This window comes from Pan paniscus, chromosome 9 (genome assembly GCF_029289425.2).
Source record: "Pan paniscus chromosome 9, NHGRI_mPanPan1-v2.0_pri, whole genome shotgun sequence".
Lineage (NCBI taxonomy): Eukaryota > Metazoa > Chordata > Mammalia > Primates > Hominidae > Pan > Pan paniscus.
This window is the reverse complement of record NC_073258.2, coordinates 87,846,052-87,990,230: the sequence shown is the minus strand read 5'-3', so window position 1 is coordinate 87,990,230 and position 144,179 is coordinate 87,846,052. Positions and strand designations below refer to the sequence as shown.

At 41.5% G+C, this 144,179-nt stretch overlaps 2 protein-coding genes, 1 long non-coding RNA gene and 1 pseudogene across 9 annotated transcripts in view; 1 reads left to right on the top strand and 3 right to left on the bottom strand.

Annotated features, from left to right (window-relative positions):
* The window catches only part of TMEM135 (transmembrane protein 135), a 273,828-nt gene extending 237,988 nt beyond the window's left edge, over positions 1-35,840 (bottom strand). The window contains exons 1-3 of one of the 6 annotated variants that reach the window (XM_003832984.5): positions 33,518-35,839; positions 9,472-9,599; positions 6,996-7,088 (exon numbers count right to left, since the gene is read on the bottom strand). In XM_003832984.5, the coding sequence (XP_003833032.1) occupies positions 6,996-7,088; positions 9,472-9,599; positions 33,518-33,658 (362 nt within the window). In that variant the 5' untranslated portion in view covers positions 33,659-35,839. Of the gene's footprint in view, positions 1-6,995; positions 7,089-9,471; positions 9,600-33,517 lie in introns of all 6 variants that reach the window. The other 5 variants (XM_003832983.5, XM_055093835.2, XM_008958483.5 and 2 more) reach the window with 5 other exon arrangements.
* Positions 35,841-44,233: 8,393 nt separating this feature from the next.
* Positions 44,234-47,129, bottom strand: LOC134728400 (heterogeneous nuclear ribonucleoproteins C1/C2-like; annotated as a pseudogene).
* A 10,939-nt stretch (positions 47,130-58,068) lies between these two features.
* On the bottom strand, positions 58,069-114,949 carry LOC106635299 (uncharacterized). 2 transcript variants are annotated; one of them, XR_010113480.1, is made up of 3 exons: positions 114,824-114,949; positions 112,507-112,551; positions 58,069-71,435 (listed from the first exon to the last, which is right to left on the bottom strand). It is a non-coding gene; the product is annotated as an uncharacterized LOC106635299 (long non-coding RNA). The 2 variants fall into 2 exon arrangements; XR_010113481.1 differs by lacking the exon at positions 114,824-114,949 and adding an exon at positions 114,276-114,816.
* A 149-nt stretch (positions 114,950-115,098) lies between these two features.
* Positions 115,099-124,823, top strand: FZD4 (frizzled class receptor 4). Its single transcript, XM_003832981.5, has 2 exons — positions 115,099-115,738; positions 118,077-124,823. The coding sequence occupies exons 1-2, from the start codon at positions 115,445-115,447 to the stop codon at positions 119,403-119,405; spliced, it is 1,623 nt and encodes a 540-aa protein (XP_003833029.1). The 5' UTR covers positions 115,099-115,444; the 3' UTR covers positions 119,406-124,823.
* The last annotated feature ends 19,356 nt before the right edge of the window (positions 124,824-144,179 follow it).

Sequence of the window (144,179 nt, the reverse complement as noted above, 5' to 3'; positions counted from 1 at the left end):
AAAGAAAAAATAGATAACTTGGACTTCTTCATCAAAATTAAAAACTTTTATGCTTCAAAGACAAGATCAATGAAGTGAAAAAACAACACTCTGAATGGGAGAAAATATTTGCAAATTATATCTGGTAAGAAAATTATATCTAGAATATCTAAAGAACCCTTACAACTCAATAATTAAAAGATAAATAACCCAATTAAAACATGGGCAAAGGATTTGAATAGACATTTCCCCAAAGAAGATATGTAAATGATCAAAAACTATATGAAAAGATGCTCAATATCATTAGTCATCTGAGAAAAATCTAAGCCATAATGAAATACTTCACACTCACTACAATGACTATCATCAGAAAGACATGTAATAACAAGTGATAGCCAAAATGCGAAGAAATTGGACCCTTTATATACTGCTGAACAAAACAGAAAATGGTACAACCACTTTGGTAAACAGTTTGGCAGTTCCTCAAAAAGCTAAACAGAGTTGCCATATTAAGGCAGCAATTCCATTCCTAAGTACATAATCCAGAAAAATAAAAACATATGTCCACACAAAAATGTGTCCACAAATGTTTAGTGTAGCATCATTCATAACCAAGAAGTGGGACAATCCAAATTTCCATCAACTTATGAATAAATAAAATGTGACATATCCATATAATGAATTATTTGGCAATAAAAAGTAATGTAATGAAATGATATGTATGACATCAAACTTCAAAACCATTACACTAAGTAAAAGAAGCCAGTCACCAATGACACATATTGTATGACTCCATTATATAAAATGTCCAGAAGAAGCAAATCTTTAGAGACAGAAATTAGTGGTTGCCTAGGGCTGGGTGAGGAGGATGAAGGATTAGGGGGTGACAGTTAAAGAGGTTTCTATTTGAGGTGAATAAAGTGTTCTAAAATTGTTTGTGATGGTAGTTAAACAACTCTGTGAATATATTAAAAACAAATGAATTGTGCAGTTTTCAAAAGGGTGAACTGTATGGAATATGAATTATGACTCAATAAAGCTATTACAAAAACAGAAAAATCATTTGCAATTGTTCCCAAAAAGGGAAACAGGTGTAAATCTAACATGTATATGAAACGCATTCTGCAAATTATAAAAACTGATGAAAAGAAATAAAAGATCTAATTAAATGGAGAGATAAACCATGTCCACGGATGGAGCAGCCAAAAACTGAAAATAACATAAATGTCCTTCGACAAGTGAATGTTTAACAAACTCTGGTACATCCATATAGTAGAATGCTACTAGGCAATAAACAAGGAATAAGCTTAGTAATACAAGCAACATCTTAGATGGATCTCAAAGGCATCATGCTTAGTTTAAAAAAGAAAAAGCCTATGTCCAAACGTTATACATTGCATCATTCCATTTATATAACTTCCTCGAAATGATATAAATATAGAAATGAAAAGTAGACTAGTTGTTACCAGGAGACAGGAATTGATGAAAATGGTGCAACTACAAAGGGATAGTTCAAGGGCAATCCTTGGTAGTGTTGAAACAGTTTTGGACATTGATTGTAGTGGTGGGTAAACAACTCTATACATGGGAACAAACTGCATAGACATGTACACAAATGAGTATACATAAGAATTAGTGAATACTGAATGAAGTCTATAGTGTAGTTGACAGTAATGTCAACTTCCTGGTTTTATATTATACTACAGTTAAATAAGATGTCATCACTGGATACCAGCTCAGCCACAGTAGGAGAAGAGACCAGGCAGAGTCATGAAGGATCCATTCCAAGCCTTGCTCCTGGATGACATTTCTAGACATACCTTGGGCCAAAAGGGAACCTTGGGCCAAAAGAGAAGCCTTGAAGGGAAGCACCCAGTACTGCCAGGATTCATCACCTGCAGACTAACAAGCCCTTAGACCCTGAATAATTAGGAGTGATACCCAAGGAGTATGCCATAGCCTTGGGCTCTGAGACATGCCCACTACAGATGTGACTTAGCACATTCCCAGCTGTGGCTGGCTATGGCAAAAGACTCCTTCTGTCTGAGAAAAGCAGAAGGAAAACAAAAGGGAACTTTGTCTTGCACGTAGGTACCAGCTTGGACACAGTGGGGTAAAGCAACAAGCAGGCTCCTGGAGTCCCCAAGTCCAGGTCTAGGCTCTTGGACAGCATTTCTGAACCTACCCTAGGCCAGATGGGGGCCCACTGCCCTGAAGGGTGAGTCCCAGGCCTGGCAGCATTTACTACAGGCTGACTGAAGAGCCTGTGGTATTTAAGTGAACATCAGCGGTGGCCAGTCAGAAGCCTGCCATGGGCTGGTGGTGGTGGTGCCCACATGGAGAGGCTCCTCTGCCTGTGGAAAGGGGAGGGAAGAGTGGGAAGGACTTTATATTGTAGTTTGAGCACCAGTTTAGCCACAGTGGAAAAGAATATCAGGCAAACTTTTCTTACTCCTATCCCTGGCTCCCAGACAATATCTTTGGACCTGCCCAGGGCCCGGGAGAACTTGTCACCCAGAGGGAAGGACAAAACCTGGCTGGCTTTGCCACCTGTTGATTATAGAGCCCTAGGGCTTTGAGTGAACACAAGTGGTAGCCAAGTAATGGTTACAGCAAGCCTTGGGCAAGGCCCACTGCTGTGCTGGCTTCAAGTCTGACCCAGCGCAGTCCCAGGGATGGTAGCCACAGGGATGCTTGTGTCACCTCATGCTCAGTTCCAAGCAGTTCAGCACACAGAGAGAGAGAGAGACCCTGTTTATTTAGGAGAAAGTAAGGGAAAAGAACAAGAATCTCTGCTTTAATCCAGAGATTTCTTCTGGATCTTATACAAGACCACCAAGGCAGTACGTACCTCTACACGTCAGCAAAAACCATAATGATATTGGGCTTGGGGCCCAATTGTTGAACCAATTCACCAATTCCATGAAGAAATAACTCAGACAAATCAGAAATGTATTACATACAACGAGACAACTGGCCTGGTCACTTCAATAAAGCAATGCTGTAGAGGGAAAAAGTGGAGACACTATCTTAGATTAAAAGAAAATAGGCCAGGTGCAGTGGTTCACATCTGTAATCCCAACAGTTTCAGTGGCCAAGGCAGGAGGATCACTTGAGCTCAGGACCGGCCCAGCCTGGGCTACACAGTGAGACCTCAGCTACTTAATATAAAAATAAAAAACTGGACCGGGTGCAGTGGCGCACGCCTGTAATCCCAACACTTTGGGAGGCTTAGGCGGGCAGATCACGAGGTCCGGAGATCGAAACCATCCTGGTTAACACTGAAATCCCGTCTCTACTAAAAATACAAAAAAAAAATTAGCTGGCGGGCACCTATAGTCCCAGCTACTCGGCAGGCTGAGGCAAGAGAATGGCGTGAACCCGGGAGGCGGAGCTTGCAGTGAACAGAGATGGCGCCACCGCACTCCAGCCTGGGAGACAGAGCGAGACTCCGTCTCAAAAAAAATAAACTAATTAAATTAAAAAATAAAAAATAAAAAATTAGCTGAGCATAGTGGTATGCACCTGTAGTCCCAGCTACTGGTCGGGGGTTGGGGAGGCGGTGGGAGGGTGGTGTTAAGGCAGGAGGATCTCTTGGGCCCGGGAGATTGAGGCTGCAGTGAGCTATGATCACATCACTGCATTCTAGCCTAGGTGACAAAGCAAGACCCTATCTCAAGAAAAAGTACTTTTAGAAAAAGGAAAAGAAAGAAATACATCAACACACATCAACCTTGACTAGATTCTGGTTCAAAAAAATAGCATTAAAAGCCATTTTAGGACAATATGAACTGGATGGTATGAAAAAATGGTTGCTAATTGTCTTGTGTGTGATAATAGTGTTGTAATTCTGTAGAAAAATGTCCTTATTTTTAAGAGATACGTGCTGAAGTACTCAGGAGTAAAGTGGCATGATGTTTATAACATGTTTCCATATGGCTCACACACACAGAAAAAACACACATTCACATATATTCACATACAAATAAACTAAAATGGCAAAATGTTAATAACCATTGACTCTAGTTGATTGTTACAAAGGTGTTCAACAGTTTGTGTTGAAAAGTAGGTACATAACTGCAAAAATGCTATCTAATTATTTGAGTGCTAAATAAGAGTAAATAGTAGCTACCTTGATTTAAAGCATCTTTAGTTTAATGTAACTGACATATTTCAAAAATATCTTTTCAAAACCAATATACACAGTTTTTCTATTGATTAGGAAGTTACCATCACCAGAATAACTCTACTTACAGGCAAAAAAAACAAAAATAATACTTAACACATATATAACTCTTACTATGTGTCAGGCACTGTTCTAAGCATTTTAACATATATTAATTCACTTAATTATCTAAACAACCCGACAGGCCGGGCCCAGTGGCTCATGCCTGTAATCCCAAAACTTTGGGAGGCTGAGGCAGGCTGATCACCTGAGGTTGGGAGTTCGAGACCAGCCTGGCCAACATGGCGAAACCCCATCTCTACTAAAAATACAAAAATTAGCCAGGCTTGGTGGTTCATGCCTGTGGTCCCAGCTACTTGGGAGGCTGAGACAGGAAAACCGTTTGAACCCAGGAGGCAGAGGTTGCAGTGAGCCAAAATCAAGCCACTATACTCCAGCCTGGGTGACGGAGTGAGACTCTGTCCCAAAAAAAATAAAATAAGCCTGGGCGCAGTGGCTCACGCAGGTAATCCCAGCACTTTGAAAGGCCGAAGCTGGTGGATCTCCTGAGGATGGGAGTTTGAGACCAACCTGGCTAGCATGGTGAAACCCCGTTTCTACTAAAAATACAAAAATTAGCCAGGCGTGGTGGCAGGCACCTGTAATCCCAGCTACACGGGAAGCTGAGGCAGGAGAATCGCTTGAACCTGGGAGGCAGAAGTTGCAGTGAGCCAAGATTGCACCATTGCACTCCAGCCTGGGCAACAGAGCGAGACTCCGTCTCAAAAAAATAAAATAAAATAAACAAACCTACAAATCGATTATCATTATTTTCATTTTTCAAGTAATGAATATCACGCAGTAAGTGGCAGAGCTGGGCTCCTAAGACAGATAGCACAGCTCCAAAATCCATGCTTCAACAATCATGCTGTACTCTCTTTTCAGGTGGAGTAACCTATGTTCCTGGAATTACTGACTTGATTTTGCTGAGGTTATAACATTCACCAATCCTTTGATTTTAGTCATTCTAATAATCCAAAAGTTTAAGTATTGTAGTCATTGATATAATCAAACAGAGAACCACAAAAATTTAGATACTATGACACTTACAAAAATGTATTAAGAGTGGCTTCATGGGCCGGGTGCGATGGCTCACACCTCTAATCCCAGCACTTTGGGAGGCCGAGGTGGGCGGATCACAAGGTCAGGAGATCAAGACCATACTGGCCAACAAAGTGAAACCCCGTCTCTACTAAAAATACAAAAATTAGCTGGGCGTGGTGGCATATGCCTGTAGTCCCAGCTACTTGGGAGGCTGAAGCAAGAGAATTGCTTAACCAGGGAGTAGGAGGTTTCAGTGAGCTGAGATCACACAACTGCACTCCAGCCTAGCGACAGAGTGAGACTCCATCTCAAAAAAATAAATAAATAAATAAATAAGAGTGGCTTCCAGTAGTTTAATATTTGGTTATTTGATGAGAATTACTCACACTCTTACCAGAGGGCCAATGACTACAATAAGCATCTTCATAAGTGGTTTCAGTACATGATCCTTTCTTGATTTATCTGGGACAAAGGTGGATAAATTCCTCAGCAATAAAAACAATTATTCATGAGATGGCAAGTATTTTCTTATGGCAAAACCTTTAAACTTTAACTGTTTACCTGACTGAACAGTTTATGTAAGTTTGCAACATTTTATAGAAATCACATTTATTCACATGGAAAATTTCAGGCTGATAACAATAAAAAAATTTTTTTAAATACAAGATGTCTTAAAAATAATTGGGCCAGGCACAGTGGCTCACACCTGTAATACTAGCACTTTGGGAGGCCAAGGCGGGCGGATCACAAGGTCAGGAGTTTGAGACCAGCCTGGCCAACATGGTGAAACCTTGTCTCTACTAAAAAAACACAAAAACTAGCCGGGCATGGTGGCATGTGCCTGTAATCCCAGCTACTCGGGAGGCTAAAATAGGAGAATTGCTTGAACTCGGGAGGCGGAGGTTGCAGTGGGTCGAGGTCGCACCACTGCACTCCAGCCTGCGCAACAGAGCAAGACTCTAGCTCAGAAAAATAAATAAATTAGTAATAATAATAATAATTGATTTGAGATCACTCAAAGAGCCTGAAGCAAAGTAAGCGAAGTACAGATCTAGATGATAATAAAAAACTATTGTTAATTTTCTTAAGTGTGAAATGCTATTATGGCTATGGAAAAAATCTTTGATTATAATTTGTTTGTTTATTTGCTTGTTTTTTGAGACAGGAGTCTCACTCTGTTGCCCAGACTGAAGTGTGGTGGCATGATCACGGCTAGTGAGCCTTGCAGTGCAGCCTTGACGTCTGGGGACTCGGGTGATCCTCCCACCTCAGCTTCCTGAGTAGCAGGGACTACAAGAGTACATCATCACATCCAGCTAATTTTCTTTGTATTTTTTTTCGTAGAGACAGGGTTTTGCAATGCTGGCCAGGCTGGTCTCAAATTCCAAGGCTCAAGTGAGCCACCCGCCTCAGCCTCCCAAGGTGCTGGGATTACAGGAATGAGCCGCCTGGCCTAGAATTTGCATAGCCATATTTTAGTTAGGTCACATTATAGAACTCTCTAATCTTTTAGTAAACAGAGACTATTACTGCTCTATAATGTCCACTTTTATATTTTTATAGACAATAAATATAAAATACATATAAACATTAATATAAAATTAATTTTCAATTAAATATCTGCAGAACCGAAAAAATATATCTAGAAATATTTCTCATCCCTGTAAGTGATAATTAAAAAAAAAAAATTATAGTTGGGGTAGGGGACAGGTAATCAGTTCCATTAAATAAATATATTAAATTTTACCTGCTTTTTCTTTCAATGAGAATGGCCACATAAGATGCTGGCAGAGCGGCACCAAAGCCAGGAGTCCATGAGTAGAATTTTCCAAGTATCTTCCTGAAATTCAAATTTGGAATTTTTGTATGAAATTCCTAGTTGGTCACTTCAGTTATTATGAATAGAAGTTTCCCTTCTCCATCCATACTCTATTTAAATGTACCACACTACCTCAAAATAAACATATTCAAAATCAAACTCATTATCTGTCTCCCCTAGCCCCATGAACTTGTTCTCTCTCCTCTATTTTCCTAGGTTAATAGCATCAACAACCACCTATCCACTTATGTTTGACAGGCGTCATCCTCAACTTTGTTTCCCTTACCCCACATATTAAATTATTCCCTTAAATTATTACAGATGCAATTTATCTTTCAAATTCCTCTCCAACCTACTGCCCCTGCCTTAGTTAAGTCTCTCACTAACTCTCATTAAGGTGGCTACAGTAACAACTAATGGGTAACACTCCTTTCAGTAACAGCCGGCCACATTCATTGAGGCATTCCCTGGATCCAAACCTGCTGGCTATGCAAACCCTCTGGCTTCTCAGTTTCCTTTATTTATCAAATGAGGATAATATTACCTATCTCATAGAGCCATTAAGAGAACTATATGAGATATTTCCCAGCGCCAGGCAGGACACATAACAAGTACTCAGAAAGTGTTAGCTGTTATCACTATTATTATGACTATTTTTTCAACACATGGTAGACATTCAATAAATGTTTTCCCTTCTTTGCTTCCACAACCCTTGATAACTTTTTCTTACAGCATTTACTAAAGTATTTTATACGTTTTAGTTTTATGTGTACATCATTTTTCATGTATTAGAGTATATTCCTTGAAAGTAGGAATCCTCACAGTGCCTCATAAATGACAAATGACAAATGACCAGTAGCTGTCTGGGTTTCGTTTTTGGTTTGGTTTGTTGTTGTTGTTGTTGTTGGTGTTGTTGTTGTTGTTTTTAGATGGAGTCTTACTCTGTTGCCCAGGCTGGAGTGCAGTGGCGCAGTCTCGGCTCACTGCAACCTCTGCCTCCTGGGTTCAAGCGATTCTCCTACTTCAGCCCCTCCCGAGTAGCTGGGATTACAGGCGCATGCCACCACGCCCGGCTAATTTTTTGTATTTTTAGTAGAGACGGGGTTTCACTGTGTTAGCCAGGATGGTCTCCATCTCCTGATCTCATGATCCACCTGCCTCGACCTCCCAAAGTGCTAGGATTACAGGCGTGAGCCACCGTGCCCAGCCGTCATAGAAACTTTCTAGAGAGCACATGATAAAGAGAGTTCCTTACATAGATTTTCATGTCAATTTAAAGGCATGATTTGTTCAATAGTATAAAAGCCTTATCAATTATTTTCTGCATAATCTAAAAGTTTATAAATATTAATGATCTGATAATGATCTTAGGGAAAAATCTGTGAAAGACATTTGGAAATTACACTTTTTTTTTTTTGAGACAGTCTGCCTCTGTCCCCCAAGCTGGAGTGCAATGGCGCGATCTCGGCTCACTGCAAGCTCCGCCTCCCGGCTTCATGCCATTCTCCTGGCTCAGCCTCCCGAGTAGCTGCGACTACAGGCGCCCACCACCACGCCCGGCTAATTTTTTGTACTTTTTAGTAGAGACGGGGTTTCACCATGTTAGCCAGGATGGCCTCGATCTCCTGACCTTGTGATCCACCCGCCTCGGCCTCCCAAAGTGCTGGGATTACAGGCGTGAGCCACCGTGCCCGGTCAGAAATTATACTTTTAATTGCAGTTAAAATATACCTGCACAACTACTTTGTGCAACACTAACAGAAAGTATTTTTAAAAATAAATAAATAAATAAACGTAAGTTTGAGTTTTCAGCAATCAACAGGAAAAAAATAAAAAGAATAGCTAATAAATATGTCAGATAAGTAAGAGCACTCAAAAGACTGAATTCTATCTGCAGCTCTACAATGTATAAAGATGTAGCACAGGTAATATATATAAGACTGAATCAGGACCAAAAGTTCCAAAAACAGAATATACCAGGAGTTAACTTACTGTTTTATAAATAAAAATGTGTATGTTATAGTCCTTTTGAAGTTTGTTCACTGCATGTGGCCCTAACCCATGTCATAGACAGTTGCTTTGAATTCCTGATCTATGAAACTGAAAAGCTAAGAAATCCTATTCAACAACTTGGTAAATATAACAGGCCTCAGAATATGTATAACATCTTAAAGTATTTATGCTATATAATTACACCAATAATTTAAAGTTTATATTACATCTTGACGTCAAGAGGCCCACAGTTCCTGGTTTTACAAGCTTTCATTGACATAAATGTCACTTCACAGATTAAAAAAAGGGGGGGTGGGGATAGTAACCCACATAACATTTATGTAAACACATACTTGTTTCCATTTCAATAGAAGAACCTATATTAGTATCTATGGTGATTATGAGTACCAACCTTAAAATGCAAAAGAAAGCCATATACAAGGCCCCATTAGCAGTTAGAAATGAAGCGGATTGTAGGATCTCAGGGAGTAGTTTGTGTAAATAATAGTCTAATTTCCGTTTCCGGAGAATTGCTGCAATCTGGAAAGAGAAAGGATTTTTTGTTTAATCCAACCAACATTTCCCACTTAAATTAGCTTATATGTGGAAGCTACTGTATAAAAGCATATATTTATAAATTAAAGTAAAAATGCTGGCATTTCACTGGATCTTCTATAAAAATACAATGTTCAGGATAGAAAGGAAGACACCTGAATTTATTGAGGGTAAAATATACACCAAGGAATTACAATATGGGTCATACGTTGAATAATCTCCATACATGGAGGTAAATATTTGTAATTCCTTAAAACAATTTAAAACTGAAAAATGGAATATACTTTTAAATGAAAAAAATTCCATTTCAAATAAAAACTGGATGGTATAATAAAACTATATTACAGATTTTATCAGGCTATTACTATTAGAGAACTTCACTAATAGAAACCAGAGAAATTCATTCAGTTATTCAAACTTGACTTCTATGTGGCAAGAAAAAAATATATATATATACCACATATATATAGTATATTACTATATATATACATAGTGTGTATATATATATATTTAGTAAATTTAAAAAATAATGGTTTCTGGCCTCCTGGAGCCCATTTAAAAAAAAAAGACCTGAAAAAATAATATTAAGAATCTAGGCCGGGCGCAGTGGCTCACACCTGTAATCCCAGTACTTTGGGAGGCCGAGGTGGGCAGATCACAAGGTCTGGAGTTCAAGACCATTCTGGCCAACATGGTGAAACCTTGTCTCTCCTAAAAATACAAAAAATGAGACGGGCGTGGTGGTGGGCGCCTGTAGTCCCAGCTACTTGGGAGGCTGAGGCAGGAGAATTGCTTGAAGCCGGGAGGCGGAGGTTGCAGTGAGCCCAGATTGTGCCACTGCACTCTAGCCTGGCAACAGAGTGAGACTCTGTCTCAAAAAAAAAAAAAAAAAAAAAAGAATCTAGTAACAACACAAGTAAGTATCACCTGTGACCAGAACACAGAAACACGAATAAGTCCCAATACAAAAGACTGCAGAAGTTTATCATAGGACTGTTTTATAAAAAATATCAACCTATCAGTCTTCATGACTTAGCTTTTAAATTTAGATTGAAAACCTTTTTTTTTTTTTTTTTTTTTTTGGTGAACTCTGAATATGAAAGGAAGATTTCTAGATTAAAACCAAAAAAGGCCCTGAAATAATTTAGCAATTATATGGATAGACATGAAATCTAAGTATTTATTGAGCAGACTATTAACATTCCAGGAAATAAAGCAATATAAATCATAATATGTGCAAGATATATAGATACTGAGGACTGATTAAGTGTTAGTAATATAATAGAATGTACCACAGAATTCTAGCAGAGTCAGTTTAATACAGGGGAAGGCAGGAATTTCATGGAGAACGGGATATGAGCTGAACTGGGAAGAATAATAGACTCTTCACTAGTCATAGAAAAGAGTACTTCTCCATCATAATGAAACAACATAACCAAAAAGGTTAGAACATAATAGGGAAGGAGTAAGAGGGTGTAACAAAGAGAAAAACTAACTTCAGAACAGAAAGACTATAAAACTCTCCATTTATTCTCCATCTTTCTAGAGATAATACTTTTCCGAAAGTCAGTGATCAACAAATCTAATGGCATCTTCTCAATTCTTCTGTTACTCCCTCCCTCTTCAAGCCTCTGAAACTGACCATCTATTACTTCGATTCAACTCTCATACACAGGCAAAACAATGATGAATAAGACCCAATCTTTTCCTTCAAGGAACATAAAATCTCCATAGGGAAATAGACACAAACAACAGCAGTAAGCTATAATATGCCAGTGTGGTAAATGATAGGTTAAAAGAAAAGAAAAACTAAACCTCAACCTAAGTCTCACACTTCATGCAAAAATTAATTTAAAATGGATCACAGGCACAAATGTGAAACATAAAACTACAAAATTTCTAGGGGGAAAAAATGGAGCAAATCTTATGGATACAAGGCTAGACAATGCATTCTTAGACTTGACATCAAAAGCACAACTCACAAAAGAGAAAATTGATAAACTGAACTTCATCAAAATTCAAACTTTTTCTCTATTAAAGACCTGTTGGGAAATTTAAAAAGGCAAGCTCCAGAAGAGAAGAAAATACTTAGAAATCACATATCTAATAAGGAACTAGTATCTAGAATACATAAAGAAGTCCCAAAACTCAACAATAAAAAGCAAACAACCCAATTAGAAAATAGGAAAATATATGACCAGACATTTCACAGAAGAGGATAATCAGACAGCAAATAAGCACATTAGCCATCAGGAAAATGCTAGTTAAAGCCACAATGAGGTGTTACAACTATCAGAATGGCTAAAATAAAAAACAGTGACAACACCAAATGTTGGAAGGATTCAGAAAAACTGGATCACTCATGCATTACTGGTGGAAATATGAAATGGTATAGCAATTCTGGAAAACAGCTTAGCAGTTTTTTGAAAAATTAAACAATCAACTATTATTTGTCCCAGCAATTGTAGTCCTGGGGTATTTATCTCTGAGAAATAAAAACATATGCTTATACAAAAACCTGTGAAGGAATGTTTATAGCAGGTTTGTCTGCAATCGTCAAAAACCAGAAACAACCCCGATGCCCTTCAAAAAGTAAATGGTTTAACAAATTGTGATATAGCCATGACATGAAATGCTATTCAGCAATAAAAATGAACAATAAAAAGCATATATGAAACAACCTTGATGAATTTCCACAGAATTATACTGAGTCGGGGGGGAAAAAAGCTAATCCTAAAGCTACATACTGTATGATTCCATTTCTAGAATATTGTTTTTTTGGGTTTCTTTTTTGAGACAAAGTCTTGCTCTGTTGCCCAGGCTGGAGTGCAATGGCGTGATCTCAACTCACTGCAATCTCCACCTCCCAGATTCAAGCAATTCTCCCTGCCTCAATCTCCCAAGTAGCAGGGATTACAGGCGCCGGCCACCACGCCCAGCTAATTTTTTGTATTTTTAGTAAAGATGGGGCTTCGCCATGTTGGCCAGGCTGGTCTCGAACTCCTGATCTTAGGCGATCCACCCACCTCGGCCTCCCAAAGTGCTCGGATTACAGGCGTTAGCCACCGTGCCTGGCCTCTATAACATTCTTGAAATGACAAAATTATAGAAATGAATAATTTAGTGGTTGCCAGGGATTAAGGGGGAGTGGGTAAGTGGAAAAGAAGTGAGTATAGCTATAAAAGGCAACATTAGGGATCCTTCTGGTGATGGAAATGTTCTGTATTTTGACTGTATCAATGGCAGTATTTTTGTTGTGATATTATACTACTATTTTGCAAGATGAAACAATTGGGAGAAACTGGATAAAGAGTTAACTGAATCTCTTGAAGAACTGTACTTCTTACAACTGCATGTGAATCTACAATTATCTCAAAATTAAAAGTTCAATACTTTGTGTAAAAAAAAAAAAAAAGGAGTCATTCGCATGACCAATAGGCATATAAAAGGCAACCAGCACCATTAGTCATCAGAGAAATACCACCACACACACATTAGAATGGCTAAAATGCCAAGAACTGATAATATAAAGTGCTGGTGGGAATGTAGAGCAACTACAATTCTCACACAGCTTTAGGATTAGTTCTCATATATTGCTCATGACAATGTAAAATTGTGGTCCCCTTGGAAAACCGTTTGATAGCATCTAATTAAATGTGTACCCCATAACCCAGACATAATTAAATGTCTACCCCTTAACTCAGCAATTCCACTCCCAGGTATTTTACTCAAAAGAAATAAGTGCTTATGTCTGCCAAAAGACATATTTATAGCATTATCTGTCATTACAAATACTGTAACCACCTAAATGTCCATTAACAGTAAAGTACATAAATTGTACATATTTACCATATTGATAGACCAAACTGTACAGTCTATTGTGAGAAACAGGAAATATCTAACACAAGACACAGAAAATAACCTAGGACCTTATCATCACTGTGCTGTAACCCAGAGCTTCTAACCAAGGTTTACAAGTGGCTAAAATACTGATCCTCTCAGTAGTCTAGTTAGCCAGGCCAGACACAAGGTAACAGGGCAGGGTGACCACCGCCTCTGTTTTCCCCAGTGTGCCACGTATTTTTATCATTTTCTATGTAAACCACAGCACACTACAGCATGAAAAAGGTTAGGAAGCACTAATCTAAACAAATAACATACCAATAATTGTGTTAGCCATGTAGTAATTACAATAGCACTTGCACTCATGTATAAAATCATCAGATATCAGATACCTTCAGAAACATCACATTTTATAATCAAAGACTTCGTAATGTTCATATGCTTTGACCAAATAATTCCACATTCATTAATTTCTTATGAATTTTTCAAACATGCATATAAAGATTTAGCTAAAAAAAGGCACATCATACCACTATGTTTAAAATACATATCTGTATTTATGTATTTACATGACCTGGTTTTAGAAGACTATTTCATGCCCTAGGAAAATGAATCAAAATATATAAAGTGAAAAGACAGATTACCAAAAAATAATTTGTAATGAATATACAGAACAAATACTAGAATGTTATACACTGATTATCTCTAAATGGTTGATAATAGATTATTTTAATTTTCTTCTTTTCACTTTTGGATACGTTCCAGACTTTCTACAATAAATATATGTTACAATTTATAATATTGGGGCGAGGAGAACAAGTGTGAGAAACAAGGATTAATTATCATAGAAACAAATCTCAACAGGGAGTGGAAACAATCAGCATAATACAATACAATTAACAGATTTTATTTTTAATCTTAACCCCACAATTATTTCTATGAAAAATCCTTGTTTAGAAACGTGCTGTTTAGATTTCAATCTCCTCATTTACTAAATAAAGAGGTTAAATTAAATAACAAAACTGTTCATTTTTTCTACTTCTAAAATTATGTAATTTTTTTAAAAATAAATGGGCCGAGTGCAGTGGCTCACGCTTATATCCCAGCACTTTGGGAGGCCGAGGCAGATGGATCACAAAGTCAGGAGTTCAAGACCAGCCTGGCCAAGATGGTGAAATCCCGTCTATACTAAAAATACAAAAATTAGCCGGGCACAGTGGCAGGCGCCTGTAATCCCAGCTACTCAGGAGGCTGAGGCAGGAGAATCGCTTGAACTCGAGGAGGTGGAGGTTGCAGTGAGCTGAGATCACACCACGGCACTCCAACCTGGGAGACAGAGTGAGACTCCATCTCAAAAATAAATAAATAAATAAATGATATTAGAAGAATTGGACATCTATGTGGGGCGGGGTGGGGGGGGGCTTGGGGGGAAATGTACTTTGACCTCTACCTGAAACTATACACAAAAAGTAATTTGAAATAAATCATGTACCTAAATTTGAAAATTATAAAACAATAAAGTGCCCAGAAAAAGGGGCTGGATGCAGTGGATCATGCCTGTAATCCCAGCACTATGGGAGGCCGAGGCGGGTGGATCACGAGATCAGGAGTTCGAGACCAGCCTGACCAACATGATGAAATACCATCTCTACTAAAAATACAAAAATTAGCCAGGCGTGGTGGTGTGTCCCTGTAATCCCAGCTACTCAGGAGGCTGAGGCAGGAGAATTGCTTGAACCCAGAAGGTGGAGGCTGCAGTGAGCCGAGATTGTGCCACTGTACTCCAGCCTAGGCAACAGAGTGAGACTTTGTCTCAAGAAAAAAAAAGTACCCAGAAGCAAACATAAGTTAATATCTTCACAAATATTCCAGGCATGAGTCAAAAGACAGGCAGCAATAAGCAGAGTTGATTAAACGCAAGTATGGAGACCAACCTGACTAATACGATGGGCACAGACTGAAGAGTGATACAAAATTATAAGGTCAGGCCCCCAATTTAGAAGTATCTCTTCATAAGATTATCACTATTAAACATCCATCAGCACTATATACATTCTCTTGTTATTCCCGTTTCTTGCCCCATGTGATTAGTGCTGCACATTTGCCATAGAGATGGTTGACTGTATTGGGATTGCACTTTACGGCCATGGAATAAAGCTAATTGGCCTCAAAGACCCATGATCTTAGCCTTACTAGTACCAAACTCTAAATTAGTAGTTACTGTGAGCCTCCGAGTTTGATCATTAAACTCTTCTAGAAGAATACATTTCTAAAGGGTGATAGTGTGAGAAATCTAGTTTCTTTGGAAAATTAAATAGTTTGCAAATAAGAGTCAATTTTATGTTGTATCTATTTAATCTTTCTTAGAGTAATCTCTAGCAAAAAATGATTTCTTTAAAGTAGGGTTTCTCAACCTTGGCACTATTGACATTTTGGGCCAGATCATCTGTTGTGCAGGGCTGTCCTATGCACTGAAGGATGTTTAGCAGCATCCCTGCCCTCTACTTTCTAAATGGCAATAGAATCCCCCCAGCTGTGATAACCAAAAATGCCTACATTGTTAAATGTCTCCTAGGAGGTAAGATTGTGCCCCTTATTGAGTAAGAACAACTGCTTTAAAGGAAAGAGCATAATGAATTTATATATTTTGAATATGTTAGTTCCAGAATTTTTATTTTATTTAAAAAAAATGCTTATATAGCACTTGTGCCAGGCACCATCCTATATACCATACAAATGTCAACTCATTTAATTTCATAACAATCTTTATCCCACAACTATTTCTATGAAAAATCCTTGTTTAGATGCTCTTTAGATTTCAATCTCCTCATTTTATTGGGCATGATTTTAATGGGCATGATTTTATTATCACCATTTTAGAGATAAGAAAAAGGACAGGCCGGGTGCGGTGGCTCACACCTGTAATCCCAGCACTTTGGGAGGCCGAGGCGGGCAGATCACGAGGTCAGGAGATCGAGACCACCCCGGCTAACACAATGAAACCCCGTCTCTACTAAACATACAAAAAATTAGCCAGGCATGGTGGTGGGCACCTGTACTCCCAGCTACTCAGGAGGCTGAGGCAGGAGAATGGCATGACGCTGGAAGGCAGAGTTTGCAGTGAGCCGAGATCACACCACTGCACTCCAGCCTGGGTGACAGAGCGAGACTCCGTCTCAAAAAAAAAAAAAAAGGAAAGAAAAAAGAAAAAGTACAGAGAGACGAAGTTACTCAAGGTGACTGATACAGGCAGAGCAAGGACTGAAGTCAGGCAAGTGGCTCTTAACTACCAATTGATGTTGAAGTCAAAACACATTCTAAATAAGGAGAATTATCACTTGTCCATACTGCATGTTATAAATTTAAACCTGTGACTTACTAGCTCCTACAGAAGTTCAAGTTGCCTATTCTCAGAGAAAAACACAAAAACATAGGGAAACTACAACTAAGATATAAAAATAACCTGACTCTTCAAAAATTTGGTGATCTAACCTACAGAAAGACTAAATAAGGCACCCATGATGACTCAGGGGCTAGAAACTACAGTTCCAGTCTACAAAAAAATAAAGAGGAAAGAAGATGGAAAAACAACATTCACAACACTAAATTAGCAAGTAAAAAGAATTAATTCCAATAGCAGAGACTGGACAACAACCAGCTGTGCAATTAACTTTACCATCTTCCTTGTCCAAGATCTATAAGATTTACTTTTTTTCTTTCTTTTTTTTAATTCAGAGTCATGCTCTGTTGCCAAGGCTGGAGTGCAGTGGCACGATCTCCGCCCACAGCAACCTCCACCTCCCGGTTCAAGCGATTCTCCTGCCTCAGCCTCCCAAGCAGCTGAGACCACAGGCATGTGCCACTGCACCCAGCTAATTTTTGTATTTTTAGTAGAGACAGATTTTCACCATTTTAGGCAGGCTGGTCTCGAACTCCTGACCTCGTGATCTGTCTGCTTTGGCCTCACAAAGTGCTGGAATTACAGGCGTGAGCCACCACGCCCGGCCCCAAGATCTGTTAATAGGTACTTTTTAATAAATAAGATAACAAATATAAAGTATTTAGCAGAGTAACTAGCACATAGTAGGCATTTTGAAAATGCTAGTTTCCTTCACTCTGCAGAATTGCTTCCTGGTCCAACCCCAATTCCTTCTTGTGTTGTGCAGGTTCGTTTTATTAAGTGTTAAGAAGAGATTTCCTCTCTGGTCATCAGAGTATCTGGGAAAGGCCAGCTGTGGTAGCTCATGCCTGTAATCCCAGAACTTTGGGAGGCTGAGGCAAGTGGATCACTACAGGTCAGGAGTTCGAGACCAGCTCAGCCAACATGGCAAAACCTTGTCTCTATTAAAAATACAAAAATTAGCCAGGCGTGGTAGCACACGCCTGTAATCCCAGCTACTTGTGAGGCTGAGGCAGGAGAATCACAGGAGAATCGCTTGAATCTGGGAGGCAGAGATTGCAGTGAACCGAGATCACGCCACTGCACTTCAGCCTGGGCAACAGAGCGAGACTCCATCTCAAAAAAAAAAAAAAAAAAAAAGAACTTCAAACAACAGAACTAAAGTAGGATATTCATCCATAATCAAAAGACCTCCTGTATTTTTTTTCTAAAAATTTTTTGGCCGGGCGCGGTGGCTGACATCAGCACTTTGGGAGGCCGAGGCAGGTGGATCGCCTGAGGTCAGGAGTTTAAGACCAGCCTGCCCAACATGGTGAAGCCCCGTCTCTACAAAAATACAAAAATTAGCCAGTCATGATGGTGGGTGCCTGTAATCCCAGCTACTTGGGAGGTTGAGGCAGGAGAATTGCTTGAACCCAGGAGGTGGAGGTTGCAGTGAGCCAAGATTGCACCACTGTACTCCAGCCTGGGTGACAGAGTGAGACTCCATCTCAAAAATAATTAATTCATTAATTAATTTTTAAAAATTTTTTAGAAATAAAAATTTTCAAAATGCTTTTAAAAAATAAGACCTTTCCATCCTGGCCAACAGGGTGAAACCTCGTCTCTACTAAAAATACAAAAATTAGCCGGGTGTGGTGGCACACACCTGTAATCCCAGCTACTCGGGAGGCTGAAGCAGAAGAATCGCTTGAACCCGGGAGTCAGAGGTTGCAGTGAGCCAAGATCGCCACTGCACTCCAGCCTGGTGACAGAGCGAGACTCTGTCTCAAACAAACAAAAAAATTAAATTAAAATTAAAATTAAAAATAAGACCTTGTTCTCATGCCTGTAATCCCAGCACTTTGGGAGGGTGAGGCAGGCAGATCATGAGGTCAGGAGATGGAGACCATCCTGGCTAACACGATGAAACCCCGTCTCTACTAAAAATACAAAAAAATTAGCCGGGAATGGTGGCGGGCGCCTGTAGTCCCAGCTACTCGGGAGGCTGAGGCAGGACAATGGCATGAACCCGGGAGGTGGGGCTTGCAGTGAGCTGAGATCGCGCCACTGCACTCCAGCCTCGGCAAGAGAGCAAGACTCTGTCAAAAATAAAATAAAATAAAATAAGACCTTGTTTTTAAAAAACAATTTATCATAGGCCAAGGCGGGTGGATCACTTGAGACCAGAAGTTCAAGACCAGTCTGGCCAACATAGCAAAACCCTGTCTCTACTAAAAATACAAAAAATTAGTGGAGTGTGGTGGCACACGCCTGTAATTCTAGCAACTCAGGAGGCTGAGGCAGCAGAATCACTTGAACCCAGGAGACAGAGGTTGCAGCGAGCCAAGATCACGCCACTGCACTCCAGCCTGAGTGACAGAGCAAGACTGTCAAAAAAAAAATAATAATAATAATAAAGGAGGCAGAATTATTTGTTGTAACAAACAAATTTTTCTGTATACCATGTTTAATTTTATGTATCAATCTAACTGGGCCAAGGAATGCCTAGACATTTGGTCAAATGATTATTCTGGGTATGTCTATGAGGGTGCTTCTAGGTGAGATTAACATTTGAATCAGTAGACTGAGAAAAAGATTGTCCTTCCTAATGTGAGTAGGCTTCATCCCCTCAGTTGAAGACCTGAAGAGAACAAAACAACAAACTCCTCCTGCCTGATTTCTTGAGCTAGGACACTGGTATTTTCCTGCCTTCAGACCTGACTGAAACACCAGTTCTTCTTGGGTCTACAGCCTGCTGGCTTCCAGACTGGAACTTACACCATTGTCCTCTTCTAGTACTCAGGCCTTTGGACTCACACTGGAATTACACATTGGCTCTCTGGGTCTCCAGCATGCCAACTGCAGATCTTGGCATTTATTAAGCCTCCAAAATTGTGAGCCAATTCCTTATTTTATACACACACACAAACACACACACACACACACACACAGAGGCTTCTGTTTCTTTGAAGAACTCTAATAAGCTAAATCTGAATTGCTTCCAATGTCTTTATTTTTAAGGTTAGAATCATAAGCTACAAAAGCCAAATATAAATATCTCAAACAAAATGACAAGAAACCAAGTATTATAGACCAATATTTACCTATCTTCTTACAGTTTTTAAAGCTTTTATATGTGCACTATCTCATATGATTCCCACAGCAAGCCACGAAGTTAAGGCAAGATTCTCTTCTACTTATAAATGAAGAAATCACATCATAAATCGCAAAGCAAAACAAAAACTCAGATCTTGTAACTCACAACCAGTGCATTACACCATGCTGCCCCCAACAGATACAAGAATCAGCTTATTAAAAACAAAACAAGAAAGCCAAAAAACTAGGGCAACTTGTTAATAATACATGTGGGAAGATACAAGCAATCTTCAAAAGTTTTCCGTAATGATGATACTGTAAAGCCTCCCTGTAATGAAAATCATACCATTCAAACTTTAGCGATGACCATTAAGCCTTACATACCTTACCTGTAATAGCCTTCCTCTCCTACATTTTCAAATTTGTATATAAAAGTTGAGATAGGCTTTCAAGATAAAAATAAAAATATACTTAAGTTACAATACTGAAACAAAATGTGATCAGGAACAAGACTCAGACTGAGTCCTGCATATATTATACCCATGTTCAAAACTGAGTAATACCAATATTTTTGTAATATAGGGAAAGTCTTGAAAACACACACCTGTCACTTCAACTTTTAGTGATGTAACTCACAGGCAGCACCACAACTTTAAACCAAAACACTCTTTCATACCCTGCCATCTTCTGCATACTTAAGTACAAATATCATGGACTCTAATGTGAAATACTTTAATTAATTGGAAAAAATCTAATATATTTCTAATTGAACAACAATATTCAGATGAAAAATAGAAAGTATACATATTTGTTCCAGTCTCTCCAATAAGAATACTGGGTGACAAATTGGGTGAATATTGGGTAATGAATTGAATCCTTTAAACAGAACTCATGAACACTAAGAGTTCAAGCCCAGGAAGGATGATTTGAGAAAGAGAAGAAATCACAGATAAGAGTAACTACTTGACTAAAAAATAACAACTGCCTCACTATTTGTTGATACATAAATTCCACTAAAAAGAAGATAAAGCCAATGTTAAAAGGTTTAAACTGCACTTCAACTCATTAATATTAAAGTCTAATAATTAGTCTGTCAACCATTTGATGGATATAAAATCCTTTACTAATCTTTGATAGGGTAATCCTAACCACCTACCTGAACCAGAATGGAAATCTAATCATGAAATTTAACCATGGGAAAAAGAGAAAAGAGCACAGAAAAATAAAGCTTTAAAAAGATGCTTGGCCAGGTGCCGTGGCTCACACCTGTAATCCCAGCTCTTTGGGAGGCAGAGGTGTTAGAGGCGTTCAAGCCAGAGAGGCTCCATTTTGAGTGAGGGCTAGGAAAATGAGGCTGAGACCTGCTGGGCTGCATTCTCAGAAAATTAGGCATTCCTAGCCTCTGGATGTTTATGGTTAAAGGAACAAATTAATAACGTTTACTAAAACAGACCCAGACTTGGTAGTGGCCAGATATCCCAATATCTGAAGAACAAAGGCATTCCTAATTTTGCTTTATCGATTCTTGCAAAATATAGCAATTAAGAAAATTAATCCTTTACCACAACACAAACCCTTGTAGCAGAGCACACCTCCCCCTATATACAAGCATTGTACCTAGGGTGGACGCGTTCCTCTTCTGACTTTGAGGAACATCCTACTCTGTCTATGGAGTAGCTGTCCTTTCACCACTTTACTTTCTTAATAAACTTGCTTTTGCTTTGCGCTGCGGACTTGCCCTGAATTCTTTCTTGCGCAAAATCCAAGAACCCTCTCTTGGAGTCTAAATCAGGATCCCTTTCCTGTAACAGAGGTGGGTGGATCACTTGAGGTCAGGAGTTCGAGACCAGCCTGACCAACATGGTGAAACCCCAACTCTACTAAAAATACAGAATTAGCCAAGCATGGTGGCGCATACTTGTAGTCCCAGCTACACAGGAGGCTGAGGCAGGAGACTCACTTGAACCCAGGAGGAAGGTTGGCGTGAGCCGAGATCGTGCTATTGCACTCCAGCCTAGGCAACAAGAGCGAAACTCCATCTCAAAAAAAAAAAAAGATGCTTAACTTCTCAGACTTCACAATTTTGTCAAAAAAAATCTCAACTTACCTTTAAATGGAGGAAGACAAATAGAAGTTATTCAAAATAGTTTTTCTAACATTTGTAATTGAAAATTTCTGACTACTATAATTTAAAACATAGATTTTACTAGAAGGAAGTTTCAGTTTCAGAGCATCTGTTAATCGAGGTATTTGTAGGCAGTTAAGTTTTCTTACTGCCTTTGACTTTGAGGTAAGTAAAGGCTAAATTCTTGACCAGGGTATTGGATTTGTGAAATTGTCAAATAAACTATTTTTCTATAAAGTAATTGCTTCTTATTTCTCTTGATTTGTCACGTTAAAATTTGTTTTTTGTGCCATAAATGTTAAACCTAATATATGTGCATTTCATATATATTCATATAATCACCATGTCACTTCCTTAGGAAAGGCTTCCCAAACCCTCTACACTAGAATGGATCCTCTTGTAAACAGCCTAGTAACATTCTGAACGTCTTCTTAATAGCACTTATCACGGATAATTTCGTGTGTATTTATTTAAAGTTTACCTTCCCCCTTCATTGTTAACCTCCACGTTCCCCTCACTCCAGTATTTCTTACTCATTGTAGGTAACATGTAATATTTGATTAATGAAATAAGGGTAGATAAGAGACAGTGAAAGGAAATGAAGATTCAGAGTAAATACAGTTATACTACACTCCAAATGCAGCTAGGGGCACAAAGAAATTTGGCTGTTTCTGGTTAATTCAGTGCCTCCTGTGCTTGAGAGTTTCTGACATATGGGTCTGAAAAAAAAATTGTCCCATGTGTATTTCTTTCAAGGTTTAAAAATCGAATCTAATCAGAATAAGCCTTCCTTCATCACTGGCAATAGGTGCAGAATCTTTCAAGGAAACTCCCAAAGTGGATTAATCACAATCCAAACCCCCAAGATCAAGTAAGAATCAAGAAACCAAAGCAACCTGACAAATCTAATGAGTCAAAGGGCTATACAAAATAAATGACAGTAAGTTGAAAAAATTCAGCATTCTTATAAAAGGAACTTGCTCAAATCTGATGATACTTGATTTAGCACTCTTCCTTAATACTTTTCTTTCACATATAAATTATTTAAGGTCCATTTTACTAAATATTTTTCTTTTTTTCTTTTTTTTTTTTTTGAGACAGTCTCACTCTGTTGCCAGGCTGGAGTCCACTGGCGCAATCTAGGCTCATCGCAACCTCTGCCTCCGGGCTCCAGTGATTCTCCTGCCTCAGCCTCCCCAGTAGCTGGGATTACAGGCACACGCCACCATGCCCAGCTAATTTTTGTATTTTTAGTGAAGATGGGGTTTCACCATGTTGGCCAGGCTGGTCTCGAACTCCTGACCTCAGGTGATCTGCCCACCTTGGCCTCCCAAAGTGCAGGGATTACAGGTGTAAGCCAACCTGCCCCGCCACTAAATATTTTTCAATACTGCTATGAGCCAAGTTAGTTAAAATCTTCTTTATTTCAGTTATTGATTCCCCTCAAGTATAATTATGAGGAAGACAGAGCCTCACATATGATATGTAAGATCAATTCACCATACTAACTTGACTCATTAATTATTCAGGCTCACTAACAAATACTTATTAACTATATTCCTAGTATCCAAAGATAAAACAGATTCATATCCTATTACCTGAAGGAAAAAATACACAAATCTCAATCACAACATTAAGAGCATATCAATGAGTAGAAAGAAAACTAAGATTAGTGAGTAATTAAAAGGCAATTTAAAAGTTTAACCTGCGGTCAATAGAGATTCAAATTAAGTCTTTAATACAGTACTATATTATGTACTATATTACGATAATGGAAGAATAATAAATCTGAAGTATTATAAGACCTTTAATCATCAAAGCATCAACCACTATTAGGCATTCTATGTGCCCAGTTTAAGTCCTTGGGGATGAAAACATATTTCACATTCACTATACTATAAAAGTAAGGGAAGTAACTGTAATGTAAGAAATTGTACTGACATTTTAAAAAGACTTTCTTCAAAATATTTTATTTAGTTCTTTGTTAAGCCATCACTTCAATTAACTCCCCTTCCCTAATTACCACCTACCACCTGCCTACCACCTAAGTAAGTACTCAATAACTAATATGATAATAAATAAACGATCAATCTATTGTCAAGGTCTTACCACATTTTTCACTTCCAAAGCTTATACAGATAGATTTATACAACATAAGTCTGCATTCCAGCCTTTCAATCCACATCATCTTTTCATAATCAATAAAAAAAGTATCCGTATATATATATATTGCTTATGCACAAATTGAGGCACGAATTTTTTTCTCAAAGTCATAACTCACAAGAGTTACCTTTTATGTATTCCATAAAAATACACATTTTTTTTTACAATCTGGCTGTTGTACAATTTAAGATATTCCCCAGAAAATCAAGAGCTCTCTGTTGTAAATTACATAAAACATAGATTCAAAATATTAAATAAATTGTGTGATTACATCTAGATCGAGGTGGAAAAGCAAAGGGGAAAATCGCATGAAATGTAATTAAACAAGCAACAGATAGACCACATAAGGCTCTGAAGGCCATGGTGAGGATTTCACATTGTATTGCATTGGAAAGTCCCTGGAGAGTTACGGGCAGAGGAATAACAAAAGCTGACTTGCATTTTTAAAGGATAATAGATAGGTATTTTATCCTCATTTTATAGATGAGGACACTGAGGTTCACAAATGTTAAGAACCTTGCTCAAGGTCACAATGCCAGTAAGTGGCAGGACTGAGATTCAAGTCCATGCTCTTCCCATCTCTTACAATACCTCTCAAAACTCCTTTACCTCAAGACTCAGTAACACTACCACCTCAATCTCTTCATACAGCTCTGTCTGCTTCTTTCTTTTCCTCTGCTCCAAATATAAGCATTCCCTAGGTTGTCTTCTCTTTCTAAACTCTCTCCCTTGTCAACCTAACCAATAATCATGGGCTCAACTTTCATCTCTAGGATTAGGACATATAAACCTAAATCTCTAGCCTCAGTTTCTCTCTACCCCTGCATTTCTCAATGTCTCATGGTCATTCTCCACTTACATACCGCACTGGTAATTAAAACTCAGTATGTCCCAAAGCAAGCCAGTATGTTTCACTGAAAATATTTTTTCCACAGCACTAACTTCTACATATCCTAATAAGCAAGGCTTAAAATCTTACAGCTTTATTTGATCCTTCGAACTTACATCTTTAAAACTGAGTTACTGGGTTTATTTTGTTGTTTGTTTATTTGTTTGTTTGTTTGTTTTTTGAGACACAGTCTCGCTCTGTCTCCCAGGCTGGGGAGCTGAGATCTCCACTCGCTGCAAGCGATTCTCCTGCCTCAGTCTCCCAAGTAGCTGGGATTACAGATGCCCACCACCACGCTGGCTAATTTTTGTATTTTTAGTAGGGGAAGGGTTTCAGCATTTGACCAGGCTGGTCTCGAACTCCTGACCTCAAGTGATCCTCCAGCCTCAGCCTCCCAAAATGCTGGGATTACAGGCATGAGCCACCATGCCCAGCCTGAGTTACACTGTTAATCTAACAGTTACATATACTACTTTACTTTTATTTTTATCTGTACCTTATGGCATTTATCTCAATGAATTTGTATTACAGGAGTATATGTGCCTAATCTCCCCTCCTAAACTATAAACTCAATGTAAGAAGTATGTCTCATTCATTTTATTCTTCACCATACCACATAGCACACAGCTGCCACAAACAGCACCCTGCAAATAGCAGACTCAATAAATACTTGGTAAACAAATAGGGGACAAATATTTCAATACCAATAGTCTAGGTTCAGATATTACTAAACTAATCATCAAATATCAGTCTCCCCTTCACCATATATTTCATCAATATTTATTGGCAAATAATGAAAAGAAAGTTTTTAAGAGTCAAAAGTTCAAGCATAGTTTTCTAAAAAATGAATAAAAGGCCTGATTATTCAGACTAATCTCTATCGCAATAAAATCAACTAATTAGTTGGATATGAAAGCAATCTGATGGAAAATCTGTTACCAGAGGGATTATTAGTGTAGAATTGACTCCCTCATTCCTCCAGGTGGGTCTCTTTCTACCAACATGTATTTTTATCCCTCATCTATGACAACTAAGAAGCAAATAATGGTAAATCAGAATTGGCCTGCTCTACTCAGAGTTAGCTGCTACAGAAAACAGTGAGTTGAGAAAGTGTTTACTGCAATACTAAGCCTTTACCTCTCAACTGGAAGCGACATGCTAGAGGCTGTAGTTTGTACTCAACAGAGAGCAGCCAAAGAATAACAAGAACTCACATATAAAAACAACTTCAGCCGGGTGCGGTGGCTCACGCCTGTAATCCCAGCACTTTGGGAGGCCGAGGCGGGCGGATCACAAGGTCAGGAGATCGAGACCATCCTGGCTAACAGAGTGAAACCCCGTCTCTACTAAAAATACAAAAAAATTAGCTGGGCGTGGTGGCAGGCACCTGTAGTCCCAGCTACTCGAGAGGCTGAGGCAGGAGAATGGCATGAACCCGGGAGGCGCAGCTTGCAGTGAGCCTAGATCGCGCCACCGCACTCCAGCCTGGGCAACAAAGCCAGACTCCGTCTCAAAAAAATAAAAATAAAAACACCTTCGACAAACTCAAAACGTCACATTAATGAATAGGAAAACCCATTATTCAATTGTTCATTTAAAAAAGACCACATGACGGCCGGGCGTGGTGGCTTACGCCTGTAATCCCAGCACTTTGGGAGGCTGAGGTGGGTGGATCACGAGGTCAGGAGATGGAGACCATCCTGGCCAATACGGTGAAACCCACCTCTACTAAAAATACAAAAATTAGCTGGGCGTGGTGGCGCGGCCTGTAGTCCCAGCTACTCGGCAGGCTGAGGCAGGAGAAGGGCGTGACCCCAGGAGGTGGAACTTGCAGTTAGCCGAGATTGTGCCACTGCACTCCAGCCTGGGCGACAGAGCAAGACTCTGTCTCAAATAAATAAATAAAACCATATGACTTATATCTCCAAAGGGATAATAAGAAATTATGTAAAAATCATTTAGTTATTGAAAAGAAAGATAAAGTGAGCCCCTTATTTACACCCCCATAAGTTAGGTCTCAAGCAAAAATCAAAGAGGGATTATGCACAGATTTACAATTCCATGGTCTCCAAAGCTCAGATAATCTAGACAGATATTCTGAGTAGTTTACATTCTTTAATGACTTCAGGGTTTCTTATTTTATTTTTTTAAGCCAAAAACAAAAACAAATGCCTATTACCAAAAACTTTTTAGTCTCATTGCTGGTCTTGTAGCCTCTAGAAAACTTGCTAAAGCACTCACTGCCTTAAAACACTCAGTCTGTATCACTGAACTGATTTCTTCAATCAGTGGTTTTCAAGCCTTTAGCAACCAATGAGACTGTCCATAAACCATTTTTTTTCCTAGAAATTTCAACTCTGGCTTAAATGTTTATTCAGAGCCTAGAAGTGATTAACTGATCCTTAGTAATCTAACAGATTTGTTGGATTACATGGTTCAAAGGGAGTAAATATTGAGTAAACATGTTCATCCACTGAAGAGTCTAAACATCTAAAGGTCAGTGAAAAAACAGGTTTTAAAATCATTCTTTCCCAAAAATGCAAAAGATTCTACTTTGGACTCAGCTAAAGGTAAATGCCAGTACCTTAATCTGGAGGTCCTGAAGAAAACCAACTAGGAAAAGAAAGGTCTTAGTGTTAGAACCATCTGAGGTTAGTGAACAAGTTTTCCTTCTTAGGGAAGGTACCTAAGAATCTCAACAGCATAGAATCCATACTCCCAAGTGGGCAACTGTATATTCTAAATTTGCCACAAAAACAAGGGCCTTATGCTTTCCTTAATCTTAGTGGTAGTCTAGGGGTTAAACAGTTTTGTTTGTTTGTTTGTTTGTTTGTTTGTTTTGAGACAGAGTCTCCCTCTGTTGCCAGGCTGGAGTGCAGTGGCGTGATCTCTGCTCAGTACAACCTCCGCCTCCCAGGTTCAAGCGATTCTCCTGCTTCAGCCTCCCGAGCAGCTGGGACTACAGGTGCACACCACCATGCCCAGCTAATTTTTGTATTTTTAGTAGAGACGGGTTTCACCATGTTGGCCAGGATGGTCTCCATTTCCTGACCTCGTGATCCACCCGCCTCAGCCTCCCAAAGTGCTGGGATTACAGGCGTCAGACACCGCACCCAGCCAACAGTTTAATAACTGTTTCATATGTATGTGTGCAGCAAGGGGTACCACCTATTTAGAATATGTAGCAATAACTAACATTCAAGAAATACAATATAAAATTCTAAAATATATTTTTGGTACATGCATACATTGTTACCGTATATCACAAAATATGTAAGAATCTGCTTTTTAAAAAAACTACAGCAATAGGCTGGGCCCAGTGGCTCACTCCTGTAATTCCAGCTCTTTGGGAGGCTGAGGCAGGTGGATCACCTGACGTCAGGAGTTCCAAACCAACCTGACCAACATGCAGAAACCCCGTCTCTACTAAAAATACAAAATTAGCCGGGCGTGGTGGTGCATACCTGTAATCCCAGCTACTCGGGAGGCTGAGGCAGCAGAATGGCTTGAACCTGGGAGGCGGAGGTTGTAGTGAGCCGAGATCACACCACTGCACTCCAGCCTGAGCAACAAGAGCAAAACTCTGTCTCAAAAAAAAAAAAAAAAACAAAACTACAGAAATAAATGATGAGTGAGAGCTGATATTCTTTACAAATTGTGAAAACACAAAGATTCACTATTATAATAAAAGGAATCATACATCTACATTTTGAAATAGTTTAAACAGTAGAAGATGAATACCGACTAAACAGTTGTAGATACTAAGATTAAAAGAAGCATGAGGGCAAATGTATAGAACAAGAAAGTAAATATGATATGAAGAAATCAGTTTAGTACAACACACATGATAATGTTTCCAATGAAAAGCAGATATATAAGACCCATTTGATAGGCTCCAGAAAACACTCTTGATAAAAATCTTCCTTCATGTTGGGGCTCAGAATACAATACCCCAAAATGAAGGCCTCAGAAGCAGCCTTAGAAGCAGAAGTTTTTTTCTGACCTTCTCCTGCTCTCCTGTCTCCTAGTCCCACTCTCCCCTGAGCTAGCCTTAGAAACTAGAATTTTCCCCAAGGCAGGTCATAAAAACCAGAACCTATTTTCCCCAAAGCCAGCCATAAAACTTAAAATATCATACTAACTTTCCCTTTGCCTTTCCATGTAAAAACTGGCCATAAAGAAACTATCTGACCTACCTTGTTTGACTGTAGGTCATAAGCCCCCATTCCAGAGAGGGTCCTGCCCCATACTCAAAAGAAAAGAAGGAATGCTCAGAGAGGCCAAGAAGAATCTAGACAGAGAGGCCAAGAAGAATCTAGACAGAGAGGCCAAGAAGAATCTAGACAGACAGACCTTGCTTCCCCAATCAGTCTATTACCATTATTGTCCAATCACATTTCTACATAGCTGTCTATACTTCGTTGAACCTAAGCATAAAAACAGATAATTTCCCCTGTATTTTTGGGTCTTCATTCTGAAGGCTCCCATGTATACACGTTAAATAAATTGGTACATGCCCTTTCTCCTATTAATCCATCTGCCTCCTGTCAGTGATTTTTGGTGAACCTTCAGAGGGCCAAGGGGAAAGCTCTCCATTGGTCCCTACACCAACTTGTCTTTAGAACTTCTCCATTTCTAGCAATAATGGCAACTGCAACAATCTGACTTGACAACCTAGAAGTATAAACAAGTCCTCATACTGCCCCAATATCCTTGGTCTCTAAGTCCTGTTCATTCTGCCACAAAATGCCTCTAGAACTGCCCTTTCATCTTCTCTGGCAGACCTGCCAAATATCTCTTCACTCCCGCACTATTCATGTGCTTATTCATTCATACCTTCACTCATTTAGACATATATTAAGCATTTAATGAGGTACTATACTAGTCTAAATACAAACCACTGTTTTAACAGAAGATAGAGACATATATCATAATTAATGCGCTATTATCCTATTTAACTCCTTACAACAGACTTTAAAAATTGGGTACAATCATCTTCTGCAAAGCAAGGGGACTAAGGCTCCATGCGATTCAGTAATTTTTCTAAAGATCATATTGATAGTAAATTGCAGGGTGAGATTCCACAGGAGTTCTGACTCTTTCCACCACTTAGTGAAATTGCTGCATCAATTTCTCAAAAATCTTTTCTATCCGGTCTTCCCAGTGCTACCAGATTTAGCATCTGAAAGCATCATTTTGTACTTGTAACCCCTTTGTTCAAAAAGAAACCTCAATAGCACGCACACAGAAAAACCCTCAGTGGCTCCTTTAGCCCGTCCTTCAGTCTTTCAGTCAAAAAAAAAAAAAAAATGAGAACCGAATCCTGTCTTCTTCCTTACTAGCTCTAAATCTTGTGAATCACTTAATGTCTCTAACCTTCAGTTATCTTACCTATAAAATGGGGATAATAAGCTGGGGTTGTGTAAGGGTTAAAAAAGATAAAATACGTAAAGGACTAAGCACATAATAAATGTAAGTTGTTATCGCTCACAACTCCTGTACGCAAACGTTCTGTTATAGACAATGTATTCATTGCTTCTCTTACAAAACCACTTAGTTTTCTGCCTCAGTTTACATTATCCTCCCTCCTCTCCACTAAGAATAGGTATGCTATAAATGTCTACTGCATGAATCAATGTCTGTATAGCCTTACCCTCAAGGCACAAGTCAAGGGCCACCTACTTCAAGAGGCCTTCCCTACCCACCTTCCATGAACTTCACTCTTAAGTGCCACCGGAGAAGGGAGGAAGAAAAATATGCATAACTATTCAAAACCTATGATAAACTAGAAAATATGTGATACATCATCAATGCATGATTTCATTTAATTCTCAAAAAGAAAGATAAAGTAACATATACAAAGTCAAATAGCTGGTAAATGATAGAGCTGACATTCAAATCCTCATACCCCGATCCCTTTTTTTTTTTTTTTGTGATGGAGTTTTGCTCTTGTTTCCCAGGCTGGAGTGCAATGGCACGATCTCAGCTCACTACAACCTCCATCTCCCAGGTTCAAGTGATTCTCCTGCCTCAGCCTCCCGAGTAGCTGGGATTACAGGCATGTGCCACCACGCCCAGCTAATTTTATATTTTTCGTAGAGATGGGGTTTCACCATGTTGGTCAAGCTGGCTGGTCTCGAACGCCTGACCTCAGGTGATCCACACACCTCGGCCTCCCAAAGAGCTGGGATTATGGGCGTGAGCCACTGCACCTGGCCTGATCCCTTTTTAAAGTCCAATTTCTTTCCACCACACCACCTTGCATCTTAGTACATGGGGGTATACATTTAATCAACTATCCAACACTCACAAAGAGAACAGCTATATGCTCCAAGTAGCCCCACCCACACCTACATGGATAACTGAAACAAAACTGTCATGAAATAATGCTCATCCTTAGTATGCGCAATATGTCCTAACATTTTTTATTTTCTTCCATTTCACTAATATAAAATAAAATGCTATTCAGTTCCCACTAATTTTATTTCACAACTACCAAGGAGTAGCAACCCAAATTTTCAAATACACAGATGTAAGGGTACAAGGCCACATGAGATGGAAAATTTATCCTCAATAAGTACTTAATCTTGTTGGAGATATAGTAGTAAAACACAACTCTTTTCCTGAACACCCCCAACCTACCTTGTTGGAGTAGGAGAACCTATGTTTCTATTGCTACCCTGAATGTCCCTATCATAGACTATAATCCATAAATTGTCTAGGCTACTGATATAACAAGTATCAGGCATTCAACAAATATTTGTTAAGTGAATGAATTAATGAATGAAAAGTGCTATGGATTTTCAGAGGGAGAAGTAGATAGCATAAACTCTCTTTCCACCTATATCATAATCCTCTGATGGCAGGAACAATCTTTTCTATAGTTGTATATCAGGAGCTCAATAATGTTTGTAGATGTTTTATTTTTTACAAATCTGAGCCTTATGCAGTGAGCTGTGATTGCGCCACTGCACTCCAGCCAGAATGGCAATACAACAAGGCCCTGTATCCAAAAATAAAAAGAAAAATTCTGAGACATAGACTGGCCACAGTGAATGTGGAAAAGCAGATAAACATGAATCTTTGCCAAAGAAAATCAAGGAAAAAATTTCCAGCTCCAGTAACAATTATTGGCCTCTACTCTAGATCTTTATTATTCAAAGTGCAGCCCCCACCATCAGCATTACCACGAGTTTGTTAGGAAAGCAGAGGTTCAGGCCCCACCAGGACCTAATGAATTAGAACCCCCATTTTAACATAATCCTCAGAGGATTCCTAACATACATGAAAATGTGAGAAGCATCAGTCTATACAATAAAAATGAAATGGGTGCCTGCAACCTCAAACAAAGTCATCACCTTCTCCTGTGTTATCTCTGAAATACATAATCAGACTTTTCAAGAAGTACTACAGATACAGCCATGACACACTTTCAGGAACATTAGGGTATAAATCTAAATTACTTCAATCAGAAATAATAATTGATCATCTGCTGAATATTGAAACTTTTAGAAGACATACAAAAAATACGATCTGTCTTCTTAGGACACAAACTGTAAGGCAAGAAAATGAGACAATGCACTTCAATGGCCAAAGTAATAATAAATCTTTAATATCAAGGATAAGGTTATTGAAAAAAAGATTTTGCGGAGAACATTTAAGAGCATCTTTAATAGTCCTCAGTGTTACATATACATACTGCCAAATATTCCCTATTAATTGCCCTGTATGTAAAGCTGTGTAACAGAAGGTCCTAGGTGACACAAAGTCAGATGTCCTAACCAAGTTCACTGACTGAAAGACTGGCATCACCCTTTAAATCACCACACACAATCTCAACCCAGGAGTCTGTTCTGTGAACTTGCAAAAACACTTGCAAAACCCCCAAATCACAATCCTGTCATCTCAAAACTGAGTCAAGATCTGAGGCCACAGGGACTTCGGGCCAAATATGCCTTCATTTAAAAAAAAAAAAAAAAAAAGCAAAATAAAACAGGGGAAACTAGATGAGGAAAGATTGCAGGTCCTTCTCATAGCCTCGCTGACCTACAAATACCTCTCCATCACAAGGCAGGCCAGAGGAAAATAACGCTGGTCTTTGAATTAACGTTTTTAAGTGTCCTAAACTTAATTCTAAAAGTTGGGAGCCATCCTCTTCCTAGCAACAGGCATTCAGATGACAGCTCAATCTCTAATTCCCCTCCTCCTTCTCCCTTGCAGTAATTGGTATATCCTTCCCTTGCGACCTCCCCCTTCCCCCTACCGACCCCCCAAAACACTCCGACCCCTCCAAAAGAGAGCCCGACACAAGGTAAGTCCCCCAGAGCCCCTCGGGAGCACCAACTGCAGCCCCCGGCCCATCTTCCAGACTAAACTCGCCCTGCGGGAGGGGTGACGGGTCTCACCAAGTACAGAGGAGCATAGATCTTCAGGGACTCCTCCAGGGCGCCCCCGGTGATCTGCAGGAAGGAGACCCGGCAGGAAGGGTGCCAAGTGTGGCCGATCTCATAGCAGTTATGAGGGATGGACTTGCTGAGGGCCGCCATGACGAGGAACAGCGCGGAGAAGACAGGAGGGGGAGAGCCTGAGCCCTGCAGGGAGGGGCGCGAGAGCCCAGCCGCCAGCCTCTCGCCCGGCCAGCACTCGGAGGTCCGGAATGGAGGGGAAAGGTCACGAGAGCGGGGTTACTCTGGGCCAAAGTCCTCGGATGTTGAGCGCTCGGCGTATCGCAGCTCAAGGAGGCGGGACGCGCACCGGGGAGGCGGGGAGAGGCGGCGCGTGCGCGCTCTCTCAAGAGGGCATCCGCTGGGGCGCGTTCCCGCGCGGCGGCGCGGCTGGGTGAGCGGAGGCGGAGAGGATCTTCGCACCCAGAGCCGAGGCTGTACGCGAGGGAGCGCAGCTCGGGGACGCGCCGCCTCCCCACCCCCGCGACGCCGTGCCCGGCTCCGGGGCGCGAGCGCTATGGCAGGTGCGCAGTAGGGGGTGGCTTGGGTCAAATTGTACTTCAGCTTCCAACTGCAAGCCAAGTAGAGCGGAGGGTAGTGGAAGAAAGGGATTAAATGTCTTTGTTGGGAGCTGGTGGAGGAAGAGGGTTGCCAGAGGAATGCCTGGGACAAACGTCCTCCCCAGCACCGGGAGCTTGCCTTCCCGAGAGTCCCAGGTAATAAACAGCTAGGGCTGCCTGCTAGTTGCAACTAACTACCCCCAGGTGCTGGGCTTTCCAAGCTCTGTGATACCTGGGAAGCTATGTTCATACCCCGACCGTGTGTGGGGAAGGGCAATAGGTCATCCTGTCCAAACCTTAGGCCACGGAGCAATCCTGTCTACAGCATCTTTGATAGGTGCTTATCAACCAAACAGCACACACAGTAGAGGCGGCAGTCGTGTGTTAGAACTCAGACCTGGCTAGGGAACTTGGCCAACAATTAGCAAGACAAGGGTCCTGTGTTGCTTGAGTCATATAACCCCTCTGTCAATTTCCTCACATGTAACAAACCTGCCAGTTTCTTTGGATTTCTAAATTCCATAGTCTCTTAAAGCAGAAACGAACTACCTTTAGAAGAATTCCATTCGAATCTTCTAGTCTTCATTCGTTCATCTACAAATATTTACTGAGTCATTACTATTTACCAGGCACTGTGCTAAGGAAACAAACAGAAACAAGAGAGACAAGATTTTTATTTTCACGAAGCTAGTATTCTAGAGGGAGAAGACAGAAAATAACAAAGAAAACTGAACAAGATAATATCAGATAGGTGTAGTTGTTTGAAGAAAATAAAAGAGAAATACTCAGATGAAAAGTCCAAAACAACAATGGCAAAAAGATAAAAAGTTTCTTTCTCTCAGGTAAAGGTAGGCAGTCCTAGAATAAAATGGTGGCTCCATAACGATTAGGGATCCCAGCCTCTTTGTGACAGTTTGCTATGCCATCTGCTACCTGTGATTTCCACCCTAACTTAGAAAATAACATGACATCAACATGCTAGCCAGGAAGACCAGCAAAAGGGGAAGAGAGGCCAGGCGCGGTGGCTCACACCTGTAATCCTAGTACTTTGAGAGGCTGAGGCGGGTGGATCACTTGAGGTCAGGAGTTTGAGACCAGCCTGGCCAACATGGTGAAACCCTGTCTCTACTAAGAATACAAAAATTTGCCAGAAATGGTGACACGCTCCTGTAATCCTAGCTACTCAGGGACTGAGGCAGGAGAATCGCTTGAACTCAGGAGGCAGAGGTTGCAGTGGGCCAAGATCACACCACTGTTGCCTTGGCAACAGAGAGACTCTATCTCAAAAAAAAAAAAAAAAAACGGGGGGGGGGGCGGGGAGAGAAGGGCATACTTCCTCTTTTTAAAAAAAGCTTCCCAGAAGATCCATACAAACTACTACAACTTACGTTCCTTGGACAAAGCTTAATCACATGGCCACACTTCATTGCAAGAGAGGATGGTGAATACAATCTTTTTTAATTAATGGGACAAATGCCCAGCTAACATTTGAGGTTTTATTACTGAGCAAAATGGAAAAAACAGATATTAGAGGCAACTAGCAGTGTCTGCCATAGTTCTATGTCTCTGGCTACCCAAATATCCGGGCACACCATTCTTTCTACAGATAGACATACCTTCCCTTTTCCAAGGGAGACAACCTAAAATCCCATGCAGTTGCTGAATCCTAGCCAAAGTCCAGAATATTCCTCAGGACCAGATGCAGATCTCATGGTAAAGTTATCATCCCCCTCAACACATCCAATATACAATGGTAGAATAGGAACAAGATAATCACAATTTTTTTCAAATCTCCAATTCAGAAACTAAGAAGATCAAAAACACAGCATAAACTTATCCAAAAAATTACAGAAATAGCAGTGCAGGCTTATTTTTTTTCAATAATCCATTCCTGAATATCTATGATCCTTCCACAAGAAAATGCTAAATAGGAACTTAGTTTTAAATGGGAAAAAATAAAATGCATTACATATCAACCAAAAAATTCTTAACAAGTATTTAAAATATAGTATCAAATATTAACAAAAAAAGATCATGTTAAGATGCACAATACTATACAAATAACATCTTATTCACCAAACAATTAATACGGGCTGGGCACGGTGGCTTGATGCCTATAATCCCAACACTTTGGGAGGCTGAGCTTGGTGGATCACCTGAAGTCATAAGTTCAAGACCAGCCTGGCCTATGGTGAAACTCCATCTCTACTAAAAATACAAAAAGTAGCCAGACATGGTGGTGGACACCTGTAATCCCAGCTACTCGGGAGGCTGAGGCAGGAGAATTGCTTGAACCTGGGAGGCGGAGGTTGCAGTGAGCCAAGATGGTGCCACTACACTCCAGCCTGGGCAACAGAACAAGACTCCGTCTCAAAAAAAAAAAAAATTTTTAATATGATTGTTAACTCTCAGTTGCTTCTGAATGTAATAGCACAATATCGTTTTCATGCCTGATAATAAACAATATATTTACTATGTGGCCCAGCAATTACACATTAATAAATAAGGAAATTTTTAAATTACAATTAAAACCAGGTGGTTTCTTTTATTTAACTGTTTTTTGTTTGTTTTGAGACATGGTCTCACTCTGCTGCCCAGGCTGAAGTGCAGTGGCGCAATCACAGCTCACAGCAGCCTATATCCCCTGGGCTCAGGAGATCCTCCTGCCTCAGCCTCCTGAGTAGCTGGGACCACAGGTACGCCACCACACCTGGCTAATGTTTTTAAATTATTTGTAGGGTCTCCCTATGTTACCCAGACTGCTCTTGAACTCCTGGGCTCAAGCTGTCCACCCACCTCAGCCTCCCAAACTGCTGGGATTACAGGTGTGCACCAACACACCTGGTCCTAATTAACTGTTAAATGGAGACTTGAAGCATAAAGAAATTTGAGAAAAAGGGGATGGTGCCAAAGGGGTCAATGCTGATGAGCTGGGTGGCAAAGGGGTGATTTCAGGGAAACTCCCAAGTTCCAAAGAAAGGATACTCTATCTTTTCTAGTGCTGCTATGGAGATTCCAAAACAGGAAGGCATTGATAAATCCTCAGGGGAGATGATCTGTGCTTTAGGATGCAAAAAAAATTGCAAAATGGAGCAGTATGCAGTTAAACCAGTAGCTTACATTTGTAAATTTCTTTATATGGTATTATAAGATATAGCAGGCTGTTTTTTAAAAGAAAGCCTTCTCTTCATGCCACCATTAAGTTTAAAGATAATGTTAAACATTGCATCTGCATGGGTCATTTATTCTTTTAGGTTGGCTATGACAGTGGCTTGATTGGATACTTTCTGGGGGCTTCATTGTTTCTTCTTTTTCATTAAAAAAAAGGCAGGGAGGGCTTTAGGGTTCATCAACAAGGTGAAGCAAAGAGTTTCTCCAAAGAAGGTGCACAGTGAATGAAGAAAACTAATCTGGCAATTTATGATGGAATTCAAAGGCTTTGAAGAAACGCCAAGATGAAAATTGTTGCTCCTTTCTTTGTGATGGAAGAATGAAAAAAAACAAACAAACAAACAAAGTTGCTCTTGTAGGATTCTAGTTTTGAAGATGTCAACGAAAAAGAATGGAAGAGCTCTTAAGATCTAATGCAGAGGATTTAACGACACTAAACTAGTTTAGATCTACATGCAGTCATTGTAGAAATAATTATCAGGCACAAGTACAATGGCAAAGTACGGCAAACTCGAAGTATGACACTGTAGTAGCTCTTGATTCCAGCAACAGTCAATAACCATGCTTTTCACAAAACCTACATATGATTCTGATTTTCTTTTCTTTTCTTTTGAGACGGAGTCTTGCTGTGTCACCCAAGCTGGAGTGCAATGGGACGATCTCGGCTCACTGCAAACCCCGCCTCCTGGGCTCAAGCGATTCTTCTGCCTCACTAGCTGAGATTAGTGGCACCCACCACCACACCCGGCTAATTTCTGTATTTTTAGTAGAGATGGGGTTTCACCATGTAGTCCAGGCTGGTCCCAAACTCCCTGACCTTAGGTAATTCACCTGCCTCAGCCTCCCAAAGTGCTGGGATTACAGGCATGAGCCACCATGCCCAGCCGTAATTCTAATTTTCTACTAATTTTTGTTGCAACATAACTTCAGATTTTTCCTTACGTCATTTTATTTAAAATATTGAGTTTCTAAGATGTAAATATAAATTTTAATATTCAAATCTGGAGTATTAAAAGATACATATGCCCTTTCAGTCCAAGTAGGCAGTGTGTCTGCCAATACAATTCTCTTTAAGATTTGGGGGACTTCATATATATCAAATTATAATCCACTCCAATAGAAAAAAAAGCCACACTCACAAACCTCTGAGACAAACACTTTCCACCTTGGGCTGAGAGTAAGAAAGCTGATGGAAAACACCCTTATACACTTAGAAGTGCTTTTATCTAGCTGAAATGGTCTAGGTGAAATGGCTTTAAATCTTTGTACAGTCTTTGCAAAAAATCTAAATAGCTGCACCCTGGATTGTACCTTCCCCTTAAGGCAATGCCTTAGTTGTTTCACCATCTGGAGAGGCTGGAAGTGAAAAGCAGTTTTATTTTTGAACCCAAAGTTCTCAGACTGTGTATATTTTCTCTAAATTTTGCTTAAAAATGAAATTGTTCCTTTTATATCTCACCTCTCTACATCTTATCCCACATAGGTTTTTTTTTTTTTAATCAGTTGGCATTTTCAACAGTCTGTCTGGAAATTTCCTTAACTGCAAATACACCAGTTTGTTAGATATATTTTCTATTTTCTGCATTTCAGCATGCAACAGTGTTGCCAAACTTTCTGCCACTGCATAACAGGGATCCCTTTTTCTCCAGCCTTTCCTAACAGTTTCCTCCCTTCAAGCCTTCAAAGATTGTACAAAAAAACTCTCAAGTGGCCTTACAAAATATTCAGGTACATACACTGTCTAGAATTCTCAGCATCTATATTAGTTTGATGTTACCAGTACTTGGAAGCTACAGCTAAGGACACCATTCTCTCCAAACCCCTACCACTCCAACCACAGAATTTAAAAGTAAAAGATACTTTGGGAGGCTGAGGTGGGAGGATCACGAGGTCGGGAGATCGAGACCATCCTGGCTAACACAGTGAAACCCTGTCTCTACTAAAAATACAAAACAAATTAACCGGGCGTGGTGGCAGGCGCCTGTAGTCCCAGCTACTTGGGAGGCTGAGGCAGGAGAATGGCGTGAACCCAGGAGGCGGAGCTTGCAGTGAGCTGAGAGGACGCCACTGCACTCCAGCCTGGACAACAGAGCGAGACTCCGTCTCAACAAAATAAATACATAAATAAATAAATAAATAATAAAAAAGTAAAACATTTATGATTATTCTTTGAGAGGAAAAACACAAAATCAACATGTAGATGTGTACAAGGAATGCTTTAGAGGCCAGCCACATCTCTCTAAAAACAGTAGACTTATGCAATAACATATGTGTAGAAGACAAGTGTATTGATAGAATTGGAAGAAAAAAAAAGGAGGAGCCCCCTGAGGCAATTCAGGTGCATGCCTGGGAGTGAGAACTGCAGCCCAGGGACCTCAGGAATTAACTATGAAATGGGATGCATAGCTTCTCCTGGACAGATGTCATTAAATAACTGACTCATCTAACTAATGTTTTCTTTCTGAGAATAAAACAAACTTTTATTACAGTTTGGCTTCCCATGCAGGTCTGTCTTGAGAGACAGAATGGTTATATATTAGGTAACAGATATCCTAGTTTGTATGACAGGTTTTAATTTTCTATTGTTATTTAATAAATTGGCATCTTGATTTATGCACTCATTTATAAGCTTGTTTTATATCACTTAGCCTGAGAAAGGAAGAGCCTCCCTGATATGCTTCCAAAGCCAGGTTTTTTACCCTGGTTGTTTGTGGCGATGAATTCTGTATTAGCCAAGAATGGTTAGGCTATGCTGAGATACCACATACACTCTAAATCTCAGAGAATTTAAAATAAGAAAGATTTATTTTGTGTTTACACAAACTCCAAAGCAGACTGGCCAGTTCTTCAGGGCAAGGGCAACCAGTGATTCAGGAATATAGCCTCTTCCATCTGCACTGGGCCTTCGTCAGTGGTCACTTTTTTTTATTTTTTCCTTGCTTCTTTGATTTTTCATGTGTGCATAATTTTTAGTTCTTTTGCATAGCAGCATGCACAAAATTTAAGTGTACAGCTTGATGAATTTTTAAATTTGCCTTTACTGAGACTACTATTTGCCCTGAGACTGCTATCCAGATTAAGAAAAAGTATTTCCATCACCCCAGAAGGCTCTTTAGTGCCCCTTCCCAGTAAATACACCTGCAAACAGAGGTAACCACTATTCTCACTTCTAGCATCATAGCTTCATTTTGCCTGTTCCTAAAGCTTATAGTAGCAAATGCATACGTTGAATATTTTTTGTGTCTGGCTTCCTTCACTCAAGATCTTGTGCATGTTGTTGTATGTAGCTATAGTTCATTCATTTTTATTGCTATATTGAGTCTATTGTATGAATATAGCACAATTTTTTCATTTGAGGACATTTGTGTTGTTGCATGTTTGAACCTATTATGAATTACCCAGCAAGGGACATTCTTTTACTTGACTTTTGTAGATGTATGCTTTTGTTTTTCTTGAGCATATACCTAAGAGTAGATGTGCTACGTCATGGGGCCAGCATATATTTAACTTTCGCAGATACCAATCACTGCTTTCACTTTTAAGGGCCAGACCTGGAAGTGGTTTACATCACTTCTGCTTACATCCCATTTCCAGAACTTAGTCACATGTCCCCAACCTAACCACAAAGGAGGATGGAAAATGTAGTCTTCCCATGTAACCAGGAAAGGAAAATGAAATGAGATTTTGTTAAGCATTTTGCGCCATCTCTGTCACAAATATCAACTGCAGGGTCAGGCTACCTGTAAGACAACCAGCTAACCTCCAATGATTCTCTTCCATCTTTGTGAACTGTATGACTCTCTTTTCTTAAATGAATATATGTGCAATAGTATAGCTTACTATAAATGAACTAATGCAAACTGTTCATCATCACATAGTATATATATATATATACTATATACTATTATATAGTGTGTATATATATATATATATATTTTTTTTTTTTTTGAGACGGAGTCTCGCTCTGTCGCCCATGCTGGAGTACATTGGCACAATCTCAGCTCACTCCAAGCTCTGCCTCCCGGGTTCATGCCATTCTCCTGCCCCAGCCTCCTGAGTAGCTGGGACTACAGGCACACGCCACCACGCCCAGCTAATTTTTTGTATTTCTAGTAGAGATGGGGTTTCACCCCGTTAGCCAGGATGGTCTCGATCTCCTGACTTTGTGATCTGCCCACCTTGGCCTCCCAAAGTGCTGGGATTACAGGCGTGAGCCACCATGCCTGGCAGTTTTATATTTTTAACAAAATTCCAGTCATCATATTGCCCCTTAAAGACAAGATCTATTTCTGACACATCTTTATTATCTTCTGTACCACATAGCACAGTGCCTTGTACACAGAACATGTTTAATATTTAATAAAAGAAGTCTTGGTGGGAGAGAAATTTGAAAGCACTGTACTCTTGTTAAGGCCCGTTGTGGCTCATGCTTGTAATCCCAGCACTTTAGGAGGCCGAGGCAGGTGGATCACCTGACGTCAGGGGTTCGAGACCAGCCTAGCCAACATGGCAAAACCCCGACTCTGCTGAAAAAATACAAAAATTAGCCGGGTGTGGTGGCATGCACCTCAGGAGGCTGAGGCAGGAGAATCGCTTGAACCCAGGAGGCGGAGGTTGCAGTGAGCAGAGATCGCGCCACTGCACTCCAGCCTGGGCAACAGAGGGAGACTCTGTCTCAAAAAAAAAGAAAAAAGAAGAGTTAGTTACTTTGTATTCTGCCTACCATTCACTCAGATTGCAACATTTGCCCCTAAGCACAGAGCTTACCCCTTTCCTTATCAGAAGCCTCTGCCAAACATAGGAACAATGTCTTATTTGTTGACCATATTGTAACTCTCAATTACTCATTCTGGGATTTGCTATGTCCTCAATGTTCTTATTGCTATGCTGTGTGCCTGTTTTTGATGGTGAGGCGCCTCTTTCTTTTCACAATTCCTTTGAAAATCCCTGCATGACATGTAGTACCAGCATTTTATTTTACTTTGTGAAGGTTCTACTGCTTTTTTTAAACAATACTTTTTTTTTTCTTGAAACTCAAATACTTAAAACAACTGCAAGTACTTTGAAGTCAGGGACCATCTCTTGTATTTCTTTGTGTGACAGATGGTGCTCATAATAGGTTATCAATATAATCTTTTAAAAGAAATGCTGTTGTTTGCCTTTTGCAACTGACAGTCTCACTTGCAAAACTGAGACACATTTTTGCTGAAAGTAATTCAGAGAATTGATCTATATCAAATATATTAAAATCTCCAAAACTGCAGTTTCCTCCAAAATTAACACAGCCCCTTTAGTGCCTAGCCCAGGATCTACTATATAGGCACACTCAACCATTTGTTCGATTAGTAAAATGCAGAGATTATATATACTTACATAGTTAAACCTCTATAGATAGCACTCACAGTAACTTTCTTATTTAAAGACTCAAATAATGGGCTGTATATTTTTTCTGTCTCTAAAGTTTTCAATATCTGTTTTCCCAAAGTCTTAAGTACATGTCTAAACATGCTCATCAGTCATATCCTTGCACATTACAAACACTACAAATTCTAAGATGATACAGATACTTTTTATCAAAGATCTTGTCACTTTCACCGTACAACTCAGTATCCTATTATAGTTAGAATCAAGTCCAAAGGCAGAGGTTTTTCCTTATTAAGATTACTTTGTAAAAGACAAACTAATGTGCAAGAATTTATTTGATGATCTGCTTTTAATAGAATAAGACATAATGATAGTTGAAGACTTCCTTGCTTACTAAATCTCTTTGGATTAGTTTGTAATCCCTTTTGGAAATATATTTTCCACATGGTCTGATGGACAAAGCCATCTGTTATATGCACTCAAAATAATGCATATTTCCTTTTTTTTTTTTTTTTTTTTTTTGAGATGGAGCCTTGCTCATTTGCCCAGGCTGGAGTGCAGTGGCGCGATCTCAGCTCACTGCAACCTCTGCCTCCAGGTTCAAGCAATTCTCCTGCCTCAGCCTCCTGAGTAGCTGTGATTACAGGTGCACGCCAACCTGCCTGGCTAAATTTTGTACTTTTCTCGGTAGAGACAGGGTTTCACCATGTTGGCCAGGCTGTTCTTGAACTCCTGACTTTGTGATCTGCCTGCCTCAGCCTCCCAAAGTGCTGGAGTTACAGGCGTGAGGCACTGCACCCGGCCAATAATGCATATTTTCTATCTCTTTTTAAAAATATTATCTACCAGATTCTTTGTATTTTGTGCCTATTCTCATGTTTGAAGATTTTCTTCCTTAAAATACTACATTCCATATACTTTTAGTCTGACTATAAATTAGCAATATTTTTAGAAGAAATTTTGGCAGGATCTATACACATTTTACTTTTCTTTTTTGTAGAGATGGGGGTCTCCCCATCTTGCCCAGGCTGGTCTCAAACTCCTGGGCTAAAGCAATCCTCTCACCTCAGCCTCCAAAAGTGCTGGGGTTACAGGAGTGGGCCACTATCAGCATTTTAAATGTCTCTATCCTGTGACCCAACAATTATACTTCTAGGCCTCTATCCTATAGAAATACTAACAAAAAACTGAGTCATGCATTATTTATAAGAGCAAAAAAGATTTAAAATAATCTAAACGTTCATATTAAATAGACATGTATAAACTTATATTTATATCATCGAATGCAGATAGCAAAAAGGATAAGGTAGATCTGCACATGCCAATATTGAAGAATAATTATGATATTCAATTGGGAATAAGGGGAAAAGAGCACAAAGTATTTTATATAGAGTGAGCTCATTGTTTAAAGAATAAAAGATATTGGGTGTATGTATATATATATTTGTATATATGTTTATGTAGTCATTAAAAAAGGTGTAGGAGAATATACAACAAATAAAGGGATAGGCAGAGCCCTTTCACCTTTTACTTTATATATAATATATATACACTAATATATTATTTAATTTTTTCCCAACTAGTATGCATTATTCTTACATCCCAATACTTCCTTCTAAAGAAATTTTTCTTTTGTTAGAGTTTATTTTTAGGTAATGAGTGTTAATTTTTCTGAATGTATCATTATTTTGCCTTCATTCTACCTCAAACTAATGACAATTTTTTTATCTATAGAATTATAAACCGGGCACGGTGGCTCACATCTGTAATTCCGGCACTTTGGGAGGCCAAGGCAGGTGGATCAACTGAGGTCAGGAGTTCAAGATCAGCCTGGCCAAGACGGCAAAACTCCATCTCTACTAAAAGTACAAAAAATTAGCCAGTCATGGTGGTGCTCCAGCTACTTGGGAGGCTGAGGCAGGAGAATCGCTTGAACCCAGGAGGTGGAGGTTGCAGTGAGCTGAGATCATGCCACTGCACTCCAGTCTGGGCAACAAGAGCGAAACTCCATCTCAAAAAAAAAAAAAGAATTATAGATTCCAAGTAAATTTCCCCTCAGAAGTGTTCATAATATTCTCTGATTGTTGTTTGTATTTCAGTGAGGTCAGTGGTAATAGCTCCTTTGTTGTTTCTGATTGTGTTTATTTGAATCTTCTCTCCTTTCTTCTTGATTAGTCTAGCTAACAGTCTATCTATGTTTTATTTTTTATTTTTTTCAAAAAACCAGCTCCTGGATTCATTGTCTTTTGAATGGTTTTCTGTGTCTCCGTCTCCTTCAGTTCAGCTCTGATTTTGGTTATTTTTTGTCTTCTGCTAACTTTGGGATTTGTTTGCTCTTAGTGCTCTAGTTCTTTTAGTTGTGATGTTAGGTTGTTAACTTGAGATCTGTCTAACTTTTTGATGAGGGCATAGAGTGCTATAAATTTCCCTCTTAACACTGCTTTAGCTGTGTCCCAGAGATTCTGGTATGTTGTATCTTTGTTCTCATTAGTTTCAAAGAACTTCTTGACTTTTGCTTTAATTTCATTATTTACCCAAAAGTCATTCAGGAGCAGGTTATTCAATTTCCATGTAATTTTATGGTTTTGAGTGAATTTTTTTCTCCAAATTCCTGGCTTAATAAGGATTTGTTTATTTTGAGGAAAAAAGGTCCCAAACATCAGGCTGTTCACAAAAATAACTCACAGTATCAACTTTAGAAAACAAATCATAAGACAATAACAGTATTTTTCTGGAGGATGCATTTGACTTGCCAATTCTCATTCACAAAATTACATTGTTACATTTGTGTTGAGCTGCCCCACACAGCACATTTATGTGGGGGTGTAACACACATACTTCTAACTCAAAGCTTCTTTCAGGAGCTACTCAACTCCTGAGATTGCCTTTGCAGTTAGGGAAGCATTTACTGAACTTATGTATGAATAAAAAGAACTGTACTCCCTGCATAACAAGAGATTATTTTGGAGACAGTTGATAAAACCCATACATCCTTTTTATTATTAAGTCACAAAGAGGTTTCAAAATTAAAAGCAAAAATTACAGGGTAAGACTTAACAAAACTACCAGGAGCATCATAGGAAGTGAAAATGGGACTAGGAGCAGGGCAATATGAATTAATGAACATAACAAGGACAAGGATTGGGAGAACAGTGAGCATGTGCTGAAGATACTAGGGGAGAGGATCTGGTGAAAATTTTGATCTTAGACAAGCACCTAGGTAAATAAACAACGGGATAAGATTTCCAAAACCCACAATGTGCTTAAGAGTCATCCTCACCATTGGCGCTGTCTCTGTCATCCTCTCCTTCCTCAGCCTCTTTTTCATCATCCTTGATCAACTTCAGCTGGTCACCCCCCATCTTCAATATAATCGTCATCTAGTAGGTTCCCCTTTCAGGAGAGACATCTGCATCCCCCTCAGACTCCATCTTCACATTAGTCTCATCTCTCTTCATGGAGCTGATGCTCTGCTCCTCTTCTGACTTATTCTTCATCTCTACTGCTTGATTGCTCTGTTCCTTTTCAATTTTTTCCAGGTTTTCCAGGAGATAATCCACCTTTTGTTTTATCTGTGTCAATTCCTTCTTAATGGCCTGAAGACCATCTCCTTTCAACTTTCCAGACTTGGAAGATCCCCACTATTCACTCTTAGAATTGAAGCTACTTTTGGCCCTTCTTTTTTTTTTTTTTTTTTTTTTGAGATGGAATCTCACTCTGTCACCCAGGCCAGGCTGGAGTGCAGTGGCGTGATCTCGGCTCACTGCAACCTCTGCCTTCTGGGTTCAAGCGATTCTCATACCTCAGCCTCCTGGGTAGCTGGGATTACAGGCGTGCGCCACTATGCCTGGCTAATTTGTATTTTTAGTAGAGATGGGGGTTTCACCATGTTGGTCAGGCTGGTCTCAAACTCCTGACCTCATGATCCACCCACCTTAGCCTCCAAAAATGGTGTGATTACAGATGTGATCCACTGCACCCAGCCACTTTTGCCCCTTCTTGAGGTGTTTCCTGATACACAGTGGCATTTTGATGGTACTACAGCCCAAGAAATAGGAGAAAAAGGAGGAACATGTGCTGGGTAACTACATCCTGTCATAATAATCCCACTGAAAGTCATAGTCCAAATCAAAAGAGGAGCCATATATCTCTGCTACAGATCATTTCACACCTGCTTTTCCTAGGTTCACTTTTGGCTCTGCAGCCAGGATAATATCTAAAACCTGGCCAGCAATCATTCTGCCATTCTCTCCTGCTACAGCAGCCCGGGCATATCTCTCATTAACATACTGAACAAAGGCAAAGTTCTTATGAACCGAGCAACTCACAATTTTGCCATACTTTGAAAAGATTGCCTCCACGTCAGACTTCTTGACCACAAGAGTGTTGAGATTCCCAAAGAACACACAGGAGTTCATGGAGCAAGGATCTTTCTTGTTGGTAACATTGCTGGCCATTGTGTTTGATAATAAGATTTCTCATAACGCTGAAAACAGGATGGGGAGGGAGAAGAGGTTCGATTCTGGGTCTCCTACTCCTGGGTTCTATGTGAAGACAGCCAACTGCTGCTTGAGGTTGGCAGCAACGGGCCACAACAGCTCAGTCTTCGTCTCTTCACAAAATGTTGAGTCAATTTCTTAGTCTTGATTTCTAATTTGATCATGCTGTGGTCTGAAAGATTGTTTATTATGATTTCAGTTCTTTGGCATTTGCTGAGGAGTGTTTTATTTCCAATTATATAATCAATATTAGAGTATGTGCCATGTGACAATGAGAATAATGCCTATTCTATTGTTTTTCAGTAGAGAGTTATGTAGATATCTATCAGGTTCATTTGATCCAGTGCTCAGTTAAGGTCCTGAATATCTTTATTAATTTTCTGTCTTGATGATCTAATATTGTCACTGGGGTGTTAACATTTCCCACTATTATTGTGCGGGAGTCTAAGTCTCTTTGAAGGTCTCTAAGATCTTGCTTTATTAATCTGGGTGATCTTGTGTTAGGTGCATGTATATTTAGATAGTTCTTGTTAAATTGAACTCTTTACCATTATGTAGTGCCCTTGTCTTTTTTTAACTTTGTTGGGTTAAAATCTGTTTTGTCAGAAACTAGGATCGCAACCCCTACTTTTTTCTGTTTTCCATTTGCTTGGTAGGTTTTTCTCCATCCCTTCATTTTAAGCCCATGTGTGTCATTGCATGTGAGAAGGGTTTCTTGAAGACAGTAAACCAATGGATCTTGGTTCTTTATCCAGCTTATCACTCTGTATCTTTTAATTGGGGCATTTAGCCCATGTACATTTAAGATTAGTATTGCTATGTGTGGATTTGATTATGTCATCATGATGTTGGCTAGTTAGTTTGCAGACTTGTTTATGTGGTTGCTTTATGGTGTCGCTCGTTTGTGTATTTCAGTGTGTTTTGGTAGTGACTGGTAACTGTCTTTCCTTTCCATATTTAGTGCTTCCTTCAGAAGTTCTTGTAAGGCAGGTCTGGTGGTAATGAATTCCTTCAGCATTTGCTTGTCTGAAAAGGATCTTATTTCTCCTTTGCTTATGAAGCTTACTTTGGCCAGATATAAAATTCTGGGTTGGAATTTCTTTTTTTGAAGAATGTTGGCCAGGCGCAGTGGCTCACACCTGTAATCCCAGCACTTTGGGAGGCCGAGGTGGGTGGATCACAAGGTCAGGAGTTTGAGACCAGCCTGACCAACATGGTGAAACCCCCATCTCTACTAAAAATACAAAAATTAGCCAGGATTGGTGATGGGTACCTGTAATCCCAGCTACCTAGGAGGCTGAGGCAGGAGAATTACCTGAAACTGGGAGGTGGAGGTTTCAGTGAGCTGAGATTGTGTCACTGCACTCCAGCCTGAGTGACAGTTTGAGACTTCATCTCAAAAAACAAAAACAAAAAACAAAAAACACTTGTGATTGCATTATGAAATTTTTTTTCATAAAAAAGACTGCCCTGTAAGCAGGCATGGCCATGCTGGGGCCCCGGGAAAGGCCAGCAAACCAAGAAGTGCTCAGGTTGGACCAGCCCCATCTGATGTGCAAGACTGCCCTGCAGAGATCAGGTCTGACAGCTTCCCTGGAGCTAAAGTCTCTTAAGAGAGCAAGTCAAGCCTAGAGGGATGGCCATCCCTGGCTGTGCTCCACTACAAATACTCTGGCACCAAACCCTCTGGGCTCCACATCAGCTGGCTTGCTGCCCCCCACTTCTCTAAGTAGCTCTCCCTGCTACCTCAAGTGTCCATGGTGGTCGAGGGAGCCGTTCCACTTGTCTGCTTCTAGTCGGCCATCTTGTCCTCCTCTGTATTTTATTTTATGCATTTACAGGTATTATTCTGAGAAGGGATCCATAGTCTTCATTAAACTGCTAAAGAGATTCCTAGAACAAAAACATTTTTTAAATGCCTGCATTAGATTGATTGTAAAATTCCTGTAACCTCCATATATATCTCTTAGCTTTTCTTTCTGTTTCAATCTTTCTATCTTTTTATCTCTTTAGCTAGGTGACAGAGATCTAGAAGGCCCTCAGTTACGGCAATACATGACTAACAACAGCAGCTTTGAGGTGGGGAGAGCCACAGCTCACTGCTCTGGTTTCTTATTTACCCACAGCTTTTGATCCAAGGGACATCTCTGTCTTGTTTTTGAACATTCATTAATTTTTTTTGTCAGTGCTGCAGTGTTGTTGAGGGAGGAAGAGATGATCAGTATGCATGTGGTTGGCCATCTTAAAGCTGGGATGCATATATCCATTTTGCATTTAGAAAAAGAAGGGAAAAGTGCAGTCATACATTCTTGATCTTTCTTTAATTTTTTTTCTTACAAGAATATACTCTTCCAAAGCTATTTTACAAGTGAGAAAACTACAGGTGGTATAAGCTAAGCATTTATTCAAAGTCATGTAGTTAGTTAATAACAGGGATGGGACTAGAATGCAGATCTTCTGGTTCCTTCTATAATACCTGCCCTTTTTAGCTGTCTTATGATACACTCTTCCTCTCCAGGAGCGAACAGTGTTGATATTACAAGCCATAGCCTAGAAAAATCATTCTGTTATTTATTTTGTTCTTGTGCATATGGTTCTCTTTGCCTGAAATACTGTTCAGTTGGTTAGTCAACAGATAGTTTAGAACACTTGAGGTGTTTTCAAGCACTGACCACCAAAAATGCAACATTGAGCAAGATCCAGTCTCTACCCACACGGAACTTATAGTCAGTCTAGTAACAAAGATAAACAACAAACAAATACTTAATTTATCTCCCCTTCTTTTGGTGACCTTCTATTCACCTTTCAGGATCCAACTGAAATGCAACTTCTCTGTGAAGCCTTCTGGGTAGAGTTAGTTGTCTTTTCTGAACATGGTCCACACATCTGTTATCAACTGAGAACAGGGTTTTTATTTTAATATTTTAGTTAACAGTGTATTCTGTCACCCCACTCACCTCTATTCCCCGACCAGGACATGGCAGCTTTGCTTATTCATTTTGCTATCTACTTCAGGACCTAGCACAATGCCTGGTACATGGTAGGCAATAAACATTTGAATGAATAGAACTGAAGGCAAGAAAACAGAAAGTTCTTTATGGCTCATTTCTTTATAATGCATACCTACTTGTCTTTTTAAATTTAAAATGGCATTCCCCATTGATGATTTTTAAGTCTATGATTGGCAAAAATCTATTTTCATTGTTTGGGCTAGTGGCCAAAATAAATGGAAAGAGACACGTAAGCACTTGCCAGCTGTTGTTCATTACAAAACCTTAAAGTCTATTCAGAAACTTGTTGAGAAAATTCACCTTTTGTTTCCATTTATCTGAGTTGACAGTCTCTACAACCTAAATCCATTAGAATCCACACCTCCAAATTCATTTAGTTCTGTATGACCTATGATTACAGAAACTGAATCTCTAAAGAATCTCAATTTCACTATTTGACTAACTCTAATTCTTAAAGCTTTATAAAATTATTTTTGAATTATTGTTGACAAGCCAGGTATCTAAGTTTCAAGAAAAATAAATCAAAATTAGTTCCATATTTATGTGGCCGCGGAAAAGGGAAAAGGCTGTGTCCCCTGGAAGGAGGCAGCAGTTTCCCTTCTGCTCTCTTTTTAGGGCTAGATTCCCCTTTGTGAGTGATCCCCTTAAGAAAAGCAGAGACCCCTGGGAGTAGGCAGTCACACAATACTTGTAACCAGAGCCTTAATTAAAAATGGGCCTGAGATCTGTGAAGGCTAGAGTGGGGATGGCGCCTTGAATGTTGTAATTTCAGAACTTCATGTAGTTTTTGCAGGAGGTAGAAACTTTCATTCATCTTGAGGCAGATTCATCCTTGGTTTGAGGATAATTATCTAAATGGACCAGGTTAGATATGCTTATATTAAGCCAGATCCTTTTCAGGAATGGGAGTTTGACAGCTGTATCTCTAGAGAGCTAAACTTTTCTGCATAGTAATAGCAAAAATTGTCTTTATTATGGGCAAAGTTATATATCAGCAGTTTACTATGCCTTTGGGGAAATGTTTCCTTTAAAGTGTGGGTGTAGGCTACCCTAGCCTGGTTGGTATTGTTTATTGTAGTAGAAATGCTCATGCTTCCTGTTTAAACAGCTTCTCACAGGAGATTGGGAGAGAAGACTTTAGGACTGCAGAGAAACTGTGGTTCTGATTTTGAGTTCATGCTGGATAAAATGTTGTAAAAATAATGGGACTGGGCTAGGCTTAATGCTAAAAGACTGGCCTGCTATTCTGTCATACACAGTAATATTCAAATGCAGATTTTGGAGAATATGCCCCATTGGATATTTCGCTTTTACATGGTGATATCACAGAGACCGTAGGGAGAGGCCTGACCCCATGAATGGGGGAGGGTTGGAGTTTACCCACAGGAAATAAACAGGAAAAGAGGATATGGGAGGCAGGCCTGAGACTAGAGAGACAGAGGGAGAAATGTGGTCCTCTCCTGGGCTCCTGGAGATTGAGGCCTGGACTTTTAGCAGAGCAAACTCACTGGAGGTTGCCCCTGAAGGGAAAAGATAAACAGACACTGCCAGAAGGCCCAAGTTTGAGAATAAGGAGACACTCCCAAGACAGGGGTCCCCAACTCCTGGGCTGTGGACCAGTAGCAGTTCGTGGCCCATTAGAAACCAGGCTGCACAGCAGGAAGTGAGCAGCAGGCAAGCAAGTATTACCACCTGAGCTCCACCACCTGTCAGATCAGCAGCAGCGTAGGAGCTGGAACCCCATTGTGAACTGTGCATGATAGGGATCTAGGTTGCGGGCCCCTTATGAGAATCTAATGCCTAATGATCTGAGGTGGAACAGTTTCATCCCAAAACCCTCTCCCACCACCATTCATGGAAAAATTGTCTTCTTCAAAACCGGTCCCTGGTACTAAAACGGTTGGGGACTGCCGCTTTAAGAGCCCAAGGCAGCCTATGCTCTAGCTTGTGGACTCTGAGAACATTCAGAATTAGTAGGCATTTTTGTTTGTCAGTTTTATAATTCATTTCTCATATCCTTAAACATTCTGCAAAATAATGATACATATTGCAGTTTGGTCTTCGTCATGCTGTGGGAAATTAAAGGGTCTGTGTCCACCTTTGGGATCATCTAGTAAAGGGAAGAAAAGCCTTTCTCCCCCTGAGACCAGCATAGCTGCAGTGGCATCAATCCTGAGGTTGTGGGAGATGAGGGGTGACAGTGGTGGAGCTACGATGAGCAATCTGCCACCACAGGGATGGCTAGGGCAGTATGGGTTTGTGGAACATGGGACTGACTGGGAGGTACAAAGACCTACTTGTGGAGAGGGCCTCATAAAAGATAGGATTTTCTGTCATTAGATGAGATGAAAGTTTGAGCCACAGTAATTTGGACATTACAAGGTAAACCTGACCTCCTCTTTAATCACTGTCTGGTGCGTCCAGGTAGACTGGGTATATGTATATGGAGCACACCATAAAACACAGTCTTTGTATCTTAGTAACCTGTTTCATGGGTTTGCAGAATATAAAAGAAAACCGAAATGGGTTCCCAATCGAATTTGTGGAAATCTTATTGATCATTTTATAGCCACATTCCATGTATCCATTTGTTAGTACTCCAACCATGTAATGAACCCCATGATGTGCCAAGCAGTATGGTGGAAACCAAAGTCGATCCACTGACATGTAGCTGGTGTCAACTCCTCAACACTCAAGGTAGAATTATGACAGCATATTCAATTTTCCTATTTAAATGAAAAATGACTTGAGTCCCCTGATGTTAGGTTTGTCTCTTTTTTAGGACCCCTTTCCCTTCTTCTAGCTCTTCTGAGAACCCTGGAGGGTATACACATTCCAACTGGGAGATCCATTTGATTTCTGCTTCAAGTTAAGGTAAGCCCTGATATCCAAGCACCCACTGCTTTTCCTGCATGCCTCATAGTGTTGCTGTTGAAAGTTGGCCTTCCACTGTCAGCCAGGCCCTGCAGCAGCTCAGTGTCAGACACTGCTGCTGATCCAGTTTACTACATCAGCTAGCGTGGTACTTTGATGGAAGGTGTCTTCATGAGAGACTCCATTCTTTTGATGCCATGATCAACAGAGAATGTCCCTTGCTGGATCTCCCAGTCTGCAGCATTTAGTGCTCAGTCCTTTGCATCACATAAAACCATTCCCCTTCAATCCCCACCATCAACCCACCTTCACTCAGACTGGCTGAAGCGTTAGCACCTCACAGACTGCAAAACCAGAGGCCAGCCCACTTTCCATTTCAACTGTAAAAATACAAAAGTGCTATATTCATATTTCTCACAGACAAAAGGCCCTTTCATGGCCTCAGCTAAAGTGACTATCTAGGTGGTCTCCAGGGCCACCTCTCCTGGCAGCAGTTTTCTGTTGACCTTTAGACACAAAAGCTCCTTCCTTGGCAATAGGATTTAGAAAGCTTGCCATGAATCCCAAACTCCAAATTCCAGGATTCCCATCTATCACCTCCTGAGAGGCAATTAGCTTTTGTGTCTCAATAATTCATGCCCCAAGGCCTCCCAAAGCAGAGGAGACAAAACTTACGTTTAATTCCTTGCAAGGCATTCTTGTGTCAAAGGTTAAAAGACAGTCCGTTCCTCTGTGATTTCCTAATAGGGAAGATATGTATGGAAATTAAAATAAAAGTATAATGTAAGATAGATGGGTAAATAGGCCGGGCGCGGTGGCTCACGCCTGTAATCCCAGCACTTTGGGAGGCCGAGGCGGGCGGATCACGAGGTCAGGAGATCGAGACCATCCTGGCTAACGCAGTGAAACCCGTCTCTACTAAAAATACAAAAAATTAGCTGGGTGTGGTGGCAGGCACCTGTTGTCCCAGCTACTCAGGAGGCTGAGGCGGGAGAATGGTGTGAACCTGGCAGGCGGAGCTTGCAGTGAGCCAAGATCACGCCACTGCACACCAGCCTGGGCAACAGAGTGAGACTCTCAAAAAAATAAATAAATAAAGATATATGAGTAAATAAAGGCAGAGGCAGAAGTGCCTAACTTTCTGGGGGTTCTGGAGGGATAGACGAGAGGAGTTCAAATAATTTTAATTATGCCTCGAAGAAATAGTAGCAGTTTTCCTGATGGATAAGGCATTAAACCCTTTCTAGGTATGCATTCATATATCACTAATTCAATAAGTATCTACTAAGTATCTGCACAGTGAGTAACACTATTCTAGCTGCTGTGGGTAGAGCAAGAAGCAAGGCAAACAACTCTCCTCCTCTCTTGGAGGTGGAAAGCAAAGAGCTATGCAGGCAGCTTGTTGTCTGTGTCCTCCATGTGGCTGAGTCACACAGGTTCTCCTAGAGGGCTGTCTTACCTGGCTAACTATGCCCAAAACAACAAGCATCACCCTAGACATCTTCCACTAACATAAGGCGGGTCAATATTTATTAAGCATTTACTGTATCCCAGGCTCTGTCTGTTCTATATCTATTATCTCATTTAATTCTCACAACAACCCCATGAAGATAGTAATTTATGACCCCCGTTTTACAGATAAGGAAAACAGAGATACTCATGATCAAGAGGATTGTCTAGGGCCAAAGACTTCATAGGTAAAGGAGCTGGATATGAACCCAAGCATTTTGATTCCAGAGCCTGGACCCTCAGTCATTTTGCTTAGTCCCGCCAACAAACATCCCTCTACTGCCTCTTTTAATGACACTGCTTCCTTTTCTTCACTCCCTGGCATCCTCTGCTCCTAATTCCTCATGCTTATCTTTAGTTACTTGTCTCCTTTCCCTGTCCTGTACCCACTCACTATCTTAATGGAAGGCAATTAGCTGGGAAGGCAGGCAGGAGCTACCCTCTGACTGCTCTCAGAAATCAGGGGGTTTTACTTCCAACTGAAGTTTCCTGCCTAAATGCCATACTTAATAAGGGAGTATGACAGTCTCCCACACAGCAATGAGAAAGAAAGGCAGTTTCAGACATCTCTGAACACGTACTTAGCAATATCTGCTATCTATCATTTCCACTGGACTAGGAGCTCCTTGGAGCCTGCATTTCAATAATCATCTTTGTATTCCAGGTAAAGACAAAATCCGGGTTCTATCCCAGTACAAATCACAGAAGGCACACATGCTGTATAACACTTTTTTTTTTGTAAAATGGGAAAGTACAATTGAATTTAAAAATTATTTTTATTTAGATGTTTTGTATCTTTACCATAAAGTGATTGATGATTAGAAGCTGAGGAGAATTGATAATACAAGAAGATAATGCATTTCGAAGAGGTTTTGGAAACAAACAGCAACAGAAAAAGGTAAGAAGAGGCCAGCTGCCATGGCTCACACCTGAAATCCTAGCACTTTGAGAGGCCGAGGCAGTTGAATCATCCGAGGTCAGGAATTCGAGATCAGCCCAGCTAATACGGTGAAACTCCGTCTCTGCTAAAACTACAAAAAAATTAACCGGACATAGTGCTGCATGCCTGTAGTCCCAGCTACTCGGGAGGCTGAGGCAAGAGAATCGCTTGAACCTGGGAGGCAGAGGTTGCAGTGAGCTAAGATTGCTCCACTGCACTCCAGCCTGGGCGACAGAGTGAGACTCCATCTCAAAAAAAAAGTAAGAAGAATTATCAATTATAGAAAGAACCAATAATGATGATAAAAGTACCAATAATAATTACCATTGTATTGCATTAAACACTGTTTTAGGTGTTTGCCTATGTTATTAGCATTTACCCCTCATTCTTATAACAAATCATTTTATGGATGAGAAAATTGAGACTTAGAGGGTTTAAGAAACTTAACCGCCAGGTGTGGTGGCTCACACCTGTAATCCCAGCACTTTGGGAGGCTGAGGCGGGCAGATCATCTGAGGTCAGGAGTTTGAGACCAGCCTGACCAACATGGTGAAATGCAATCTCTACTAAAAATACAAAATTAGCTGGGCGTGGTGGTGCACGCCTGTAATCCCAGCTACTCAGGAGGCTAAGGCAGGAGTATCGCTTGAACCAGGGAGTCAGAGGTTGCAGTGAGCCGTGATTGCACCATTGTACTCTAGCCTGGTGACAGAGCAAGACTCCGTCTCAAAAAAAAAAAAAAAGTGTGTGTTTATCTATCTCTCTATATATACACTTAAGAGTCTGCCTTTACTCTTGTCTAATTACCATTTCTTTCCCAAAAGGTAACCATTTTCTTTATGCATTTACACACACACACACACACACACACACACACACACATTGGGTTTTCTTTTTCATAAATGATATAATGGACAATATTGAGTTTCAGGCCTTTTCATCTTTCAAAGCCAGAATAAATATACAAGGACTGTAACCTGTTTATCATTCTAGGCCTCTTTTCTCAAGGCCCTCCAATCTCATTTGTACCATAGCCACTGCAAATACATCACAGGCACTGGGAATTGGGCTGCATTAGAGAAAGAGGTGCATCAATAAGATCTCCCTGTGACATCTGACCTTGTAGAACCTCTCCTCTTGTGGCTTTAGCACTCCAAAACCAAGCTGAGAAGAAAAGGATGGAAGAGGAGAGTAGGGGAGAAACGTATAGGCCCCTTGGGCCCTTGGATGCCTGGGCTGTTAGGGTTTGGATACAGTTCTCGCTAGGACTCTAAACTCTTTTGCCTCTTATAGCCAGAGGCATAGAGTTTGAAGCATGTAAGATTTTGGGAAACATGCAACTGACCAAGGTCTAATCATCAATGATTGGAAGTGAAATGTGCAATAAAAGCCAACTGGGAGTTAACTCAAAGGCATTATGAAAGTTTGCTTCACTGAGTTAAAATTACAGCCTTTTGTCCCAAATTTCTCAACAAATACTCTATAGAAATTTTTAAGCCCCAGAGTCCTTAACTAATGTTATTTAAGGCAATTTTATGTGTCTAATTGTACAGATTCTTCGCTAACTTTTGAGAAAGAAATGATCTCAAAATACCCTTGTGTCTACTGATATTTCAAGGTAAGGGAATGCTCTGGAATGCTTCCCATTTTCCAAATGTAATATTTTCCAAAATAAACTTTGGAGTAACTGCATGGTTGATATCATATGAACATTTTAATTCACACAATCATATTCCGGAGTTTATGGGAGCTTGGCTTTTTTCCAGGAGGTTTGGAAGTCCAAAAGCCGGCTGTTTCTTTTCTGTGGGATAAAGATGGAGCATGTGAATCAGAACTGGTAAATTGGAGAGGAGGTCACAAACCGAATGGAGTTAAGCAAAGTGCAGTGCAATCTGCAGTGGGAGAAAAGCCAGTTGTACAGAGGGGAAGGACTGGTTACCATTAAAGTCTTCAAAATTGGGACCTCAGAGGAGAAATGAGTGGAGAAATGAATGGAGAACAACTCCTTGTTTCTCTCTCTCTCTTCTAGAGGATGGGGCTAGTGTAATGAGATCCAGGTACAATCCTTGAGATATCAGGGATCCCCATCCTGGTCTATTCAGAAGTCCCCCAAACCTTCAGTGCCTATAGTTCATGTACTGCCTCTTCCAAAGAGCCTGCCTTGATGGCTTGATTGCAGTCATCAAATGACATCTCACTATTGAGATGATGTGTTTCCTTGTCCTTTTCTCAATGGAATGTGAGATTCTTGAGACAAAGATGTAACAGGCACACAATAATTATTTGTTGAATGTTGGCTGTATCAGCTTCTCTGGTTGGAAATAATCCCCCCTCCTCTGAGCTCCCCTGGTGCTTTGCACTTACCTCACTCATGTGATCTTTTTCACATTCCACCTTATACTATAATTTCTGTATTTTTTTAGCTCCACTATTATACTCAAATTCTTCTGCAACAGAGATGAGATAATGCATGTAAAGCATTAGTACCATGTCTGCTGAATAAATGATAGCTATTATTATTTGTGTAATGAGGCACCTGGAGGAGCAGAAAATGAATTTTATTTAAAAAAACAGCTTTGGAAAATCACATTTGAATAGATCTTTATTTTGCAAGAGTCACTTGAGTGAATTACAATACTACAAGAGACCTACTGCCTTGGAAGAAGGGAATAATACGATGACTTGGTCTTGAAATATCTGTTCAGTGCTAAGCTGCACAACTTCAGGGGACATCATCCATATTGTAATAGATTGTGATGGACATATTCTGAGAGGCACAATGTGGATGGTACCCCTGGAGTTCTGCAAGGAAGCTGCCCTGAAAAAAGAAAAGGAAAAGAGGCTTTGACCCTTTATCTTTGAGGTCCTAGGTTACTGGTCCTCAAATGGATTGGGATGGTACTCACTGAGAATTATCAGCAGGAAAGAAGAACAAGGGCCCCAGAGAGGCACTTGCCGTAAGGGAAGGGCTGTCTGCAGAGCACTGGGCTCAGCAAAGCTTTCTGACTGAGGCTAGATGCCATTGGGAAACAAGGATGGACCTGAATCACTGAAGGGCCACTGTAACCTTAAAATCTTTTTGGGCTCTCCCCAGCACCAGTCAGAAACACCAAGGTAGATCTAGAAGTCTCTTTTCCTCTCTATTTCACCAGCTGTTTTTCCTCGAGGGTCCAGGAAGTTGAGACTGATGTTTTAATTTCACTTCAAATTTACCATCCTGTACTGTGTATGCCCAGCAAGTGTTAATGACTGACCGGCTAGCTGGTTGAGTGAAAAGTTTTAATATTGAAAGAACTGGAGTCATTCATTATTATTTTATTCCAGACATGAGACAGAGTGGCAATTTGAGGAAAATAGTACCATGTGATTTTGTGTGTGTGATTTTTATTATTAAAAAACTAAATCTATCATTACATTAAGAAGCTTTCCTTTTATAATCTTTTAACCATATAAACAAGAATATTCTCAGCCCTACCTTCTCTGGCCTCAATGTGGCTGTGAAGATCTTGGGCCTGGGTCAGTCAACACTAGGTCTGAGTCATGTTTTGCAACCTATTTGTTTTGTGATCTTTAGCAACTCACTTAAGTTCCAAGTGTGTTTCTGGTGTATAAAAGGGGACAACAATTATACATGGTTCATAAAATTAGATGTTATGTGTCAGACACTAAACTTGACACAAAGTAAGCACTTAACAAATGTTAGCTGTCACTATTATTTCCTTCATCACCAAACTCCACTCTGCATCCTTTTATTATTATTTTTTTTGAGACAGAGCCTCACTCTGTTACCCACGCTGGAGTGCAGTGACATGATCTCAGTTCTGCCTCCCAGGTTCAAGCAATTCTCCTGCCTCAGACTCCTGAGTAACTGGGACTATAGGTGCGCGCCACCATGCTCAGCTAATTTGTGTAATTTTTAGTAGAGACAGGAGTTCACCATGTTGGCCGGGTTGTCTCGAACTCCTGACCTCAAGTGATCCACCTGCTTCAACCTCTCAGAGTGCTGGGATTACAAGTGTGAGCCACCATGCCCCACCTCACTCTGCATCCTTTTGCAGCTTCCCTGTGTTCATACTTAAATATACTACAATCCAGTACCAATGACCCTCACACTTTGATGGGGTTTTTTTTCATGGTTTTTTTTTTTTTTTTTTTTTTGAGATGGAGTCTCACTCTGTCTCCCAGGCTGGAATGCAGTGGCGCGATCTCGGCTCACTGCAAGCTCCACCTCCCAGGTTCACGCCATTCTCCTGCCTTAGCCTCCCGAGTAGCTGGGACTACAGGTGCCCACCACCATGCCTAGCTAATTTTTTTGTATTTTTAGTAGAGACAAGGTTTCACCATGTTAGCCAGGATGGTCTCGATTTCCTGACCTTGTGATCCACCCGCCTTGGCTTCCCAAAGTGCTGGGATTACAGGCATGAGCCACCGCACCCGGCCTTTTTCATGTTAAATAGTCCTTTTTTTTTTTTTTGTATATACTTAAGGGATATAATATACTTTGATATACATATGCATAGTGAAATGATTATTACAGTCAAGCAAGTTAGTATATCCATCTCCTCACAGTTCCTTTTTTAAAAAAAAAGTTTTCTAGCTTTGAGATATAATTGACAAAATTTTATAAATTTAAAGTATAAATGTGATAATTTGATATATGTATATTGTGAAATGATTACCACAATCAAGTTAGTTAACACACCTATCACTTCACTAGTGAACTTACATGTATTATGTGTTCATGGGGGTGGGTGGGTAAGAATATTTAAGATCTCTCAACAATTTCAAGTGTATAGTATTGCATGGTAACTATAGTCACCAAGCTGTACGTTAGGTCCCCAGAACTTATTCATCTTATAACTGAAACTTTGTTCCCTTTGACCAACATTTCCCCATTTCCCCTGCCCCCAGCCCCTGGCGACCACCATTCTACTCTTTGTTTCTATGGGTTTAACTTTTTTAGATTCTATACATAAGTAAGATAATACAGTATTTGGCTTTGTCTGTCTGGTTTGTTTCGCTTAGCATAATGCCTTCAAGGTTCATCTATGTTGCAAATTATGGTATTTCTTTCTTTTTAAGGCTGAATAATATTCCGTTTGTCTATACATAACACAATTTCTTTACCCATTCATCTATCAATAGACACTTAGGTTGTTTTAGTGTTGTGGCTACTATAAATAATGCTAGAGTGAAGATGGGTGTGCAGATTCTCTTTGAGATATTGATTTCATTTCCTTTGAATATATACCCAGGAGTGAGATTGTTGGGTCATACGGTAGTTCCATTTTTAATTTTCTGAGAAACCTCCATACTGTTTTCCATAATGGCTGTACCAATTTACATTCCCATCAAGAGTGGAGAAGGATTCCCTTTTCTCCACATCCTTACCAACATTCGATATATTTTATCTTTTTGATGATAGCCATTCTAACTGGTGTGAGATTATATCTCATTGTGGTTTTGATTTGCAATTCCCTGATGGTTAGTGATGTTGAGCACCTTTTCATGTACCTGTGGGTCATTTGTATGTCTGCTTTGGGCAAGTGCCTACTGAGGCCCTTTGTCCATTTTTTAATTGGATCATTGGTTTTTGCTACTGAGTTTTATGAATTCTTTATATATTTTGTGTATTAACCCCTTATCAGATATATGGTTTACAAATGTTTTCTCCCATTCCATAGGTTGCCTTTTCATTCTGCTGATTGTTTCCTTTGCTTGTGCAGATTTTTAGTTTGATATAGTCCCACTTATTTATTTTTGCTTTTGTTGCTTGTGTACTCTGATGTTCTTTTAAAGGTCTTCAATGACTTTCTTATTGCCAAGGCCAATGAATACTTTTGTTTCCACTGCTTTCTTTGGGGTATCTGATATCCCCAAACACTCTCTTCTTTTTGGAATTCTCTGTTTCCATGACAATCCATTCTCCTGATTTTCCCGATGAATCACAATGTCTCTTCTCAATTTTCTTACTTGGCTTCTTCTTCTGTTAGCCAGACCTTACGTATTATTACTCCAAGATTTAATTATTCACCTGTCTTTCCTTTTCACCTGGCACACTGCTACCTTGACTTCAGTTATTATTCATACTCCAACTACTTTTAAATATATATTTGTACTTCTATGTTAATCTTCAGACCTGTATTTTTGACATCTTACTTGACATCTCCACCTGGATTTCTCTTGGGAACCTCAAAACTGGGGTATATAAAGTAAAATGTATCCTCTCCTACTCCAAACCAGCTCCTTATTCTGTAGTCATTTTTCTATTAGTGGCATTAATACTTCCACATTCATTCAAGTAAACTGATGTTATCTATAACTTCTCCCTCTCTCTCACCACACCCCTCCGCACCCCTCTCCCATCAATAGGCACTCATTCTATTTATTCTGCTCCTAAACACCTCTCAAATCTATCTTTTCTTCTACATCCTCACTGCCAGAACCTTGATTTAGGCCATCATTTTCTCTTGCCCAAATACTGCAGTAGCATTCTACATAACTGTCATTTTCTATTTATAAAATACAATATCACTCATCAGCTAAAATCCTTTACAGACCTCACCCTCAAAACTGGACAGAACCAGAGTGGGGCTGCTAGAAAAAAAAATAGTAAGAATAAATTACTTTTAAATTTTCAAAAAAAAATTTTTTTTTTGAGATGGAGTTTTGCTCTGTTGCCCAAGCTGAAGTGCAGTGGTGCAATCTCAGCTCACTGCAACCTCCGCCTCCCAGGTTCAAGCAATTATCCTGCCTCAGCCTCCCAAGTAGCTGGGACTATAGGTGCCCAACACCACGCCTGGCTAATTTTTTGTATTTTTAGTAGAGACGGGGTTTCACCACGTTGGCCAGGCTGGTCTCGAACTTCTGACCTCAGGTGATCCACCCGCCTTGGCCTCCCAACGTGCTGGGATTACATGCATGAGCCACTCCACCTGGCTACATATTTTCATTATGTGGTACATATACACCATGGAATACTATGCAGCCATTAAAAAAGAGTAAGATCAGGGGCATGGATGGAGCTGGAGGCCATTATCCTTTGCAAACTAACACAGGAACAGAAAACCAAATACCACATGTTCTTACTTACAAATGGGCGCTAAATGATGAGAACAAATGGACACATAGAGAGGAACACACACTGGGGACTATTGGAGGCTGGAGGGTGGGAAGGAGAGGATTGGGAAAAATAACTAATGGGTACTAGGCTTAATACCTAGGTGAGGAAATAATGTGTACAACAAACCCCCATGACAAATTTACCTATATAACAAACCTGCACACGTACCCCTGAACGTAAAAGTTAAAAAAAAAAAATCCGTTTCCTTTCTGTTTTGCATAGTGAGCAGGGTAAGTGAGCATGCTTATGCATAGATAAAGTTTATGGGAGGAAGAGGAGAATATATTTATCTTCTGTGATAGAAGCAGCCTTACCATAGAAGGACCCCCTGGTATATGGCTTGGCACATGGTAGGCACACAACTGTTGCTAGTTGAACAGCTGGATGGATGGATGCCCAATATTTTGTAATGGGGATAAGTAGTTTCCAAAGCTCTCAAATTGCTAGTGGGCACCCAAATAAATATATAGGTTCAAGGCAGCTGTGATTTGGGGCCAAACAAGTCACAGATCAGGAATGTGGAAATCGGTCTCATATCATCTCAGTGCTGCTTTGACTTTTTCCTCCTAGGCTCTTAGCCATGAGGTTTGGCAAAGCTACCTCCATAACACTTCACAGAGCCCATGTTCACATTGCAATAAATTGACCACAGTACTTAATTTCATTTTTTTTTCTTTTTAGAGATAGATTCTTGCTCTGTCTCACAGGCTGGAGTGCAGTGGCATAATGATAGCTCACTGTAACCTCAAACTCCTAGGCTCACTTACCCTTTCTTACCTTTTTTGTGCCCACTTATTCCCCCCTACCCACCTGCCACCTCAGTCTCCCATATAAATAGGACTACAGGTACACATCACCATTCCCAGCTAATTTTTTTTTTTTTTTTTTTTTGGTAGAGATGGGGTCTCATTATGTTACTCTGGCTAGCCTCAAACTCCTGGCCTCAAGTGATCTTCTCACCTCCCAAAGCACTGGGATTGCAGGTGTGAGCCACTGTGCCCAGCCCTTAAAATTTCACCTTAATTTCACCTGTGAGTTCCAGACTTAGTCATCTCCTAAAATGATTTGTAATCTTTTTCCCCCTACTAATGGTTCTTTATTACAAAAATCTATGTTAAAAAATAAGCAAAATCCAAGAAAAAGTTTTCTCACAAAATAACCTTTTAGTCAAATTAATGTTTAACATTTGTTCTTGCTATTGTCTAGCTTTTCTTAAATGCACACTCAATTACTACATATTTGCAATAACACTGTAGAATTTTATATTTGACATTTTCATTTGACATTATTCCATGTCTATTGTTCTGTGTTGTTTTAGTCTTTCTTACCTTTTTTGTGCCCATTTCTCTCCCCCAACCACCTCCAAATACTCTCTGCCCAATGTATCCTAATTCCACTCAATTCTCATGAAACCACATACGAATGTATATATGTATAATTTGTTTATTGTTTGATAAAAGTGAATCGCATTCCATAAACTTCCTATTTACTTTCCTCATTTGATGGTACACCATGGATATATTTCCAGGTCAACAGATCTAGATCCAATTCACTGAAAATAAACCTGCCAAATATAATTGTTTTGCTGCTAATTCAACCTTTATTGATGGACGTCAGGATTTTCCAGTTACCATCAACAATATCACAATAAACATTCTTGTATGTACATCCTTTATAGAAGTATATATCTATTACTTCTGTAGAATATGTTCCTGGTTTGTTGGGTTAAAGGTAAGTGTAGCCGAGCATGGTGGCTTACGCCTGTAATCCCAGCACTTTGGGAGGCCAAGGTGGGTGAATCACCTGAGGTCAGGAGTTTGAGACCAGCATAGCTAACATGGTGAAACCCCGTCTCTACTAAAAATACAAAGATTAATCCGCCGGGCACAGTGGCTCACACCTGTAATCCCAATACTTTGGGAGGCTGAGGTGGGCAGATCATGAGGTCAAGAGATCGAGACCATCCTGGCCAACCAACATGCTGAAACCCCGTCTCTACTAAAAATACAAAAATTAGCCAGGCGTGGTGGCACACACCTGTAGTTCCAGTTACTCAGGAGGGTGAGGCAGGAGAATTGCTTGAACCCGGGAGGCAGAGGGTGCAGTGAGCCAAGGTCGTATCACTGCACTCCAGCCTGGGTGACAGAGCGAGACTCCATGTCAAAAAAAAAAAAAAATTAGCCAGGCCTGGTGGTGCACGCCTGTAATCCCAGCTTCTCGGGAAGCTGAGGGAGGAGAATTGCTTGAACCCGGGAGGCGGAGGTTGCAGTGAGCCAAGATCACACCACTGCACTCCACCCTCGGTGAGAGTGAGACTGTCTCAAAATAAATAAATAAATACATAAAAATAAAGGTACGTGTAATTTAAATTTTAACAGGTGTTGCAAGATGACTTTCCCAAAGGTTGTATTCCTACATTCCTACAAGCTTATTAAGTTATCTGTGCAAATACTGTGAGAAGCAGTAAAGCACCATGGTTAAGAACAGAAGCTTTAGATCAAGACTATCTGGTATAAATCCTCGCTCTTCCATTACAACCTGTGTGACCTCAAGCAAGTTAAGTAATTACGTCATACCTCAGTTTCATATCTGTAAAATGGGGATAATAACAATCGCTACTCATTATTGATATGTGTAAAATGATTGGAACAGTGCCTGAGTGTACTGAGTATATAATAAGTACTCAGTAAGGGTCAGCTGTCATTATAGTTATGATGAAGTGAAATATTAATATAATCGACTCACTGCATTTCCTCCACTGTTTTTTTGTCATCAAGATATGGTAGAAGATTCTCCTTGCCTATTTCAATGTGACACAGCCATCTCAGCAGTTGTTTTTTGTTTCCTTATTTCTTTTTGTTTTCAGCAGTTATTAATGCTAGCAAATCAGGATTTTTCCAGCCATTCACAGCTATGACACATCATTTCACACTGTTCTTCAGTGTGTTCTAAAAGTATTTCTGTCTGTCTGAGTCTTTCAGGTTTAATGAGCTCAGCCCAAAGAGCAGTGTTCCTAAACGGGGCATGGCAGCAAGAGCTCATGGCCATTCTGGTACAGAATTGAGGCCACGTTTTCACAGTAATAAACAGAAAAATGTCGTATTTCTCTACCCCTTTTTAATTTGAGAGGATGTCAGTAGCTTTGTGTAAATCATGCTCCAGAGAAAAAAAAACAGGTTTTTTTTTCAAAGGGCAGAAAGTAAACATTTCATTTGATTGAGCCACTGATAGAGCAATCCACTCTGCATCTTCCAATCTGTTTTGTTGGAGCACGTAGTGAGTATTCCAAGTACATATTTACACTAAGTTCCGTTCAATGCGGATTCAAACAAACAGAAAGATCAAATATTTGGAAGTTCTTCTACAGATTACTTTTGTGATTAAGAGACAAAAGCAGCAGTCAGAAAACTTACAGACAGAAGGCTTTTTTTTTTTTTTAGACGGAGTCTTGCACTCTCAACCAGGCTGGAGTGCAGTGGTGCTATCTCGGCTCACTGCAAGCTCCGCCTCCCAGGTTCACGCCATTCTCTTACCTCAGACTCCGGAGTAGCTGGGACTACAGGCGCCTGCCACCATGCCCAGCTAATTTTTTTGTATTTTTAGTAGAGGCGGGGTTTCACCGTGTTAGCTAGGATGGTCTCGATCTCCTGACCTTGTGATCCGCCTGCCTCGGCCTCCCGAAGTGCTGGGATTACAGGCGTGAGCCACCGCGCCCGGCCAACAGAAGGCTTTTCTAAAACAACTTTTAGGGAATGTTGCAGAATCAACCCACATTCAATCTATTAACTCCATCAGACATTTACTGAGCACATGTTATGTACAAGACACCATCCTAGGCATTGATGAGAATAGAGCATAAAGAGAAATATGGCAGGATTGGAGTTAAGATTCGTCTGGGGGAGAAAACACCATGCAGGCAGTAATAAGCCGTGCATTAAGTCTTTCTTGGTATGAAGTGAGAGAAAACTCCATTCAAACTGACTTAAACAAACAAAAAAATTATTCATGGCTGGGCATGGTGACTTATACCTGTAATCCTAGCACGTTGGGAGGCTGAGGCAGGAGGACTACTTGAGGCCAGGAGTTTGAGACCAGCCTGGGAAACATAATGAGACCCTATCTCTACCAAAAAAAAAAAAAAAAAATCTGGGCATGGTGCCATGTGCCTGTAGTTCTAGCTACTTGGGAGGCTGATGTGGAAGGATTGCTTGAGGCCAGGAAGTTGAGGCAGCAGTGAGCCATGATCGTACCACTGCACTCCAGCCTGGGCAACAAAGCAAGAACCTGCCTTTAAAAAAAATTATTCACTTATATTATGAAAAGTCTGGCTTCGGCCAGGTGCTGTGACTCACACCTGTAATCCCAGCACTTTGGCAGGCCAAGGCAGGCGGATCATCTGAGGTCGGGAGTTTGAGACCAGCCTGACCAACATAGAGAAATCCTGTCTCTACTAAAAATATAAAAAAATTAGCTGGACGTGGTGGCGCATGCCTGTAATACCAGCTACTCGGGAGACTGAGGGAGGAGAATCTCTTGAACCCGGAAGGCAGAGGTTGCGGTGAGCTGAGATTGCACCATTGCGCGCCAGCCTGGACAACAAGAGCAAAATTCCGTCTCAAAAAAAGAAAGAAAGAGAAAGAAAGAGGAAGGAAGGAAGGGAGGGAGGGAGGGAGGGAGGAAGGGAGGAAGAGAGAAGTCTGGCTTCAAATGGGGGTTGATCAAAAGGCTCAAGTAATGTCATTGGGACCCCAAATCTCTTCACCTTCTGGATCTGCTCTCCAAAGTGTAGCCCTCACTCTATGTGGTGGTTCCTACAGCTCTAGCTCTATGTATTCCCTGATTTAATTATGACAGAAAATAGAACTTCTCTTCCCCAATAGTATGATGTAAGTCTTGGATAGGACTTACAGTGGCCTGAATTTGATTGATACACTGAACTTATCACAGTGGCCAAAGGAATGTCATGTTCTAACTGGACAAGTTTGAGTGACTTGACCAACCCTGGAGACAGAGCTGAGGTTAGCATTTATAAAAGCAAATGGACCAAGGTTGAGATAATTGGTGATTCCTCAGAGAAAAAAGAAAAAAGGCTGCGCACAGTGGATCACACCTGTAATCTCAGTACTTTGAAAGGCCAAGGTGGGAGGATCGCTTGAGCCCAGGAGTTCAAGACCAGCCTAGGCAACATAGTGAGACCCTACCTCTATTAAAAAAGAAAAATAAAAAGAAATCAGAGAGGAAGAAATGGATTCAAAACCAAATATGAAAGAGGACTAAACATAATATAATGAGCAGACAAGGGTAGAGACATATTCTGGCTTTGCAGATCTAAGAAAACCACTGAAGCAGAACCAAAAGGAACCCAGTTCAAATCCCTTCCCATTCTGAGAATCTCTAATTCTGGGGATTGTCCTAAAACCCACAGCTATTATAAAGCATTGGCAGTGTGATCTAGTGGTTGAGTTCTTTCTAACTCTGATGTCAGACAAGTCTGATTGTGAAACCCAGAGTTGCCCCTATGTGACCTTTCATCTCAAAGTCTGTTAGCTCATCTGTAAAATGGGGGTAATAATAGTCCCTTCCTCATAAGGCTTTACAAGGATTGAAAATGATGATGTTTATTACAACACCTACATGTTGAGATTAGATCCCCAGGTCTTCAGATACTGTATGTTTTCATGTCATCATCTCCCATTTCCATTTTAGCCCACTGAAATTAGTCATACTAAAGATATGAATGACCTCCTAACGGCTAACACCAATGGATAATTCTCAGCCTTTATTTGATTGACCTATGTATAATACTAACACTCTTGATAACTCCCTCCTTAAAATTATTTAATCCTCTTTCTGATTTTTTTTTTCTTTTTGGATTTTCTTTCCATCTATACTGCTACCTTGCCTTCTCTGTACTCTTCTCTGGATGCTCTTCCCCTGTTGGCCCCTATGATGCTGGGTTTTCTAGGAGTCTATGCTTTGTCCTTGTTGTAGGCATCTGACTATAATCACGACTGCCCATTGTCTTTTGATTAACGTTTCTATGTTAGGAGAAATTTTCTTTTTTCTTTTTCTTTTCTTTTTTTTTGAGATGGAGTCTCACTCACTCTATTGCCCAGGCTGGAGTACAGTGGCGCAATCTCGGCTCACTGCAACCTCCGCCCCTCCAGGTTCAAGTGATTCTCCTGCCTCAGCCTCCCAAGTAGCTGGGATTACAGGCACCTGCCACCGCGCCCGGCTAATTTTTTGTATTTTTAGTAGAGACGGGGTTTCGCCATCTTGGCCAGGCTGGTCTTGAACTCCTGAACTCGTGATGCACCTGCCTCGGCCTCCCAAAATGCTGGGATTACAGGCATAAGCCACTGTGCCTGGCCTAAAATTTTCATATTTAAGTGGCAAATTTCTCAATTTAGAAAAATTGAACTCAAATTCCCAGTCTCCCTTGCAACAAAGATGCAGGCACACAACTTTAGCACCATCAATCCATGTAAACCATGCGAGTCTTAACTAGAAACTTCATATTCTTTAGTTATCATCCCTCACTTTCCCCATCTTCCCAAACTCTAAGCAACCACTAATCTCCTTTCTGTCTCTATAGATTTGCCTATTCTGTACATTTCATGTAAATGGAATAAAATATATGATCTTTGGTGCCTGGCTTCTTTCACTTAGCATAATGTTTTCAAGGTTTATCTCTATTGTGGTATATATCATACTTCCTTTTTTTTTTTTTTTTAGACAGTTTTGCTCTTGTTGACCAGGCTGGAGTGCAATGGCACGATCTCAGCTCACCGCAACCTCTGCCTCCCGGATTCAAGCAATTCTGCCTCAGCCTCCCGAGTTGCTAGGATTACGGACACGCACCACCACGCCCAGCTAATTTTGTATTTTTAGTAGAGACAGGGTTTCTCCATGTTGGTCAGGCTGGTCTCGAACTCCAAACCTCAGGTGATCCACCTGCTTCGGCCTCCCAAAGTGCTGGGATTACAGGCGTGAGCCACCGCGCCCAGCCTATCATACTTCCTTTTAATAATTGAGTAATATTCCATTGTATGAATGTATCATATTTTGTTTGTCCATTCATCAGGTAATGGATATTTGGATTGTTGCAGGTACTGTTATTGCTACTCCTATTTTATTTTAGAAATACGAAAAGTGAATCTCAGGGAAGTAAGTTCACCAAGGTCAGACAAATAGCAAAGCTGAGATGCACACAAACTTAAGTGTGTCTGATGCTATCTTGCTTTCTCTTAACCACTATACCACTGCCTCTTACCATGCTATACAGCTTTGTAAGGCCAGCACAAAAGAAGATGGGGCTGGCCAGTTGCGGTGGCTCATGCCTGTAATCCCAGCACTTTGGGAGGCCAAGGTAGGTGGATTACCTGAGGTCAGGAGTTCGATACCAGCCTCGCCAACATGGTGAAACCCTATCTCTACTAAAAATACAAAAAATTAGCCAGGCATGGTGGCAGGCACGTGTAATTCCACCTACTTGGGAGGCTGAGGCAGGAGAATTGCTTGAACCTGGGGAGGCAGAGGTTGCAATGAGCTCAGACTGTGCCACTGCACTCCAGCCTGGGCAACAGAGCAAGACTCCATCACAAAAAAAAAAAGAAAGAAAAATATTGAAAACTACCTAAATACTTAACAGCGAGTAAACAGTTAAATAAAGTATGCTATATATAAACAATTATGCAGCTATTAAAATTGTTTACCCAAACAATATAGAAATCTGGGGAAATATTTGTTATGTTTTTAAATTTTAAAAAAGCCACAACATAAATATATATTTATTACAAAAAGTATATCATCACAACTATTAAAGATATAACATAGCAAAAGATTAAGGATTAAGGATAAATATATCAAATATACTAAATTATTAAGGAATTTTTTTCTTTCCACTTTTTGTTGTTTGCCAAATTTTCTATAATGAGCATTGATGACTTTCACAATGGGAAAAAGTAAAATAAACTTCGCTTTTTGAAAAAAAAAAATTAATGGGTTGTGTTGTGTGTGTTATGTTGACTGATCCCAAATTACCCCCAACTCACTGTGACACAGCCCATCTGACCCAGGGGAGTCGTGTGCATGTATCTCTTTGAAGCTCCAGCCCTGGAGATAAGCCCTCAGCTGACCTGTGGGCCTGCTGATCAGCTAGCAATGTCAGATAAGGAATTTTAAACACAGAAGGAAACTTAGAGGGCCACTGGCTGGTCTACATCAGGAGAGCCCAATCAGTCCAGTTTTTGTTTCCTCTGGTCAGTGGCCCTGAAAGAAAGCAAGATTACACTGTAGCTTTTGCACTCTATCCAGGCAGACAGGCTCCACCACGTAAAGAGCTGAGGAATGCATGGCTGCAGAGACAGGGAAACAACACCCATGGAGAAGCACACAGATAAGATCTCCAAACAGAGACTCTGGTTAACAGTTTCCAAGGTCTGAGGAGTAAATAAAACCCTCTAGGACACAGGGAATCACATGCAGGTAGGAAATTCCTGACTTGACCCACTGGAAGGGGTAGGGGCCTTCTGAATTTTTTCTCCTTTTCCTCATTCTTTCACTTGCCAATTATTTTTTCAGTACATAGAATAGCCAGATGTGGCTTCTTATAGGTTTTGCCTATAGACTCATACAAGGTACAACAGGCAGACAGACAATAAGGTCCAGTGTACAGGATGCCATGGCTGTGATATTAGGGGCACCTTCAACTCTTGAGGAAGGCTTTTTGGAGGATGTTAACTCTAAAATAAAACCTTAGAAGAAAGGTGAGCTTGACAGTGGTGCAGCAGAGTTGAAGAGAAGGTTCTCCCAGGCATGGCTAAGACCTGCAGGCAAGAGAGAGAGAGAAAGAACAAATTTGAAGAAGCTTCAGAAACTTGAAATGGAAGGCAGGAAGACAGGAAGTGGTTTCTTCCAGATCCCCTTGATTGAGTTATGGAGAATGGAGAGAGGAAAAAGAAAAAAATGAATATTCTAAAGCTTTCCTCTTCTTCCTCTCAAAATCTTGCCCTTTTCCTTTGTCTTGATCATGCTGTTCTTAGCTCTCTTACCACCTGTGCTGCTGTTTCAAGGTTGCAGAGTAAATAAAGGGACAGAGACAGCCCAATGTTGAGGCCTGAGCTCCATAGAAATGCTGCTGCCATCACACACAGATGAGACTGACCAGGCAGGCCAAAGGTGGCCCATTCATGTTGCCCTTAAACACTGCAACTGCCATTATTTTCAGTTCTAAGGAGCCAATGGTGAGGGTTGGGGTTGTCACTTATTCATTTTGCATATGTTAAGTGCAGAGTGGGTATCCATAGATGTAATTCACACCCTCATTGGGAAGATAACACATGAAATTATGAATGTTATATATTTACTTTACATGAGACAATAGTGGAGTATGGAGTATAACAAACTTTTCTTGAGTCCTTATTGTGTGTTAGGTATATGCGAAGTGCTGGGGAGAAAAATAATTTTTTTTTTTTTTGAGACGGAGTTTCGCTCTTGTTGCCCAGGCTGGAGTGCAATGGAGCGATCCCAGCTCACTACAACCTCCACCTCCCAGGTTCAAGCAATTCTCCTGCCTCAGCCTCCTAAGTAGCTGGGATTACAGGCATGAGCCACCACGCCCGGCTAATTTTGTATTTTTTTAGTAGAGATGGGGTTTCTCCATTATGGTCAGGCTGGTCTTGAACTCACAGCCTCATGTGATCCACCCACTTCGGCCTCCCAAAGTGCTGGAATTACAGGCGTGAGCCACTATGCCCGGCCCCAAAAAATAATTTGTAAAAAGCCTATTCTAGGCAGGGCATGGTGGCTCATACCTGTAATCCCAGCACTTTGGGAGGCCGAGGTGGGTGGATCACGAGGTCAGGAGTTCGAGACCAGCCTCGCCAACATGGTGACAACCTGTCTCTACTAAAAATACAAAAACTTAGCCAGCCATGGTAGCATGTGCCTGTAGGCCCAGCTACTCGGGAGGCTGAGGCAGCAGAGTAGCTTGAACCCGGGAGGCGGAGATTGCAGTGAGCGGAGATCACACCATTGCACTCCAGCCTGGGTGAAAGAGCAAGACTCCGTCTCAAAAATAAATAAATAAATAAATAAAAATAAAAAACTTTTCTAAAGTAGCTCAGGTTATTATAGCCTGCGTTTATATGTAAGGGAAAGAGAACCAAATGGGAAACTGAGGACTAAACTTTGATTTTTTAATCTTGCCCCAATTCCTATCTAAGGAGTCTGGGGAGTCATGCCCTAGAAATCATAAATTCTCATCAGATGGGTTTTATTTAACCCTATATAGCATGACTTGCTTTCCAACCTGAATCTGGCATAACATTACGAGACAAGGAAGAAAATAAATATATTTTACCCCAAAACATGTTTCTTTGCCATATCTTGAATTGTTCCTGCAAAGCTGTCCTCTGTGGGGAAAATTTGCATCTGTAGAGAATCTCTATTAACAGAGCTATATCATTTTCTTCCAGGTTCTCCTAATCCTAGAGATTAACTAAAAGTCCAGCACCTTTTAAAGATCTGAATAGGAAACATTTGTCTATTTTCTCTAAGGGCAGCCACTATAAGACTTCAAAAGAACCTTGGTCTCCACAGTCTTTTATTTTTAACCTGAACATTTTCTTTCTATGATCCCAGGTCTTTAGGTAAACTCAACCAATTGTCAACCAGAAATGTTTAAATTTACCTATAGCCTGGAAGCCCCCCCACCTCCATTCCCACCCCCCACCTCCACCCCCGCCCCCCACCAACGTGCTTTGAGTTGTCTCGCCTTTCTGAACCAAATCAATGTATTTCTTAAATGTATTTGATTGATGTCTCATGCCTCCCTAAAATGTGTAAAACCAAGCTGCTCCCCCCAACAACCTTGGGCACATGTTTTCAGGACCTCCTGAGGCCTGTGTCATGGGCCATCGTCACTCATATTTGGCTCAAAATAAATCTCTTCAAATATTTTACAGAGTTTGACTCCACAAAGCGAACACTGAAATGCAGTTTAAAAATAAATAATTGTATTGTGAACCTATTTAGATAGATTCATTAGCTTTCTGTCCTTTTGTACAACTCATTTAAGGGCTGCATTGAATAAAAGGTGGCTGTCTTACGGCTCCTTCACAGATGAGAAAGCTCACAAAACTATGATATGGTTAAAAGGACATGAAGTCAGCTTTGAATCAAAACTTGAAATTAGGACTGCCCTCATTCAACTTGTGTCCTTGGGCAAGTTACTTAACTTTTCTGATCCTCCTCATCTGAAACAGGTAACAACAGCTATATGTGGCAGATAATGTCAGTGACCTACTCAGTGACAATGTCCCCTTCTCATCAGAAGCTCTCCCAGTTTTGTTTGGGGGAGGGAAGTGCCTAGCCTAGATGATGGCTCACAAGTGGTTTAAGGCAGGGGTCAGCAAATTTTCCTGAAAAGGGCCAAATAGTAACTATTTTAAACTTCGCAGGCCATTCAGTTTCTGTCACAACTCTGCCATTTTAGTGTGAATACAACCATAGACAATATGTAAATGCATGGGTATAGATATGGTGCAAGAAAACTTTATTTACAAAAACAGGCAGTGGTCCAGACTTGGTTATTGTTTGCCCACCCCTAATCTAACACAACCCTGACAATCCTATCCCTTACTTTCTCTGACTCCTTTGTAACTAAGGGTATCTATGTGAAACATTTGTTGTCAATAATACCTAAGTAGAAGTCTGATGATGGGGTTTCTGGGAAAATTTTTCTTTGCTAACCAAAGGAAGGCTATGTGTGGCCTTATCCTTTTCCCTCAATTCTACCCTTTTTTTTTTTTTTTTAGACAGTCTTACTGTGTCGCCTAGGCTGGAGTGCAGTGGTGGGATCTCAGCTCACTGCAACCTCCGCCTCCTGGGTACAAGCAATTCTTGTGCCTCAGGCAATTCTCATGCCTCAGGCAATTCTCGTGCCTCAGCCTCCCAAGTAGCTGGGATTACAAATGTACACCATCACCCCTAGCTATTTTTTTTTTTTTTTCGAGACGCAGTCTCGCTCTGTTGGCCAGGCGGGAATGCAGTGGCATGGTCTCCGCTCACTTCAACTTTTGCCTCGCAGGTTCAAGGGATTCTCCTGCCTCAGCCTCCTGAGTAGCTGGGACTACAGGCGCCCGCCACCACGCCCAGCTAATTTTTGTATTTATAGTAGAGACAGGATTTCACTATGTTGGCCAGGCTGGTCTCGAACTCCTGACCTCGTGATCCACCCATCTCGGCCTCCCAAAGTGCTGGGATTACAGGCATGAGCCACTGAACCCAGCCACACCTCTCTAATTTTTTTTTTTTTTTTTTTTTTGAGACGGAGTCTCGCTCTGTCGACCAAGCTGGAGTGCAGTGGCGTAATCTCGGCTCACTGCAAGCTCCGCCTCCCGGGTTCATGCCATTCTCCTGCCTCAGCCTCCGGAGTAGCTGGGACTACAGGCGCCCACTACCTCGCCTGGCTAATTTTTTTGTATTTTTAGTAGAGACGGGGTTTCACCATGTGAGCCAGTATGGTCTTTGGGAGGTGGGCCTCCCAAAGTTATGGGATTACAGGCGTGAACCACTGCGCCTGGCACACCTGACTAATTTTTTTTTTTTTTTTTTCCTGAGACAGGGCCTTGCTCTGTCACCAGGCTGGAGTGCACTGGCGCGATCTTGGCTCACTGCAACCTCCGCCTCCTGGGTTCAAGTCATTCTCTTGCCTCAGCCTCCCGAGTAGCTGGGATTACAGGCGCCCACCACCACGCCTAGCTAATTTTTGTATTTTTAGTGGAGACGAGGTTTCACCATGTTGGCCAGGATGGTCTTGATCACCTAACCTCATGATCCGCCCACCTCGGCCTCCCAAAATGCTGGGATTACAGGCGTGAGCCACCGCACCCAGCCACACCTGGCTAATTTTTGTATTTTTAGTAGAGACAGAGTTTTGCCATGTTGGCCAGGCTGGTCTCAAACTCCTGGCCTCATGTGATCCACCCACCTAAGCCTCCCAAAGTGCTGGTATTACAAGCGTGGGCCACCGTGCCTGGCCTCTCTCAATTCTGCCTCTAATGTGGATGTGATATCTGGAGCTACTGTAGCCATCTTGCAATTATGAGACATGAACAAAGCTAAATGTTAACTTGCTAAGGATAGTAATGCAGACAGAGATTAGTTTTTCAATGTCGTCACTGAGAAGCTGCATCAGTATCAGCACCACCTAGTGGACTAATCCCATAAATTTTAATCCACTGTAGTCAGATTTTCTGCATTTTCCAGCCAGATCTATCACCAAATAATTTTAATATATCACAGGCTTATTGTGAATATTCACTGAAGTTAATATACAAATCATGTGGCATATAGCAGATCCTCAATAAATGATGGTTCTCTTCACATCTCATTTCACAGAAAATTGCTATCATTCCCGTTATGGTAAGTATTAATATTTTGCACAAGCTCCTTTTAAGAATAAGTCCCCCAGCTGGGCCGGGCGCAGTGGCTGATACCTGCAATCCCAGCACTTTGGGAGGCTCATGGATCACGAGGTCAAGAGATTGAGACCATCCTGGACAACGTGGTGAAACCCCGTCTCTGCTAAAACTACAAAAATTAGCTGGGCATGGTGGTGCCTGTAGTCCCAGCTACTTGGGACACTGAGGCAGGAGAATTGCTTGAACCCGGGAGGTGGAGGATGCAGTGAGGCGAGATTGCACCACTGCACTCCAGCCTGGCAACAGAGCGAGACTCCATCTAAATAGAAAAAAACAAAGAGTAAGTCCCTCAGCTGGAATATTTTTTAAGGGTTATCTCTAGTTTCACTCTAATTTTAAGTTTATTTATTTATTTATTTATTTTATTATTATTATTATTTTTTGAGTCAGAGTGTCACACTGTGGCCCACCTAGAGTGCAGTGGCATGATCTTGGCTTACTGTAACCTCTGCCTCACAGGTTCAAGGGGTTCTCCTGCCTCAGCCTCCCAAGTAGCTGGGATTACAGGCGCATGGCACCCCACCTGGCTATTTTTTTTTTTTTTTCCCGAGACAGAGTCTTGCTCTGTTGCCCAGGCTGGAATGCAGTGGCCTGATCTCGGCTCACTGCAAACTTCGCCTCCTGCGTTCAAGCGATTCTCCTGCCTCAGCCTCCCAAGTAGCTGGGATTACAGGCCTGCGCCACCATGCCCAGCTAATTTTTGTATTTTTAGTAGAGACGGGGTTTCACCATGTTGGCCAGGCTGGTCTCGAACTCCTGACCTTGTAATCCGCCTGCCTTGGCTTCCCAAAGTGTTGGGATTACAGGTGTGAGCCACCACACCTGGCCTAATTTTAAGTTTCTAAGACCTCAGAAAGACCAGGAAAGGGAAGGACTAGAAATAATTCTAGTTTAGCAGGAGCCTGAGTATGAAAAGATCAGAGGTGATCGTCAAGCAAATTGGAGATAACACACTCTCTCTAGTAACTACTAATGAAAGTCTCCTTCTGCATTCCCTTTCTGGGTTGCTTGCCATGGTTTCTCATGCCTGCCTAAGACTGACTTCAGGCGTGAAGATAAATGTATGTATGTATATGTACTTACTAATGCAAAAAAGGATTATACCATTAAATCAACTACTGTCAAATTACCACATTTCATCATATATAGGCTATAATTATGGCAAGTCTAAGGTAATCTTTTTTTCCTGCTTCCCACAATAATCTAGCTTCGTCTACTTCCCTACTACTTATATACTAATATATACTTATATACTAATGTATATGCCAACATATACATTATAAACTGAATTTTTGAAGGGATATTTTCATGAACATATTATAGAAATAACCATTTGGGGGCCACTTTAATTAGCCTCAGTAAGATTTAAGCTACCTATTGCAAAAAAAAAAATTATATTGTGTGTCTGGAAAATGTTTTTAAAATTCACCTAATGTTTGAACTATTGATTCATTAGTTCTCTAAGGAGAATATTTTCTCTTCATGTAAATTGGTGGACGGACAGATAGACAGGCCATTAGAAATAGGAAAGGATAATGTGAACAATGAGCAGCAGTGATTGGCTGTCTCTTTGTCTTGGCCTGGCTTTGTGAGAATTATTCAAATTCTCTGTTGCAGCTATTCAGATCTGCTGCTGTAATGTGAAAGCAGCCACAAACGACATGAAAAGAAATGCACATGGATGTGTTTCAGTAAAATCTACTTTAAAAAATCAGGTGGTGCTCCAGATTTGCTTCATGGTCATAGTTTTCCCGTCGTTTCACTGGACTATACCCACTGGGATATAGTCTGGGAGGGCCTCTTGGAATGACAACAGCCATTCTGCTACCAGCCTGAGGATGGAGAAAGATAGGTACAGATAAAGAAAAGAGCTGGTTCCTTCACAGAAGCTTCTAATCCTGATGCATCTAGAACTCACCCTCACTTTGTGCTTCTTATCTTGGGAGATATGAGATTTCCTCTTCATTTACATCTGATGGGCTTTTCTTTTACTTGTAGCCAAGGGCACCCTTGCTGCCATTATGTCCCTAAGACGAAATACTCTCGCTTGTCTATTTCCTCACTTGCTTGCAGTGGAATGGTAAATGTACTTAAAGGCTGGTAGCAGTAGGATAAAAAAGGAAGAAAATAAATGCCTCCTTACTGCAGACTTCCTGGAGCAAGGATTCATTTGAATTTAGTAAACTTTAAAATCCTTCTAGAATTGCGACACTGTGGAACACTCTGAACTATCACTGATCAGCTACAGTAGTGTTTAAAGAGGTTTGAAGATGATTTGGAAAGATGCGGATATTTTATTGCACCTTGCCATGATTATTTATTAAAAAAAAACAAGAGAGAAACTGTCCTCAGCCATGTTTAGTTTCTATTATATTTCTTTGGCAGTCCTAGGCTATGATTGTTCCTATTTTTGTTTTATGAATGTGATAACCTCTAAAATGCCTCCTAGTATGCCTATTAGATCTTGTTCCCTTGTTTAGTGGACTAACTTCCCTGAGCCATTCATCTGTACTTTCATTTGTCTCTTATCGCTTCATGTGTAAAAATTTTCTCTCTACCAATTTAGACAGAAACTCTTTTATAGCAGGAAACATTTCATAGATCTCACAGAATTGGGCACTTAACAGATATCCAACATACACATTATTAACTGAATTTTTTTTTTTTTCGAGATGGAGTCTTGCTGTGTTGCCCAGGCTGGAGTACAGTGGCGTGATCTCGGCTCACTGCAACCTCTACCTCCCAGGCTCAAGCAATTCTCCTGCCTCAGCCTCCCAAGGAACTGGGATTACAGGCACATGCCACCACGCCTGGCTAATTTTTGTATCTGTAGTAGAGATAGGGTTTCACCATGTTAGCCAGGCTGGTCTCAAACTCTTGACCTCAAGTGATCCGCCCACCTTGGCCTCCCAAAGTGTTGGGATTACAGGCGTGAGCCACCATGCCTGGCCTTAACTGAATTTTTGAAGGGGTATTTTCATGAACATATTATAGAAATAACAATTTGGGGCCATTTTAATCAGCCTCAGCCTGATTTAAGCTACCTATTGCAAAAAAATTATATTGCGTGTCTGGAAAATGTTTTAAAAATTAACCTAATGTTTGAATTATTGATTCATTAGTTCTCTAAGGAGAATATTTTCTCTACATTGAAACTTGTACAGTATGAACCTGTGCCATGGAAACCCATTCTAGCATGCAGTTGTTACAATCAACAAACCACAACATATACAGATTTACTTACTTTCTTTTTTTGAAATACACAAAACATTCATTGTTATGTATAAATATCAGAGATTGGCCTGTAACTTTCAGGCAGTTTTCAAACACAGTTGGGCAAAATCATAAAAGTAGTAGGGAAGGCTGGGTGCGATGACTTACACCTGTAATCCCTGAACCTTGGGAGGCCCAAGCGGGTCAATCACTTGAGGTCAGGAGTTTGAGACCAGCCTGGCCAACGTGGTGAAACCCTGTCTCTACTAAAAATACAAAAATTAGCTGGGTATGATGGCGCACACCTGTAATCCCAGCTATTTGGGAGGCTGAGGCAGGAGAATCACTTGAATCTGGGAGGTGGAGGTTGCAGTGAGCCAAGATCGTGCACTCCGCCTGGACAACAAGCTGTGACTCAGTATCAAAAAAAAAAAAAAAAAAAAGTAGTAGAGAAGTAGACAAAACTAGATTATTGTGGGAAGCAGGAAAAAAAAGATTAGTCTAGTTTAGACTTGCCTTAATTATAGTCTATATGTGATGAAATGTGGTAATTTGACACTAGTTGATTTAATGGTATAATCCTTTTTTGCACTAGTAAATCACCACAAATTGCCTTTTATACAAATTATGTTACAAGAAGTATAATTCTATTTGAGAGTTGCTTAAACAAAGGGGGTAGAATTTTAAAGGTGGGTTTTGAAAAGCAGAAACTTTCTTTTCCTCTTAAAAACTGGAATTCCTACAGACTCTAAGCATCTTTTTAGAAAAAAATACAGGTATATTTTCCTAGAAACTAAAAACTATGCATAACCCCAAAAGTCCAAAAGAGCTAATGCTATTACACGACAAATATGCCTCAATTTAACCACGGAACCCTTTTTTCAGAGAGCATCTTATGATGGTGGTTCATGAAATGTTGATCCTAGATCAGCAGGAGCAGCAGCAGCATCACTTAGGAATTTGTTAAAATGCAAATTCTCAGGCTCCTACTGAATCCAGAAACCGGGGAGGGAGGAGAGACAGAAATGTGTGTGTGTGTGTGTGTGTGTGTGTGTGTGTGTGTGTGTACAAGCTATGAAGCAATTCTGACACACATTGAAGTTTGAGAATTATTGTCTTATGGAATCAACAATTTGCAGATCATTCTTTGGGAAGCAGTTTGCAAAAGTGCCTTTCTGACCAGTCTCTATATTTCCTGGAAGGTTTTAGATAAAAACCGCTGGCTGCCTCTATTCCCTCAAGGGTAGAATAAGGATATATTAGCTACCTTCCAAGATAAGGATTAAATACAATAATTAGTAAAAGTGTTCTGTAAACTATAAGTAGTGAAATGGTATATAGATAGAGTTATTGTAATGGTGACCCTGAGTCTAAGCTGACAGACTTATATTACTAAGCTCTGGGGAAAGCCAAGTGGAATGTGGACACAGATGGTTCTTAACTTTCACACAGTCAACTTTTATACAGCCCGATTTTCACACATTACACATGCCACCCCTAAAATGCCTTTCCCGCACCAAATCTGGAATTTCATACACTTGCAGTTTAATGAGCAATTTGAGGTATCCCATGGCTGCACCACCTGCCAGCCCACAGCCCTACTTTGGCAGGGCCACATCTTTTTCTGTTCAGCAGTTTTTGTGCATATTTTATTGCATCTTGCCATGATTATTTATAAAGAAAACAGGAGAGAAACTGTCCTCAGTCATGTTTAGTTTCTATTACATTTCTTTGGCAGTCTTAGGCTATGATTGTTCCTATTTTTATGAGCATGATAGCCTCTCAAATATCTCCTAGTACACAAATTAGTATTTCTTGCAAGTTCACTGCTCTCTGAGACATCTCTGCTTCCTCTGGTCAGTTTGTTCTTTCTCCTTCTTAATATTGATGTCTGTCTGGTGATCGCTAGTTGTCTGTTTGGATTTTAGGTATCTGGCATGGGCTTCCTCTGCAGCTACCCAGACTTGTTTTTCCCAACAGGTCTCTCCCCTAAAAGAAAGTGTGGCTGTGGCTGTGTGTAAGTGGATGGGGCTTGATCAAAAGATGTCACTTTAGGGAGCATGGGCATGGGGCAGACAAGCAGGCTGAAGACCCTTTGCCTTCCCTACCTCATTACTAGAATAAATAGGGTTTTACTTTGGCATGGGAAGACTTCAATACATTTTTTTCCTAAGCAAAGATAACATAGTTTTTATTTCTCCTGGGTCTATTTTGGAAGTGTCTATTTGTCTTTCTCAGCTCTCTATCCCCATACAACATTATCCCTCCAAATAGGAAGTTTACATTATTTGGAGGGGTAGTCTCTTGGGGTTTTAACCCAGGGTCCAGGGCTGCTGCAGCTGCTGGCTACTCAGTGGTGGTGGTAATGGGGGATCCAGGACATGACTGGCTTTGCTGCTCCCGGATGCAGGTCTGTAATTAATTATCCTGACACTTGTCTCAGGACCCCCTTCTGCTTTTGACTTGTAGTCACCCTGACTCTGAGCTATCGATCTCTCTAGAATAGTAGCTCTCTAAGTATAGTGCCTGAACTAGCAGCATCAGCAGCACCTCGGAACTTGTTAAAAAGGCAAATTGTTTATCCAGAAGAATGCTGATAAACATTTGGTTGTTTCTAGATTTTTGACTATTATAAGTAACGCTTCTGTGAACATTCTTACACAGATGTTTTTATGAATATTATCTTTTCATTTCGTAAATTCCTAAAAGTAGAATTGCAGGACAAACTCAATCTAATCCAATCCCAAAATTCTACATAATTATGATCCACTGATGGTACAGTGTTATGAACTTATTGTTTTTATGGTTGCCAGATAAAATACAGCATGTCCAAAATAGTGCATTTTGGACATACTTATACTAAACAATTGTCTGTTGTCTATCTGAATTCGAATTTAACTGAGCGTGTCCAGTATTGTTTTAATTTTTGCTAAGTCTGTCAACCCTAAATCTTTTTAAAATTTTCATTTATGTTAATTTAAGGGCTTTGGAGGGTGGGAAAAGCAAGATTGACTTGCATAATCATTTCATCACCTTGATCCAAGAAAGAAATTTGGTAAAGGCTGATAAGCCATTTCAGTTAGCATCATAATTTATTGATCAGTCCGCTCATTCCCCTGCAAAATACCTTGCCTAAGCCAGTGAAAAATCACCATCAGAAAGTCCTCCTTCCTAACATTAAATCAATGTCTTATGTCAACAAAATGTCACATAAGTTGGCTAACAGCCAGAATTTGAGGTAAGAAATTACTTTAGGTCAGTAATTTTATTGTCTGTATTCAATGTTTGTCTTTTGAACATTTTTAATAATCACATATATATTGTATAAGACTTGGGTTTCTATTTTTAATTCAAGATTAAAATATTTATAATATATAATAGGGAATTTATATTATTTTTAGCTCTTGGGGATAAAATTCCTCACATAGCATGTGAAGTTATTGCTTGATTTTTATGTATTATACTTTTCATTTATATTTTCAGGGCCTCATTAAACAGAAAAATAGAACTGCCTCCAAAAAGATGTAATGGGAAGAAAAAAATTTAGGTGTAACTATTATACCCTTGAGTTAGAAAAATAAATATCTAGGTATTTTATTAGCTTTCTAGCAAGTTTATATCAATCTTGTTACCCTATCGTAAGTTTTTACTGGATGAACTATCCCAGTAAAGTTAGTTCTCTTTTAGCAGTTATGGACGTTATGATGAGATTATTATACATTCTGTCTTATGAGTATTTTGGACTTCCGCTTCTTCATCCTGTAATTTTTAAAATGTGGGCTCCTTGTACTCCACTGCTTTGGTACAATCTCTTGTGGTGAGTTGGTGGAAGGACACCACCCTGGCCCTGAGGTTCCTGGCAGAACATTATTCTGGTGGGGCTGTGGTTGCTATTGAGTTATTGCTGAGGAATCATGTCCAAAGCTTATCCTCAGTTTGGGTTTTGCCTATGCATTAAATATTAGTGGTTTTATTCCCTTCACAGTTCCCATTTGAATAATAATAATAATAAAAAACTGTTGTGAAACAGGATTTCCAGAGGTGGTAGAAAAAGCTCCAGGTCCAATGAAGCTCAGATTGCTTTGCATACAGTGGATTCACTCCTGTTTTATTCAATCATTTTTGAGAGGTGAGAGGAATTTTGCCTCTAGATGGTTTTTCATATCTGGTAGAAACATTAATGATGATAATAATTAGCACTTACCACGCACAAACTTAAGTATTACTTCAAGCACTTAATATGTATTTCTTGCTTATAAGAGTCATTATTGGCTGGGCGCGGTGGCTCACGCCTGTAACCCCAGCACTTTGGGAGGCTGAGGTGGACGGATCACTTGAGTTCAGGAGTTCGAGACCAGCCTGGCCAACATGGTGAAACCCCATCTCTACTAAAAATACAAAAATTAGCCGGATGTGGTGGCACATGTCTGTAATCCCAGTTACTTGGGAGGCGGAGGCAGGAGAATCGCTTGAACCTGCAGAGGAGGCAGTTGCAGTGAGCCGAGATGCTGCCACCGCACTCCAGCCTGGGCGACAGAGTGAGACCGTCTCAAAATAAACAAATAAATAAAAATTATACAGGTAGTAAATCACAGAATGGGTATTTAAACCCAGATTCCCAAACCCTTTTCATGTAACACGGTTGACTCAGTTTGCATACTTAAAAAACACTTGGCCACTTATCCTTTTTTTTTTTTTGAGATGGAGTTTTGCTCTTGTTGCCCAGGTTGGAGTACAATGGCGTGATCTCGGCTCTCCACAACCTCCGCCTCCTGGGTTCAAGCGATTCTCCTGCCTCACCCTCCCTAGTAGCTGGGATTACAGGCATGTGCCACCACACCCGGCTAATTTAGTATTTCTAGTAGAGACGGGGTTTCTCCATATTGGTCAGGCTGGTCTCGAACTCCCGACCTCAGGTGATCCGCCCGCCTTGGCCTCCCAAAGTGCTGGGATTACAGGCATGAGCCACTGCGCCTGGCCGGCCACTTATCATTTTATTTTACTTTGACAAGATACTATTAACTCCGTTTAAAAGGTAAGGAAAATTAGACACAAAGAGGTTAAATGGCTTGCCCAGTCTCACACATTAAAGGAGAATTTTCCTGAAACCCCTACTTTCTGGCCATTGGTGTAATACCTTTTCAGCTATTTATGCATCCTATGACTGGATGAAGTCACATTAAGAGGACATAGTGTTGTAGAAAAACACCAGGTTCTTGTCACACGACCAGGAAAATTTAGGCACGCAGACACAATTGTAGTGTGAGTAGGGCAGGGTTTATTGGCTGAAAAGGAAAAAACGAAAAAGGAACTCTGAGCAAAGTGAGATAGAGTCCTACTAACAGATCTCCCACCTCATAGACTGATTCCCAGGTCACCACACAGGAACTGAAAAGGCCAGGCTCCTTCCCCTGCAAATGGCAGGAACTTTCCCTGGCTCCACCCGCTTCCCCCAGTGCACAGGTGGGCATTATTCAGAGAGAATCAGTCGGGAAACGGTACGCTTCATCCGGGACCATCAGTCTGGTTTTTCAGCCTTCAGACTTTTAGACTTGGAGGTGGGGTTTCATTGGGGACGCTTGGCTGCCTCCTGTCTCTATCTATAGTTTTAAATCCTTGAACTCAAAGCAAACCTTAAGAAGGCCATCATCCTTGAATTCTTAGTTCCCACATTATTCATTGTTTATACCCAGTTGTGGTGAGGAAAGAGGCAGTTGTTAGATTTCCAAGAATCCAGAAATCCTCAATGAGTGCCAGCAAACACTGATCTTCAAAGATAGATGGTCTTCAACAGTTTTACCTTTCAAACCACACTTCCCAATAAAAAGTATCCTCCACAGAAAGTCCAAAGTAAGCTCCAGGCCTGGATCCCAGTCCCCAGGTTCTAGGAGAGGGTGTCACCCCACAACACATGGGAAATGTGGCCAGTCATTTAGGTTCTCTATCTCCATCAAGTTGCCTTTGATGGCAAAGTCAGATGGGCTTCTCTGGGTACCACTTGACTTCCTGCTCACCTTATGGGGCCCTCCTCTTCTTTTAACCTTCCTCTTTCATTAGTTCCCTGCACAAATGCTTCTCCTTGCCAAGAAGACACATTGACGCAAATGATCAGATAAATATGCTAACAATTTTTCTTGGCAAATCAACTCCATGTCACCTCAGGACTCTACACACTTTCTTCCAACTACTTGACAGCCCTATCCACTTACAATCACAGAGTTCTTAAAACCCAGGTGCAGGTTGAGCCCAGATTCTAATTTCAAATCTCTGTTGGCTCACACTTGGGATATGTTCTGTCTTCCGTCTCCAGCTGGCCCGCTGTTGTGCCCTTTCCTCTGGAACGAAGACTTCTCCACATTCATCTCCACATTCCTCACACTTGGACTAGTGGAATTTATAGCTTGCTAACTCAGCCTTGCCCCAGAGAGCAAGCAAAAGGGAATTGAGTTCAGGGCCTGCCTGCTGGCCAGGGAATAGAATAGGCAAAGCTCCAACTTTTGACCTTTGTGCCCAATTTTTCCTTCCTTGCCTTGCCCTCCATCCCCATTTTAAAGGTCTCTGCTTAACTTTCTCAGCACCCAGCGCTTATTACTGCCTGGTTAAGGCCCAGCAAGAAAACCCTAAAGTTTGTGAAATCAGAATTTTTTCCCTGCCTCAAGAAGAAAGTCCAGTAGAGACAATTTTTTGAAACATGCACTACCTGTATTAGACCCCTATGATGGCATTAGGTAAAGCAATCCTATAAAATTTACCGTGAAATTGGGTGAACTTTTACTCCATTGTACTAAAAGGTAAGGTAGATGCCCATGAGAGTTCATATGACTTCTAAGAGTTCCAGGAAGCAACTTAAAGAGAGGACATCATCAAATCAGTGCCCCTTCAGTCTTTTCCTGTTTTACTGAAAGCAAGAGACACCTGGACTCATTTACTCATTCATTCTACAAACATCAATGAGCTCCTGCTCTGGGCCAAGTATGAGTTATGTGCTGATGTATACCATGTAAATACAAAATAACACAATTCCCTGCCTTCAAAAAGTTTGAAGAGGGATTCAAGATTCATGTTCCATTTCCAGTGGCTTGACCTGTCCTGTCCAACTACTGAAGGCTGGAAAAATATTGCCCCTCTCCTCCTGCTTCATCTCCCATCTCACATGGTAGTGGGTGGAAATAGAGACAGACCAGGTGCAAATTCCCCTTCCCTCCTAGTGTTCATCATTTTGTAACCTCTCATCTTGGTCTCTTTGTCTATAAAATAGTAGGTAATATTTAATATGTACTTTGCAAGGTTTCTGATAATTAGAAATAATTAGGCTGGTGCAGTGGCTCATGCCTATAATCCCAGCACTTTGGAAGGCCGAGGCAGGCAGATCACTTGAGGTCAGGAGTTCGAGACCAGCCTGGACAATATGGTGAAACCCTGTGTCTACTAAATATACAAAAATTATCTGGGTGTGGTGGCAGGTGCCTGTAATCCCAGCTACTTAGGAGGCTGAGGCAGGAGAATTGCTTGAGCTGGGAGGCGGAGGTTGCAGTGAGCTGAGATTGCATCACTGCACTCCAGCCTGGGCAATAGAGTGAGACTGTTTCAAAAAAAAAATATATATATATATATATACACACAAATATATATATATAATATAATAATTATTATTATTTAGGTAAAGTATCTGGCACACAATAATTGATAATAAGAGCTATTATAATAAATGGAATGAGATACAGGAGTTGTCCAATAAGTAACAGCTATTAATATGGTAGTTCTTTGTCTTCAATCCACAACTCAAAGGGCTGATGTGTCAAGGTGAGGGTTAATGGATGTGGAGGATTATTTTCCCTGGCCGCTTTCTCATCCTCTATTGTGCAATCCCTGTTTGTGCAAGCCTTTCTGTTCTATCCTAAGGAGGTCAGGGTGTGTCTGCTCCTGAGGCTGGCCAAGTTCTACCTGCTGAAGTTTCCTGTGCAGCTAGGGGTCAAGCAGTTGGCAAAGTCAAGCCAGCCAGCTGCTGTGATGTGATACTTCTGAAGGAAATCCTGGATGGGTCCTGCAAGGGAGTTGCAAGCTGCAGCCTGGATTAACCCAGGCTGTTCGTCAGTGTGCCTCAGCTGCTCGTCTACTCTCTGCTGGGCAGCTGGGCAAGAACTCCAGGACCGCCACTCCCCACTGCCCAGAAGAGGGAACAGTGGGGATTTCTGATCAGTACATGTCCTCTTTCCCAGAAAAGGGATTAAGTGTGCCCTGACAGTATACTCTGCCATCCTTCTTTCTTAGGGAGTGAGGTGAGTGAGAAAATGGCCCTGAACAGTCCACTTGCCCTAATCCCTTTAGCTGCTTCATTCTGCCATCAAATACTGTACCTCAGCAAGCAATCTACTGGCATCAAATGTGTCTGTGTTCTTGGTAAAGTGAGGATAATAATGCCAACCTCAGAGTGTTGTTATAAGAAGTCAATGAGAGCTCACATGTGAAAGCACTTACCAAATTGCCTGGCACATGGTAACTACACAATACAGGCTAGTGTTCCCTTTTTAAAAATAATTATGTACGGTGGTATTATGTCGTGTAAGGAAAACAAGCCCTTAAGTATCTATCAGAACTCCACTGTAGGTGACCAAAACCTGACTACAACCTACATTAGAAAAAACAAAAAACGAATTATTGGCTCATGGAACTAATAGGCATGGCTAGATCTTGACACTCAGATAAAGTTTTCAGGGCTTGCTGTCTCTGTCTTTATTTCTTAGCTGGCTCTGCTTGGGCTCCGATTCTTTTTGCTGTTGGCTTCATTCCTCCTGCCATACACAGGATCTCTCCCTGTGGAAAGGAAGATGGCCATGGAAATCTTGATCCAAAAGGAAGCAGCACATACTCTCTCCCAGTGTCCATGTATTAAATCCTGTGGCAGGACTTTGGCCCTTTGTGGGTCACATGCCCATGCCCACACCAGGAATCAACAAACTATGACCCACCGGCCAAATCCAGCCTGACTCTTGTTTTGGGGCAGCATATGAACTAAAAATGGGTTTGTCATTTTTAAATGATTGGGGAAAAAATAAAAGAAGAGTAATATTTTATAACACCTGAAAATTATATGAAATTCAAATGTCAAGGTCCATAAATTTCAGTTTTATTGGAACACAATCACACCCATTTGTTTCTGTATTGTCTATAGTTGGTTTTCCACTGTCATAGCAAGTTGAGTAGTGGTAACAGAGGCCACATGGCCCACAAAGCCTAAAATATTTGCTATCTGCTTTTTACCGAAAAATTTTGCTGACCGTGCCCTAGACCAATCATGGTAAACAAGAAGATAGGACAGACACTCTGATGGCCAGATCTGAATCATTTGCCCAGCCCTATAGCTGGGAGACAGGTAGGGTAAGAAGAAAAAGACTTTACAGTTACCGAGCACTTACCATGCATGAGGCACTGCTATGAGTACTTCATTCCTATTAACCTATTTAATCTTTACAAGAATCCAAGTGGTAAAGATTTTTGTCATCCTCGTTTGATAGATGAAGAAACTAAGGCACAGAAAGGTTAAGGAATCTTTCAAAAGTTACACAGCCAATAAGTGGTAGAGCTGAGATTTTTTGTTTGTTTTTTTTAGATGGAGTCTTGCTCTGTCACCTAGGCTGGAGTGCAGTGGTGCGATCTTAGCTCACTGCAACCTCTGCCTCCTGGGTTCAAGCGATTCTCACACCTCAGTCTCCCGAGTAGGTGGGATTACAGGCATGCACCACCACACCCAGCTAATTTTTGTATTTTCAGTAGAGATGGGGTTTCACCATGTTAGCCAGGCTGGTCTTGCACTCCCAGCCTCAAGTGATCCACCCACCTCAGCCTCCCAAAGTGCTGGGATTAAAGGCGTGAGCCACCACTCCTGGCCAGAGCTGAGATTTGAACCATACTATCTGCTCCAGAGTTCACTTTTGAGCCTGATAGAATCTGTTCTAGCAAAACAAAGTGGAATAGGGGTGGGAGGAGAATGGGTTCCCTGGGTAAAGAGTGGTGCTGGGGAAAAGAAACAACAGATATCCGGCCGGGCACAGTGGCTCACGCCTGTAATCCCAGCACTTTGGGAGGCCGAGGCGGGCAGATCACCTGAGGTCAGGAGTTCAAGACCAGCCTGGCCAACATGATGAAACCCGTCTCTACTGAAAATACAAAAAAAAATTAGCCAGGCATGGTGGCAGGCACCTGTAATCTCAGCTACTCAGGAGGCTGAGGCAGGAGAATTGCTTGAACCTGGGAAGCGGAGGTTGCAGTGAGCTGAGATTGTGCCACTGCACTCCAGCCTGGGTGACAACAGTGAAACTCTGTCTCAAAAAAAAAAAAAAAGAGAGAGAGAAACAACAGATATCCATCAGTGTCAGATCAATATAGGTCTGAAATTTGTTTACTTAGCTTCTTAGAACCTTAGGTTTTTAAAAATCTAGTGTGAAGTAGATAAGGTGTATTCTTTAGGGTGGTCAAAAAGATAGTTAACATTCATTGAGTACTTACTCTGGGCTAATACTAAGTATTTTACAGTTGTTGTGTCACTGAGGAAAGCAAAGCTTAGAAAAGTTGCATAGATTGCCCAGAGTCACATGGTAAGGTAGCACTCAGGCCTTGATGAGAAGCCACGTCTATCTGACTCAAGTGCCTAGGCATGTAACCGCTACACACCACTGCCCCTCATCTGAGAGAATGAAGGGAGATAAGATATCAAATGGACCTAGAAGAAAGCTTGATATATTGTAGACACTCAATTAAAGTTAGTTTCCTTTCTTCCCCTTTCCTGACTTTTCTGTTCACATTATGAAGGTTTATGTGCAAGAAATCCATGTGTATCCTTGAAGAGTCCTGTTGCCTCTATCTTTGCAGTTAATATTTAAAAGAATAAAATCACTCTTTAATCAGTGCTGCTATCAAAAAGGCAGAGCAAAAATAGCAACGGTTCAGAGAAGGGCAGTGAAAATAATTTGTGGTATGCATGGCAGAAGAGCATGCCATGTAAAGAGAAATTCCAAACTTTAGGATCATTTCATTTGGAAACGAAAGCTCACAGAGGCATGATGTTTACTGCATAATACGCTGATGACAGGCATAGGAAAGGCTAATCAAAACCTGGCATTGATTTTTCCCCCCAAAATGCAAGAACCAGACTGTTGAACGCATTGTATAATAGCCCTGTTACCTTCCACTCTGGAACACTATCAAAGTGAGTTCTACCCTCCCTTCCTACTGACTATGTGCCAAACCACACCTCCAGTCCCAATTAGTACACAAGACACTCCACTCCACACGTACTATTCAGAATCTGGAGATGTCTTGCTGGAAGATGTGTTGGGGCCATGCAATCCAGCCCCTTATGTTGTAGATGAAACTAAAGGCAAGTGAGGTGAAATGAGTTGTCCAATTTGTATGGTGAGCCCACAACATATCTGATTCAGCCTTGGCCTTGGGAGTCAGATGAACTGGATTAAGGTCCTTGCTAGCTAACAGACCTTTCTGAAATTCGGTATACCCATTTTTAATATGGTTGGAGGGTCAAATAATGATTACAAAAATACTTGGTGAACGTTAAGTGTATTGTAGCCTAATTTCCAGTTGAGCACTTTTTCCTCTAAGTCATTCTGCTCCTTGGAATAGTCTGATGTAGGAAAAGAGCACAATGCTGGATTGCTGGGGAAAAAAAATTGGAAGATGTAGCACCCCCTCCTCCCTTTACTTCCTTTCACCAACAATAAAGTACAAACTTCAAAAGAAACAAACTTGAAAATGGTGACTGCCGGACTCAAAAACCTTTCCCGGAGTGGAACCCTGTGGTCAGATATTGGCCAGGGCAATCCTTGAACAACTTGGTTGCCATCCAAGTCTGTTTTCAGTGGGGAATAAAGTTCATGTTTTGGAGGCAGTATCCTTGACTTTTTTATCCTGTTATTCAAATATTTCCTAATAATCTTCGGCATTTATACACTCAAGAGACCTTGAAGGAAAAGGATACAGGGCTCCAGTCTTTTTTCCTTCCTTTTGCTAATGAATAGATGTTTTCTTTCTGAATTGACTGCCCCTATCACCCTATTTTTTTCATGCTCACATAACCCTACAAGAAAGAGGTCAAATAGCAAATGGGAAATCATAAGTTACCAAGTTTGGGTTTAGATTTAACATCATGAGGTCCTTTTCAACATGAAAAAACTAAGTAGGGAGGGATTGAAATTTTAGCACATATATACATACTATGTAGTTGGAATAAGTGTGGGTGTTTCTGGTGCCACCTATTGGTCATACCGCAAGACTAAACTATATGCAGTATTGTTGGTTATGAAAAAGCATATAAAATGGAACATATGCAGTAACATTCAAAGTTATGTATTTCAGCAGGCTGGCTGAATGTTGAAATAGGGTGAAGTTACTTGAGTATTATCTTTACTTACAGCAACTTAGAACCATAGGACTATTTTGCTGTGTGATTTTCACTTTGGCTTACTCACCAGTTAAATGCATAGAAAGGAATATATAATGAGGCACAGTCTCTGGGAACTCTGAGATTAATTAACCAATACTCAGATTCAAATGACTCTCGTGTCTTATGATTCAGAAGTGCTGTTGGTGCCCTGTTGGGTCCCCTTTACGAGCCAGTGTACCCAGGCAGTTATCGCCAGCTGCACGGAGAGTTGGCTAATACAACTCACAGCTTCCACTTTCTCTGGAGAATTGCCCTTGGCTATGAGGAAGAGACCTTGGGCTAATGGGAGCCACCTTGACCAGGAGGCTACATGCACATGTACACATAGACTTGACCTCTGCAGCCGGTGGCCCATGACTAACTGTCATGGGGAGTACAAAAGGCCAGCCGCACCCCCTCAACTTTAAAGTGGGTTTAACTCTGTGGTACAATTTGTGATTCAGGGCTCCTCATGAGATCAGGGTGAAGCAAGACGTCAGTAGAAGCCAAATTCTTGCTTAACACCTTTCTCTGTCCTGTCCTGTTTCTCTCACTCCCCTTCTTTTTTTTTTTCTTTAATTATACTTTAAGTTCTAGGGTACATGTGCACAATATGCAGGTTTGTTACACATGTATACATGTGCCATGTTGGCTGCACCCATTAATTCGTCATTTACATTAGGTATATGTCCTAATGCTATCCCTCCCCCCTCCCCCCACCCCACGACAGGCCTCAGTGTGTGATGTTCCCCACCCTGTGTCCAAGTGTTCTCATTGTTCAATTCCCACCTATGTCTCACTCCGCTTCTTAAAAACACTCAATAAATCACTTGAGCACAAATCCCCATCTCAGAGTTGGTTTCTAAGGAACGTGACCTAAGACAAGAACTATCCCATGAAAAAATGTATCTTTGTAATGATGAAAGCCATGTGAAATGATGAAAGTAGCCTACCCCTTTGGGTTTTATTGTGGTTTTCCCAACATGCTTGGGAGGTAAACACTAAATAAAGCAATTCTTCTCCATAGACAGCAAGGCCCAGGCGAAGCACAGTAGCAGTGATACTGCACTGTGGGGTAATGATATAAAATATATCCTTGAATGGCACTCTGCCTGAGTTTTCTGAGAAATGCATTTAGTTTCAAAATAGTACATCCGTGCTAGCATTAGACCTAGTGCTCCCAGGGGCAATGAAAAATAACCTGGAATTGGAAGACCCAAGGCTTTGCACATTTCTGCATCTGCTGGAAGAGCCAGGCCTTCTGGCTTGTGCCAGAGGAGAACCTCAGGGAAAGAGAAAAACTCTGCCAGGAGACAACTTTGGAAATCTCATAAGAATTGTTGGTTGATTTAATTGGGTTTTGGTTGTAGAAGTTCCAGCTGGTTCCCCAGAAGCAGCAGTGCCAAATAAGAAGCTGGGAGCTTTGGGTCTAGTCAGGTCTAGGGTTGAATCCTGCTTCTCCAACTTACTAACTCAGTTTCCCCATCTACACAATGGGGATCATAATATTTAACTCCAAAACTTGGGGAGGAGGTTTAGAAATAATATAAATTCAGTACCTGGTATATATATGAGTTAGTGAATAAAGGGCAGCTATCACTAGAGCTATAGCATTCACTGACCAGTCTAGCCTCTCTCACTAATAAAGGTAATATTTTGACCTATTTATTTAATTTATTTTGAACTCAGGAATGAAAATAATGCTGTTTGTTTAGGGCTTTATTGGGCACCCCAAAGAGCTCATTTTGTTTATCTTATTAATCCTCAAATGCTCCTTCCTCAGTGAAAACCAGCAGAAGGGTCTCGTAAGGACATCACGTACAGTTGTACAGATTGTACAGTGCACAAAAATACCCTGATTTGGGCAAGTGGGGCTAAAATCTAGCCTTACTTCCCTTACCAAGCTGTGAACCCCACAGGGTAGTATCTACCTAGAGGGAATGGCCTTACTAAATTCTCACAGAAAATGGGCTAGAAGCAACCCTTTATTCAGGGTACAGGTTCCTGTTGTGAGCAGAGGAGACCATGAGAAACTCCTAAAGAAAACATCTAAACATCATGGTCTCTAGACTCAATTTCCACCTACATTCTCTACTCTCTCGGGTAGACTCTAACAAAGATATTTTAGGTCATGGCAATCAGCTGGCAGGGGCCTTCTCAATATAAATTGCCTAGCTCAGATGTTCCTGTATTAGTAATACCCAAAGTAAAGTCTGAAAAATTACTGACACCATCACATGGGATACTTGAAGGGAAATGCAATTTCCTGTACCATGCACCTGACCTTCTAGATTCTAGAGTCTCTAGAGGTTAAATTAGGGAACAACTCTCTGATATAATCATTTTTTATAGGCTTGCTGAGCAGGAAAAAAAGGCTCCTTGGTTAAGGATTCCCTTCATTCACAAAGTCTACATGGGCATCTTAGTGAAGAGTTGAAAGTTCCTTAGAAAGGCTCTTCTGGGGAGAAGCCAAGACATACAACAGCCATAGGCTTCCTTTCTCTTGATAACCTCCCTCCACTCCACCTTTCCTCCCCTTATATATACACAAACCTATCTCTTACAGGGATCCCTTTTCCCCCTCTCTTTACTATTTCTGGCCTGTAGTATATAGAAGGACATACCCTCCAGCAGGCAGAAGCAGCTAGGTCATGGCTAACTATCCTTGAAATTCTAGTTTACCTTTCAGAATCATATTTAGCATTTTTTCTATTGCTTTTCCCAGAGCCCTGAGGTAACCCAAGCCCTTCCAAGCATCCTAAGTCTGTCCTTGGTGGCAATCCTAACAGTCATGGAATTTCCACATGATGGTTCAATTATAGGGCACCTGGTTATTAAGTTAAAATGGTGCCTTTAACATAGCACAGGCCTTAGATAATAGCATAACAGCAGTTTACATGTAAGCACATCCTTGTCAATATAAGGTTTGCCAATCAAAGAACCAAACTGACTGTCCTATAACAACAACTCTACTATGAGGTATACATCTACAGTTGTGTCAAGATAACTTTGCCCAGCTCCTAGGTAATTACTTCCAAGTTAGCATCAATGTTATTGAGGATCAAATCCATTAAAAGATGTAGTCTAAGAAACATGCAACACCTGTGCTAGAAATACAGACAAACTTAACATGGTTTCTACTTTTAAGAAACAGCCTAGTAGAAAAATGTCTATGGAATCTCTCTATGACAAACAGAAGACTATATCACTTAAGGGATTATTATTATGAAGAAGTGTGGCCTGGGCTATAATTTAGATGCTTGGAAGAGAACTAATATTTATGGACCACCATTAAATTTTCACAACAGTCCTACTAGTTTGATTTCTGGATCTATTGTGATGCCTTCAGATGCAAGAAATAGGAGACCAACTAAAAGTAGCTAAAATAAGAATTAAAAAGTATTTCATTTAACCATGTATCTAAACATAGAGTTTATTAGGTTGATTAATTCAGTAACTGAACCACCTCTGCAAGAACCATGTTCTTTCCATTTTCCTGTTCTCTCGTGTTAGGGTTCTCCAGCGAAACAGAACAAATAGTGTACGTGTGTGTGTTTATTATGAGGAAATGGCTCACATGACTATGGAATCTGCTTAGTCCCAAGCTCTGCAGGGTAAGCTGGGAAGCTGAAAACTCAGGAGAGCTGATGGCATAGTTATAGTCTGAGTCTGATGGCCTAAGAACCAGGAGAGCCAATAGTGTAGTTCCAGTCTGCAGGCCAGCAGGCATGAGACCCAGGAAGAACAGATGTTTAAGTTCCAGTCCAAAGGCAGGGAAAAAAAAACTGATATCTCAGATTGATGGTAGTCAGGGAGGAGGAATTCTCTTTTATTCTGGGGAGGGTCAGCCTTTTTGTTCTATTCATGCCTTTAACTGATTGAGTCATTGGGGAAGGCAATCTGCCTTACTCAGTCTATTGATTTAAATGTTAAACTCATCCAAAAACACTGTCACAGAAACATCCAAAATAATGTTCAACCAAATATCTGAGTACTCTTTATCTCAGTCAAGTTGACATAAAATTAACAATCATAGTCATCTTCATCATTTGGCCTATACCTCTTCTGGTAGCAAGATAGCAGCAACAGTTCCAGCCATCACTTCTTCACACAACATCCAAAAGCTGGAGTAAAAGGAGGAGGTTGGTCTTTCTGCCACACCCTTTCTAGAAGTTAGGGAAAATGTTCCAAAAGGTGGGTCTAAATTCACCACCCCCATATCTATTTCAATCTCATTGGCTAGAATTATGTCATATACAATTCTTACACCAGCCACTCACAAATTTTTATTATCTCCATTTTAGAGATATGAACACTGAGGCTCATAAACATTGAGTTGACCCATACCACACAACTAATACAATGTTTAGTTAGAATTGCTAACAACATCTCTCTGGCTCTAATTTACTACCTGTAGCTATTGATAGATCTGATTTGGCCCTGTATTGTACCCTTGGACCAATGCTTTGATCCCGACAAATTTTCTTTTCTGATAAATAGACACAACAATAGTTCTTACCTTTTAGAGTATCAAATTAACTTAGTATATGTAAAGCACTTTAGCTATTATCTGCTGCCCCACCATAGGATAAAGAATGACACAATGGGCCGGGCGCGGTGGCTCACGCCTGTAATCCCAGCACTTTGGGAGGCCGAGGCGGGCGGATCACGAGGTCAGGAGATCGAGACCATCCTGGCTAACAAGGTGAAACCCCGTCTCTACTAAAAATACAAAAAATTAGCCGGGCGTGGTAGCGGGCGCCTGTAGTCCCAGCTACTAGGGAGGCTGAGGCAGGAGAATGGCGTGAACCCGGGAGGCGGAGCTTGCAGTGAGCCGAGATCGCGCCACTGCACTCCAGCCTGGGCGACAGAGCGAGACTCCGTCTCAAAAAAAAAAAAAAAAAAAAAAAAAAAGACACAATGTGTAATTCTCGGATGTGCTATTCACCAAGAAGATAAGACAAATTATGTCCCTAGAGCTTCACCACAGCATCACCTTGACTGAAAGTTGTAAGATGACTTAACTTTACAATGAGAGTGGAAAATTATTTAACTCAAATAATACTATAACACAGACAAGTTTGAACTCAATGCCACAAGAAACACGTGAAATAAAGCTAACAGAGGCCCACCCTAGTGCCAGGCTGGGTCCTGCAGCCTCAGGTACAAGGCTGATAACCACAAACCCATACTCCAAGCCATCTTCCATAGCCCAGACTCCAGCAGACTCAGGATTCAGGTCTGCCCCTGCAGACCCAGATACCAGGCCCAGCCATGAAGACCTGAGCTACAGGTTTGCCCAAGTAGACCTTCAGGCCACCCTGCAAACCCAGGCAGCAGGCTGGCCACTGTGGACCCAGACACCAGGACCATCCATTCACAGACCCAGGAACCAGGTCAGCTACTTGAGGACTCCAACAGCAAGCCCATCCATAAATCCCACCAGTTAGCCTACCCAGTATCTCTGGATAGGCTAACTAGTGAAGGTCTTTCCCTGTTGAAACCAGTTTGCAAAGGTGGGAAAAAGTACTACTTTTTCAAATGCACAGACACCAACAAAAGACCACCAGGATCACCACCAAAGGAACAAAATAAAGCACAAGTAATCAACCCTGAAGAAATGGATATCTATGAACTGCCTAACAAACAATTATAAATAATTGTCTTAAATAAATTCACTGAGTGACAAGAGAACACAGATAAACAACTAAACAAACAAAAATCACAGAAACAATACATGAACAAAACGAGAAGTTCAACAAATAGAAATCATTTTTTAAAATTCTGGAATTGAAGAATACAATGACCAAACTGAAAAATTCCATTGAGATCTTCAACAGCAGACTCAGTCAATCAAAAGAAAGAATCAGTGGTCTCAAAGACAGGTCATTTGAAATTACCCAGCAAGAAAACAACAACAACAAAATGACAAAAGAGAGTGAAGAAAGCCTATGGGATTTATGGGACAATATCAAGTGAACCAATATTCACATTATAGGATATTCAAAAGGGAGAAAGAAAGAGAAAGGGGCAAAAAGCTTATTTAAAGAAAGAAATAACAGAACCCCCCGCCACCCTGCCCCAGTCTGGAGAAGGGAATGAACATTCAGACACATGAAGCCCCCCATAAAAAAAACACAAAAAACAGATCTTCACCAAGACATTATATTATTATTATTATTATTATTATTTTGAGATGAAATCTTGCTCCGTTGCCCAGGCTAAAGTGCAGTGGCGTGATCTCGGCTCACTGTAACCTCTGCCTCCCAGCTCAAGCGATTTTCCTGCCTCAGCCTCCCGAGTAGTGGGGATTACAGGTGACTGCCACTGCACCCGACTAATTTTTATATTTTTAGTAGAGATGGGGTTTCATAATCTTGGCCAGGCTGGTCTCGAACTCCTGACCTTGTGATCCACCTGCCTCAGCCTCCCAAAGTGCTGGGATTACAGGCGTGAGCCACCGCGCCCAGCCTCACCAAGATATTATAATCAAATTCTCAAACATCAATGATGAAATTTTTATTTATTTATTTATTTATTTTGAGACAGAGTCTCGCTTTGTCACCCAGGCTGGAGTGCAGTGGCACGATCTCGGCTCACTGCAACCTCTGCCTCCTGGGTTCTGGCAATTCTCCTACCTCAGCCTCCTGAGGAGCTAGGGCCACAGGTGCCCACCACCACATCCAGCTAATTTCTGTAAAGATTTTTTAAAATAGTAAATCTCTTTAAGAAACGGTGCTGGGAAAACTGGATATCCACATGTAGAAAATGAAATTAGACCTTATCTTAAACTACATACAAAAACGAACTCAAAATGAATTGCAGACTTAAATGTGGTTGGGCATGGTGGCTCGTGCCCGTAATCTCAGTACTTTAGGAGGCCAGGCAGGAGGATTGTTTGAAGCCTGGAGTTCAAGACCAGCCTAGGCAACATCATGAGACCCTCCCTCCCCACCCCATCTGCACAAAAAAGAAAAAGAAAAAAAAAGAAAGACTTAAATGTAAGACTTGAACTACTAGAACAAAAGATATAGAGAAAATCTTCTTGACATTGATCTTGGCAATGAATTTTTTATTTTTATTTTTTGAGACAGAGTCTCGCTCTGTCGCCCAGGCTGGAGTGCAATGGCGCAATCTTGGCTCACTGCAATCTCCACCTCCTGGGTTCAAGTGATTCTCCTGCCTCAGCCTCCTCAGTAGCTGGGATTACAGGTGCCTGCCACCACACCCAGCTAGTATTTTTAATAGAGACGGGGTTTTGCCCTATTGACCAGGCTGGTTTCAAACTCCTGACCTCAGGTGATCCACCCATCTCAGCTTCCCAAGGTGCTGGGATTACAGGCATGAGCCACTGTGCCCAGCTGAATTCTTTAAAAAATTACCCTAAAAGCACAGGCAACAAAAGCAAAAATAAACTAATGGGATGGCATCAAACTAAGAATATCTGCACAGCAAAGGAAATAATCAACAAAATGAAAAGGTAAGTTATATAATGGGATAAAAATATTTGTAAATGATATATCTGATAAGGGGTTAATATCCAAAATACACAAGAAACTCAAACAACTCAATAGCAAGAAAACAACCCAATTTTAAAAATGGGCAACAGACCTAAATGGACATTTCTCAAAAGACATACAAATGGCCAACAAGTATATGAAAAGGTGCTCAACATGACTAATCATCAGACAAATGCAAATCAAAACCACAATGAGATATTACCTCACATCTGTTAGAATGGCTATCATCAAAAAGACAAAATATAACAAGTGTTGGTAAGGATGTGGAGAAAAGGGAACCCTTGTCCACTGTTGGTGGGAATGTAAACTGGTATAGCTATTATGCAAAATAATAACAAAAGAAAGGAAATCAGTATATCCTCAAAAAATTAAAAATAGAACTATAATATGCTACAACAATCCCATATCTGGGTATATATCCAAAGGAAAAGGAATCAGTATCTCTGATATCTCTACACCCTTCTTCACTGCAGCACTATTCACAGTAGCCAATGTACGGAATCAAACTACCAGCAGTGACGAAAGGATAAAGAAAATTTCACACACACATACACACACACACACACACACACACACACACAGGAATATTATTCAGTCTTATAAAAAAAGAAAATTCTATCATTTGTGACAACATATATGAATCTGGAGGACATTATGCTAAGTGAAATAAGCCAGACACAAAAGGACAAATACTGCATAATCTCACCTATACGTAGCATCTAAAAAACTCAAACTCATAGAAACAGAGAGTAGAGTGGTGGTTGCCAGGGACTGAGGGATTGGGGAGATGGAAGGATGCTGGTCAAAGGGTACAAAGTTTCAGTTATGCAGAATGAATAAGTTTTGGAGATCTAACGTATAGCATGATGATTATAGTTAATAAAAATGTATTGCACACTTGAAATTTGCTAAGAGATTTGATCTTCAATGTTCTCACCACAGACTTACACAAAAGGTAACTATGTGAGGTGTGATGGAAATGTACATTAGGTTTATTGTGGTAATCACTTCACGGTATATACATGTATCAAAACATCATATTGTACACCATAAATATATACAATTTTTATTTGTCAAAAACACCTCAATAAAGCTGGAGGTAAAAGAAATCTAACAGTATTTTCCAAGCCCAGTGGTAAGGACCTTCATATAGTTATCTCTGTAATTTTCACGAAGACCCTTTGATGATAAAGAAATTTTGTTTTTGCTTTTGTTTTTCCTGGAGAAGGTTACTATGGTGGGGAATTCCTCTAAGAAGGAAACATAATTTCTTCATTTCCTTGCTGGAAATTATTATCAATTGGTCAACATCCTTTCCTGGGGGCTCATTATATCCCTTGTGTTCTAAGTGCTAAGGCTTCAGTGTAATGTATTAATAGTAAGTACTGAACTGGGAAGTCAGAAGGCCTGGGGTCTAGCCATACTCTGCATCTAGCTAGCAATAGCAACACAAACAGTCAATTAACATTTCCCTTTCTCTTGCTGTCTCCATTTATCTTCAAGATGGGGCAATGAGGCAGACCTTTTGGTCTCTAAGTTATCTTCCACTTCTGACATTCTCTGAGCCACACAGCCTCTACCACTCTGGTCTCATGTGGATGCTATAATTCAGACCTCATTAGCTTGTCCCTCAAGGAAGGCTTAAACAGCATCACAGGGGCAGAAATGAGAAAGTCATTCAACACAATGCCTTCCTGAACACAAATGTTTTGAAAAGGAAGAAGGAGAAAGGGGATGGCAGAGGGAGAGGAGTGATTGGTCACTCTGAAGGACAGGCAGGCAGGGAATGTTTATTCATTCTTAGTGAGCAAATGACAATGTGAGGCAGTAATATAGAGAACAGGAAAGGGCTGGATTATACAGCGCAATCTATGACCTAGGTCCTGGTATATGCAGTCTGAAGTCTCAGGTCTGATTGACAGGTTTGCTGCTATTTACCCCATAACCTGGTTTCCACAGAAATCCTAGTTTCTAGAGAAGGTAGGTGAAGGAAAGACAGAGTTAGATATGGTAGGAAGGGTCCTGGTAACAGGGTAAGGGACCTCTAGTTTTAACCCTGTATTAGATGAGTCATTTCCATTCACTGGTTCTCAACTGCTTTATCTGTTAAGTGGTGTTCAGCAGCAGATGATCTGGAAGATTCCTTCTAGGTCTCTGATAGTCTAATGGATACTATCAACTGCTACTGTTTCTTTACATTGGTGTGAAAATTGTTTTTTATTTTTGAGAGAGTCTCACTCTGTTGCCCAGGCTGGAGTGCAGTGGTGTGATCTTGGCTCACTACAATCTCCACTTCCCAGATTCAAGCAATTCTCCTGCCTCAATCTACTGAGTAGCTAGAATTACAGGTGCATGCCACCACACCCAGGTAATTTTTGTATTTTTTAGTAAAGAGGGGGTTTTGCCATGTTGGCCAGGCTGGTCTTTAACTCCTGAAGGGCTACTGAAGGAAAATCAGATAAAAATGTAGGCATGTGGAAATTTTCAGGATGTAATAAATGAGTGATTCTTAACGTCTACCCTATTTTGGGGAGGGATTTCAGTTACCTTAGCAATGCATACTATAAAAACTCAATCAATAGTTGTTAATTGATTAAACTTACTATAATGACTAGGCAAGGAACTAGCTGATTATCAAATTTCCTTGCAATGATAATATCCTCTAATAAATTTTACAGAGAAAACCTATGGAGGCAATGAAGCTGTCTAAGGTAGCATGCATAATGATTAAAAGCACAGGCTGTAGAGTCAGACAGACCTGTGTTGGATATCAACTCGGCCATTTACTGCGGGACCTCAGGCAAGTTTCTAAATCTATCAGATACTCTGTTTCCTCATCTGCAAAATGGGGAGACTAACAGTAGGTACTGTATAGATCTATTCATTTAAGAAATATTGCATGAACCAGGGAGGCAGAGCTTGCAGTGGGCCGAGAACGCGCCACTGTACTCCAGCCTGGGCGACAGAACGAGCCTCCGTTTCAAAAAAAAAAAAAAAAAAGAAAGAAAGAAATATTCACTGAGGTGGGGGTTGCTTCCAAGACGGCAGGTTAGGAAGAGCTCCAGTCTACAGCTCCCAACAAGATCGACGCAAAAGACAGGTGATTTCTGCATTTCCAACGGAGGTACCTGGTTCATCACATTGGGACTGGTTGGACAGTGGGTGTGGCCCACCGAGGGTGAGCCGAAGTAGGGTGGGGCGTCACCTCACCCAGGAAGCACAAGGGATCAGGGGATTTCCCTTTCCTAACCAAGGGAAGCCATGAGTGACTGTACCTGGAGGAATGGTACACTCCTGCCCAAATACTATGCTTTTCCCATGGTCTTCGCAACTGGCAAACCAGGAGATTCCCTCCTGTGCCTGGCTTGGTGGGTCCCATGCCCACAAGTCTTGCTCGCTGCTAGCGCTGCCATCTGAGATCGACCTGGGATGCTGGAGCTTGGTGGGGGGAGGGGCGTCCGCCATGGATGAGACTTGAGTAGGCGGTTCTATGCTCACAGTGTAAACAAAGCAGCAGGGAAGCTTGAATTGGGCAGAGCCCTGCAGCTCAGCAAGGCCTACTGCCTCTCTAGATTCCACCTCTGGAGGCAGGGCATATCTGAACAAATGGCAGCAGATAGCTTCTAGAGACTTAAACGTCCCTGCCTGACAGCTCTGAAGAGAGCAGTGGTTCTCCCAGCACAGTATTCGAGCTCCAATAATGGAAAGACTGCCTCCCTCAAGTGGGTCCCTGACCCCCGTGTACTCTGACAGGGAGATACCTCACAGTAGGGGCTGACAGACACCTCGTACAGGTGGGTGCCCCTCTGGGATGAAGTTTCCAGAGGAAGGAACATGTTGGCAGCAATGTTTGCTGTTCTGCAGCCTCCTCTGGTGATATCCAGGCAAACAGGGTCTGGAGTGGACCTCCAACAAACTCCAACAGACCTGAAGCTGAGAGCCCTGTCTGTTAGAAGGAAAACTAACAAACAGAAAGGAATAGCATCAACATCAACCAAAAGGACATCCACACCAAAACCCCATCCATAGGTCACCAACATCAAAGACCAAAGGTAGATAAAACCACAAAGATGGGGAGAAAACAGAGCAGAAAGGCTAAAAATTCCAAAAACCAAAACGCCTCTTCTACTCCAAAGGAACATAACTCCTTGCCAGCAAGGGAACAAAACTGGACAGAGAATGAGTTTGACAAGTTGACAGAAGTAGGCTTCAGAAGGTCGGCAATAACAAACTTCTCTGAGCTAAAGGAGCATGTTCTAACCCATCGCAAGGAAGCTAAAAACCTTGAAAAAAGGTTAGACGAATGGCTAATTCGAATATCCAGTGAAGAGAAGAGCTTAAATGACCTGATGGAGCTGAAAACCACAGTATGAGAACTTCGTGAAGCATACACAAGCTTCAATAGCTGATTCGATCAAGCGGAAGAAAGGATATCAGTGATTGAAGATCAAATTAATGAAATAAAGCGAGAAGGCAAGATTAGAGAAAAAAGAGTGAAAAGAAATGAACAAAGCCTCCAAGAAATATGGGACTATATGAAAAGACCAAATCTATATTTGACTGCTGTACCTGAAAGTGACGAGAAGAATGGAATCAAGTTTGAAAACACTCTGCAGGATACAACCTAGCAAGACAGGCCAATATTCAAATTCAAGAAATACAGAGAACACCACAAAGATACTCCTCAAGAAGAGCAACCCCAAGACACATAATTGTCAGATTCACCAAGATTGAAATGAAGGAAAAAATGTTAAGGAGAGCCAGAGAGAAAGGTCAGGTTACCCATAAAGGGAAGCCCATCAGACTAACAGCGGATCTCTCAGCAGAAACTCTACAAGCCAGAAGAGAGTGGGGGCCAATATTCAACATTCTTAAAGAAAAGAATTTTCAACCCAGAATTTCATATCCAGCCAAACTAAGCTTCGTAAGTGAAGAAGAAATAAAATCCTTTACAGACAAGCAAATGCTGAGAGATTTTGTCACCACCAGGCCTGCCTCACAAGAGATCCTGAAGGAAGCACTAAACATGGAAAGGAACAACTGGTACCAGGCACTGCAAAAAGATGCCAAATGGTAAAGACCATTGACACTATAAAGAAACTGCATCAATTAATGGGCAAAATAACCAGCTAGCATCATAATGACAGGATCAAATTCACACATAACAATATTAACCTTAAATGTAAATGGGCTAAATGCCCCAATTAAAAGACACAGAGTGGCAAATTGGATAAGGAGTCAAGACCCATCGATGTGCTGTATTCAGGGTACCCATCTCATGGGCAAAGACACACATTGGCTCAAAATAAATGGACGGAGGAAGATCTACCAAGCAAATGGAAAGCAAAAAAATGAAGGGGTTGCAATCCCGGTCTCTGATAAAACAGACTTTAAACCAACAAAGATCAAAAGAAAAAAAGAAGGCCATTACATAATAGTAAAGGGATCTCTTAAACAAGAAGAGCTAACTATCCTAAATATATATGGACCCAATATAGGAGCTCCCAGATTCATAAAGCAAGTTCTTAGAGACCTACAAAGAGACTTAGACTCCCACACAATAATAATGGGAGACTTTAACACCCCACTGTCAACATCAGACAGATCAACGAGACAGAAAATTAACAAGGATACTCAGAACTTGAACTCAGCTCTGGACCAAGTGGACCTAATAGACATCTACAGAACTCTTCACCCCAAATCAACAGAATATACATTCTTCTCAGCACCACATCACACTTATTCCAAAATTGACTATATAATTGGAAGTAAAACACTCCTCAGCGAATGTAAAAGAACAGAAATCACAACAAACTGTCTCTCAGACCACAGTGCAATCAAATTAGAACTCAGGATTAAGAAACTCACTCAAAACCACACAACTACATGGAAACTGAACAACCTGCTCCTGAATAACTACTGGGTAAATAACGAAATGAAGGCAGAAATAAAGATGTTCTTTGAAACCAATGATAACAAAGACACAACGTACCAGAATCTCTGGGACACATTTAAAGCAGTGTGCAGAGGGAAATTTATAGCACTAAATGCCCACAAGAGAAAGAAGAAAAGATCTAAAATCGACACCCTAACATCACAATTTAAAGAACAAGAGAAGCAAGAGCAAACAAATTCAAAAGCTAGCAGAAGGCAAGAAATAACTAGGATCAGAGCAGAACTGCAGGAGATAGAGACACAAAAAACCCTTCAAAAAATCAATGAATCCAGGAGCTGGTTTTTTGAAAAGATCAACAAAATAGACTACTAGCTAGACTAATAAAGAAGAAAAGAGAGCAGAATCAAATAGACGCAATAAAAAATGATAAAGGGGATATCACCACTGATCCCACAGAAATACAAACTACCACTAGAGAATACTATCAACACCTCTATGCAAATAAACTAGAAAATCTAGAAGAAATGGATAAATTCCTGGACACGTACACCCTCCCAAGACTAAACCAGGAAGAAGTTGAATCTCTGAATAGACCAGTAACAGGTTCTGAAATTGAGGCAATAATTAATAGCCTACCAACCAAAAAAAGTCCAGGAACAGACAGATTCACAGCTGAATTCTACCAGAGGTATAAAGAGGAGCTAGTACCATTCCTTCTGAAACTATTCCAATCAATAGAAAAAGACGGAATCCTCCCTAACTCATTTTATGAGGCCAGCATCATCCTGATACCAAAGCCTGGCAGAGACACAACAAAAAAAGAAAATTTTAGACCGATATCCCTGATGAACATCATTGTGAAAATCCTCAATAAAATACTGGCAAACCGAATCCAGCAGCACATCAAAAAGCTTATCCACCACGATCAAGTGGGCTTCATCCCTGGGATGCAAGGCTGGTTCAACATATGCAAATCAATAAATGTAATCCATCACATAAACAGAACCAGTGACAAAAACCACATGATTATCTCAATAGATGCAGAAAAGGCCTTCAACAAAATTCAACAGCCTTTCATGCTAAAAACCCTCAATAAACTAGGTGTTGATGGAATGTATCTCAAAATAATAAGAGCTATTTATGACAAACCCACAGCCAATATCATACTGAATGGGCAAAAACTAGAAGCATTCCCTTTGAAAACCGGCACAAGACAAGGATGCCCTCTCTCATCACTCCTATTCAACATGGTATTGGACTTCTGGCCAGGGCAATCAGGCAAGAGAAAGAAATACAGGATATTCAATTAGGAAAACAGGAAGTCAAATTGTCTCTGTTTGCAGATGACATGATTGTATATTTAGAAAACCCCACTGTCACAGCCCAAAATCTCCTTAAGCTGACAAGCAACTTCAGCAAAGTCTCAGGATACAAAATCAATATGCAAAAATCACAAGCATTCCTATACACCAAGAACACACAAACAGCCACATCATGAGTGAACTCTCATTCACAATTACTACGAAGAGAATAAAATACCTAGGAATCCAACCTACACGGCATATGAAGGACCTCTTCAAGGAGAACTACTAAAACCACTGCTCAACGAAATAAAAAAGGACACAAACAAATGGAAGAATATTCCATGCTCATGGATAGGAAGAATCAATATTGTGAAAATGGCCATACTGCCCAAGGTAATTTGTAGATTCAATGCCATCCCCATCAAGCTACCACTGACATTCTTCACAGAATTGGAAAAAACTACTTTAAATTTCATATGGAACCAAAAAAGAACCCACATAACCAAGACAATCCTAAGCAAAAAGAACAAAGCTGGAGGCATCATGCTACCTCACTTCAAACTATACTACAAGGCTACAGTAACCAACACAGCATGGTACTGGTACCAAAACAGACATACAGACAAATGGAACAGAACAGAGCCCTCAGAAATGGCACCACACATCTACATCCATCTGGTCTTTGACAAACCTGACAAAAAAAAGCAATGAGGAAAGCATTCCCTATTTAATAAATGGTGCTGGGAAAACTGGCTAGCCATGTGTAGAAAGGTGAAACTGGATCCCTTCCTTACACCGTATACAAAAATTAACTCAAGATGGATTAAAGACTTAAATGTTAAGACCTAAAACCATAAAATCCCTAGAAGAAAACCTAGGCAATACCATTTAGGATATAGGCATGGGCAAAGACTTCATGACTAAAACACCAAAAGCAATGGCAACAAAAGCCAAAATACACAATGGGATCTAATTAAACTACAGAGCTTTTGCACAGCAAAAGAAACTATCATCAGAGTGAACAGGCAACCTACAGAATGGGAGAAAATTTTCACAATCTATCCATCTGACAAAGGGCTAATATCCAGAATCTACAAAGAACTTAAACAAATTTACAAGAAAAAACAACCCCATCAAAAAGTGGGCAAAGGATATGAACAGACACTTCTCAAAAGAAGACATTTATGCAGTCAACAGACATATGAAAAAATGCTCATCATCAGCGGTCATCAGAGAAATGCAAATCAAAACCACAATTAGACACCATCTCACACCAGTTAGAATGGGGATCATTAAAAAGTCAGGAAACAACAGATGCTGGAGACAATGTGGAAAAATAGGAACACTTTTACACTGTTGGTGGGAGTGTAAATTAGTTCAACCATTGTGGAAGACAGTGTGGCGATTCCTCAAGGATCTAGAACTAGAAATACCATTTGACCGAGCAATCCCATTACTGGATATATACCCAAAGGACTATAAATCATTCTACCATAAAGATACCTGCACATGTATGTTTACTGCAGCACTACTCCTTTAAAAAAAGGAAAGCTAGGTGTGAAGTTTGGGAAATCAGGGGCAAAGTGGAACCCACAGGGACAAACTAGATCCCATGTCTGTCTTTAACCACCTCTAAGCTTGATAATGCAGGTGACCTGCAGAAGCTGGAGTCCTTAGCAACACAACTACTCAAGCACCTGGCCCAGGACTCTGAGAAAATAAAGGAGATCATCAGGAGGTGGAGGAACTGCAGGCCCGGGTGTTATCCCATGCCAACAGGTGAGCCAGCAGATCAGTAACAATGCACATGAGCCACCATGGTGCCTGGTACCCAGCACTGACTTTCAGAGCATAAAAATGCTGCTTCACATCTACCTCCCCAATCTTGCGTTAATTTTTCTTGTAGCTTACCCTAATCTGGAACCATGTAGGAAGGAGATTCTGGGAAAGTTCGTTTCAGCTTAGCTAGATTAACATAATACGAAACTAGTAGAGTCTACTCCTTGTCAGCCTGGGATGCATACGCACGTCTTTTAACCACACTTAACTTCCAAATAAAGAGCAAAATAATGCTTTCCCTTCACAATACACAATTGTCCCTCATGCAACTAAAAATATGCTATCCCTCTCCCAGAGAGAGACTATAAAGTCCCTTTATTCATCTTTGGGTGATAATCATTCTTTTCCTAGCTGAGTCACTCTCTCCTTTGATATCTTGTTATTTAATTGTGTCCTGGTTATTTGTTGCTAAACAACAAACCAACCTAAACCTATAGGAATAAAACAATGACCATCACGGATTTTATGTGTTAGGAATTTGAAAAGGCACAGCAAGGATGTTGGGATGACTCCAACAGTAGAGGTTAGGAATGGGGGAGCCAGAGAATCCACTTTCAAGATGGCTTCTTTCCTCACATTTTGGGCCCCTGGCTCGGGATGGCTGAAGGACAGGCTCATCTGGGACTAATGAAGAACCTGCATGTAGCCTCTCCTTGCAGTCTTAAGAGTAGCTGAACTATTTACAAGGCCGCTCAGAGCTCCAAAGTGAGTTTTCCGGCAAACAAAGTAGAAATTGCATGACCTTTCATGATGTAGCTTTGGAAGTCACGCAGTAGCACTTACAGCATACTCGGTCGGTTGAAGAAGTTACAAACCCTCCCTGATTCAAGGGGAGAGAACATAAATTCCGTCCTTCAACAGGAGAAGCATCAAAGAATTTGAGGCCATGTTTTAAAACCACCATCTGGGACTTTATCTCATCTAGTTCATGCTTATACACAATATGTGGTAGCTAGTTCACCCTTTGGTCATTATTTAGCATCATTTTCATTCATATTCATTTCTCATCTCCATTAATTAATCAGAGTGCTGTCTATGAGAATATTATTAAAAAGTGCCTTCCTTTCCATGCTTCCCAAAATCTCTTTGAAAATTACCCATCCTTCAAAGCTAAGCTTACATTCTAATTTTTGTACAAACTTACCAATCACACGTAATCCCTTGACTTAAAATGCCTTGGCTTCAGACCCCGGCTTTTACCAACTGTCTCATGGCATATATGTTCCTAATGGCTTCATTTGACAATAATGAGATGAGTGGTCGACTAACTATAGTAGTAAACAGTGATCTAAAAAATGTCTTAGGCTCCATCCTGGCTAACACGGTGAAACCCCGTCTCTACTAAAAATATAACAAAGTAGCCAGGCATGGTGGTGGGCGCCCGTAGTCCCAGCTACTTGGGAGGCTGAGGCAGGAGAATGGCGTGAACCTGGGAGGCGGAGGTTGAAGTGAGCCAAGATTGCGCCACTGCACTCCAGCCTGGGTGACAGAGCGAGACTCCGTCTCACAGGAAAAAAAAACAAAACAAAACAGTCTTAGGCCGATTCATGAAATAGAGAAACACATTAACACATTTGCTTCTGAATTGAAAAACAATTTCTGTCAAGGTTATTTTTTTAGGCCAGACACGGTGGCTCGTGCCTATAATCCCAGCACTTGGGAAGTCAAGGTGGGTGGATTATTTTGAGCTCAAGGGTTTAAGACCAGCCTGGGCAATATGGCAAAACCTGTCTCTACAAAAAAATATAAAAATTAACACAGCATGTTGGCTCGCACCTGTGGTCCCAGCTACTCAGAAGGCTGAGGCTGGAGGCTCCCTTGAGCCCTGAAAGCAGAGGTTGTGAGCCACGATCATACCACTGCACTCCAGCCTGGGTGACAGAGTGAGACCCTATCTCAAAGAAAAAAAAAAGACATTTGTCTACTGTAAAAGATTTAAGAATAGACACAGTCAAACAAAAAGGAAGATAAATAATTGGCAAAACATCTGACTTGAGAAGAAAGCTGAAAGTGTGAACCATGCCTGACTTGGAGGAGCGGTTTATAATCTTGACTTAACCATCATTCTGGAACCACTTAGGTAGTGTTTTGGCGGCTGCCTATACCCGGCTCATAATGCAGGCTTTCTTTTTCTGAATAATCAGATCACTTATAGGCAGAACCATTCATTTATGTATTAAACAAATAACTACTGAGTGCCTTCTATGGCTCAGGTAATATTGTTCTATGTTGTTTAAGAGCACAGTAGTGAAAAAGACACAGCCTCTGACTTCAGAGGAGAGTGAAAGAGACAAAAGCAAAACAGCCCAATAACTTTATAATACAGAACCTTATGTAAAACAACAAGGGGAGACTGGAAATAAGAAAGCTCAACAAAATGCACTTAACCATAAAAAACTTGTTTTGCCCTTGGTCTCATGTCTTAATCTCCCCCAATGTGACTGTAAGCTCCTTGAAGGCAGAAACCACCTTTAACATGTCTGCATACTCCCTAGTACCCAGCTCAGTGACATGTCCACAATAACCCATCACTAAATATTTGTTAACAGCTTGACTGATCAATTTCACTGAAACGAAATGAGGCTATGGAGGTAAAAGTGTGTTTGCATTATTTTTTGCCTTCCATGGAGGTTTTTGGTTGTTCATCTTTGCGTTAACTCATCACCACCAATAAATATGGATGTCTGATGTACCATTTAATGCTTGCTAAATTTATGGGTAGGAAAAATTTTGAGCTTCTATTCCTTGACATGCAAGAGCTCTGTGGTGACAATTCTTCTCTGCTAGCTAGTGGTGCAATGGACTAAGAAGGGAATTTGGCTCTGCCACTTCATAGGTGTTAATCTCTTGGGAACTTTGATTCCTCAGCTCGAAGTAAGATCAGTGTTCCCTTCCACCTTACTCAGTAGGCGCACTTTTGTTTTATAACTAGTTTGGGTGCAGGGGGAGATGTAACACCCTATTTATAAACGGATGGAATGTGGCATGGCATCTTCTTCCTTTGCTTCTGTTGTTCCACAGTAAATTCCCAATACTTATGGGGTTTTAGTCCCAGTGAATTATTTCCCTCAAAAACCAGGCAGGATAATAATGAACCACTTTCTTGCACTTTCCATCAAGACAGCTCTTTGTGAGTTCTAAATGTTCTATCTAGATTCAAAGAAGCTGGTTTCCTCATGAGTGGTTGGAATAAGACTTTTCTTGGAAGCTACTGAATATGGATTAGTTGGATTGTTTCATAGGAAATAAAAAGCAGGCTCTAGGGTAACTACTTCAGCACTTAATTGGGTTAGCAAAGAGCCGCAAATGAGAGATTTTCCCGTAGGAGGGAAAGGATGTTTATAGCTTCCACCCCCTTAGGTGATGCATTTTAACCTAAACATTACTCTTCCAATGCAGCCTTTAATTTAGTAAGCATTACAAGAATCTATTAGAGCAGAAAACGTCAGGTTGAAAAATTAACACATCACCGGAGTTAATAAGAACCCAGCCTCTTATTAGATACAAATGGAGAGCCCTCCAACTGCCCAACAGACTGTTGAAGTCATGTTTGTTGCAGCTCCAAAGTAGTTGAATCTTTACTGCTCAGAGCCTGGACCAAGGAAACTGCCCAGGCACTCAAGCCAGAGTTAGCAGGGGCCCATGGCCTGCACTTTATTCAGGTGTCCCTATCTTTTCCTCTCAGAAATGCTGTGCATGTCACAGGGTGGATATCCCTCTGCCTGGGACTCCCTGGGGAAGTGTTTTCTGTAACAAAGACAAACATGCCATGCCTGTCACCAGGGGCAGATTGTGGACTGTGTAAACCACTCCAGGAGAGGGAGGCTGAGGGGCTCCAGGCCATTCAGATTTAGCTCTAAGTTATGGTCTTTGTTGTCTTTCCACATTCAGACTGAAATGTGATTCCCCTAGCTTTCTTTTTTGGAAAATACCGGTGATGAGTTCCACGACTAGAAAGAAAAGCTGTTGACAGTAAAAGCTTCTGATAGGGAAGGGGCTTCTTCATGTGTTCTCAAAGGAGACAATTGCTTCAAGCAAGCTGAGGCAGGATGCCAGGTCTAGGAATAAGAGGTCCAGATCACAAAATGGTCATCTTTAACTATGGATTAGGCTGGGCGTGAAGCAGTTTCCTCTGCAAGAGCAGTACCATGCACACAGAGTTTAGGGCCAGGCAGACATGCATGAGTTCTTCTCTACGACTTACTGTGTAATCTTGGGCAAACTGCTTGGCCTCTCAGAGCATCAGTTTCTGCAAGTTGTGAGAAATAAATAAAATTAAGAATGTAAGGCATGTAACACAGTGTCTGAAAGTAAGAGTTCTATATGAGTGGTTTGTTATTGATTTGAAAACAGTATTCCTTCACCCAGAACAAATGATGTTCCTTGTGTGCCAGGCCCTGTATGAGGGACAGGTCCTCCTCCTTGACCTCAGGGAGTTCACTGTTTAATAAACCATGTAAGCATATCTTCAGCACAAAGCACACCCCACCACCACCACTCTTCCCTAGAAGAAGGGCCAATTGCATACTAACTACACTTTGTTGAGTAGCTACAAGTCTTGCAGGTCATCCCCCTTTGAGTAGCCCTCCAGACTCAGCCACTTCTACCTTCAATTCACCCACAATTCTCTATCTGTGCACTTAGCAAACTAAGTTATTGTTGTTTGTTAATCCTTTGTCTCCTCCTGTGAGATCCTAAAGGATGAGGATTATCTATTCATTTGATCTATTCATCTGATTATGTATTCATCTCTGTAACCCAAATGATTAATAGATCATTTGATCTCTACATCTGATCGTTTATTCATCTCTGTAGGCCAAGGGTTTCATGCATTACTCAGCACAGGCACACAGAGATTCAGTCCTATTGCTGAGTACATTGATTTCCAGCTGGGAATTTTTTCTGGGAAAATAGCCCTGCCTTCCATCTTTGAAGAGCCTCTTCTGGGCCCTGGTTTGGTTGGTCTTGTCATTTTCTATTACTTTGGTTCTAGCCTCAGTTTCCTAATCTCTATAAGGAGCTAACGGAACCTCCTTCACTGGGAGTTTATGATGATGACTGGAGACAATGCAGCTTCTCCGTGTCCAACACAGTTCTAGGCACAGAGCCAAATACCAAAAAAAAGTTGATTCCATTTTTGCCCTCAGTCAAGTCTCGTTGCCAATATAAGAAGACTAAAAATACAAGACAGAATATGAGTGTCACATGAGTGGCACAGACATTCTTCCAACTTGCATCTAGCCTCTGCCATATGCCACAGAATTGGCTGAAATGGGAGGATAAAAACATGCATAAAACAGTGCCAAGAAAACAGTGGCAAGTGTTGGACAAAAAGATCTCAGGAAGAGGGTGAAAAGCCTTTTACCCAGATCCTCAGTCCGGGGCTGCTGGAGCTGTCTTTAGCACCAGGCTGGAAAGCAGGATCCCATAATTGATCTCCCCTAGCTGTTTTGGAAACACATACACACACACAGACACACACACACACACACACACCAATCACCAAGTTCTTCAGCATTTATTATGTGTCAGACACTGCTAAATGATTTACAGGTATTATCTCACTGAACTCTTAGAACAACTGTGTGAGGTGGATATGAACTTCCCCACTTTACAGCCGGCCACTTTGAGGCTCAGAGAGGCACCATAGCTTCAACACAGTCAAGCAACAAGTAAACGGTGGAGGAATCCACCTGCTGGGAGTTTACTGGCCGACTGGAAAGCAGAGAGAGGGTGGACCAGCACAAAGCCGCGGGAGGCTGGTAATGAGACAGGAAAGTTGGGTTCAAACCTGGGTCACAGGATCCCCAGATCCCTAGGAACCGAAGCAGAAGCAAAGAAAAAAAGGGATGCAGCCTGGTGGGGAGGGGGTGCCCGGGAGGCCGGGAGAGAGGAGTCACGGTGGTTGTGCGCCTTCCTCGTCCCCAGTGCACAGGTCAAGCCTCTCCCCTCCCGCCCTCTCACCCTCCCAACCTTATTTAGAAACCGTGTCCCCGAGACAGGAAGGGCGGCGGGCCGAGAAGCACGGAGAGTCCCGGTCTCATTTCCTTTCGAATCCCCCTGTGGAATTTCATTTCATACGGTGAGGAAATCAGAGCGCGAGACCGTCGGCGGGTCTGCAGCTCCGCAGCTCTGGGGCGCCTCCCCGCTGGCGGCTGGAGGTGGGCGGCTCCCTTCGCAGGTCGGGCGAGTCTGGGGGCGGGGAGAGGCCGGGCCCCGATCGCCGCTAGTCTGGAGTGAAAATAGTTGTGGACTCGCGCAGTACCAGGCACCATGCTAAGCCTTCTACACTTTATCTCTAATCCTCCCAAGTGACTTTACAGAGGAGACTGACGCCGAGGGGTTGAGCAATTTGCTCAAGGTCACACAGCCGGGACTGAAAGCCACAATCGGTGTAAATCCAAATCCCCAATTCTTTGTGTACGTTTCTCTGCCTGACGGGGAGGTGGCCACCGGCCTAGGTTACAGCTGAAAGGAGACAGGAAGGAAAGGGGGCAGATGGAACAGGGCGCACTTCTCACCTGCAGGAGAAGGGGGCAGGACGGCGCGGCTGGAGCCACTGGGCTGCGTCCCTGCTTGGCCCCTGCGCGCCTAGATCCGGGTGGGAGGAAAGCAAGAGCCGGGAGGCGGGCGGGGCGGGGCGCTAGGGGAGGGAGGGAGGGAGGGGCGGCCGGAGGAGGGGGCCGGAGGGCGGGGGCCTGACCCCTCCAGCGGGAGAGCGGCCCCGCCCCGCCGCCTCGCCCCTAGCTGCCCACCGCGCCCGGCCATTGGAGAGGCCCGCTGTCCGTCCCGCCCCGCCGCCGCGCCGCGAGCCTCCAGCGCCGCGCAGGGCTCCGGCGGTGAGAGCTGCGCAGCGCTGGCTGCTGGCTGGCCTCGCGGAGACGCCGAACGGACGCGGCCGGCGCCGGCTTGTGGGCTCGCCGCCTGCAGCCATGACCCCCGCAGCCTGTCCCTCGGCCTCGGCCCGGGACGTCTAAAATCCCACACAGTCGCGCGCAGCTGCTGGAGAGCCGGCCGCTGCCCCCTCGTCGCCGCATCACACTCCTGTCCCGGGAGCTGGGAGCAGCGCGGGCAGCCGGCGCCCCCGTGCAAACTGGGGGTGTCTGCCAGAGCAGCCCCAGCCGCTGCCGCTGCTACCCCCGATGCTGGCCATGGCCTGGCGGGGCGCAGGGCCGAGCGTCCCGGGGGCGCCCGGGGGCGTCGGTCTCAGTCTGGGGTTGCTCCTGCAGTTGCTGCTGGTCCTGGGGCCGGCGCGGGGCTTCGGGGACGAGGAGGAGCGGCGCTGCGACCCCATCCGCATCTCCATGTGCCAGAACCTCGGCTACAACGTGACCAAGATGCCCAACCTGGTTGGGCACGAGCTGCAGACGGACGCCGAGCTGCAGCTGACAACTTTCACACCGCTCATCCAGTACGGCTGCTCCAGCCAGCTGCAGGTGGGCGCCCCCACCCCCACCCCCACCCCCACCCCTGGCGGGACCCCTTGGGGAGGGACGCTCCAAACTAACTTTGCAGAGCCCATGCCAAGTTGATCATCCTAGCCCGAAGGAGACAGCTCGCCTGGAAAAGTGATTTCCATCCCCACCCCCACTTTCTCAGGGACTGGAAGCCAAAACGTTGTGTAAGTCATCTGGCCTGGGAAAGAACCCACTCTTACACCCCGCCCTTCCGTTTTTCTCCCTTGCCCACCCATGTCTGGCCCAGACCCCTAACCCCAGTGGAGCTGAGGGTTATCTCTGCCAAGGATTCTGGCCGCCACTGCTCGGTGGGCGAGTGGGAGGGAGCCAGCTGCAGCTAAGACTTGGAGGGAGAGATAAGGAGACCATCCTTCACCGAACTTCCTTCTCCCCACTATTTTTGGGGTGTTATTAAATGAAACACTACTGCACCTTTTTCTGCTGAATAGCCCCTTCTCACGATGTCCCGCAGGGTTTTAGAGGTCATGCATGAAGGAGTGGTTGGGTTGGCTTGAGTTCTTTCTTATCCTCAGAGTTGAAGGCACGTTTAATGCTTGGAGGGTGAGAAGAAGCTGCAGGAAGGTGGTTGGTATATTGGAAGAAATTTTTTTGCAGTCATTAAAAAATGTAAAGCATATCTAATGATAGAGAAAATGTTTATTCCACAGTAATAAGAATTTGCATATACAGGGCGATTATAATCCTGCAAAATAAAAAATTCATTGGGATAATAAAAGACTGAAAGGAAAATTTTTAAAGTGTTAACATTGGTTATGTTTGGGTTGGTGAGGCTGGGTGATTTTTAGAAATTTAGAAAAGAGAGAAGTTGTGGGAAAAAGTAGACGTTAGTTGTCCAGGCTTCAGAAATCTGGTTTCTGGCCGGGCGCAGTGGCTCCCGCCTGTAATCCCAGCACTTTAGGAGGCCGAGGCGGGTGGCTCACGAGGTCAGGAGTTTGAGACCAGCCTGACCAACATGGTGAAATCCTGTCTCTACTAAAAGTACAAAAATTAGCCGGGCGTGGTGGCGTGCGCCTGTAATCCCAGCTACTCAGGAGGCTGAGGCAGGAGAATCGCTTGAACCCAGGAGGCGGAGGTTGCAGTGAGCGGGGATTGCACCATTGCACTCTAGCCTGGGCCACAGGAGCGAAACTCCGTATCAAAAGAAAAGAAAAGAAAAGAAAAGAAATCTGTGGTTCTGGCTGTAACCTCTGAGAGATAATAAACAGACATACAGCTTACTTACTAGGTGCATGTTTTTACGTAGGTCATTTTAAAACTTGGTTTGTGGTTTTGGAAAGATGGTGGGGATTAGACCTGTTGCTGCTAAAATATCCCTTTGGAAGTTCCAGAACTTTAGAACTAGGTTATAAAAGCTTAAGAAATGATCCTCCAGCTCTCAGTTTGGAAACAGCACATATCCTGACATCAGTGGCAATTTGTTGGAGAAACAGCTTTTGCAGGGATATATATTTTTAATTACATGTATCCTGGGGAAAGCGGCCAAGCTGTTTTGAAGGACAAGACTGGATCCCTTTACATGCTGGAAAATAGTTACTTGTAACTCTAGACTTCATAGACAACATCTGTAAGGAGCCAAGCAGACTGTTTATCAATGCTGGAGGAATTGAGGACAGCAACTGGACTCTCCCCTGCTGGTACTGCAGTTTCAGCGACTTAACATTTACATTTTCCTATTGTGCTTCATTATTATTCATTGAGGAAACCTGGCCAAACAAATCCCTAGTGACCAGAGACCTCAATCTGCATCCCATCCTTGAGTCTAACAGTGTCTCATTTGGGCCATTTTTTGTTTCAGTATGGGACTAGTTTAAACAAATTTTTAAGGGATAAATTAGGGAGAAGAGAATACTAACAGGATCTACATTTTTTTAACTTTTATTTTTAAAATGATAAACGGGGATAAAAATAAACCACCTAAATGAGTCATATTAGTTTCTTTAGCTTTTTCAAATAGTTTCTAAAATGGAAGGAGATTGAAAGCCAGTTTTTTAAGATTTATTTCAAGTGTTGTGCAAAGAGGGCTTATGCAATTCTTCAGACCCTATTTATTTTATTTATTTATTTATGTACATTCTTCTGGAAAGGATTACTAAAGCCAAACTAAGAAAAGTGTGTAAGTGATGGATTATCAGGCGCCCTTGTTTGAGGTCAGAGTAAACAGACAAACTCCCGATAGGTTGGTTTAAAAGTAGATACCTACATTGCCTGGAAGCATTCAGCTCAGCTTTGTGGGAGCATTTGGTCAAACTTCCAAGTCATTGTTTTTTTGTGTGTGTTCATTTTGTTACTTTTCCAGTTCTTCCTTTGTTCTGTTTATGTGCCAATGTGCACAGAGAAGATCAACATCCCCATTGGCCCATGTGGCGGCATGTGTCTTTCAGTCAAGAGACGCTGTGAACCCGTCCTGAAGGAATTTGGATTTGCCTGGCCAGAGAGTCTGAACTGCAGCAAATTCCCACCACAGAACGACCACAACCACATGTGCATGGAAGGGCCAGGTGATGAAGAGGTGCCCTTACCTCACAAAACCCCCATCCAGCCTGGGGAAGAGTGTCACTCTGTGGGAACCAATTCTGATCAGTACATCTGGGTGAAAAGGAGCCTGAACTGTGTGCTCAAGTGTGGCTATGATGCTGGCTTATACAGCCGCTCAGCCAAGGAGTTCACTGATATCTGGATGGCTGTGTGGGCCAGCCTGTGTTTCATCTCCACTGCCTTCACAGTACTGACCTTCCTGATCGATTCTTCTAGGTTTTCCTACCCTGAGCGCCCCATCATATTTCTCAGTATGTGCTATAATATTTATAGCATTGCTTATATTGTCAGGCTGACTGTAGGCCGGGAAAGGATATCCTGTGATTTTGAAGAGGCAGCAGAACCTGTTCTCATCCAAGAAGGACTTAAGAACACAGGATGTGCAATAATTTTCTTGCTGATGTACTTTTTTGGAATGGCCAGCTCCATTTGGTGGGTTATTCTGACACTCACTTGGTTTTTGGCAGCAGGACTCAAATGGGGTCATGAAGCCATTGAAATGCACAGCTCTTATTTCCACATTGCAGCCTGGGCCATCCCCGCAGTGAAAACCATTGTCATCTTGATTATGAGACTGGTGGATGCAGATGAACTGACTGGCCTGTGCTATGTTGGAAACCAAAATCTCGATGCCCTCACCGGGTTCGTGGTGGCTCCCCTCTTTACTTATTTGGTCATTGGAACTTTGTTCATTGCTGCAGGTTTGGTGGCCTTGTTCAAAATTCGGTCAAATCTTCAAAAGGATGGGACAAAGACAGACAAGTTAGAAAGACTGATGGTCAAGATTGGGGTGTTCTCAGTACTGTACACAGTTCCTGCAACGTGTGTGATTGCCTGTTATTTTTATGAAATCTCCAACTGGGCACTTTTTCGGTATTCTGCAGATGATTCCAACATGGCTGTTGAAATGTTGAAAATTTTTATGTCTTTGTTGGTGGGCATCACTTCAGGCATGTGGATTTGGTCTGCCAAAACTCTTCACACGTGGCAGAAGTGTTCCAACAGATTGGTGAATTCTGGAAAGGTAAAGAGAGAGAAGAGAGGAAATGGTTGGGTGAAGCCTGGAAAAGGCAGTGAGACTGTGGTATAAGGCTAGTCAGCCTCCATGCTTTCTTCATTTTGAAGGGGGGAATGCCAGCATTTTGGAGGAAATTCTACTAAAAGTTTTATGCAGTGAATCTCAGTTTGAACAAACTAGCAACAATTAAGTGACCCCCGTCAACCCACTGCCTCCCACCCCGACCCCAGCATCAAAAAACCAATGATTTTGCTGCAGACTTTGGAATGATCCAAAATGGAAAAGCCAGTTAGAGGCTTTCAAAGCTGTGAAAAATCAAAACGTTGATCACTTTAGCAGGTTGCAGCTTGGAGCGTGGAGGTCCTGCCTAGATTCCAGGAAGTCCAGGGCGATACTGTTTTCCCCTGCAGGGTGGGATTTGAGCTGTGAGTTGGTAACTAGCAGGGAGAAATATTAACTTTTTTAACCCTTTACCATTTTAAGTACTAACTGGGTCTTTCAGATAGCAAAGCAATCTATAAACACTGGAAACGCTGGGTTCAGAGAAGTGTTACAAGAGTTTTATAGTTTGGCTGATCTAACATAAACATCTTCTGTGGTGCGCTGTCTGCTGTTTAGAACTTTGTGGACTGCACTCCCAAGAAGTGGTGTTAGAATCTTTCAGTGCCTTTGTCATAAAACAGTTATTTGAACAAACAAAAGTACTGTACTCACACACATAAGGTATCCAGTGGATTTTTCTTCTCTGTCTTCCTCTCTTAAATTTCAACATCTCTCTTCTTGGCTGCTGCTGTTTTCTTCATTTTATGTTAATGACTCAAAAAAGGTATTTTTATAGAATTTTTGTACTGCAGCATGCTTAAAGAGGGGAAAAGGAAGGGTGATTCACTTTCTGACAATCACTTAATTCAGAGGAAAATGAGATTTACTAAGTTGACTTACCTGACGGACCCCAGAGACCTATTGCATTGAGCAATGGGGACTTAATATATTTTACTTGTGTGATTGCATCTATGCAGACGCCAGTCTGGAAGAGCTGAAATGTTAAGTTTCTTGGCAACTTTGCATTCGCACAGATTAGCTGTGTAATTTTTGTGTGTCAATTACAATTAAAAGCACATTCTTGGACCATGACATAGTATACTCAACTGACTTTAAAACTATGGTCAACTTCAACTTGCATTCTCAGAATGATAGTGCCTTTAAAAATTTTTTTATTTTTTAAAGCATAAGAATGTTATCAGAATCTGGTCTACTTAGGACAATGGAGACTTTTTCAGTTTTATAAAGGGAACTGAGGACAGCTAATCCAACTACTTGGTGCACAATTGTTTCCTAGTAATTGGCAAAGGCTCCTTGTAAGATTTCATTGGAGGCAGTGTGGCCTGGAGTATTTATATGGTGCTTAATGAATCTCCAGAATGCCAGCCAGAAGCCTGATTGGTTAGTAGGGAATAAAGTGTAGACCATATGAAATGAACTGCAAACTCTAATAGCCCAGGTCTTAATTGCCTTTAGCAGAGGTATCCAAAGCTTTTAAAATTTATGCATACGTTCTTCACAAGGGGGTACCCCCAGCAGCCTCTCGAAAATTGCACTTCTCTTAAAACTGTAACTGGCCTTTCTCTTACCTTGCCTTAGGCCTTCTAATCATGAGATCTTGGGGACAAATTGCTGACTATGTCACAGGTTGCTCTCCTTGTAACTCATACCTGTCTGCTTCAGCAACTGCTTTGCAATGACTCATTTATTTATTAATTCATGCCTTAAAAAAATAGGAAGGGAAGCTTTTTTTTTCTTTTTTTTTTTTTTTCAATCACAGTTTGTGGAAAAACATTTCCAGGGACTCAAAATTCCAAATAGGTGGTCAAATTCTGGAAGTAAGCATTTCCCCTTTTTTAAAAATTTGGTTTGAGCCTTATGCCCATAGTTTGACATTTCCCTTTCTTCTTTCCTTTTTGTTTTTGTGTGGTTCTTGAGCTCTCTGACATCAAGATGCATGTAAAGTCCATTGTATGTTTTGGAAGGCAAAGTCCCTGCTGCTGTGCCCAGTCTGAGTACCTTGGCTAGACTCTAGGTCAGGCTCCAGGAGCATGAGAATTGATCCCCAGAAGAACCATTTTAACTCCATCTGATACTCCATTGCCTATGAAATGTAAAATGTGAACTCCCTGTGCTGCTTGTAGACAGTTCCCATAACTGTCCACGGCCCTGGAGCACGCACCCAGGGGCAGAGCCTGCCCTTACTCACGCTCTGCTCTGGTGTCTTGGGAGTTGTGCAGGGACTCTGGCCCAGGCAGGGGAAGGAAGACCAGGCGGTAGGGGACTGGTCTTGCTGTTAGAGTATAGAGGTTTGTAATGCAGTTTTCTTCATAATGTGTCAGTGAGTGTGTGACCAAGGCAGCATCTAGCAGAAAGCCAGGCATGGAGTAGGTGATCGATACTTGTCAATGACTAAATAATAACAATAAAAGAGCACTTGGGTGAATCTGGGCACCTGATTTCTGAGTTTTGAGTTCTGGAGCTAGTGTTTTGACAATGCTTTGGGTTTTGACATGCCTTTTCCACAAATCTCTTGCCTTTTCAGGGCAAAGTGTATTTGATCAGAAGTGGCCATTTGGATTAGTAGCCTTAGCAATGCTACAGGGTTATAGGCCTCTCCTTTCACATTCCAGACAATGGAGAGTGTTTATGGTTTCAGGAAAAGAACTTTGTGGCTGAGGGGTCAGTTACCAGTGACCTTCAATCAACTCCATCACTTCTTAAATCGGTATTTGTTTAAAAAATCAGTTATTTTATTTATTGAGTGCCGACTGTAGTAAAGCACTGAAATAGATAATCTCTGTTCTTCTAACTGATCTAGGATGGGGACGCACCCAGGTCTGCTGAACTTTACTGTTCCTCTGGGAAAGGAGCAGGGACCTCTGGAATTCCCATCTGTTTCACTGTCTCCATTCCATAAATCTCTTCCTGTGTGAGCCACCACACCCAGCCTGGGTCTCTCTACTTTTAACACATCTCTCATCCCTTTCCCAGGATTCCTTCCAAGTCAGTTACAGGTGGTTTTAACAGAAAGCATCAGCTCTGCTTCATGACAGTCTCTGGAGAAATCCCTTAGGAAGACTATGAGAGTAGGCCACAAGGACATGGGCGCACACATCTGCTTTGGCTTTGCCGGCAATTCAGGGCTTGGGGTATTCCATGTGACTTGTATAGGTATATTTGAGGACAGCATCTTGCTAGAGAAAAGGTGAGGGTTGTTTTTCTTTCTCTGAAACCTACAGTAAATGGGTATGATTGTAGCTTCCTCAGAAATCCCTTGGCCTCCAGAGATTAAACATGGTGCAATGGCACCTCTGTCCAACCTCCTTTCTGGTAGATTCCTTTCTCCTGCTTCATATAGGCCAAACCTCAGGGCAAGGGAACATGGGGGTAGAGTGGTGCTGGCCAGAACCATCTGCTTGAGCTACTTGGTTGATTCATATCCTCTTTCCTTTATGGAGACCCATTTCCTGATCTCTGAGACTGTTGCTGAACTGGCAACTTACTTGGGCCTGAAACTGGAGAAGGGGTGACATTTTTTTAATTTCAGAGATGCTTTCTGATTTTCCTCTCCCAGGTCACTGTCTCACCTGCACTCCCCAAACTCAGGTTCCGGGAAGCTTGTGTGTCTAGATACTGAATTGAGATTCTGTTCAGCACCTTTTAGCTCTATACTCTCTGGCTCCCCTCATCCTCATGGTCACTGAATTAAATGCTTATTGTATTGAGAACCAAGCTGGGACCTGAGGACACAAAGATGAGCTCAACAGTCTCAGCCCTAGAGGAATAGACTCAGGGATTTCACCAGGTCGGTGCAGTATTTGATTTCTGGTGAGGTGACCACAGCTGCAGTTAGGGAAGGGAGCCACTGAGCACAGACTTTGGAAGGAACCTTTTTTTTGTTGTTTGTTTGTTTGTTTGTTTGAGACAGGGTCTTGCTCTGTCGCCCAGGCTGGGGCGCAATGGCACGATCTTGGCTCACTGCAACCTCTGCCTCCTGGGTTCAAGCGATTCTCCTGCCACAGCCTCCTGAGGAGCTGGGACTACAGGTGCGTGCCACCACGCCCAGCTACTTCTGTATTTTTAGTAGAGACGGGGTTTCACTGTGTTGGCCAGGCTGGTCTTGAACTCCTGACCTCATGATCTGCCCGCCTCAGCCTCCCAAAGTGCTGGGATTACAGGTGTGAGCCACCACACCTGGCCTGGAAGGAACCTCTTAAAATCAGTTTACGTCTTGTATTTTGTTCTGTGATGGAGGACACTGGAGAGAGTTGCTATTCCAGTCAATCATGTCGAGTCACTGGACTCTGAAAATCCTATTGGTTCCTTTATTTTATTTGAGTTTAGAGTTCCCTTCTGGGTTTGTATTATGTCTGGCAAATGACCTGGGTTATCACTTTTCCTCCAGGGTTAGATCATAGATCTTGGAAACTCCTTAGAGAGCATTTTGCTCCTACCAAGGATCAGATACTAGAGCCCCACATAATAGATTTCATTTCACTCTAGCCTACATAGAGCTTTCTGTTGCTGTCTCTTGCCATGCACTTCTGCTGTGATTACACACTTGACAGTACCAGGAGACAAATGACTTACAGATCCCCCGACATGCCTCTTCCCCTTGGCAAGCTCAGTTGCCCTGATAGTAGCATGTTTCTGTTTCTGATGTACCTTTTTTCTCTTCTTCTTTGCATCAGCCAATTCCCAGAATTTCCCCAGGCAATTTGTAGAGGACCTTTTTGGGGTCCTATATGAGCCATGTCCTCAAAGCTTTTAAACCTCCTTGCTCTCCTACAATATTCAGTACATGACCACTGTCATCCTAGAAGGCTTCTGAAAAGAGGGGCAAGAGCCACTCTGCGCCACAAAGGTTGGGTCCATCTTCTCTCCGAGGTTGTGAGAGTTTTCAAATTGTACTAATAGGCTGGGGCCCTGACTTGGCTGTGGGCTTTGGGAGGGGTAAGCTGCTTTCTAGATCTCTCCCAGTGAGGCATGGAGGTGTTTCTGAATTTTGTCTACCTCACAGGGATGTTGTGAGGCTTGAAAAGGTCAAAAAATGATGGCCCCTTGAGCTCTTTGTAAGAAAGGTAGATTAAATATCGGGTGTAATCTGAAAAAAAGATAAAATGTGACTTCCCCTGCTCTGTGCAGCAGTCGGGCTGGATGCTCTGTGGCCTTTCTTGGGTCCTCATGCCACCCCACAGCTCCAGGAACCTTGAAGCCAATCTGGGGGACTTTCAGATGTTTGACAAAGAGGTACCAGGCAAACTTCCTGCTACACATGCCCTGAATGAATTGCTAAATTTCAAAGGAAATGGACCCTGCTTTTAAGGATGTACAAAAGTATGTCTGCATCGATGTCTGTACTGTAAATTTCTAATTTATCACTGTACAAAGAAAACCCCTTGCTATTTAATTTTGTATTAAAGGAAAATAAAGTTTTGTTTGTTAGGTTGTGTGTGACTTGGCATATTTCTGAAAGTATATGACAGCCACTAGGAAGCATATACACCCAGCAGTGAGAAATAGAGGATTCAGTTTGCAGGGCAGATTGGGAACTGCTTTCTGAGGGCCTCTTTCTTTTTTGCTGGGGCTCTTTTTCCCCTGTGGGATTTCTCCTGCGTCAGCAAACCCCCACAGTCTAAGGTCAACAGAATTGATTACTAATATGGTCATCAGTAACACTCAAGTAGGTCACATGATGCTTTGGATATAACTATAGTTCTCAAGTTGTTATCCCAATGACACCTCTTTTTTTTTGGCATTTTCAGTGCATGTGGCTATCTTTGCCTTTCAAGCCCCATTGACTTAATCTGATGGCCTAAAAAAGAGTTTTCCCATCATTGCTAGAACTTTTGGCCTCTTAAAAAAGGGAAAGGAAAGGGGGCTTTTTTTTTCTTCAGATTTTTTTTTTTTTTCTGGCTACACAGTGGTTCTGTTTGTGTAATAGACATGGGCATGTGTCACATTTGTCAATCAGGAAAGTGGCTTCTTTAGCTAATTTTATAAATTGGATGGTCTGTGTCCCCATATCCAGAAAAGTCATCAGACAAAGCAAATTCAAAGCTACTATCAGGATATTGTTATGGGAGTCAGTAATATTATAGACCTCACATACAGAGGGAAGGAGAGCCATCACCGTCTGCTGATGTCCCAGATGTGAACATCAGGCCTCTTGGTTTGCTTTTAAATTGCTTGCCACCCGTTAGCTTCACATGAATACCACCCTGTTTTGGTGTGAGTAACAAGCCCATTGAACAAGGATCTGCAATACTACTCTCCTTATCTGCAGATTGCTACTGGACATTTATCTCAAACCCTAAATGAAGGCAGGTATGTAATTTAAATTGTTTTCCCAGTTGGGCTGTGTTTCTCTTTCCATTACCTATTCATTAAGTAATTACGAAGTTAAGGAAAGTCAACACAATCTGGAATGAATTCTTAATTCCTTGCACTTAAAGAAACACTTTCTGATTAGAAAATACTTCCATTTACATGATTTCATTTTATTCTCCTGGCATTTCTGAAGTCAGTAGGGCAGGTCTGACAACCTTCCTTTAGAGTGGAGAAGCCAAGACGTAGAGAGGGCGAGGGCAACCCAAAGGGGTTGGAGAAGGTTGGTCAGCAGGTCTTCCCATGCCCAACTCAGGGTTTTGGTTGTATTTTTATTTTATACAGGGTTTTCTTTTGTTTTTGTTTTATACTCCTGTGGGTTGCATGGTGTCCCTCTAATCTTAACCCCAGATACCTGTGAACCTGACCTTATTAGGAAATAGGGTCTTTGCAGATTAAATCAAGTTAAAAATGAGTTCATACTTACTAGATTAGGGTGGGTTCTAATCTAATATCTAGTATCCTTATAAAAACTGGGAAATTTGGACACAGACACAGAGAGGAGAATGCCATGGGAAGGCCGACACAGAGATTGGAGTTATGCAGCTACAGGCCAAGCAAGAAACAGCAAGGATTGCTGGAAACCACCAGCCAGGAGAGAGGCAGGGAAGATTCTTCCTTGGATCCTCCAGGAGAACACAACCTTGATCTTTGCTTTCTAACCTCCAGAACTGTGTAAGAATAAATTCCTATGGGTGAGGCGCAGTGGCTCACACCTGTAATCCCAGCACTTTGGGAGGTCAAGGCAGGCAGATCACATGAGGTCAGGAGTTTGAGACCAGCCTGGCCAATATGGTAAAACCCCGTCTCTACTAAAAATACAAAAACTAGTCAGGTGTGACATGCGCCTGTAGTCCCAGCTACTTGGGAGGCTGAGACGGGAGAATCGCTTGAACCTGGGAGGCAGAGGTTGCAATGAGCCGAGATTGTGCCATTGCACTTCAGCCTGGGCATCGCAGCAACACTCTGTCCCAAATAAATAATAAATAAATTCCTGTTGCCTTTGGCCACCCAGTTTGTGATCATTTGTTACAGCAGCCCAAGGAAACTAATACAGACTCTATCCCTCTGATTTCTATTTTTTTTCTATTTTATTTTATTTTATTTTTTTGAGATGGAGTCTTGCTCTGTCACCCAGGCTGGAGTGCAATGACTTGATCTCAGCTCACTGCAACCTCCGCCTCCCTGGTTCAAGTGATTCTCCTTCCTCAGACTCCTGAGTAGCTGGGATTACAGGCACCTGCCATCATGCCTGACTAATTTTTGTATTTTTGTGGAGATGGGGTTTCACCATGTTGGCCAGGCTGGTCTTGAACTCCTGACCTCAGGTGATCCTCCCGCCTCAGCCTCCCAAAGTGCTGGGATTACAGGCGTAAGCCACCGCACCCAGCCTCCTCTGATTTCTTTACTGCAAATAGTTCACTTGGAGTGGGTAGATTCTTTGGCACCTTTCTCAATAATGAGATCTGACCATAAGCTTCTATTTTTTAAAAGATTATATAGCATAATCACTATAGTACATTTCTTTATCTGTAAACTGGACACTTCTAGAATAAATGCCATGATCCCCAACACCCTATAGTTTGAATTGGTCTTGGCTGGTCTCTTGCCCACCTTCCCCCAATGGGAGCTCTGTGTGCACGGCCAGGACCCTAACTGGAATGTGACCCAAGGGTTTTTAGCATTTCGGTCCTGAGAACTGATTTTTTCTCTTTCCCATTTTAGCTTTCACATGCAATTATAATTTTAAAGTTGAGCTGACTCTTGACTAAAGAGGTCAGCCTTGGCCTCCTGTTTTCAGAGGTTCTGTGTACAGAAATAAACCAGACTGGGAGAAGGGCTTTATTCTGTCCTTCATTTTCCTTCACAATGCAAGCTGGTACCGTAGGACTGGGAGGATCCCACTAAATATCTTGAAGATGTGTTGGACCTGCAAAAGTTTAGTTCAAAAGGGTTTCAAAATGGACCTTGGCCTCACATGAAATTCTTAGAATTACCCTGTTTTTTTCGTTCAGTCTATTTCATCTTTAGGCTAAGAGGGCCCATAGATTTATTTACCCTCATGGCAAAGGATTCCAACTTCTCAAATTCCCAGGGAAAGAGAATAGAAAATCAAATGTATTGCATTTTCCATCCACTGCCTGATTTTCATCAGCTTTCCACCTGGTTTCCTATAAGCACCCAATTCTATTTTCACCCAAGAACGTGCTTAATCTCATGGAAAGCCTGCATTATCAATGCCTTTCTCTTTAAGAGATTAAATGATTGGTTATGTAAATTTCCTGAAATGCCTGGGGTTGCATCATTCCACTTGATATGAGGTAAATGGGTGGAATATAAAGCAATGAGATGGAATAGATAAGTCACAGAAAATCCTGTCCTGGTTTCATCATGTTCCTCTCACCCCTTTGCCTTTGCATATGCGTTGTTTCCTTTTGCCTGGAATGTCCTTTCCATCTTTCTTCAACTAGGTTACGTCTGTCCTTTTTAAAGCCTTGGGTCATCTTTCCTGGGAAGACATCCCCGATCCTCCTGCTTGCCACTTCCTGCTTCCCTTTCCTTTTATTGATAGGTAGGTTTAAGCCTCTGTGCATTCAACTCTGGGAGCCTTCCTTGCACTGATTGCAATGATCTGTGCATGCATCCATTTCTTACTAAACTGAGCTCCCTGAGCATGACTTTGAGCACCTAAAGTTGTCTATTTATGTACCGTCAGAGCTTGGCACACTGCCTGGCACAGGGCACAAGTTTCAAAATATATGTATAAGGAAGGAAGGCAGGGAGGAAAGAAGAAATGGAGTAAGGAAGGAGGGGAGGAAGGGAGGGTTTTAACCTTGTTAGATGGAGAAACTGAAGGGCTTTGGTGACAAACATGGCCACCATAGGAAGGAAACCAAAGGTGACAACAAGAGCCATCAGGTTGGCAGGACTTTCTGGGAAGATACTAGGGCACTAGCCCCCAAGAAAATTCTCCAGCCTCAAAGATAGGTTAGGGAATGATCGACTACCCCACTGTGTTGCCTATTGTAAGTTGTCTCTTTTAAATATTTGCTGAAAGTCTACTGTATATAGAACACTGGAATGGGCTAGGGAAGGGAAAGGGAGTGATTTTTAAAAACTAGGAAATACGAAGTCCAACTTGGAGTCCAAAAGTGCAGATGACAAAACAGAGAAAGAATTCAGCTGCTATTAACAAGCTTAAAACCCTAAATGTGGAAAAACAAATCCTCTACTGCTTAGTAAATATTTGTTGAATAGCTGAATGAGGGTCCATCGTATGCCAGCCACTGTCCTGGGAAGGCACCGTAGGGGACACAGATAAATAAGACATAACCTTTCCCTCTAGAAGTTCGCTGCAGCACACTACGTGCCTCCCTCTACCCTCCTTCCCACAAAGGATCAATGCTACTAGTCCTATCACACTTACTATGTAATTTCTTCCTAAGTCCGTAGGTCTTGTGGTTTAGCTTGAATAGAACAGTTTCTGAGTACCCAGTGTAATGGGCAAACAGTTCCTAAACTGCTGTCGTCTCACCATTTGACCCCTCAAAGGACACATCTGCTGATGTAAATATGTAGGGAAGGTGGAGGGAAGAAGAAAAAGAGAGAAGTGAGGATCCCAAAGACCATAACTCTTTTAAAACTTGGTCTGCCCATCAAAACCACCCCCGGAATTCAGAATGTAAAATATAAAAATTGAAACTTACTCATGTGCCATCGGAGGTATTTAGTCAAAATTCAGCATCTGACCACCTTTTCTAGGCCTATGTTGATTTACAATATTTGTACCCAGTAGGTCGTTTATGTAGGTGTGTTACCTTGTATCCTCTGAACCTTCTTCTCTTACTACTGTTGTCATAATTGTATAAATACAAAGAGATTGCTCTATAGAAGTTAAAAGAAGTACAGTACATGGTCAGTCCTCCTCGTGTATCCAGAGTGAAAAGGATAAATGTGTGAATAAACTTGGCAGAGAGTTGCCTGGCAGGAGGTGTAGGGCAGTGAGTGGCTCAGTGTAACTGGAGCCTGAGATTCTTGGAGTGGGAGGGAAGGTGGGCTGAGGCCAAGTTATGAAAGGCCTTGGAGGCCGTATTCTCTCCTGCGCTCAGCACAGGGGAGTTGGCAAAAGTTTGAAAGCAAGGAAGGTTCATGTCCCTGTTGGTGTTTTTACATAGCTTGCTCTGTCTGCCGTGTGGACTGTGGGCTGGGAAGAAGGCAAGCAGGAGACAGGAAGACCGGTTTGGATGAGAAACCATGAAGGCCTGAATGAAGGTGGTAGCAGAGAGATGGAAAGGAGGGGGTGATTTTCAGAGAAGCCACAGCAAATTGTGTCCTCTGTAGCTCTGGTCAATGAGCCGAATCTTTGCTTTCTAAAATGCCAGTGTTTCAGAGGCAAGGAGTTTCTGTTTGCTCTGCACACCTGATACAGCACACCCCTACGTTGCAAACTAAAGATAAATAACGCCAAAGGCCACAGCAGCTTGCAACACTGACCAAGTACCCCTGGAGATCTTGAGTTTCACTGCATTCAGACTCCCCCTTGCAGTCCGAGGGTCAGCATGACACTGTTAGTGGAGGGGACAGGGTCCTTGGGAGGAGAGGGTAGCATTTAGTTGTTTATGTAGTGCTAAGGGGCCCCACCAGCTCTTCAGGACTCAGAGTTTTCTAACACAACTTATTTCTTAAGAGTAGCCGATTCAAATTTCATAGTAAAGGTTTAATTTAGGACAAACTGAATCCAAGTCATGTCTCCCATGTAGATTTTGTTTCTTGACACAGTTTTCTTTGCTAACTACTGTGAATTGCCTAACCAGATCTACAGAAAACCATATCATGGGCCCACACATTTTTTTCTAATCCTCTTCCTTTTAAATCAGAAATTCAGTATAACATTTTTCCATAAGTGAATGAGAGAACCACTTCCTAGCATTTTTGTGTGTCCCCCCCCGCCCACCCCTTTAAAAAAAAAAAAAAAAGAAAGAAACAACAACAGACCTTCCTTTTGGATTTACATCAGCATTTAGCTAACTTCCTGAACATTTCACCCATTTCCTGAACTTATTCTCAGGAAGGAAAAACATCCTCCTTCAGAAATAAATGCAAATAATCCCAGAGATTATTTCTATTAAATAAATAGTGTAAACGCAATGGAATTTCCTGTAAGATGTATATTTACCATGGATATTTCAATAAAAATGTATTTGTTGTGATTCTGTAAGACTCATGATATTTGCAGGTAGTCTGAGGAATTATAATCTTTAGTAGCCATTCAAGAGCTAAGTCCTGAACATTTGCAATTTTTACTCATGTTAAAAAATATATATATATATTTTTTTTAGCTGAGAAATAGGAACACTGGAAAAATTATTCTCTTGAGGTCAGTGTTTTTTGAAGCTTTGTTTCTTTTAAAAGAGGGCTCTAATGACACCTAGTGGTGAATACAGGCAGAACAACTTTAGGACAGACTCAATGCAGTGTCCCTGTAATTAGGATTTTTTGTTTATGTGTTTGCTTGGGAGAAAACACACTCCTTACAAGCACTTCTTAAGTACCCTTAATGCCCAGGAATCCTGAGAAGTAGTGACATGGAAACGTTTCCCTTACATGTTTCTGGCGATGTTCTCTTCTTTTGATTGATGATTCCTCAGAGCCTGCCCACCTCCTAGGGCTAAACTGGCTCAATTTTAAGAATGGATGAAAAATGTGAAGCTCTGCAGAGGAAAAACATCAATACATCAAGTGAGAAATTTCCCTATATTTTTGAGAAGGCCTCCTCCCATTTGGCTATCTTTTAATGGAGAAGCGTGGTCCTTTTCTGGTGTATATGTCTTATTGACTTTTTAAAGGTGTACTGTAGGCTGACTGCCTGTCATTTCTGCTTTACAGGGGCCTTCGTAGGTTCTCTAGTGTTTGGCAGTGGCTGATTTTTAAAGAGAGAGGTGACAGGGATCTCAGAGAGGCTGCCCTCACTCCAGCCCCACCCCACCCCTACCCCCAGCCCCTCGGAAGGCCATCCAGGACAGATGGCTATCTGGCCTCCTTACACCACCCCCAGGAAGGAGCTCCTTAATCCATCACATCGGCTGATATTCTTCTTTATGTCCAAACCCCTCAGAGTGATATCCAAGACCCTCAGGCCTGGCTCTTCCCTCTCTTCCAGCCACATCATTCCTCTTCCTCAGACACACCCTATGCTCTAGCCAATCCCAGCCACTTCCAGCTCCTCCTGTCCTCAGGCTGTTTCAGTGTTCTCTGCTCCTGCATGCTGGACTCCTCAGCCAGGAGGCTGTTTCCCTCCATGGCCCTTCTGCTCATTCTTCAAGTCCCTGAATAAGTGTTGGTTCTTCTTCTTCAAGTCCCTGCATACGCGTTTCCTCTTCTGGGAGCCTCGCATGATCCAATCAAGCAGAGCCTGTAGCACCTTCCTTTAGGGCACCTCTGATCCTAGTTCAAACATCTGTAATTGCATGTGTTATATTACATTATATTGTTCTTGTTTGTTTCTCCTCTAGATGTGTTTGAGCTTCTCAAGGACGAGAGCTGTTCTTGCGCCCAATACCCTGGCTGGTTCGGGTGCTCGACAAATGTTCACTGACATCCTGGCAGCAGCCATTTGTGGCACTGGATTGTTGCATTTGGCTGCATTGTTTTGACAGGAGCAAATTAGGAGTAGGGCAACTAGTTCAAGGTAGCGTTGACAATGAGGGCTAGCTCTTTGAAAATGTGCAGAACCATTTATTATCCCAAATGACCTCAGCTTTCACACTACTAGGAATAAGGTGCTTTCACAAAAATCATCTCTAAGTTTGTGTCTAGTTCTAACACTGGAAGATTCTGTTACCAGAAAGGGGTCCGGATCCAGACCCCAAAAGAGGGTTACTGGATCTCGCGCAAGAAAGAATTAAAGGCGAGTCCATAAAGTGAAAGCAAGTTTATTAAGAAAGTAAAGGAATAAAGGAATGGCTACTCCACTGACAGAAGGCTTCTGGTTGCCTATTTTTATGGTTATTTCTTGATTATATGCTAAACAAGGGGTGGATTATTCATGCCTCCCCTTTTAGACCATATAGGGTAACTTCCTGACATTGCCATGGCATTTGTAAACTGTCATGGTGCTGGTGGGAGTGTAGCAGTGAGGACAACCAGAGGTCACTCTCATGGCCATCTTGGTTTTGGTGGGTTTCAGCTGGCTTCTTTACTGCAACCTATTTTATCAGCAAGGTCTTGATGACCTGTATCTTGGCTGACCTCCTATCTCATCCTGTGACTTAGAATGCCTAACCGTCTGGGAATGCAGCCCAGTAGGTCTCAGCCTTATTTTACCCAGCCCCTACTCAAGATGGAGTTGCTCTGGTTCAGACGCCTCTGACAATTCTATAATTAGGGGAGCCATGCTTTAAAATACGGGTTTAAAAAATCTAGGGCTAAGGCAGAGAGTCTACAATTGAATGCAAGAATATTTTACATACACCTGTCTTTTTTCTGGGGAGACGGTTCATACTTTTCAAAGAAGGGGTCTGTGATCTCAAAAGATTAAATACCACTGATTAAGAATCATTGACCAAATTGACAATCTTTACTCAGCCTCTGCTGGGTCAGTAGGAGCTAACACCTTAATAGGAGTTAGTGCCTCAGTAGAGAGGTTCGTAATCCAGCAGCTGCAAAGCTCTTGTTGCTTTTTTTCCTACTGCCCTCTATTAGGGCACACGTACTGGTCCCAGTTTGCAATTTCAAAAGAGGCTTGCATCCTAAGAGGCTTTTGGACATGTTCCATTTATGCAGCATTAATGTTCTAAATGTTCTAAATGTAAGAGTAAGGGTGTGAGGGTATGACCAGAACTCTTTTTTTTTCTTTACTCTGTCACCCAGGCTGGAGTGCAGTGGCATGATCATGGCTTACTGTGGCCTCAACCTCCCAGGCTCAAGTGATCCTCCCAGCTCAGCCTCCTACTACAGGTACATACCACCATGCCTGGCTAATTTTTTGTATTTTTTGTAGAGACAGGGGTCTCTGTTTCCCAGGCTGGTCTCAAACTCTTGGGCTCAAGCCATCCTCCTGCCTCAGCCTCCCAAAATACTGGGATTACAGGTATGAGCCATCGCACGGAGCAAAACTCTTTCAGCAAGATTATATACCTTTCCCCACATTAAAAAAAGTAATTGGCTGGCCGGGCGCAGTGGTTCACGCCCGTAATCCCAGCACTTTGGGAGGTCGAGGTGGTCGGATCACCTGAGGTCGGGAGTTCGAGACCAGCCTGACCAATGTGGAGAAACCTTGTCTCTACTAAAAATACAAAATTAGCCAGGTGTGGTGGCACATGCCTGTAATCCCAGCTACTCGGGAGGCTGAGGCAGGAGAATCACTTGAACCTGGGAGGCAGAGGTTGTGGTGAGCTGAGATTGTGCCATTGCACTCTAGCCTGGCAACAAGAGCAAAACTCCATCTAAAAAAAAATAAATAAAAGTAATTGGCATTACCAGAAATGATATTAATATTCTTTAGGTTAGGTGCCAGGGCTACTCTGAAAAAGCTACCACACAGAGCCCCCAAGTCCTGCCAGGTGGTTCACAATGAACCCTCTGGGTAATGCCAGAAATCCTACATGTGAAGCATGATCACTGAAACATTCTGCGAGTGTGATCTGGGCCTGCAAATTGCTATGAAGCTTTTCTGCTTCCATGGGAGATGCCATTGCAAACTGAATTGTGGCTGGCAGGGCTGGATTCCTGGGTTTGCAACATGGGCAGTCATTCAGAGCTCTGTGCTTAGACAGGCCTTGTGCTTTGTTTAATGCTTTGCTGTTGCTATCTTGAAATTTTCAATAATATTTGAACAAAGGGCCTCATATTTTTATTTCACACCTGCTCCTGTAAATGATGTTTGTCCTAAGTGGCTACATATACCTAAGGCAACACCAAGTAGTAGAAAGAGCACTTTGGAGTTGACAGGGGTCAACTCCAATCCCAGTTCCGTAACTTTCTAGCGATGTGAACTTGGGTAAGTTACTTAACCTCTCTGGGCTTCAGTGTTATTATATAAAAAATAGTGATTATAATGTCTAACTTTTAGAGTCGTTGGGGTAATTACCAACAGTTGGGGTAATTACAATATTTGGGGTAACAGTATGTGTTTAGTAATTGGTAATGGTTGATAATGACAACAATGCAACAATGGTTTGAAAACAACTAGTCAAGAAAGAATGAAATAACATTCATGTGAAAAGACAACCAAAACAAAATGAACAGACAAAAAAATGCCATACACGTAGACTTTTGGGGTTGGGAAGAATCCTAAAGATAAGCTCCTGGGCTGAGTTGTTTTTGCCTTTGCCCGTCCACAGCACTTTTCTCTTATGATGCATCTTTTCCCGCATTAAACACTGAGACCCTGAGAACAGATACTGTGTCTATACTTTAAAAATATTTCCAGCTTCTTGCACAAAGCCTGACACAAAGTGGATGTTTAATAAGCATTGGTTGAAATAATAAACTAGCTCATTATTTTATAGCTGAGGAATCTGAGGCCTAGAGAAGTCAGGTGACTTAAATAGGCTTACAAAACTTGTCCTTGGCAAAGCCAGGTCTGGAGTCCTCTCTGTTTGTTTCAGAGGGATTAGTTATTGCCTGGGGGCCCTGTGTGGACCCAGCCCTTGGAGCTGTTAAACACAATCACACAATCTTTATTGCTTGCTGAATTGCAATTATCAGATTATATAGGAAATGTTTAAGGATTTTATGTATGTGTATTTTTATTTGTTTTGAGTCAAAAATCAAAAGGGAAGAATGGTCATTGGAGCTAGAATATACTTGTGGCTGTCCCAGTGAACTCCTAGAAAAAGTAATCCCTCCACTTGCCTTTGCTGGAGCACATGGTTCAGGGATAGTTTAGGCTCCCCTCTCTCCTTTCCCAAATCCTCCCATGCATGAGCTTATCTGCTGTGATGCTGATGTCCTGGATGTGATTGATTACCCACCACTATCTTGGGGACCTGGGAATGACCTTCTGGATGCATTTGTAAGGAACCAGCTTGGGAAGAAAAACAAAAACTTGAAGGCATCCTCTAGTTGGCCTGAGATAAGGGGACCTCAGAGTCTTCTTTCATTAGCCTGGCAAAACAATCCAAACAATAAAAAATCCATAAGAAAATATTCTGCTTCCAGGAGCTTAAAAGATACTTCTCCTTTCAGCCACCCAGTCACATGACACTATCCCTATGTAAGACAAACAAATGTTTTTGTGGGTGAGAGGATGAGAGGAAGGGAGGAAAGAAGAGAAGGGGAGGAGTTTAACAGAGAAAGGGAGGGAGGTATGATGAGGGAGCAGAGGTGAAAATGTAGAAAAAAGAAAAAAACCAAAGAGAGAGAGAGATGGAATATGTTTGGAAAGAGATGTGGGCCTAATATTTACACAGATGATCCCAGGAGCCAACTCAAATCATCAGAATGAATCGATCCAAGTCACCGTGTTAAACTTACTTGGCATAATAATAATTATTGTGTGCTGAAAGAAGCAGTGGGGTTCGGTGAGAGAGTATGGGTTTGAGTTTTGGCTCTCATGATAATTTGCTGTACAAACATACATCTGTTATTTCAAGTCCCAGGCCTCAGTTTTCCCATCCAGAACTGGGGGAAATAAATGAAACAGGACATATGAAAGTAATTTGAAAATAGAGTGTGACACAAGCAAACACAGTCTCGAATTTACACTCAAGCTGGATCTATTCCACTTAAATCAAAACAGGCTTTGACGTGCCTCCAGCTTTTCTTTTCATGGACTCAGTAAAGTTTTCTACCTTGTGTTTTTAAAGTAAATACATATATAATCCAATGATCTCGTCGCATCATTAGGCTCAGGTGGGCTCATTCCAAATCATGGATACAACACTGAAATCAAAATACGAAAAGAAAAAAAGGTGCATGGTTTACCCACCATTGTTTAACAAATTTATGTAGTGGAAAGAGCAGATATGGTAGGAATGAGATGTGGTTCAGATTCCAGCTCCAATAGTCATCTACTGTGTGACCCAGGGCAAGTTTCTCAGCCTCACTGAGCCGCACTCTTCCCACTTGGGGTATGGGAGCACCTCCCTCCCTATAATATTATCATAAGATAGCCGGACAAATGCCTAGCTGGCTCCTGGCATCTGTTAGAGCCTCTGCCTATGTTGATCATTGCTGTATCCTCAGTCCTAGACTATAGTAGGTATGAAATATGCAGTACTTTCTCTTTTCCCTTCCTCTTTTCTACTTCTCTTACCCTATTCCCACGCCCACCCATTCAGGTGTCTTTCCATGGCCACCAAAGTAAAGCCTTGGATTTGGGTGTCTGAGATACTGCTTGAGAGCCATTTTTTTCGAAGGCTTCAGATAGGAAATGAAATCACACTGGCTTATAATTATGCACCATCTTAGGTGTCAGCAATGAAAACAGACTCTAGAGAACATAAATGGAAGGAAATGTATTGGAGTGGTTGGAGAGTAAAGAGAATTAACCTTAGAAATGAGTAGAAATTAGGGGAGAGTCAGAAAGCCAGTCCAAAGGAACCACAGCAATGGCTCCTTGGCAGGAGTAGTTTGGTCAGCGTGCCCGCCAGCCTGCTTTTGAAAGGACGACCTCCAGCTGTCTCCAGAGGTAGCCACCCACCCCCTGCCTGTTTTTGTATTGCTTCCCTGAGATTCACACTTCAGGGAAAGACCACTTGGTGGGCTGAGCCAAAGTCAGTTACTGACCCTCAGATTGTGCCAGGGTTGTGTGTTTATGTGTGAAAAAGAGAGTGTGAGTGTGATTTTGTCCACTTTTGATATGGAAGGTGAGTCCGACCTCACATCGAGAGAAGCCACAACAGTGACCAACCCTTACAGAGGGATATTTGATGACAGACACCCATTAATAAAAATATGGCAAATGTCCACTGCAGCTCAGAAGAGAGTCTTCAAGGAGGTCAGAGAATCCACAGCTCTGCTTTGTGCAGGGATGTCTCCTCTTCACCAAAGCATTTAGCATCCACTGGGGTAAACAGGGAGGATCCAGCTGTGTCTGCTCATTCCAAGTGGTTTTGAGAAAACAAAATCAACATTAAGTTAAAGCAAATAATCAGAGATGTATTAACACTAAAAAAAAAAAAAAGTCATGGAAACAAAGTTGAATTCAGTTAAATGGTGAGTGAACAGTTCTTCAGATAGCTTTTGCCTGATTTCCACACAGCTGTTTCTCCAAACCTGTCTGCAGTCAGAGGCAGATGCTTGCAAGCAGCCCCCATGTATTTCCCACACACTCTCAGCCCCCAGCAAACTCTTCTGGAGGCTGGGTGGCCGTGTCACTGATGGTGATGGCCCCTGCTTCAGGAACTGACAGTCTGCTTCCTTTTTTGCTGTATCCTTCAAACCCTAATTATACAAAAAAATAAATTCAAGACTCCAGTCCAGCAGCTGAATACACTTCTTGTTTGGGAAAGCCTAATTTTCAGTAGAAAACGACTTCTGGCAAAAGCAGCTCCTGCCCCTCCCCTGCTTTTTGCCCCAAGGTCAAGTATTCTGATGACTGTCAGCAGTCATTGGTCCCACTTCCTGCCAAACTGTGACAAACCAACCACATGATCATGATTAATCACCCCCCAGCCCTTCATTGCAAACAATGGGACTGCCTCGGGGGCCATTTTGGAAGTCTCCATCACCTCCAAATTTTGATAGGGGTTAAGTTAGACTCGGTCCTCACTTTTGCACAAAGATTCACAGTTTGCATAGAGCTTCATGGTTTGCATGAAGTTTTATTGTTTGCCCTCTTACACATGTTATTTTATTTGGTCCCCAATAATAGGGCACCAGGCTACCATCACCCTTCTCCTGGATTATTACAGTTGCCTCCTATCTTCCTCAATGTCCACTCTTTTGTTAAAAAAAAATTGAAGTACAGTTAATAAAAAGCACGCTGAGAACGATGGCTCATGCCTGTAATCCCAGCACTTTAGGAGGCCAAGGTGAGTGGGTCACTTGAGCTCCGGAGCTTGAGATAATAAAAAGCACAAGTCCAGCTGTTTTGCTTTGATAAGTTTTGACAGTTGTATACACTGGGTAACTGCCATGTACAAAAAGAGATACGATATTTCCATCGCCCCAGAATAATCCTTCATTTTTTTCTTTCCAGTCAATGTCTCCTTCCCCTAGGCAACTACTTTCTGATTTCTGTTACTAGGGACTATTTTTTATGTACATTGATTTCATTTCATATTATTGGAATCATACAGTATGTACATATCTGTGCTTTTTTTTCATGGATTTAAGACTCATTCATGTTGTGTGTGTGAGGAATTCCTTCCACTGTATTGCTGAGTGGTATGCCATTGTAGAAATACACCACAATTTGCTTATTAATTGATTTTTTGATGGAAATTTAGTGGCTTTTTTCTTCATCATTTTTGCTACTATGAATACAACTGCTATAACAAATTTTGTACAAATATTTTGTGAACATATGTTTTCATTTAACTTGGATAAATACCCAAGAATGAAATTGCTAGGTCATAGGGTAGATGTATGTTTAACTTTATAAGAAACTACCAGACAGTTTTCCAAAGTAGTTTGTCAGATATATGAGTTGTCAACATCCAGTCTTGCTTCCTCCAGTCATTTCTCTTCATAGGCTCCAGAGCAATCCATTTAAAACATAACCTTGATCCCATCACTTTCCTGGTTAAACTCCTTCAATGGCTTCCCATTGCCCTTAGGAGCAAGTCCAGACATTTTTCACGTAGCCTGCACAATTTGGCCCTCACTTTCCTTTCAGCTTTGGCTACTCCTTCCTGCATCTTCCTGCCCGCTGGTTTTCTGTGTTCTGGCCATACTGGGTATGTTTCTACTCCTTGACTGTGAAGCACTTTACCTGCTCAGGGCTTTTGTACGTGGGGTCCCTTTTTCTGGTCAGCCGTTCTTTTTTTTTTTTTTTTTTTTTGAGACGGAGTCTCGCTCTGTCGCCCAGGCTGGAGTGCAGTGGCGCAATCTCGGCTCACTGCAAGCTCCGCCTCCCAGGTTCACGCCATTCTCCTGCCTCAGCCTCCCCAGCAGCTAGGACTACAGGCGCCCGCCACCACGCCCGGCTAATTTTTGTATTTTTAGTAGAGACGGGGTTTCACTGTGTTTGCTAGGATGGTCTCGATCTCCTGACCTTGTGATCCGCCCGCCTCGGCCTCCCAAAGTGCTGGGATTACAGACGTGAGCCGCCGCGCCCGGCCCTGGTCAGCCATTCTTCATCCACTTTCCTCTTTGCTTATTTATTCTTCCAGTCTCAGTTTAAAAGCAGCTTCATCAGGGAGTTTCCCTAGGCCCTGTAGACTAAGTTAGATCCCCTGTTACATGTTCCCGTGGGGCCCTGGGCTTCCCCTTCCTAACATTCACTGCACTGTTGTCATTTTACAAACTGCATATATTTATTTCAATTTTTGAATAGCTTATACATTCATGTTGGTTCAAAAATTCTAAAAAGATATTCTGTCAAAAGTTTTATTCCCATCCCTGTCCCTATTTGCCTGGCTTCCCACCCCACATTTTTTTTTTAAAGGAACTTCTTGATATCAGTTTTTTTCCCCAGATATTTTTTAATGCCTATACAAGATTTTATATACATACACATATACACAAACATATATACACATACTATACCATTATAACTAATACTATTATAGTATAGTATAATACTATATTTGCATATATTAGCAAATAACAAATTATGAATACTATTAGTGTTATACTATTAGTATTGCTAATACTAATGTATATACTTTTTACACATATGCACACTCTACACACTGTTCCGCACCTTGTTTTTTCCACTCACTTTTATGTTTTGGCAGTTTTCCATTTCACAACTTAGAGAGCTTCCTCATTTTCTGTCATTGATGCCCAGCGGTCCACTCTATAGATGATCTAGGCCTGTGCTGATGGCCATTTAATTGTTTTTAATCTTTCATGATCATAAACAATGCCACAATGATAACAATCATATACAGATGTTATTTCTTATGAGTGTGAGAACACTTGAAGCATAATTTCCTGGAAACCAAATTGCTGGTACAAATTGTATATGAGTTTGTATTTTAAATTATTATTATTTTTGAGACGGAGTCTCGCTTTGTCATCCAGGCACAATCTTGGCTCACTGCAACCTCCGCCTCCCAGGTTCAAGCAATTCTCCTGCCTCAGCCTCCCAAGTATCTGGGATTAAAGGCATATGCCACCATGCATGGTTAATTTTTGTATTTTTAGTAGAGATGAGGTTTCGCCATGTTGGCCAGGCTGGTCTTGAACTCCTGACCTCAGGTGATCCGCCTGCCTCGGCTTCCCAAAGTACTAGGATTATAGGCATGAGCCACTACACCCGGCCTTGAGTTTGTGGGGTTTTTTTTTTTTTTTTTTTTTTTTTTTTGAGACGGAGTTTCGCTGTTGTTGCCCAGGCTGGAGTACAATGGCGCGATCTTGGCTCACCGCAACCTCCGCTTCCCAGGTTCAAGCGATTCGCCTGCCTCAGCCTTCCCCAGTAGCTGGGATTACAAACTTGCGCCACTATGCCTGGCTAATTTTGTGTTTTTAGTAGAGACGGGGTTTCTCCATGTTGGTCAGGCTGGTCCTGAACTCCCAACCTCAGGTGATCTGCCCACCTCAGCCTCCCAAAGTGCTAGGATTACAGGCATGAGGCACCGCACCCAGCGGAGTTTGTGGTTTAATAATTTTTGACAAATTGCTTTCCATGGGATTGTACCACTTCATATTCCCATCCACAATGTTTAAGTGCGCCTCACCTACATGTGTTGCAGAACATTTGGACATTTGGAGATCTGAGAGCAGAAAAACATTATTTCAGTGTAGTTACTTTTAATTTGCATTTCTCACATTAGAAGCTAAGCATCTGGTAGGATTTGTTTTACTTTGATTTACTTAGTATGTTGTAGATATCCAATATATCTGTTGATATAATAAAACCTATGTATTATATATTAATATATAACATAATGTATTATATGCTGTATATGTCTTAGGCATATATATATGTGTGTGTGTATATATATATATATATATATATAATTTTTTTTTTTTTTTTGAGACAGAGTCTCGCTTTGTCGCCCAGGCTGGAGTGCAGTGGCGCGATCTCAGCTCACTGCAAGCTCCATCTCCTGGGTTCAAGCCATTCTCCTGCCTCAGCCTCCCAAGTAGCTGGGACTATAGGTGTCTGCCACCACGCTCGGCTAATGTTTTGTATTTTTAGTAGAGATGGGGTTTTACTGTGTTAGCCAGAATGGTCTCGATCTCCTGACCTCGTGATCTGCCTGCCTCAGCCTCCCAAAGTGCTGGGATTACAGGTGTGAGCCACCACACCCAGCCTGGCATTAATATATATTAAGCATATGTATTATAGATTTATATATATATTAATGTAATGCAATATTAAACATATGTATTATATACTTATGTAAGTATATTTATGTTAATGTAATATGTATTAAACATATGTATAAGTATATAATAAATATACTTATATATAATACATATATATTTATAAGTATAAAATATTTGTAATACATATGCTTAATATATATTAACATATACATATATTTATGTATAATATGTATTATAAGTATATAATACATATGCTTAATATATATTACATTAACATATACATATATACATATACATACATCTATGTAGGCTAAATAAATGAAAAAACTGAATGATGATCAAAGAGCTTAATATCTGTGTGTTTTAAGGACATGGAGCTTGTAAGTGGAGACTTTCTGGGACCAAGTACAGTATACTTTTTTTTTTTTGAGACGGAGTTTCTCTCTTGTCACCCAGGCTGGAGTGCAGTGGTGCAATCTCAGCTCACTGCAACCTCCACCTCCTGGGTTTAAGCCTCAGCCCCTGAGTAGCTGGGACTACAGGTGCAGGCTGGTCTCAAACTCCTGACCTCAAGTGATCCTCCTGCCTCAGCCTCCCCTGGCTTACAGGCGTGAGCCACCACGCCTGGCCTAGTATTCTTTTTATTAGTCTTTGCCGCTCATATTTCTAGGGTAGTTCAAAAGGAGAAAGGAAAAGAAGATGTCACTAAAAATGAGAAGGTAAGGCCGGGCACAGTGGCTCATGCCTGTAATCCCAGCACATTGGGAGGTCAAGGTGGGAGGACTGCTTGAGCTTAGGAGTTCAAGACCAGACTCGGCAATATAGTGATACCCCGTCTCATTTTTAAAATTAAAAAAAAAAATTTAAAAAATGAGAAGGTAAAATCTTAGCTCTGCTTTCTTATCAGTATTACTGTTGGGCTAGTTTACACGATGCCAGGTATTCTATTCAATGCCAACTGGAGAATGCCAGCTCAGGGTCAGCTTCTGAGATCTTATAACTGTGTTAGGAACATAACCTTTAGAGTCAGTCAGACCTCGGTATGAATTTTTGCTCTGATATTAGCTGTGAGACTGTCTTCTCCCTAAGATGCAATTTCTCCACTGATGAAAAGGAGATGACAACGCCTGCCTATAATACAAACCTTGAGGTATCTGCTTAGCCCTTGATTCTTTCCCTCTGACTACTCTCCTCCTCTCTGCACCACGTGACTCCAGGCCCCTGGCAAAGCTGATTGGACCCATGGTGGACTGACTCAAGTTAGCTCAGTCAGAATCTAAAAAATCCTTAAGAATAGAATCCAGAGGTTCTGTTAATTCTTGATCTGGGAAGTGGGGGTGACAGCATGACTGGGTAACCCTATCTGACTACATGTTGGAGTTTGAGGGGGCCCAATAAGTAACCTCCCCTTTCCTTGCCTCACTTCCAAACCAATTAAGGGATTCATGAGGTTATGGCAGAGGAGGAGTAACGCATGAGCTTTTTGCAGATAAACATAGTTTAGTGTGGCAATGCTGAACACATAATGAGACAGACTTTTCATAGACAACCCTGAATAGCCAGAGGCTGCCCCACGTAGATGGAGGGGAAAAATGAGAGGGGAACCAGTCGAACTATGAGTGTTTGGTCCTTTCCCCAAATTCATGAACCAAAATCCAGGAGTGTAACCCTAATGGAGGTTTTTGTACTTGGAAACAAGAAGTTTCACCCCAACATAAGAGATGCACAGAGAAGCAGGGTCAAAAGACAATACCCCCTGGAGAAGTAGGTCCAGTCAGTGTTCTGACTTCCCAGTTTCTGCTCTTTGTCTCTCTTATGAAGCTCAGCCACACTTCCCGCCCTTGAGTTCTTCCAGATACACATTATTTATAATTATGGGTACCCCTTTATTTAAACTCTTTCAGTTGGGTCTTGCAACTGGTAACCAAAAATCTTTTATTAAGACTCTAAGTCACACTTTTTTTTAGGGTGAAGTTTATTTATATTTTATTATTTATTTATTTTTGTGAGATGCAGTCTCGTTCTTGT

What these genes read in the sequence shown, in the direction of transcription:
- FZD4 (XM_003832981.5), top strand. Translation starts at nt 115,445, where the DNA reads ATGCTGGCCATGGCCTGGCGGGGCGCAGGGCCGAGCGTCCCGGGGGCG. An exon ending in GCTGCTCCAGCCAGCTGCAG is followed by an intron (nt 115,739 to 118,076) that starts GTGGGCGCCCCC and finishes TTACTTTTCCAG; the next exon opens with TTCTTCCTTTGTTCTGTTTA.